This window comes from Cricetulus griseus, chromosome 4 (assembly GCF_003668045.3).
Source record: "Cricetulus griseus strain 17A/GY chromosome 4, alternate assembly CriGri-PICRH-1.0, whole genome shotgun sequence".
NCBI lineage: Eukaryota > Metazoa > Chordata > Mammalia > Rodentia > Cricetidae > Cricetulus > Cricetulus griseus.
In genome coordinates this window covers 11,538,261-11,682,439 of record NC_048597.1, presented here as the reverse complement: position 1 = coordinate 11,682,439, position 144,179 = coordinate 11,538,261, and the positions used below count along the sequence as shown (strand labels likewise).

Genomic DNA, 144,179 nt, shown 5'->3' with positions numbered 1-144,179 from the left:
GGAACAGACGGTGTCTTTAAACTCAATTTTAAAGGGCTAGGAAATTGGCACTCTGTCAATTTTCTTACTCTGATCTCCCGATTCTATCAAAGACTTTCTTTTTTAAAGCTGTGTGTGTGTGTGTGTGTGTGTGTGTGTGTGTGTGTGTGTGCTAGGAGTGGATCTCAGGGCCTCCAGAACCAGGTCTTTGCATATGCTAAGGAAGACCTCTCCTATTGTCCCTAGCCATTCTCTTATTGACACATTACAATGTTTATAAACTTGCAAATTGTTCAGCTTTAACTCTGTACTTTAATCAGTTCAACACAGATCAGCAGCTCTTTGAAGCCAGGAATTCCCTGGCAGGTTCTTTTGGGGGCAACTCTTAGTTGGCTGGGATGTGCCAAAGAGTAGGTTTTTGTCCCTTGAGAGGACTGTCTATAATGGCTTACAGTATTTGGTACTAAGTGTCATTGAAGAAAATAAGAGGTCAGCCATCCCCTCTGTGGTAAGTGAATTGCTTGTTCTGAATGAATGTTCATATAATTTCATTTTGAGTTTTAAAAGTAGGCAGCCTCACTGGAATATATCACCTTGATTATTGCAACAAATTGCTTTCCCCTGCAACATGAAACTGAAAGAATACCTGCCAAGCCTGCACAGGACCTTGGGTTCAACTCCTAGAAGACAAAGGGAGCCTTGGTTTGAAGAGGTATGGGGCTGGTCTGTATTAAGATCCCTTGCTTCTCCTTACTCTAATAAGCTTTCTGGTTGAACTTAAGACCCTTTTAAACAGAAGGAAATTCATGCCTGTTACTGTAAATGTGGCCAAGAACCCATCCATGGCCAGGGCATGCATAGGTTTTAGGTGTGAACCTATTACTACTATTTTGCTGATGGACATAGTATCAAACTGCCATCTAAATTCTCAATGATCATGGATTAGTACAGGTCTGTCTTTATCACGGGAGCGTCTTTGTGCAGGGGGCAGAAGTTAGAATGAAGACTAACAATAGCCAAGATGGAGAGAGAGAGAGAGAGAGAGAGAGAGAGAGAGAGAGAGAGAGAGAGAGAGAAGAATGATCAACCATAAATAGGACATCTGTATCCCCCCTGCCCCGCCCCAAGGTTCAGAGCTCATCATGGAAGAAGAGGAGGAAAGAATGTCAGAGACAGAGGTCAGAGAAGACCAGCATCTTCAGCATTTGACAGGACCTCTGCTCCAATGAACTTACAGCAGTCCCTGTGGCTGCTTGTACAAGAAGTATGCAAAGTCAAGCCTGTCAAAGTTCAACATGAGGAGCTATTGCCAGTTGACAGGCTGCTAGGTGAGGTAGTCAGTTCTTTCTAGAGGAAGGTTGGCCATGCAAACAAACACCCATTGTTCCTCCTTACCCTAATAAACTCAGCCACAAGGCAAGCTTAGGGGTCTATGTGCACTACCACCAAGCATATACTCTAAACGACAAAAATTGGTCATTTTACTTTGGTTGAGCAATCATAAGCTACCACTGTAAACTTCCTGAGTGTATCATTTCTTCACTTACATATTAATATTTTTTAAAAAATGAAACAATAAAAATGTAGACTATAACAATAAAGATCAGGCTACCCTCACTTCTACTATTTGCCTCCTCCTCAGGAGTCTATTCCTATAAAAAATGCTAATGCCTTTTCTTCTTATCATTTCCAGTTTTTCATAAGATTTGTTTCCACTAATATATCTTGACAATCATTCTATGCCACTTCAGTTAATTATGAAAGTAGTATTATGAAACTACTTTGACATAATTTTTGTTTACTTTTTTCAAGACAGGGTCTCTTTATATAGTCTGGGTTGGCCTCAAACATAGGGTCTTCATGCTCTAGCCTCCTAAGTTTTAGGTATCTGCTACCACCCTTGGAGCATAGTATTTTTTTCCATTTTTTTATTTGAATTAGAAACAAGATTGTTTTACATGTCAATCCCAGTTCCCTCTCCCTCCCCTCCTCCCCTACCACACCCCACAACTAAAACCCTACCTATCACATATGCTTTCTGCTCCCCAGGGAGGGTGAGGCCTTCCATAGCGGAGTCTTCAAAGTCTGTCCTATCCTTTGGGATAGGGCCCTAGGCCCACCCCCATGTGTCTTGGCTCAGGGAGTATCCCTCTATGTGGAATGAGCTCCCAAAGTCCACACCTATGCTAGGGATAAGTACTGATATACTACAGGAAGCCCCATATATTTCCAAGGTCTCCTCACTGACACCCATGTTTCTGGGGTCTGGATCAGTCCGGTGTTGGTTTCCCAGCTATCAGTCTGGGGACCCCATTGTTCAGGTCAGCTGTTTCTGTTTGACCAGCCTGGTCTGGACCCCTTTGTTCATCACTCACCCTTCTCTACAACTGGATTCCAGTTCACTTCAGTGATTAGTTGTGGCTGTCTGCTTCTACTTCCACCAGCTGCTGGATGAAGGCTATAGGATGGCATATAAGTCAGTCATCAATCTCATTATCAGGGGAGGGCATTTAAGACAGCCTCTCCTCTGTAGCTTAGATTGTTAGCTGGTGTCATCTCTGTATCCAGACATTTCCCCAGTGCCTGATTTCTCTGTAAACCTAAAATGTCTCTCTCTATTATGGTATCTCCATTCTTGTTATCTTCTATTCTTCCCCTGACTCAACCTTTCTGCTCCCTCATGTCCTCTGCATCCCTCCTCTTCTTCCCTTCTCATTCTCCTAGTCATGAGATTGATGACTGACTTACATGCCATCCTATAGCCCTCATCCAGCAGCTGATGGAAATAGAAGCCGACACCCACAACTTATCACCGAACTGAACTGGAATCCAGATGCAGAGGACCAGTGAAGAGCAAAGGGGTCCAGACCAGGCTGATGAAACCCACAGAAACAACTTACCTGAACATCGGGGAACTCTTACTCCCCAGACTGATAGCTGGGATACCAGAATGGGACTGATCCAGACCCCAGGAACATGGATTTCATTGAGGAAACCTTGGAAATCTACGGGACCTCCTATAGTAGTTCAGTACTTATCCCTAGCATGTACTTTGGGAGCCCATTCCACATAGAGGAATACTCCCTGAGCCAAGACACATGGGGGTGGGCCCAGGACCTATCCCAAAGGATGTGATAGACTCTGATGACACCCTATGGAAGGCCTCACCATCCAGGGGAAGCAGAAAGGGTATGTGATAGGTAGGGTTTTAGTTGGGGTGGTGGTAGGGGAGGACGGGAGGGAGAAGGGAACTGGGATGGTCATGTAAACAATCTTGTTTCTAATTCAAATAAAAAAATCTGAAAAAAAAAATAAAAAATTTAAAATTTTATGTAGCAAATCTTTCATGTCAAGACTTCTATGTTTTGTTTTTGTTTTAGTTTTTTTTCCTTTTTTTTTTGCTATGAGTGTGTTTTCTACATTAGGATTAAGATACAAGATCCTTTATAACCTGTCTCCTAATAGTAAGATTTTAAAACTCATTTTCCTTGTTGTACATATTTATGGATACACTGGGACAATCTGACACGTGTGTTCAAGTGTGATGATGAAATCCAAGTAGTTAGCATTTTCCTAGTGAGATTTTGTTTGTTTGTTTTGTAGAGCTGGGGATTGAATCCAGGGCTGTGCGCATGCTAGCAAATACTCTACCACTTAGACAAAAGCAAGGCACGATTCACAGTTTCAATACTTTGTGATTTTAAATGATTTCCAGAATCTCTGATTTGTTAATTAATTAATTTTTATTTATTTATTGACAATAGGTCTCACTTAGAGCCCAAGGCTAGTCTTGAACTCATGAGCTCACATTCTCCCTGCTTCAGCCTCCTTTTTACTGGGGTTACAGCGGTGTGCACCATAACTGGCTCCAGCATTTTTATGGTGAATCATTAAGAATCAATGTAAATGACCTCTAGAAATCCAAAAGAACCAGAAGAACCCAGTCAGAAAGAGTCAAAAGTTGGACCTTGGGAAACAGCAAAGTGTTGGAATGCCCAAGAGGCCTTAGATTACATCCTCTGTACCCCAATGTAAATTAATAAAATATGGTAAAATAGGCTAGGGAATTAATAAAATGTGTCGACAATTACTTTAAATATGCTTAAATTCCAGTGCAAATTAGAATATGTCCATAACAAACTATAATTCTTAATAAAGATAGACAAAATAGCAGGGCAGCACTTTATTTTGGTGAGGGTTCTCATTGAGACTGCAGCATACTTTTTGAAGTATAATTTATTTGTTTATTTTTTATTTATTTTTGGTGCTTTGAAACATGGTTTCTCTGTGTAGCTTTGGAGGTTGTCCTGGAACTTGCTCTGTAGACTGGCAAAGCAGGCTGGCTTTGAACTCATAGAGATCTGCCTGCTTCTGTCTCCTGAATGATGGTATTAAAGGCGTGTGCCTCCAACGCCCGACACTGAAGTATAATTTATTGAATTTAATTTTTATTCTAGTTGTACATAGCAAGCCCCTTATTTCAGCAGTTTCCCGAAATGTCGGTCCCTCCTCTCAGATCTGATGCATTATCTCCACTAACATTTCAGTGTTTAACTCTTTCTCTGTTCTTGTGTCAATGGCGCACTCAGATATGTTCATCCTCACTATTCCCCTTTCTAAAGCTAGTCAGGATACTGCATCTTATTGCCCCACATAAGCTTTTAGAATTGTATTTCTAATTACAGCAAATTCGCACATATGTTCGGAGAATGCATCTTTATTTATTGAACCTTCCCATCTACGCTTGCCCTTCTAATATGTTAGAGGTTTTTATTTATTTATTTTTTAGATTTTATGGCATCCTTTTATTGTACATAAAACTCATTAGATGTCCAATTATCACCCGTCACTTGCTGTCTTTAATTTTACACACATTACAGTTTTCTTTGCTGCTATTGTATGATCTTTGAAAAAGTCTGATGTTACTAAGCAAAGTTATGAATTCTTCTGGGTTGTATTTGTTTCGTTTGTTGAGTCTCTTAGACATTATAGATGGACAGTGTTCCTGTTTTATTCTGTGGCTGTGATAAAACATTCTGACCCAAAGCTACTTAGGAGAGAGAGGAAAAGTGTGTCTGGCATACACTTTCAGGCCAGTCCATCATCACCAAGGGAAGTTGAATAGGAGTCCAAGATGGAGCACAGGCAGGAACCATGGATGAAGGCTGCTCACTGCTTCTCTTTGGCTCACTCAGCTTTCATACACAGCCTGGGCGCACCTACATAGGGCTGGTCCCACTCACAATGCTGGGGGCCCTCCTACACTAATCATCAGTGAAGACAATCCATCACAGACATGGCCATCTGCCATCTGGTCTGGGTGGATGCTCAGCTGATCTTTCCTCTTCCCATGTGATTTGTGATTGTGCCAAGTTGTGAATGGAAATTCACCAGTACACTCAGGCTTTTGGGTGTCTGGCACTAGAGATTCAACTCAAGACCTGGAACATGCTAAGCGTATACTCTCCCATTTAGCTGCGCATCACAACTCAAGAGGAGCAGTAACACACTTGCACCAATTACTCTCTACTAACATTTTAAAGTCCTTTCGCCTTCCTGTAATAGCTCCTTTTTCCTTTTGAGTTTAGGGAGTTTCTTCTGCAATGTTGAATCTCTTAGGTATTTATGGTCTCCTATTTGCTCCTGTTTATGACAAAGCATCTAGGTTAAAGGTGTTTTCTTTCACTCTAAATTACTTTTAGGATGTATTTCCTCAGTCCATCCGAGGATCTCTATTTGTCTGTCAGCTAGTGAGTACTCTAACTCTCCCTAGTGACTAGAGATGAAGAAGGGAATGAGGCTGGGAACGGGAGAAGGGCCTGGACCGGGCATTGAAGCCCCTGATGCTGGTTCACCATGAGACAGTCCCTCCACCCCCACCCCCACTCTCCAGCCACTCAAGTAGTCTAAGTGTCAGAGTTCTCTCAGTCCTCAGTCCATGGGGACTAATGAGGATTTGGGGCTGCTGTCTTGTTGGTGTTATTTTTCAGTTAGTAACCTAAAACACTGCCTCAGTCACATTCTTCCTGTCTCCACTGACCTTGACCTTGGATTTATTCTGGAATTTTTCTGGGGAAAAACACAATGTTGGTGTATTTTATTTGTCTACTGAGATGCATCCCATGAAATCCGGAACTCTCACTCCAGTCAATAGATTTTATTTGTCTACTATTTTGGTATATTTTATTTGTCTACTGAGAATGTTACTCAGCAATTTTGGGTGATGTTGCCAAATCTGTCACTTTAAAAAAAGGAAGAAAAAGAATGACAACCCTCCTTACCTGGTCTCTGGAAAATCTTACTTCAAAAATGTGGCTATGAACATGTTGTTTAAATTTATATCTTGTTTTTACAGTGTGTGTGTGTGTGTGTGTGTGTGTGTGTGTGTGTGTGTGTGTGTGTGTGTTGCTTAACGAGAAGGAGAGAAGGATGCCATTTGGTTCTGTGAATTTGCTCAATGATGAATTGGAGAAGGTTTGGAGGATGACTGGGCACAGCATCTTATTCTGTTTAAAGTAATACATTTTGTTTTTCTTTTAAGACAGTCTTGCTATACAGTCTAGCTCGGCCTCAATTTCACTAGCCTTTCAGTGTTCTCATAGTACATATTTTAACACTCATGGGATTATATCCTCTATAACATTTTGCGATTATTTAAATGTAGATTGTACATGTAAGAGAAAAGGCAATGTTTGTCTTCTTTTCCTCCAATTTCTACCTTCTCAGACACCAGACACCTTCTTCCTCCCAGATACACACACATGTATATACAGTTTCAAGTTAGATTCCACACATGAAAGAAAGCATGTGATATCTATTTTTGAGTGTATTTTATTTTGTTTAACATGATGTTCTTTTGTTCCATTGATTTTCCTGAAAATGACACATTGTCATTATTTTTTCAGGGCTGAAAAAATTTTTGCTATGTATATACATCCTGTTTTGTTTATACACACATCTATTATGACTTCTAGGTGACTCTATGCCTTGGCTATCACGAATAGGATATTAATTAAAGTGAATTTGCAGATATCTCTGTAGAATACTGACTTAAAATCTTTGTAGTTGGGTGATGGGGAAATATTTCTGTGTAGGTTTATAAATAAAGTACTTGCTTGGCCAATGAGACAGCAGGTTAGGCTAGACTAGGAGTCAAAGAGGATTCTGGGAAATGTAGTAGAGAAGTGATGTTCCAGACAGGAAGTGACATAGCAAGGAGACTCATATTTAAGAAGAGGAAAAAGGAAATGTCGCTCTCTTTCCCCTCGGCTCTTGCTCCAGCGGCACGATGTGATCCACCAGCTAGGAGGGACGCCAATAAGGCATCCGATAAGATAAGTCTTATAAAATATATAGACGTATGATAATTGATACTGAGCTAACAGATGAGAATCCTAGTCATTGGCCAAGCAGCATTGTAACTAATACAAGTCTCTCTGTGTATTCATTTGGGCCTAACTTGGGCAGGTGGCTGGTGTAAAGCTTACACGTGGCAGTGGGGCTCAGCGGCTTTTGGCAGAAAGATTTATTGTAACATTTATCGTAACAGTTGGGTCCTATGGTAACTCTGTTCATGCTTTCGATAGATATTCACACTGGTTTCTAGAGTGGCTGAACTGATGTATCACTTCTAGCATACATAAGGGTTCTTCCTTCTCCACCCTCACAAGCACTGGCTGTTTGTATTTTTGATAATGGCCAAGCTTTATACATTTATAAAGCTTCCACACAGCAAAAGAGCAACCAGCCTAGCAAAGAGGCAGCCTAAAGAGCAGGGAAAATACTTGTCAACTCTGACAGGGGATTAATAACCAGAACCTAGAAAGAACTCTAAAATATGAGTGAAAATAGATTAATATGTCTCTACCTGTGTAAGAATAAATTCAAAATGGGCCAAAGACCTTAAAGAAAAACCACTTTGAATTTATTTTTATGCAAGTTGAGACATATCAATCTATTTTCATTCTTTTATAGGTGGATATCAGTTTTCAAAAAAAGTATCTTCCCCCCCAGGATGTTTTGATAGTTTTATCAAGAATTGGTTTGATGTGAGATGTGAGTCTATTTATGTGCCATTTATCCTATCAGTCTATGTATCTATTTTGGCACCAACACCATGCTTTTCGTTATGTGGCTCTTTAGTGTAATTTGAGATCAGGTGTCCTGAGGTGTACAGCACTGGACTTTCTGAGTTGCATTGCTTTACTTCTTCAGGGCCTTCTGTCCCTCCTCATGAATCTTAAGATCGATAAAATACTCTAAGAAGCAAGTCGTTAACATTTTGATGGGGATTGGATTGAAACTGTAGATTGTTTTTAGTAATATAGATATTTTTGCAGTATTAATTCTGCCAGTGAGCCTGGGAGGTCTTTCCACCTTTTAGTGTCTTCCTCAATTTCTCTCCAGTCACTGAAAATCTTTATCTTAGATTGCAAGAACTGTCATACTTTCCAATTTTATTTTTCTTCACTTCTTTCATCAAAACCAACCAGGTACCTGTTTGTTATCCTTACATGTAACAAAATTCTTGATTTTCTGCTTTCTTTACTCAAATGCTTGTGTTTTATGGAGTGCTTTTCTCTCCTACATGATGCATTTTTAAATTTTCTTATATATATATATGTATATACATATATATCTTAAATTTAATTTCAAACTTTTCTTTAGAATCATAGAGAAGTAATCTGTCCTCTGATTCATTGCAGTACTTTCATGCATGTTTGTTTTAATAGCATTTTCTATGTTAATATTTCAGTTTCCCGACTCATTGGGAATGGTCTTAAGGAAAAATTCCTAGTTTATAATTTTTCTTTTCTTTTTTCTTTTTTTAGTGCCTACATATACCAATCTCAACAAAGAAACGTCTGTTGACTAAACAAACCATCTTGGGAAGAAGATGAATTTGAAGCAAAGGATGTAACTTTGGGAACTTAATTGGAAAACATACCAACCTAACATTTGTATTTTAGCGAAGAAAGCTTACAACTGAGAGAGTCATGGTCATTTAAGAAATTCGGGGACTGATAGATTGTCAATGGAAAATTCTGATTCACCTTCCAGGTTACCCCTGGTCAAGACAGAGGTGGTGCTTTACAGCTGCAAGTAGAAACACACACATCAATGGAAAAATATCTCTCTATTACTGCTGCAAATGGAATGGAGCTGGTCTGTACCTGTAGTGACTGGGAATGGAGCCAACCCATACCTATGGTGTGTCAGCTGGCTGAAAGCCAAATTTTCTGTGGCTTTGACGGTTTTGATTGTGTGTAACCATATTACATAAATACTCATGAAAAACTACAGAGATCTGTCTCCATATCCCCTAAATGGTAGATTTTAAAGATAAAAGGCCCTTCTCTACATTTGCACTGTGAAAATGTATGAAGACACATGTATGCATTCCTATGTTACACAAACTTATAAAATATGTGAATACACAAGTATATATTTCATGTGTCATACAATCTTATCGGAAGCATTGGAACGCATGTGTCATTTACTTTTAACCCTCCTCTGCACTGTCTTCTTCTATCACCACAAGTATACAAAACTCCTTTTAGGAGAAATAAAAGCCACTGGTTTGCTAGCCCTTCTGTAGCGCTTATAAGATGTCAGCACCCTATAGTGAATTGGCGTTATTTGCTCTCCTACTTACCACTGCAGAAATATTAATAAAATGGGTGCCCGCAAACAAATACTCTTAACTCATTGCCACCCGGTAGCCTTGTAAAAATGGAAAACGTGTCAGTTTGAAGACCTGAACATAAAAGGAAGATGTGGTGTTGGAGACCCGTCTTGTGGGACCCTAACTCTGCCATACTCACTCCCCCGGCCTCCTTCTGCACCATTATCTGAATAAATGAGCTTCACGGAGAGCGATGTGACAGCAGAGAGTACACCTGCTGTGTGGTGTGACTGGTGCAGCTTAGCAAGTGGCTGCCAGGGAAGCAGTTTCCAAAAGACAGGGAGGAGAGCTGTCAAGGTTCGCTCCCTGTGAAATTCGCCTGTCAGAGAAGATGATGCATTTGGATATCCCACGCGCTTACTTTCCTTTTCCAGCAGTTACCCTATCATTTCCAAGGCTTCCACAATTTTGCTGCGACTTATCCTTTTAAGGGGCTTTTCCTCTCTCTCGTCTCTCCATTGACTGTGAGTCCCGAGAGATGAGTGACTAGAGTCAGGACAGACAGGACAACCAGCCTCCCCGGCACTCCCTATCACCCCACTTGCCGTCACCCCACCTGTCGGTCTTTCACTTCATCTGGAACAGGAGTGAGGTTTGACTTTGTTCATCAGGGTCTCAACAGTGGACTTTTGTCCGGGAGCGCTCAGGAGAAGGATGTGAAATCTAGAGGGCAGGACAGTCGCGAACAGCAATGGTGACAGTGAGCTCTCCTGTGGAAACTGCCTGGTTCCCTGAAACCTCACAACTTTTCTGTTTTGAACAATAGGTGAGCCGTTGAGGCTATAATAGTATTCATCCCGAAGTGTTGGTAAATGCTACTGTCATTCTGGTTTATGCTGTGGAGTCCTTGTTTACAAGCCTTGTCACAATCTTGAGGAAGTAGATGTCATTATCCTCACTTTATAGATGATGTCCCTAAAATACAGAGAAGTCAATGGGTTGAAAGGTCTGTGTTAGAATGAAACTTGGATGTCTCACTCAGGGTGATAGAGTTTTCAATGTATGTTTCCCAAGAAGGGCAATTTTCATCTCTTAGGCATCTGGTCTGGCTCCCTCTGCACCAGTGGAGGCAGAGGGCAGGGTGGCTATGTGGAGGAAGAATTTCTATGAGCAGAGGCAAGGACGCCTTTAGACCAGGGTCTCTGATTTCAGTAGAGCTGTTCCTTTAGGGTTATTTCACAGCTAGAAAATAGCAGTGAGAGAAACAGAGGGCTAGATTTAAGTAAGAGCTCTTCTCCAGTCCCGAACTGTAAGCTATTAAAAAAAAAGTTATACTTTCTCCTTAATGAACTGTGTTATGTAGGTACCAAGAAAGAGCGGCATTCCAATTAAAAAAGTATTGATTGCTCATCTGTTAGTGTCATCTGCTTATAATTAATGGCCACCCAACTCCCGGTGGTGATTTTCATTGTGAGTCATCTCAGGTCTTGCTCTTGGTTTATGGAATATTCCACTGTGGTTGTGAGCTCTTTCACATGGGTGTTTCTCTTGCTATTAAAATACACGTTTTCATGCTAATCTACATAGCCCCACAGTCACTTTGAATGGAAGTCAATGGAATTTAACACATTCCAATGCCTTCTCTTGCATACTTGCAAGACCATTTATGTCTTCTGGGCTCTTCTGTGTATAAACAACTAAACACTCCCATCTAAAAAGAAAAGAAAGAAACACAAATTCTTCAAAAGTAACAAAGCTCCAAACCAATCAACCACTGGAAAGAAAGGCAGACAAATAAATAAGGACGGAGTTTGAGGCGGATAGATCCCACACTTAGAATAGCAGGCTCTGGGTTCAACCTCCAGAACCAAGTTCCCAAACAATACCTCCCCTGATTAAAATACAAAAGAAAGAAAGAAAAAGAATACCCCTGCCATCACAATGCAATACAACCACCCACAAAAATGAAACCTTAATGCCACAGAGCAGTTAGTTGTTTCTCGGCCCAAAGGCTGTTAGAATTTGTGTGTGAGCCAAGCTCAGGGTCTAAGGAGGCTCTGTTTGGGGCCTGCAGAACACTCCAGGCCATTGTGCTAATTAAGTCTGAAAGGCAGACATATTGGGAAGCAATCGGGGGTTGGGTTGAAGTCTGGCAGTGGAAAAAGGGGAACTGGGTAAGCTCAGAGAACACACACTTGAGGAGACAGATGTGATCACTGTGTGCGGCTGGGGTGGAATTTATCTTCCAGTTCAGTAGCTGGCCTGGCACTGTGGCCAATCAGACAGCCTGGTGAGAAATCATTGCCTAGGTGTCTCTGCTAGATTTCCTTACGGGTAAGCTACTGACAGCTTCGTTTGCTGGCAATTTTCTTTTGCAGAGAATTGTTCTCTCATTTAACCAGTGTCTGTCTCCTACAAGAGAGGCAGGTTTACCACTCTATGAGGGTGGGGGAGGGCAGAATTTCAGGAACTAAATGTATCAAACGGGAACAACTGTAAGGAACCAGGACTCTCAGGCTGCCATCCCAGCTCCAACACAAATTGGTTGCAAATCATCTCATTCCTGTTCCCCCCCTCTGAAAAAACAAAAACAAAACAAGCCCCCCCCCCCAAACCCATTGTGTCAAGTAACTACATTCCTTCCATGTCTAAGATGTATTCTACTGTGGGCTCTAGATAATTTTCTCTTTCCGGTTTTTCTCATTCACTAAAAGCTGTTGAAAGAAGTTTGTAAGGTGGGCAACCTAGAGATTTAAGTTGGCAGGTCATAAATTTAATTAGGTACCAAGAATTCAAGTACAAAGGATGCTTATTACTCTCTTGCACAGGCCTTTACACGTATGTATACCAAAACCTTTATCAAGCTCACACAGCTGTGGTACGGGCATTTAGCTCATTCTGCTTCTGTGTGTGTTACCACACTACCTGATTAGCACAGCCAGTTGTTACTGTCAAACAATCCAGCCAAACCAGACCACTGCTTCTCCTTCTCCCCCTCCTCTTTATTCCCTCCTCCACTTCCTCCTCTTCTTGGTCAGGAAAATGTCTAACTTTATTTATTGTACAACTCGAATAAAGCCACTAACACACACTCTTGCTGATAACCACCGGACACTTGGCAAGTTTCTTAGCCAACCACCCAAAGCAGGGAACCTCGGCATTGTTTTTTTGTCTGTGTTTCTTAACTTGCCTTGAAAGATCTGTACCCCGTGAGCAAAGTATTCTCCATTATTGCTTTAGCAGCTCAGAGGTTTGCAAATTAGGAGCAATGCACCATAGTGAGCCTCAACAAGACCCAGAGGCCAGTTCGCTTGAGATTTGGAAGAGGCGTGGCTTTGCTTCTCAGAACTGTCTCCTATTGGCTGTTTCCTAACTCAGTCATTGAGAGCCCTCCCTCTGGTAGCTTGTTACCGGTGGGTGGAGCTACTTTATTTCAAGTGGGCTATAGCTTTGCTTCACCTTTTAGGAGACACCTTGGTAGCATGTAAACACTGTGTCTATAGGCTCAGAGAATACGTGCCAACTTTAGTGTGAGCCTTGAGGGATTACCCTATCCTAATAAACCGTCCCTAGTGCAACTGTGCATTCGTACCTTTCCGTTCGCAATCGGGGCATCACTCCCTCAAGGTTTCTATTTGTGGGAATGCTCACCAAGTCCTACCACTGTGTGTCAGTCAGATCCTCAGTGCCACAGAAATTTTTTGCTTTTTCTTTGATTGCCTCTCAATCTCATAGTCATTAAGTCTTTACAAGAAACAAGGGTAGTCAACCACCCAGTTCGACTGATTCTTTTCCTCTCATTTCTCCCCAAAGCTAGGTGCATGGCAGCAGCTAGTGATGCCGGATCCATGGGCATGCTGTCCTGGTGTACCGCAGAGGCATCTTGTGATGCTATCTCCAGGTTCCATCGGTACTCCAGTTGCCATTGGTGGCAGGATCTAATTGTTGGCCAGGTGTTAGGAGCTCAAGCTCAAACATCTCACAGAGGCATCTTCTGATGCTATCTCCAGGTTCCATTGGTACTCCAGTTGCCACGGGTGGTGGGATCTAATTGTTAGCCAGGTGATAGGAGCTCAAGCTCGAACAACTCGGGTTAGGGACTTTGTAGCGGTCTCATAGTGAACTTGTAACGGTGGCCACATCCCCTTGGGCATGGCCTCAGGCATCTGGAAGCCGAAAGCTTGAGGTGCGGCTTTCCTTGGGGCTTCTTTTCTGGTGGGTCAGCCGATTTGGTAGGAAGGACAGAAAAATGCTCCTTCGGTTCTTTGTATTTTTTTGTGTAATTGCTCTCCAATAAACACCCATTTATCATTTATCCTTGGTCTAGTGAAATAATTACAAACTCGCCTTCAGGTCTTCTTCCTGGAATTGCTTCTGATACCAGTTCAGACAGTTTGTGGTTCTTCAAAAGAGATTCCAAGACAAGGACTTTCAGATAGGAGTAGGCTTCTTGAGGAGAGTTCTTGGAAGACGCAGTGGTAGGAAAGATAAAGTGCTGTGGTGATTTGAATGAGAAATATCCCTCAGGAACTCACAGGTTTGAAGAACCGCTCCCTGATTGGTGGCATTGCTTGGGGGAGATTGTGGGACTCCTAAGATGCAAAGCTTTGTGGAGCAGCCAGCTTGGAGAGTTTATAGCCTGGCCCCATATCGAATTCACTCTCACTGCTTCCCGTATGTGGATAAAGATGTGATTACTCAGATTTCTATTCTGGCTGTCAGCTGCGAGCACCCCCTGGGATTCTGGAATAGAACCCTCACCAAGTGTAAGCCCCAAACAACAAAACAAACAGACAAAAAAAAAATCCCAAAGGCTTTCTTTCTTAAGTTGCTTTTGGTCATGTTATCATTTACAACAGAAAAGTAAGCGGACCTGGAGTTCAGTTGTAGACGAGACTTCAGCTGATTCCAAAAGACCAGAGATGAATGGTCCTTCCGGGGTTGCCCTTTTATCCCCACCCTGGCTGTAGGACTCCCTCTTAGGAGATGGGGTTGGATGTGACAGTTCTCTACAGCAAGGCCAGGTGCAGGGTTGAATGCATCTAGGACTGCTCTGCCTTTGGGAGCTGAATGCATTGCTGCCTCCCGAAGAAGACATGAACACCTCAGCTACATGGCAGCCCTGCCCTTCATACCACTAAGATGGTGGCAGTGGAACTGGAACCATAGAACACATTTTCTTTTCTTATTTGTCAATTTTTTATTACACAGACTGGCTATGTTTCACTTACTGAGTTTGTCCTTGGCATTTTCATACGAGTACATAATGCACAGTGATTCCTCCCACCTGTTTTAATGTTGCAAGCAAGATCTTCTAACAATGGCTACAGCAATGCTAAAATGGGGTGGTTAAAAAAATTGAAATTTTTGACAGTTGTATTTAGTTTAATGTTTGTTTAATGCACATCAGTTGGCATAGTGTGTGTTGATCATAAGAGAATTTCAGAATAACCTTTCTGAATTTCCTTTCTCAGCCATTTTGACTCTATTTGTTTCATCACATTTGCTTTTCAGCTGGTATTATAAATAGAAGCCGAAGAGCTCAGAAATCCACACCGATGCTGCCTGCAGCATGACTTAGTGATTTCAAATACCAAGACTTCCACATTGGTATATCTTCACCTTATGTTCCTAATGAGGCTTATCTGCAGAAAAAGTCCTTGCGGAAAATTTCACCTTCCAAGCAAATAGAAAGTCTAACAGATAGGAAGGAAAAACTGTTAAATGTTACCCCAAATGAAAGGTTCAGATAACGTTCCTCGGAATTGTTCTTCTGGTTGGTTGCATGGCAGTTTGGTTGATATTGAAGTATCAATCAAATTTAATTAATTAATTAATTAATCAATATTTAACTTTTTTCTTTCCTTCAAATTTGAGCATAGGCCATAGTCTACCATGAACTTTTATTTTTTAACGTGTTGCTTTGTTTTTTTGTAAGTGAAAGAACATTACTGATGATAAACTTGAAAATGTTTAACGAGTTCAACAATAATGTTGCTAAACATTATTGGTCTAAGTATTAGTCCAGTTTTCACCATGATAACAGCATACCTGAGACAGGCTATCTTAATGAAGAGGTTATAATTCTGGAGATCCAAAGACATGGTACTGGCCTCAGTTTGGCATCATAGTGGATGGTAGGATTAGGTTGCACTGGAAGAGCTCACATGTCCAAACAGGAAACTAGAGACTGTCACCCCACAACTACTTTTATGGGTGTGACTACATAACTTAAGAGGTCATCACCAGGCTGGGCTTCTTAATGATCCCATCACCTTCAGCATGCCTGCACCAGGACCAAGATGGCTATGAGAGACTCTTAGGAGGATATGCTCAAACCACAGAAGCCAGAACACCACAGCTCCCTGATTGCTTGTCTCCTGTTGGAAAGGGTGAGATGCTTTGCTTGTCTTTTCAACCTTTTCTCTGCTCAGACATGCACCTTCTGAAGCACTTGCTCTGCATCCCTGATGCTTCACCAGCAGCTTCTTTATGACTCAGGACTGGCGGGTCACAGTCATTTGCATCTGCATGAATGATGAGTTTGTTCCATCATAAATATCCTGAATATTCATGTCCCAAACTATCTGGAATCCTGACACCTTCTTGTTCAGGCATACAGTGAGAACATTGATATGTGTGAGAACATGCAGCTCTTTTGCTGGAGCAGCAAAATAACATCCCCTCTAATATTACATAGTATTATGGTTTTAAAACACACATATCCATTCATAAGCAATTCTAATGTTTAGCTATTCTATATGGAGGTACAGAATTGTCTTTAAATAAAAAAAAAACCATAAAACCATTCTCAGACATCCCATAAAGAAATTGGAGCATGTGAAAAAGTGAACCAAATGACCTTAAAAGCATGTCTTAAGTTCATCTGGGAAAGGACAAGAAAAAAACAAACTGCTGCTTTGCCAATCCTAGATGAGAATATTTTTAATCAGATGCATTAAAATTATAGACAATGGCTTCAGTATTTCCTCTGGGCAGTCCATATTCTCCCTGCAGCAGATGCTTATTTTTAAAAGAGACCTTCACAGGGGACTAGACCACAGCTCCGTCTCTCCCATGAAACCTGTGCTCTCACAGCCTGAGAACATAACCTTAACAGAAGGGGAAGAAGAAGTACGGGCAGTGTTTTGGAGGGTGTTTTTAAACTGCATTATTAGATGGCTTTTGAATTTCAGTAATCCTTGAGCAGGATGCTTCCTCTGTGGCCCAACCGGGAGGAAGGCAGAAAGACAGCAGAGTTATTGCATCCTCATTGCCCTGGACTGTGAAGGCACCACCAATTTTAATGTGTTGAGATGCAGGAGTGCTTCTGGGGGAATGGCAGGAAGAGTAAACTCGGTGGAAGACACTGGGTGGGCTACTTTAAAGACTGTGGAGAGGTGTTCATTCCATGGTGCTGTGTGCCGGGATCCACATGAGTCAACAGTTTGGTTACAAAGCACATTTTAGCTAATGTTTTCCAGAACAAGCCTTAAACGACCAACAGACTCTCAGTACAGTTGCTTATTTCTTTGTCCTTTTTAAAAGTACAACTCATCTCACATATGACTATGTTAAAGGCTCCAGGCTGAGCCTAAGCCATGCTCGTAGTTGGATTCCTGTATATCTGAAGACATCAGGAGGCTTGGAGAAGACTTCTTGGAGAGGCTCCCAAGTGTATTGTGTCTGTTACTTGTAATCTAGATGGGCCTTTTGATATCCTGGATCAGAGATCAAATGTGGAAGCTGTTTTAAGACCCTTGGTAAGGCACTTGCTCTGTGGCAGGGCTGCCCTATACCATTATTTCAGAGTTCAGCCAGACTTCCTTAGATCTATCTATGAGAAAAACTGGCCAGACTACCAGCTGCTCTGAGTGAGCACTGGAACCTTTGGGCACAACAGGAATGCCACCATGCCAGCCCCTTTGGTAAAGATTGATGTCAGCCCCACAAGGATCACAAACAGAAATGGGAGGCTGTGAGACTGTGATCATTAATTTTAAATGTCAACTTGTCTTAACCTAGAATCACCTAGCAAGAGAGTGACAACTGGGAAACTGTCTAGACCTGGCTTCTTTGTAGGAGACTGTCTTCATTGCCTTAAATGAGGTGGGATGAAAGATCCACCGGGAATGTGGGTGACATGACTTTATAAACTGGGCCCCCAACTGTCTAAGACTAGAGAATGTGGCTGGGCATAAGTGATCAAACAGTAGACAATGGGACATTGTTTCCCTATGCTCTTGACTGTGGGAGTAACTAGATGCTTGAGTTGCTGACTTAAGTTCCTTTTCCTCCTCTATGTTGCTTTTTGTCACGATATTTTATTACAACAAAGGAAATGAGATCAGAACAGTGGGTAAGAGGGACATCTGTCTAGTGCAGATATGTTTTCTCAGGTTTTTAATAATTCCTTCTTTCTCCATTTGCTGGGAGGAAAACATTAAGCTCATCAATGTGCTGAGCTAATAAAATGGAACACTCTAAAAAGACATGCATATTGTTAAAAATTGGAGGAAAATTACATTTTCGAGGAGAATGTTTTCTCTATTTTACTTGAGATGTGTCTTATGAATTTTTATGATCATTGGTACCAACATTTTTGATAAAACTCTTGCTGTTATTAAGAGGTTTGAATTTCATAGACTGAAGGTAGGCAGTTCGACACTTATTTGCAAACTGTACTGACTACTAGATTTTATCGATGATTTAGATAATTCAGGGGTGATCACATGTATTAATATTATAATGAAAAGCTCTTCTGTATCAGGCCCTTTTAGAATTAACCCAAGGAAGGGTCCGTTTTGGAGACACCATATCTGTGTACCACACAAACACAGACAATGCCCATCACAGGAAGACAGTGTTGACTGAGGATGGGGGAGGATCTAACAGAATCTTTTCTTAAAAAAGAAGTTGTAGGTTCAGTTTCTCAGAAAAAAAAGACTCAACTCAGTGATTTATACGTAGAAGTATTAGGAAATCTGGGATCCATGTTCCTGAAAGAATGAAGAGGATCTTGGGGGGAAGGACAAGTTGAATGCTGATGACACTTGAGAGGGATAGCAACTGAACCCACAGAATGCCACGAAACTGGGATGCCCTACTGAGTCAAATAAAGGCAAAGGGTTGAACCTTATGTCTTGAGACAGACCATCGGTGACCATGGGCTGGCACAAAGAATGGGTAACTGTGGATGAAGTGGCTACTTAGACATAGGCAATTTCTAGACAGAGGTTCTACTGGAAATTCTCAGCAACCGGTGCTTATAGCAAGCAGCCAGGGAAATGTGTGTCCCAGTATTGAAGGTTTGTAATGAATGAAGGAAGTCTTATTTTGAGGGAATATATTACCATTCAAAAATCTATAAGAATTGAGCCCGAGATCCATCATGCTAATTAACAGTACCTGACCGTATTGATTAATCCCTTGGCAGTGAAGCATTTGATTTATGCCACTTCCAGAAATGACTCTAGAAGATGCTTCTCACCTCTGCAGATTCATAGTAGAAGATGAAGACAAGAGCACTGTGAAAACTTCCTGTTACTAATCCTAAAGACAGCTTTAAATGGTCAAATATGTGTGTGTTTTAAGTCCCATTATCCTGCTGCTCAAGGCCAAATTGCTGTGCAGGTGGCTAGGGATGATGGCTATGTTGCAAGAGTACTATCTTGGTCTTGCATGGAAAATTCCCACTTGTCATCTCACCTTTGAGTCACCAGAGATGCTGCTTAGGAGGGAGCGGGTCCCTATCTTGGAGGCATCAAATGCTGGGTATTAAAACCATCAGAATGACTCAGTTACAGCATCTTGTCCAAGAGAAGGCTGGATGGAGAGGTTAAAAGCAGACTGGTAGGCTCAGAGCAAAGTAATTCCAGTCTTTTTATGTGGCATTTTTAGGAAAATTAAATTGTGCCTTTCTATGTATGTCTAAAATGAAAAATAATAACAAATACGATAAGAGACCCCCCTTACCTGAATTTTAAAGATAAATGTGCAAAGCAGAGTAAGTGTGACATCCACATTGCTATTATAATGTTCATGAGTAGAAAGTAAACACATAAGATTTTAGTCAGAGCACAGTTTTTTTTTTTTTTTTTTTTGCATTGAGGAACTTTGCAAACAAAAATTTAAAAGGATTGAACAAAAAGAAGCAAAGATTTCAATAAAAGCACAGAAAATAAATGGAAGCAGAGGTTATCTTTCTATAACTTTATAAATCTTTGCCTCATTCTTCAGTGTCAGAGGTAAAACTTTTTCTGTATACATCAAATAATGTCAGTTTTGGCAGGGTCAAGTGTCCTTGAATGACCTTGGCATAGACAGTTTCCTCAATCCTCTCCATCGAGATTTAAAAGGACCAAACTCTTACTGTAGATCATAACTGAAATGGAATGAAATTGGGAATGTGTTTCCCAGAAAAGCCTGTGTGTTTCCCATCTCTGATGGATTATCTCACTTAATCTTGAGAACAGTCTTGTGACGTTGTGGCTGTGACTTTCTTCTTCCTGAAGATGGAGGAAAACAAGATGACCGGAGGTTATGAATAGAAACAGCAGAGATTGGGATCGGAAAACTCATGAGTGCAGAGCTGTGCAGGGTCCCAAACACAATATCACAACCTGACTGACTCTCTCTCTCTCTCTCTCTCTCTCTCTCTCTCTCTCTCTCTGTGTGTGTGTGTGTGTGTGTGTGTGTGTGTGGTACAGATGGCCAGCGCCCCTTCCCCTGATGACCAGCTGCAAGCAAAGGTGTTCCTCCTGTGGTGGCTTCAGACTGCAAGACCATTAGCTTTGCTTTCTCTGGGGCCATCTGTCTCTGGGTTGTTCATTTCTGTAGAATAAAAAGCCAACCACTCCTCTGGCCATGTAATTACTAAATGACTTGGCATATGTCTCTGCATGAATATAAAGCAAAGCTGTCCTTGGGAAACAGCCTTTTGTTTTGTGGTCTGTTAAAAAGTAAATTAAGCAAGAGATGGTGTTAATGTTACTCGAGGATGGGTTTTGTTTGGAGGCACCTTGTATCGTCCCTTCTCTGGCTCTTTGGAAAGAGGAGGCAGCTGGAGGAAGCACAATGGTGGAGACAATTGCCCCTGACGGCTGGCACCTAATCTTTTCCTTCTGGCTGCACGATTCTGAGGTTGACGCCACACTGACATTGTTTTAAAAACTATCATTTGAAACAAAACTACAATTAAAGAGGAAGAGAGTCACACAGGATTTTGAAATTTCTAAAAATCTTACATTTGATCAGTTCCCCCACAGTTGCCCAGCTAGCAAATTTTGCTTCTGTATAACATTTGATCATCTCTCTCTCTCTCTCTCTCTCTCTCTCTCTCTCTCTCTCTCTCTCATTGATTATAAGATAATTTGGAGCTATCCTGAGAAGTCCACCCTGAGGGAAACAGAAGAACAAAATTTTCCTATAGAAATTCATGAAAGGGGTATTCAAAAAAATAGATGGGCGTGGAAACCATGGGGAGTGGTGGTGCTTATATATTTTGTTTTAAAAATAAAAGGAACTCAGTGTGCTCCTCTGCACTAAGTGTCTGGAAAAAGATCTGGGCAGAGAATAACATGGTCTAATTAAAATAAAAGAGGGACTGAGAGACGGTCACGGAAGACGATAAGGGAAACACACAAGCATCTTTTTGTGTTTTCTGAACCTATTTTTCAAATAGAGCCACATGGCATCTGAGAGCAAGGCTGAAACAGATTAAGAGAGAGTGCTTGGGAGGAAGCATCCTAGATGAAAGTCATAAACGTGTGTAGTGATCATTTCCTCCTGGGATTGCTAATGTCACTGCCCCTCTGCTGGCTTCTTTGAAAAATAAAATTAATGCAAGCCAGTAAAAACAACAATTTATCTTCTCTCAAGACGATGAGATGCGAGCCAGTTTTTCTCTGAGGTCATTTAGCATGATGACCAGATGGCCAAAGAAGATAAATTTTAAGAGTCGATGTTCACATTTTCGGGGCAAGAGCTCCTGGCTTTCAGTTTGTTCCCATGAGCTTCATAGTGTCCATTTACATATGAAAACTGCCTGAATAATACTGTACTTAACTCCTGGTGAGTGCTAGGATTTATGTTGTGGGTTTGTGAATCCCAAACAACCAGTTGACCTGATAAGACTACATGTAAATTTGAAGGTGGCCAATGAAGAAACAAGAAACCAATTATTTCACACAATTCACTTTTGCACCTATGTTCTGTCCTCTTTAGTTTATTCATTTTTCTTTCTGCATAGCACAGGCTGTTCTCTGTCCCTGAATTTGCAATTCTCCTGCCCCTGTCTCTGTAAGAAATCACTTATCTTTCGAGAAATCACTTGACTTTTCTCCTCTACCCTCACCTGCTAACCAACCCCTTTCAATTGGCTGAGCTCAAGGACAGATGTGATTGCTTCAATAACTGGTTCTTGATTAAATTTAAGGAGGTTAAATTAGTCGATTGCTTTATTGGCTTGATTTTTTAAAACAATATTGGCAGTGAAATCCCTGCAGAAAACCAGACACATTTAAGTACATTCTGAACATATACAAAAAGCTAATTCATATTTAGACTATATTAATCTACTTTGCAAAGAGATTTTTGTCAAAGCATTGGAACAATGACTTGACTTTCTGCCCATTTCAGAAACTACTAGAGAACCAATGACATTTAAAAAGCAAAACCCAAAACTGAACCAAACCATATCAAAACAAAACATATCTTTCATATCAGAAGCTTAATGGAATGGAGCTGTTATTTGAAAGATGGAGCACTTTCTGTCAATCCACCCAAATGCAGGTCAGATTGAGGTAGTTTGTAATTGGCCCCCATAATCTCATAGGCAGTGGCACTATTAGAAGGTGTGTCTTTGTTCCATTGAGTATGGCTTTGTTGGAGGAAATGTGTCCCTGTGGGCACTGGCTTTGCGGTTTCCTATGTTCAGAATAGTGCCCAATGTCTCAGTCAACTTCCTGTTGCCTGCAAGATGTAGGACTTTCAACTAGTGCTCCAGCACCACATCTGCCTTCATGCTGCCCTGCTTCATGGACTGACCCTCTGAAACTGTAAGTGAGCCACTCCAATTAATAAGAGTTGCCATGGTCACAGTGCCTCTTCACAGCAATAGAAACCCTAAGACCTAAGTTAGTATCAGGAACTAGGGTATTGCTGTGATGGTCCTGACCCTGTTTTTGTTTGAAGGAATATGGACCTTGGAACTGTGAATTAAACAAGCCATTGAATGTTTAAGTACTGCTTAATATGCCACACTAGTAGGAGTTTGGAGGAGAGTGGTGTTGAATGAGTTTTGATGAATTGGGGTGGATAGAAGGCTTGCTCAAGAGGTTACAGAGGAGAAGAATTTTAGTGTGTTGCCTAGAGATCATTGTTGTGATATCTGCTTTTTTCCCTTTTCTGGATTCTACCCCATTGGCTACTAATTGAGAAAATACCTTACAGCTGGATCTCATGGAGGTATTTTCTCAAATGAGGCTCCTTCCTCTCTGATGACTCTTGCTTGTGTCAAGTTGACACACAAAACCATCCAGTACATAGATAGGGGGTCCTACATCTGCTGTTTACATGTGAGTTTCTTTAATTGGACATCACTGTTGTTTCCAGCTGCAGTTTCACTGCTCCCTCTAGTAGAGAACCACTCACTTTGGAAAACAGACACGTGCTTTAGTTTCTGATTGTCCATCCTGTCTCCCTGACCATTGATGGGGAATGTACTTCTGTGTATGTTTATCTTATTGTTGAATAAAACACTGTTTGGCCAATGAGGCAGCAAGTTAGGCGGGACTAGGAGTCGAGACGGATTCTGGGAAATGTAGTAGAGAAGTATGATCCAGGAAGGAAGTGACATAGCAAGGAGACTCAGATTTAAGGGAAGGAGAAACAGGAAGCGTCCCTTTTTCCCGTTTGCTTCCTCCAGCGGCAGGATGTGAACCACCAGCAAGGAGGGACGTCAATAAGGCATCCGATAAGATAAGTCTTATAAAATATATAGATTTATGATAATTAAGACTGAGCTAACAGATGAGGAATCCTAGTCATTGGCCAAGCAGCTTTGAACCTAATACAAGTTTCTGTATATTCATTTGGGTCTAACTCGGGTGGGCAGCTGGCATAAAGCTCACATGTGACGGTGGGGCTCAGGCAGGTTTTGGCGGAAAGATTTATCATAACAAGCATATAAGAAATCCTAGTCTTTGGCCAAGCAGCATTTGTACCTAATATAAGTCTCTCTGTGTTACTTGGGACCTTAATGTGGCAACGGGCAGAACTCGGGTGGCCTGGCAGAAAGCACCCACGTGGTGGCAGGGCTCAGGCGGTTAGAATAGACTTATTGTTACAGACCATAGTAGTCAGACAAGGGATGTCACATGATATTAGTTGTTCTGATAGGAGTGAACACCATCGTATTTATTCAGGGTTGAAGGAAGAAAATTTCCACTTGGGTAGCATGGAGTGTTAATATGGTCTGGTCCTTTGAGGAAAGGCAGTGTAGGGAGAAAACCTAGCCATCCCCAGTGTGAGGAGTACTCAGTGAATGCTAAAGCAATGAGGTGGAGCCCAGGTTAGATGAAACCAGGTACCAAAATATCCTTTGGGCTGCAAGAGGCTATGTGTGCTACTAGCCTTTGCAATCCATTCGTGTGGCATCCTCAACTAGTTGCATATGAACTGGTCCACGAGTCCCACAGTTTAACTCTGCCAAAGCCAGGGTGCGTTGTTACATGTAATATTAGGTTTGTTTTGCTAATATTGAGATGAATGTCATTTTGTTCCTATTTCATGATAGGTATCAGCTGGTGGGTTCACTTTCCCATTGTTTCTCATAGGAAATACTATGTTAAAACCTATTTTACAGAAAACTTACTACTGTGGGAAAAATAACTCTATTCTGAGTTTTTTTTTTTTTTAAGACTTTTAGTTTTAAAATTCTGCATATTCTGTGTGCAGATGCCCGAGGAGTCCAGATAAGGGCATTGGATTCCCTGGAGCTAGAGTTTTGAGTGGTTGTGAGCCTTCCAAAGTGGAGTCTGGGAACCCAACACAGGGCCTTTAACTGCTGAGCCATTTCTCTAGCCTCCAATTCTGAGTTATGATGTAATTCATAAAACTTTTGTTTATCTTGAGTTTTAGACAGTATTTAGAGCTAGTTTCGATAATTATCACGAGTTACCATTTATGTGATGCATATTTTCATTTTCTGAGTACTCCTACTCAAGGACTATGGGATTTCCTTCTTTGCAATAACAGAGGGGAGGGGAGAAATTGGTTTCCCTATTCTCCAGACCTTGAATGGAAACCACAGAGCTGCACCTGAGTGGCTTAGCTTCAGGACACACAGTGTACCACCAACTTTTCTTTCAGGATGGGTGTGTGTTGTTAGTATTCGCACCACAAGAGTCTGTAGTGTGTAAGGATGTCCTGGAAAGAAAGATGATGTGTCACTTGAGCACGTTTGTGTGTGCTGTCTTTGCTAAACAGTAACTCCCAAAGTCGCTTAACGATTTTGTGTTTGGTCCATAACAAGACAAAGGTGTGTCAGGCATCTCTGCATTCTGATGCTTTGTGGTACATCTTCAGGCTCTGCTTTGATCTCTGTACAGTGATGCATGTACCAAGATCGTGACACTACTGTCAAGTCTGGAATGCCACATCTGAGAGGGTCACAGTGCTGTAATCCTGACACTTTAATGTGCACACTCCATGCTAGTATTATGTTGCATATGATGGTACGGGCCCTTTATGGTGCATGTTTTTTTCTTAGGCTATTTGCCATCTTTCAAAGCTTGACTTAAGAACATACTAGACCAGTGTGAAAACTTACTATTTCCTTCTACCTTCTCTTTTCTGCAAAACAAAACAAAAAAGCAAAGCAAAAACCTAACCAACCAACCAACCAACCACTAACCAACCAACCAAACAAACAAAAAACCCAAAATACTGAAAAGAGGAGACCAGGCAAATCACGTTATTGAATGTGGCAACATTCTGAGACTGGGACTCAACTCTGATGTTGAAGACTATGCAGGATATATTTCCCATTATAGATTCATATTTTCTTATTTTGCCATGGAAAATTTGAACTTTATTAGGAGTTAAATTATTCAAATGAGTTAAAAATTCTACCTTTTTTGTACATGCTATGGAATGTTAATGAGGAATTGAAATTTACGATAGGTAAATCTTTGAGGAGGAAATGTCTGCAAATGCAAGTTTTTCTTCATTGATCTGTTACTCCCTTTTAGCTATAGGAAAAACAAAATCACCACAGTAGATGGCTAGTCCCTTTGTGACATGCACAGACACTTGAAGTTTTATTTTCTTCTGGAACAATATAATGACTTATTAAGATTTATGAACCAAAATTTTTCTACCATCTCAACAGTAACTTTAATTTTCTGTTTATTTTTAACAAATCATCTTCGTATCATCATGGTACAAAGTTTCATAATAGCATTTCTGTTTAGTTATATCATGGACTTTGATCACATTAAACACCTATGACCCACCCCAAACATTAGTCTTTTCCCCAAAGAACCGTCTTCTAGTTTCCTAAGTTTGTGTGAGTGCATGTATGTATATGTACATATGCACATAACCATAATTTAGGTTTCATATCTTAGTGTGAACTCCAATATCTGTCTCTGGGTTTTTATTATTCAATATATATGTATGTTTGTGTATATACCACATCATATAGAATATCATATAGTAGTTTTATTCTTTTTATTGTGGAGACTTCATACTGACTCATATAGTGACTAGACCAGCAGACATAACTGCTTCTATCTTCAAAAACATTCCATTCTTATCCAGTTGATGTGAAATCAGTAAATCAGGAAAGTTTAGATCAACATTTCCCTGATGGATAAGGATGTACTGGAGTTTACACTCATTGACCATTTCCTCAGTGGGTTATTTAGTCTTTCTTAATTTGTGTCATTTTAGTAGCCACTGAGTTTTAGAGATCAGTTTCAATTAAATAATTTAACTAAAGAATGAAGATGGTTTCATCATAGTAAAATGAATATCCAGAGCTTTTAATGATTTTATTTTCTTTGTAGAAAAAGAAATATTGGTACAACTTCATATGTATAGAGAATCAGAATTCTAGTGTTTTGTGTTTGCTAAATACCTTAGTTCTGGGAAGTTGGTAGCACTGACAGTCTCCATTAGTCTTCCATTAAAACTACATTGGCTCAAATACCACCTATTTGGCCTAAAGAACCTCATTTAGCACATGATTGCCAACCCCTGGGCCCAATGTTTTCATCAATGTCCTCTGTAATCATTTGAAATTGAATGTAAAAAGTATTCCAATTAAAAAACACTGCTATAACCATAATGGTCAAGAGCTCAGCAGAAAGAGCTCATTTTACACAACTTTTCTGTTGTCAAAGTGAGAAGGCAATTTCATTTTGAGTAACTTTAGAGAGATCATTGTCTCTCTTATCAGTGAATGAACTTATGAGTTTGCTTTGACTAAGCTGTCAAATATCCACAAAGAATGCGTTGGTCAAAAGTGTCTGAGGTGGAGTACGGTTGACATCAGATCTTGGGGTAGACTGCATGGTTCTACAACCCATCTGCACTCAATCACTGCCTTTTCACTTCCTAATAGTCATTTATTTTAAAAAAATACAGATGTACTTCTAATAACTGGCTCTATGGCATTTGTGCATAGACTCATATAAATGAAATAAATTGTAAAATATAATATTGCCTGAGCATAAGAAGTCATTTTTTAAAGTATTACCTTTTGATGGAAAAAAGCAAAAATGATATTTAGGGCTGACACGATGACCCAGTGTGTAAGGATGCCCATCCTCAGGTATCTTAGGGTAGGCAGAACCGCCTCCAGTCAGTTGTCCTCCAAATATGTATCATGGTAACCCCCAACACAAGTAAATAAACAGATGTGTAAAAGAGATAGATTGTTTATCAATTATACATAAAATTGAATGAGCAAATTATTTTCATGCAAAAATTTTCCTCATGATCAAGAAATGTTATGCTTTTAAAGAAAAATGAATGTAAGTTCCAAATCCATCACTTTGTTTAAAGACAGTTTTAAAAGATGACATTACCTAGAATTTCAATTATATCATTAAAAGAAGATTTTCTATGATTAATAAACACCAACGCCTCTAGAATAAGACTAGTTGGAGCTGCCAAAACAACAATCATACATGTCTGTAAATACTCAGTCTCTCATACATGCATACAGTTTACTTCCTTCTTTTCCTTCTTTTGTCCCTCCTTTCCCCTTCCTTCTTCCTTTCTTCCTATCCTTCCCTTCTTTTGCCTCTCCCTCCCCTCCTCATCTTCTTCATCTCTTTTTCCTCACACTCCTCCTCTGTTGTTCTTTTGGCTTTTAGAGGCAGGGTTCTGTGTGTAACTCAGACAGGCTTCAGGCTGCCAATTCTCCTCCTCCTCATTCTGCTGAGTGTTGGGATCACAGAATGCAATGCTATGCTCATCCAGTTTCATTAAGAACAATAGCATTTTTAAGTATAGATCAAAATCAAATTAGTGTTAATTTGAGATTCACAAACATTTCATGTTACACAATAAAATAATCTCTCCTTAAAAAATAAAGAAGATGCTGAAGAAATAGCTCAGTTGGTAAAGCTCCTCCTGTGTAAGCATAAAAATGTGAGTTTGGATTGCAAGCACCTGTGCCAAAAGACAGGTGTGTGGCATACATCTGTAACCCAAGTGCTATGAGAAGCAGAGACAGCCAAATCCCTAAGCACACTGGCAAACCAGTCTAGCCAATTGGTAAGCTTGGCCCAGGGAGAGAGCCTGTCTCAAAATAGAAAGTCAGATGTGATAAACAAAGACACCTAACCTTGACCTCTGGTCTCCAAATGTGTGTAAGCATGCAGTTGCAAACATGCTCACAGTACACTACACAGCATACAAATGCATACAGAAAAAAGAAAATAAAAGTTGGACATAGCCGGAAGTTGGTGGCACACGCCTTTAATCCCAGCACTCGGGAGGCAGAGGCAGGTGGATCTCTGTGAGTTTGAGCCCAGCCTGGTCTCCAGAGTGAGTGCCAGGAGAGGCTCCAAAGTTACACAGAGAAACTCTGTCTAGAAAAACCAAAAAAAAAAAAAGTTGGACATAATAAAACAAAATAAACCTAAGAACTATCAAGAAGTAAACAAAAGCCCTTCAACATTCCTAGACAGACGTCTGCTGCCTTGCTGACTTTCAGTGATGATGTGAATGTAGACCTTTGATGACTGGCTTATTGGCAGTATGGAAGCACCTTTGTGGAAAGCTGGTAGGATTGATACCATGTGTCAAGTGTCACACTTCACTGGCCTTACACACCTATGGTAAGTAAGCAAGAACATTCACACTTAGAAGAGACAACCTGGCTGCCTGGTCTTCCTTAGTTTGTGTTCATGACAGAAAGATCCAGTATAGGCTCTGCTGTTGGAACACAGATAGGACCTTCTTTGAGTGCCACCAGCATTGTCACAAGGAGTATCTATAGACAGTCCAAACAAAGCTTCTCTTGGGAAACTTATAACACACACACATGACAAGGCAAAGAAACAAGTCAGATAATTCTAGATCCCTCTCTCTCTTCTCTCTCTCTCTCTCTCTCTCTCTCTCTCTCTCTCTCTGTGTGTGTGTGTGTGTGTGTGTGTGTGTGTGTCTGTTTATTTTCTTTAAGGAAAGGTTGTATGCAAGAGAACATCAACTTGCTTTGGAGAAAGCAGTAAGGAGAGTAAGTAAAACACAGTCTTTAGTTTGCTCATTCGTAAACATAACTCTCAACAGTTAAGGAGGAGACCTTACTAGAATTCCTAAAACCTAAGGGGAAAAGAAATGGGCAGGATCAGGAGGAAGGAATTTTTATTGGTTTAACAGATACTATGATGGAAAACCTAAACACGATGATGCCTATCAAAATAAAGATGAGTGAGAGATTTCTCTGAAGAAGAATGGGGTTTGTTTTAGGATAAAAAAAATCACCATAGAGGCCATGCTGTAGTCAATTGTAAGCATATGCAAAGAAATTGAAGTATTGGGATATTCTAACAGTGAAGTAAAATGCTCAGGAGATGGCTCAGTTTCTGGAGTCCTAGCCATGCAAGCATGAGGACCCAAGTTTGATCCACAGAATCTGCTTAAAAAGATGAGTCTGCAATTCTAGTGCTGGAGAAGGCAGAGGGAGGAAGATTCTTACTACTTGCTGACTAACTAGCTTAGCTATGTTCAGTGAGAGATGCTGCCTCAAATAATAACATGGTCAAGAGAAGCACCTGACTTTGACTTTGACCTCTGGCTTCCAAATACACACAGGTGTATAAATGTGCACCTGCACACATGTGCACACACACACAGCAACACACACACACACACACACACACACACACACCAGGCAAATGAGGAGGACTGCACACAATACTTTCAAACAGTAATCCTCCTACAAGGAATAATGAGGTTAACAGAACAGAGAGTTGCTGAGTAGATATTCTGGCAGAGGTATTTGTCTCATATAAGGATGCAGTGGCCTCTGTGCAAGGTTGTAGTTCTGCAGGAACATTTTGTTACTATTGGGCAATGGGGCATGAAATCTCTTCCTGTATAAAACTCCTGGTTTTTATTAGCTGTGACAAGGGACTCTTTTGATTCTGACAACTTTTACAATAGGAAACAATGAAATTCACAACTCAATATTTTGCTTACTTTCTCACCAAGAAAAGATGTGGCATAGTTAGGACTTATTATAATGGCTTGGCACTAGCGCTGTCTCTATTTCAACTCAGCTTCTGTGGCCCCCTGTCATGTGAAGCAGCTTGATCTTTGAGAATTAGATGAAGTTGGCAACATCTCTTCCCACTGGCTGAGAAGACTTTTGGGCTGCCATGGAGAGGTGTGACTCATATTTTTCTAATCATTTCTGGCTTTGTGTCTTTGATTTTGATGAAGAAATGTAAGGTGTGGGGACTGTCAATCATGAAGTCCCAACACCTTACAGTCACTATTACTGAAAACATGGAGTCTTAGCAATGGAGATCAGATGACCTGTAGAGTTGAACTTCAACTCTGTTTTGCTAATCGACTCAGATTCTAAGTTTCTCCCCCATGACTTTTCTATTTTCTTCTTCCATTTAAAGCCAAAGGCTCGATTGACAAATGAATCACTAATTTGAGTCACAATGTGAGATTTTGGTGTACATATACATTAAAGAATGACTAAATGAAGCTAAATTACACATCTGTCTCTCTACTGCTCATTATCTTTACTCTTTTGTGATCAGGACATTTATACCATGCTTTGCAATTCTGAAATACCACTCAGGTCATTATTATTAAGTACACTTGCCACAGCCACTGTGTATGCAAAAGTCTGGGTATGAAAGTTCCAATGATGGTTTGTTCACTTGCTCCTTCCAAGGTCAGCAAAACACTGGCTTTTTTGGAAGTTGCCAACTTTTATTTCTTTGCTCTGGGCTTGCCACTTTCAGTCAGAATAGGTGGCCATGGCATTTCTACCACTGGTCAAACAGCAGTTTCTGCTATTCTCACTATTATGCATTGGGCTCCCACTCCAGACCTCCCCAAGTGGTGTGGGTATGCTGCCCGAAGGAAGGAAATTCCATAACCAATTTTCACACCCCCTCAGCTATTGTACTTTTTCTTTTTAAAAGAGGCAAAGTAGTTTTTCAGATTGCTTTTAGATTGATGACAGGGAAAGTGAAGACTGGGAAAATAGCTTGAGCTCCTGCCAGGAAAGTAGCATGGTGCACGCTCATAGCCATAGGGAGGAAGAGAGGATTCAGATAATGGCAGGTTGGCTCTGCAGGCATAGGCTGGACGCTGGAGCTCCAAAGAGAGATATGTTTGTGCATGTGTCAGGGGCATACAGTGCAGAGCACACACACACACACACACAACCAAAAAACAACAACAAAAAAAACAACAAAAAACCCAAAAAACTGTTGGCTTCCCAACTTTGTTTATAGCCCACAAAGAGAGAATCATCCAGTAACACTGGCTGACCCTAGAGGAATTTTGCAACAGACCCCTTCCTAGCTCATTGTGAACTTGGAGAAGTGAAGTGCTCAGATAACTCTGTTTCATAGCTAAAGGAAGTGTCTGTGCAAAATGCAAACACTTGTTGCCTTGATTTTCATTTACTTTGAAGAAGTTTGAAGATTGATGCAATAATCTACAACTCCCTGAAACATTTCATAGCTAGTTTTTGCCTTCTTATTACTGTCAACTTAAAGTTCTAGACTTTGCAGAGAGTGGTTAGTCCTAGGTCTTTCTTTCCAAATGTAGAAGTGCTGCTTTAAAAATATGATTATCTTGTCAAAAAAGTACAGAGAATTTAGTATCTAACCCATCCACAGAAGAGTCATCAATCCCTTTCTACAAAAAAATGACCTGGGGATCTTTAAGGTTGGGGTGTAACAATTTATCTATGAATTGTTGATACTTGTTTTAGATATTTATAGCTCTTTCTTCATTTATCACTTTGGTTACACATTTTTTTGGGAAAGGCTAGCACAGTTTCTCTTACATATTTTAAAGAAACACAACTATTTGTGAATCTATGTCTGAACTTTTAAAATATATTTTACATATACAAACAAAGTTAAGTGTACACTAAATCCTTCTACCATTAGGAAGAATTATCTACTATGAATTGACTTCTTCCTTTTTAGTTTTACTCTTATTCAGATATATTAATACACATATAAAATACTTAAAGCATTCATGTTAATGGGGAGATAGTAAATTGAAAAAGTATTTGCTTTGCAAGCATGAGGAGTTGGATTTGTTCCCCAGAATTTTCAAACCAAATAAAACAAAACGAAAACAGAAAACCTTGTGTGATGGTGCCTGCCCTTGTAACTCCCCTGCTGGGGCAATGGGGACAGTCAGATGGCTGGGGTGCACTGGTGGCCTAGCTTAGTGATGAATCCCAGGCCAGAGCAGATATTTTCTCAAAACTAGGTGAATAGCATTTGAGGGACACATCTGAAATTTTTTGCTGTCCTTCGTATGCATGCATACATACATATACACACACATAATGCTCATTCATGTGGATGCAAACAAACAATGTGTTAATGTCTACAGCAAAGTAAATTGGTAAGTTTTCTTTCTTTCTCTTTATTTATTTTGACTATGTTTGAAACACAGTCTTGTAGGTAACACAGGCTCATCTCAAACTCATGGTCTTTCTGCTTCAGGTGAATAGTCTTAACTTAACTTTGCATTATGCCAGTTGGCATTCAGTATTTCTCCAGATATGAATTTTAGAGTATGAGGAACAGAACTACAAGTGGATGTACCATGTTTTATTTTTATCATCTATGCTGTCTATGCTGTTGAAAACAATTTTTTTTTCAGTTCTAAAGATTGAACCCAGGGCTTTCTGCTTTCGAGACAAGCACTCTATCACAAAGCTGAAACCTCAACCCTGACCTGAATACGTTTACTTATAAAATTTATATTCCATTGGGGCTAAATGATGACTCAGAGATTAAGTGCCCTATTGCTTTTGCAGACAACCTAGGTTTAGTTCTCAGCACCCACACAGCAGCTCACAACAACTGTAACTGTAACAACTGTAACTCTAACTCCAGGGGATTTGGTAACCTCTTCTTTTGGCACCAAGCACACACATGGTACACTTATATGCAGGCAAAACACTTGTACACATAAAACAAAAAGAAATAAATCTTTAAAAGTTCTAGTCCATGTAGAGTTACATAAATGTAACGTAGAGTTTCATAAATGAGACTTAAAAGAACATTTTTTTTTAAATATAAGAAATAGTATTTTAAAAAGATACTTGATGAATGCCTTTGCATTTTCTTCTACAGTGAACATAGTACTATCCCCTTCATGTAGCATGTGTGAAGGCCATTCTTCTGTATTCTAATTGAAATGAGTAACAGAATGTTACTTGGCATTTGCCTGGCAAAGCTATCTCTGATGGTTTTTCAATTATTATTATTATTATTTTTACATTTTTCAGTCTGGTTATTATGTTGATAGTGCTACAGGAAACATTATTGTTCCTTTTCCTCTTTTAGCCTTGAAAAATAATCTGAATTTTCCTTTTAGGAAAAACAAACGTATGTAGCAAGTGTTATGGAGAATTATTGTTTGTGAGCATATTACTGTGACAACCAGAAATCTTCCTAAATGACAGTCCTTGGTAAACAACAAGCCTTATGCTCTGTGTTCATCAGAGATGCTTCTGGCATCTGGCCTTGCATTTCTTCAGCACTCTTCTGATTTCAGCCACAGCCACATGGATGGTCTGTGAAAACAGTGGTTCTTGCTGGTATTTCTCCATCCTCCCCAAGGTCTTTCCAATCCTAGGTCTTCTAGTTGGTTGGCACTGGGCAGACGAAAGACTTGGGGTGCAGGAGGAATTATTTCTCAGAGGCCACTGCTCAGCCAATGGGAGATGAGAACCAGGTGGGAACTGTTCATTCTCCCATCTTCCTGGTAGACAATTCTGAGGGGCACCGTATGTGCTTCTCAGAGCTTCTGGCAGAATCTCTTAACAAATCACCATACAATGACTTCCTCTTTTTTGTGTGGTCTTATTACTTCACCATTCCTGCCTTTGAGTATTAGCTTCCAAAACAGAGCAAATGCAACCAATTCTTTATTCTATTCTCTTCTCCTGAAGTAACACTAAATAAGTCAACACAATTTCCCCTTCTCTAACAGAGGTGAGTTCTTTTGTTTTCCTGTTCAGAACATTCACTTAACTGGCTCAGCCATTATTGTTTTTACTATGTCCCCCAGATTTCACACATTGGAAAACAGCTCTTCACAGCATCATCTTGGATTCACAGTCCTGGGTAGAAGTCATGGGAAACTTTTCTTGTTCCGAGGCAAATCCATAGAAACTATTCAAGGTGCTGCAATAGCTAGGAAATGGAACCAGCATAGCATCCCTGGACAGTACAGTGGATGAAGAAAATGTGGACACAGACACAATGGTCTTCTATTTAGCCACATAGAAAAGTGGATCATGGCATTTTCAGGAAAGTAGATGAAACTGGAGACCATTATGTTAAGCAAAAACAATCTAGACTCAGGAAGAAAAATACCATATGTTCATATGTTTTCTGTAGTATGTGAACTCTAGATTTAACTCTCTCTCTCTCTCTCTCTCTCTCTCTCTCTCTCTCTCTCTCTGTGTGTGTGTGTGTGTGTGTGTGTGTGTGTCTGTGTGATGAAAGTAGAAACAGGATGATAAAGGGGGATGATAAAGGGGGAAGAAAGGTCATAAAGGAAGCAAGAGGGAGCGAAGAAGCAAGAGCTCTCGATTAGATGTGACGTGGAAACAGAGGGGTACTGTTTGGAAGGGGAAATGCTTGCTCTGTTTGATGGACTGACTTGTTAAGATGCTCTGTGGGCTCATCGTGTTAGCTTAATGCTAGGTTATGCATGGGGGGTATGTTGACATGGTAAGGATGATGAGACAGTATCACAGAAGAAAAAGTTAAGACTAACCCAGAGCCATCATTTTAGTGAAGGAAACGATAACCATCAAGACCATCTTGCCATTCTGTTCAGCTTGTCTTCTTTTTGTCACAGTTTCTACTAAAGACAGAGAGTGTCAAAGGTGTGTATCTTGATGGCATTTTTTTTCTCAGTTAGTTTTGATCATGAATTGCTGAAATTTCCTGGTTACTAGTACCTAAATATTATTCAATGTAGGTTCTATTCGATATTCCTCAAAGAGGGCCAGAGTCTTCCTTAAAGTTTTACTTTCATGAGCTACTTTTTGGGGAGGTCTTAGTTTTATTTCTCGTCATGACTAATGATCAAAAGAATTACCATTTTTTAAAAAGCTGGTATGAGCATTTAGCTGCTTGTCAATCTTTGAACCTCAATATTGTTTTGTTTATAACAAAGTATCTTAGCCTAGGATTCTTTTTTTTTCTCTTTTTATTATTATTATTAATTCAAGTTAGGGAACAGGCTTGTTTCACATGTAATTCCCCTTTCCCTCTCCCTCCCCTCACCCCCATTCCTTCTCCCCCACCTCCAACCTACCCCCCACCCCATCCACCCACCACTCCCCAGGGTAGGGCCCCCAACCTGGGCTCCACCAAGTCCACCAAATCTTCCTGTGCTGGGCCTAGGTCCCTCCCCATGTGTTCAGAGACAGAGTGCATCCCTTCAAGTGGGATGCGCTCTCGAAGTCCCCCACACACACCAGGGCAAAAAGCCAGTCCACCTCCGGAGGTTCCTAGGAGTGCAGGGGCCTCCCCATTGGCATCCATGATCAGGGGGCTGGATTAGTCCCGTACTGGCCTCCCAAAGAGCGTCTGGGGTCGATATGCTTTCCCTTTTTCAGGCCAACTGTTTCTGTGGGTTTCTCCAACCTGGTACAGACCCCTTCGTTCTTCATTCCTCCCTCTCTTCAACTAGGTTCCAGATTTCAGCTCAGTATATTTCTGTGGATGTCTGTCTCTGCTTCCATCAGCCACTGGATGAGGACTCTAGGATAGCATAGATAGTAGTCTTAGCCTAGGATTCTTAAACACAGAAATATGTTTTCCATAATTCTTGAGGTCGTGTCTGGATTTGTTTTCTATTTCTGTGTTAAAACACAATGACTGAGGCATTATTTATTTATTTATTTATTTATGGTGTGCAACACCTTTACAAGCAACTTGTAAAGAAGTGTTTAATTGGATTACAGTTTCAAATGGTTAAAGTTCCTAATAGTAGATCTCACATCTTGATCCATACCCATGAGACAGGGTGGGGGGGAGAGGAAGGGAGAGAAAGAGACAGAGAGACAGGAAAAGAGAGAGACAGATGCCAATTAAGCATTAAAACCTGTTAAAAATTCAGTCATTCTTCATTATATCTCTTGCAATATTATGATAACAATGACACAATTCCATTTATTGACTGTTCATTGATTGCCAACTACCTATGGATCATAAACTAGGTGCCTAAATGTCTTACCCATGTTTTTCAGTTAAGCAAAGTACTTAGTCTTAAAATGTCTCTGTCTTAGCACATTTAGGCTGCTACATAAAATACCATTGACTGGATAATTTATAATTACTAGAGATTTGTTTCTCATATTTCTGGGGGCTTGGAAGTTCAGGATCAAGGCATGAGGGGTCCATGTTTGAGGAGGATGCACTTTGCCCACAGACACCCCACAGACAGAGCTTCCTGATGTGCCCCGTCTTGGAATCCTTCCCATTTATTAGGGAGCTTTGCTCATGACCTAATAACCTCTTAAATGTCTCACCTCTTAATGTTGTGGTCCCAGGATAAGATTTCTGCATGTCAGTTTTCAGGGACACAAACACTCAGCCCTTATCAATGACAAGGACAGAACCTTGTGAATGACTCACATAGTGTTTGTGTTTGGAGATGACTGAAATCTAAGTACACTCTTCATAAACTTCTTAAATGGCTAAGTATTCTCTGTTGCCTGCCATGTATAGCCAGATGGACCTCCCTGCTCCTCGAAGGCTAGTTTGTGACCTCCACTTAGATAGACCTCCCCATTTGAAATCCCAACATGCCTGGAGGAAAATGCTCCTGTAATCTGCCATAGGACCTGCCTTCTGTAAAACTCTAGCACTTTTCATCTGCTGCTGTCTGGTTGGCTCCCTTGCAGCCCATGCTTTGTATTTTAAGCACCATCTTCCAAAATCATTCTGCAAAATTTCAGGGAGACTGAATTTTTTTACTTGGTGAAATAGGCCACAAGTATTTTGTACCATAATCGAAAATGCTTCCCATAGTCAATGCTTATAAAAATCTAGCTCTTAATGCACACGTGGTAGATGCAGGAGACATCTGCCCTGTTCCAGTATTGGTAATAGAAAAGCCTTTTAAAATCCACATCTCACAATATGTTATTGCAGGGAAATGCTTCTTAGCCACCTTCATAGAATCTTCTTTTGCACAACAATAAAAGGCAGTCCTCCATTTCTGTGTAGCTATTGAGCAAATGGAAGTGCCTTTTAAAGTTGGAGAGGACAAAAGAGTAGTTAAGGATATTTGGCTTGAGATAATTGCTTACACTGTTGGTGAGAGCCAAAGTGTTTTCTTATAATGCAATAACCACTGCGTTTTAAATAAGCAATGCAGATGGGGTTCACTCTCTGCATACATAAGAAGCTGTAGGAAAATAAACGTTCTGTAAGGGGAGTTACATTTTAAAACATAGTATACAAAAAATTGCTAGCAAACATTTTAATGTAAATAATTACTCAATCTGACATCAGCTATTTAATTATGATCATGATTTTGTTTTTAAAAGGAACACACATAATATACATGTAAAATACATTCAAGGCATACATCTGTATCTTACATAAATTTGAAAAATATACTTTTTATTAAAATTGTACACTCAGTTTTTTGTCCCCATGAAATCGATTCTTTGATTCTGTGCCCATGTGTTCAGATAACAGAGAACTGAAAATATAATTTAATGTAGGATGTTTACAGCTGTAATGAACATATACAGGCCGTTTGGCTTGTTCTTCATTATTTCCTGAATAGTAGCATATTTTTGTAGCAACGACTTATATTACAGTGTTTTAGATATTGTGAGTATTGTAGAAATATTTAAAGTATACAAAAGAATGTTATAAGCAATTGCTATATTATCTTACAAAAGAGATGAGCAACCATGGAGTTTTATATAGATGAGAAGGTCCTAGAACCCATTTCACCTTCTGTACCAAGAGATGAATATAGGGTGTTTCTAAAAATTATAAGTGTAATTCTTGGTACTGAAAAGAGAGATGTAGTAAATTCTATGAAATAACAATACAGCTCTTGTGGGCAAGAACTGGCCACTATGAAAGGAGAGAAAATATCTCATCGTTTTAGCTCTTAATTTTTCTTGGGTAAGTATTTAAGAGTAGAAATAGTTGGCCATGGGGTAGACATAATTAATCTTAATAAGTAATAAAACATTCCAGGTGATATAGCTTCATTGATGGACTGCTTGCTTAGTATGGAGAAATGCAGGAGGCCTTGGGTTTGATCTACAGCCCTGCAAAGTAAGGAAAGGAAAGTGAGTTGGTTAGCTTTGATCATTGACTTGATACAGCCTAAAATGACGTGGAAGAAGAATCTTAAGGAAGAATCAGGTTTATCTACATCAGGTTTGCCTGTGGGTATGTCTGTGGGAGATTGCCTTGATTGTTAACTGATGCAGAAAGATTAAGCCCATTGAGGGTGGCCCCTTACCTTAGGCAGGATTTCCTGAATGTTACAGGGGAAGAAAAAGGTACCTGAGAGCAAGAGAAAAAAATAAGCAAGCAACCAAAGGTCTATGTGCTCCTTCACTTTCTGCTCTTGACTACAGGTGTAATGCTCTTAAGTTTTTGCCTTGACTTTCCAGTTATGTTGGGCTGGAACCTGGAATTGTAAGCCAAAGAACCTGTTCCTTGCAAAGTTGCTTTTTGTCAGGATATTTCAGAAATGAAGCTTGAATAAAAAGAAAAGAAAAACATCCCAAAACTATGGTATCAATTCTTCATTGATAGGTTTGAGGGTTCTAATGGCTTCACCTTCTTGCCAAGTGGATAACCTATTAGATTTTATTCATTTCTGTGGGTGTCTAGTGGCATCATATTTTGGTTTTAACTTGTACTTTACTGTTGAGTACAAACTGAATATCTCTTAATGTATTTATTGAACTTTAGTTGCTTTTATATATAAAGTGCTTACTGAAGCCTTTGCCTATTAAGTGTTTTATTTGTTTAATTGAACATTCCCTTTTACTTCTATCTGAGGAAATCAAAGGCAGAAAGAATCTCTCAATCATGAATGGAATTTAATTATTGATCTTTTATTGATTTGTTCCTAGAGAACTTTAAATCCTACTTCATTTTGCTCATCACACACATGATAATATATATGTATATATCACAAGTAATTAGGAAAAGCAACTGTTCTGTGGATGCTAGAAGATCCAAGAGGCCCACTATTTAAAATAAAATAATCAGACTATTTAGTATTATATATTTTGACTATTTCTTTGATATTTCCATTTCATTTCAGCCATCAAAATAACTTTTGAATACAAAGCTATTGTTATCCTGTGTGTTATCAGTAGAAGCTCCTTTAGTAGATACATAAATTATACATATGAATAGGATGACTATTATTGAAATGGTAATTTCCATTAGTATCATCACAGTAATATCATAATCCACTAAGACTAACATAAAGTTGCACATGAAGCGTTGGTGTTACAGTTCCTCTCTCCACTCAGGATTTAAGTTCTTTCAAGTGGTTTATGTGATTTCTACAGAGATGGGGAGGTTTGAACCCAGAAGGCAGGAAACAAAGAGGGTCAGCCAGTTGAATGAACTCCAGGAGTTCTGACCAGATGCGACATACTTTATTCTTTGTCACACAAGTACAAATGGCCCACACAGATGCTGCACAGAAACAGGCACACAAGCATACAGGCAGACACACCTAGACAGACTGGTAAAGTCACTTTGACCTCAAGGCCATATACACAAAAGCACCCAAAGTGGCATTTTGTCAGAAATAGTTAAATGGCAGATGATATCTCTGACTGTTCCAGGTTTCCTGGTTGTCTGGTGTCAGTCATCATTAGATGACTCATGGTTCCTTGGATGTCAAGATTGACCATATATCCCCTTCAGTACTATGTTTTGTAAATTTTATTAGCTCTCTCTTTTTCCATTAAAGTTTCAGAGATTTTATTTTACTTTGCAATTGTTCTTGTTGAAATTTCTTAACACATTTAAATGTTGTAAGATTAAAACTATTATAAGTAATTATGAAAATTAACTGTTCTATGCTTGATAGAAATAACATGGCTTGTATTTATGCTCTGGAGCCAAGAGACCCACCCACTGTTCAGAAGAATGTATTCAGAATATTTATTATTGTACATTGTGGAACATATAAATCCCTGAGACACAAACAATTTGCCTTTAATATTAAAAACTTTTATCTTCCTAATTAAAATATTATTACCTAAAAGATAAAGCTAAGATTTTCCTTCTGAGTGTGTGTGTGTGTTTAATGGAGGGAAAAGAAAAATTGCTGAATGCTGGCTTAAGCATATGGCCTTATTTTGGGGACAGTCATGAGGTTTTACACAATGTATAGAGCAATAAAAATAGGACTTTAGGTGCCACTTCCTTGGGCTTGGTTAGAGGGCAGAACAATTACTCAGTGGTTTTATGAGCACTCCTGATGTGTAATATTTATTTTTATTTGCTCCTCATTTATATTTAGTGCAAGTTGTAAAGCTGCATCAGGCCATCAAGAGATTTCAGAAGTCATAATGGGAACAGCTCTTAATGAAGTCTTCTTTTTTTACAGATTCACTTTGAAGTACATTAAAGACATATTCAACTGAGGAAAGCAACCTCTCTGTCTCATAGATTTAACTCTTACACACAATCAAACTTTCCCATGTACTTACTGGGACAACACAAAGATCATCAATCTGAAAAAAGACCAAGGAATGAAAATACAGGGCAGGCGAGGCTTATAGTGTATGAGACAAAAGACTATTTAATGCTTGGTGACAGATTAATACAGTCTACTTTGAATTCTGCTTCCTGTAAAATTTCAAAAGTTACATGCATTTTCAGAATTTTAATCAAAGGCATTGAAGGAGAAAAGGAGGCATTCAGAAAATGAGCTTTTTGCATGACGAAGGACTTTCAGAAAAACAATATGTTCTCAATGGCCTGTTACCCCCTCTTATTTCTAAGAACCTCGTCTGTGAGCTTTGTTGTACAACTAGCTTGTGAAATTATGATAAATAATGATGTCTTTGTATCAAGAACAGTTCTTTAAATTGGCCTTTAACAAGACTGGATGAGATAATAGATCAACTGCTTGCTGATATATTTGACATTTAAGAACATACTTATTGGAAATCACTGTAATTAGACACTGAACATTAGCATACTGGCATTAGATGACATGAAGCATGAATCATGGAAAGAGAAGGATGTTCTTAGTTGTAGCATGGATCAAGAATTGGATGGGTATCTGAGTGCCCTTTGCTTTCACCACAAAGGCATAACTTTCCGAAAGGTTTGCAAGACACAGCAGGGATATGAGAGAGAAGGAAAGAGTCTTATAAGAAGAGTTAGGACCTAAACCAAAACAAACACACAATCAAACTAACTAACAGGAAAACCTAAAAAATTCCACCACTATCCCCACCAAAACCGCCACTTGGTCTCAGTGTCAATATGCAATTGTTTTGTACTTTGTGGTGGTGCATATTCGTAATCCAGACCAATATGAGTTTCTGCTATGTTAATTTGAGCTGTCCAAAAAAAAAAAAACCCAAAGACACACACATATGAACACACAGAGAGAGAGAGAGAGAGAGGGGGGGGAGAGCGTTTATGACTACTGATAGAGGAAGGCCTGTGCTTTGTTTAAAAGGCCATTATTATTACCCATAGCTTATAAGCTTTTTTTTTTCATTAAGAATGAAAACTCCTTGTTATGGTTTGATAATTGTGTTTGGAGACAACTGGTACTGTGTCTTCCTTGTAAAGTTTTTTCCTATAAAACAAAGTTAAAACAGCATACATGCTGCCTGAGGGCTTTTCAACTTGTTGAAAAAAGTTATGGCTTCGTTGATGAAAATAGTTGTGTGTGTAGAAGAAGCATAATTTTCATTACAGGTAACCTATTGTCAAAGCTGAGATCATAAAGCTAATGCCTTCTAACCACGCATAACCCAGGTTTGAAAGTATTGCCTTTGAGACCATTAATCAAGGGTATCTACCATGATAACCCGGGGAGCTGTGAGGATGAATAATATGCATTCTCTAACTCACAGTCTCATCAGTGAAGGTGGCAGTGGATACAATTTCAGTGCAGTCAAAATTAAAGGTCATGCAATAGAACATGTTGCCTGCAGTAATAAATTATTTTAAGCTTCCAACAAACTAATTCCCAACCTCTATTTTACTTGTTAGCTCTAGCAATTCTACCCAACTCAGATTTTTCTTTTTCTTTTCATTCTAGAATTTCTAATTTTTTATTTTTTTTCTTGTCAATGTGAAATTCAAATACAACTTCAAATGTCTCCAGTACTGGGTTTTGTACATATTGAAAAGTACTTGAGTTTAAGATAACTTTAGTATTTTAAAGGAAGTAGAGGAGTATTTTGAAATATAAAATAGGGTTTGGGTGTGTAGATCAGAGGTAGAGAGCGTACCTAGCACACACAAAGCCTGAATTTGACTTCCAAGGACACAAGACAGAAAAGATTTCCAGGAGCTAATTTCAGTGAACTTCTACATTTTCTCCTGTAGCTGGAGTGCATAGTAACAAATGTCCTTCACTCCTGAGCTTGACGCCAGCTCTGTCCACAGTGTGAAGGAAGGTAGGAGTTTTTGTTCTACTTGGAGGTAGGAAATTACTAAGTATTGTAGACACTGTCTTGTTGATCTGTGCCCCTGAAAAGAATCTGTGCTCCCATCTGTGGAGGCAGCCAGGATTGTAGACTGGGTTAATGCTGCTCTGTTAAGTACCCTTGTGTCTTGTAGTGGAACTCATCCCTGATTAAATGATGTTTTCCTGTGGTTCATATTGTTGCCCTTGTTCAAGACTGTCCTCTTCCTCTGTGCATCACCATAAACTAGTCTGTCCATGTGCTCTCTACGGACCCATTTCCTTGGATCGAGTCTTCTTTAGTATGTACTAGGTTGATCTCTCTATGTGACTCAAACAAAGTAGATTGATTTGTGGGTTCCTTCTGCAGAACAGTGGATCATTCCCTTGGTAAGCGAAGACTTACCCTCCTCTACTCTCCATGGGATATGTGTATGATCAGATACCCAATGATATTTGTGTAATTGTCTACAAATTTTAGAGTTCTTTTGCTTCAGAGTTAGATACCTTGCCCTACCAGTGGAAATTTCCTCCCAGAACAATATGAAGTCACTTCCACAGGGCCACTGCTAGGTAGATGAAGAGTATCACAAGGGCAGCAAGATTTGGAAAGAATTTTGTTTTTCTCTTGCTTATATCTGAATAGTTTCTGGTCATGAAAATGGGAGTTCATCATAGAATTAACTTCAGGCTCTTAAAAATGAGATACTTGAATTCTGGTTTTAATTGGTTCCTCGGTGACTAAATGTCTCCACTAGGAGATTCTGAAGTGAAATGTGCAGTTCCTTCTGATGTCATCATTTTGGAACTTGTCAGTTTTCTGTATCTGAAATCACCACAGTTAGATTCATTCTTTGTTTTTTTTTTGTTTTGTTTTGTTTTTGAGCAACTTTATGTTTCACAGAGACACAATAATTAAAGACTTTCAAGCATATTTTGAAAGCTTTTGCAATTATTTTCCTGACTCTAACTGAGATGGAAAAAGTGGAAAGTACTAGAAAATAACAAACTATTGCCTTCAAATGAAAGCCTTGGAGGTATAAGCATCATCTTCTTTTTCATGGTTCATCTGAGCACCTACAGTGAGAGGAGGTTTAAATGTGAGCCCATCTCTGGTGCACAGAGGGAGGGATTAGGGTGATTAAGTAAAGACATTTTCCTCGGATTTTTTTCTTGGCTTCAGCATGGATTTTATTGGATTCCTTCCTAAGCGGTCGTCCATTGTATTATGAGCACTCATTTCTCACTGCAGCTGGGCTGCTGGGAACTGCAGCATTGTATCTGCTGTGTTGAAGAAGGAAAAATCAGGTTCCAGCCTCTCACTTCACATTTTTATGACTTCTGGACAAAAACATTCCTCACACCCTGGAAATCACAGCTTCTGGGTTTCATTTTCAGACCTGGGTGGTCAATTCTTCCCACACACATGAAATTATGTTCTATATTCTGGAGATTGTTGAGTATATTGTCAACTGGCTTCAAAAATACGTTTTTAAAAACCTGTAATGCCCCCTCTATCTTCGGCATATATTAATGACTACAAAAATAAAAGATTATTTGCCTGAGACATGTTATGTTTGGAAACTACTAGATGCTGTACATATGATAGGAGCTGTTTTTAATTTTTTCAATACAGGGTTTCTCTGTGCACCCTTAGCTATCCTGGAACTCACTCTGTAGACCAGGTTGCCTTCAAACTTACAGAGATCTGCTTGCCTCTACCCAGTGAGTGCTGGGATTAAAGGTGTGCACCATTACTGCTGTTAGAGCTGGTATTTTTAAATGTAAAATATGTATATGCTCATATGTTGAGATTTATCAGACTATCAATATTGATAAGAATAAGTCACATAGTAGTGACAGATTTGCCCTAAAATCTAGCTAAGTCAACATGGTTAAAGATGAAAACAGATTTACATTATATTTCCAGTTTTCATTGCAATGACAAATACCTGAGAATTTATTTACAGTTTTATTTTGGCTCATGGTGTTGGAGGTTCCATTTCATGGTTGACTGGCTCAGCTGGGCCACAGTGAAACAGAATACCATGATTGAAGGCTGCTGGAGAGCAAGGAGTTCATTTTTTTTTTTTTTTTTGTGGCCAAGAAACAGAAGTCCAGAAAGAAGAGGGGTTAAAAACAAAGTCTAGCCTTCAAAAGTGTGTTCCTCAGTGATTCGATCCAGCTAGGTACCTCCTCTTCTAGTTCCTGTCACCTTCCAAAATACTCCCAGGAGCCAAGCCTTCAAAACAGATGCCTGTTGGGGTGGGTATTTCATATTAAAATTATATTAAACATTGTGTCAAGGATCATGGAACTCCTCAGACGTCTCTTCTCTGTGAGATGATTCAATAGTTCAAGTTGTTAGCTCCTTCCAGTCCTTCCATTTCAACAAATGGTTCTATAGCAGCTTCTGAGAGAGATGGTAAGTCTTGAAAATGCCTGCCTAAAACTGACCATTATTTCCGCTGCCATTTTATTGCCTGGTATAAGGGCTTTCAATACTGGAACTGTGGGCATTAAGAGATCTATATTCTTCTATGGTCAGGCCTTTCCTGAATTTTTTTAGCCACTTTTGTATCACTGTGAGCAACATAGCTGATAGAAAGAACTTAGGGCAGGAAAAATTTGCCTTGTTTCAGAGAGATTCCAGCCCGCTGTTGTGAGAAAGGAGTGTCAGAAGGGGGTGTCTCTGTCCTCGGTAGCACCAGTGTGAGGCTGTGGCAATTCTCATGGTGTAGGTCAGCCATCAAGTGGAGAAAGCAGACTAGAACCAGAAATAAAAAAAATTTCTAAAGGTCCCTCCTTGTGGTTTATTTCTGCCATTCAAGCCCTGTCCCCTCAAGCTCCCAGCCTCTAAAGTAATGCCAATCTGTAGACCAAGTGTACAAAACGTGAATCTAGGGTGGACAGTTTAAGATGCAAACTGTGATACCCTGAACTGCAACAAAAACATCAGCATCACCATGTTCTGCACAACAGAGGCCAAAGCATCCCTTCCAGCTACAATCACTAAGGTATCTCCAGCAGTTTCAGGGTGAGGCTGCAAGTTTGTTGTTTAAAATGGTGTCAGCTAAAACCACTCACTAGCTCAGAGATGACCTAGAATTTCACTAGGAAGAAAAGTCTACTTGAGTCTGTAGGAAGGAGAGGAGAGGAGAAACAGATGTGGGTATGCAAAATTAATTCGGAACACACTGGCTGGGAAATAGTTTTCATTATTTCACTATCTTCCTACAGATATACAATAGACATGCAATTGTTTCAATTTTGGCATCAAACAAACAGTATGGCATAGTCAAAATAAATTCAAAATAATTCTTAAAAGCTAATAAAGATTTATTAATCCATAATACAAAATATTTGCTAAAGGAAATTGAAATTATGGTTATTGTGTTTAGTGATAAGTGTTAGTATTCAGGCATCTCTACTGGCCTGTCCTTGGGGTTCTGGCAGGATATGCCCTCAGCTGCAGTCACTAAGCGCACCACCTATGCATATTCACTATGTTGCCTTTTAAAAGGGCCCTGCCCACTTCCTATCTTCTCTCTCTTTCCCTCACTCTCTCTCCATCTCTTCTCTCCTGCCCCTCCTGTGCCTGAAGGCTGGTCTCTCCCTTTCCCTTTCCCTCTTTTATGATCCCTTTCCCTAATTAAAAAAAAAAAACCCTCTGCTTGAACCCTGCTGCATGATGTCTTCCTCTTGAGCTGCTTTTCTTAAGTTACAACAATAAGAGGTTTAAAAACAGAACCTTAGCTACAGGTAGGAATGGGTCTTACCAGAAACAAGTCACTGTTAACTGTGAACACGTGTTCAGTGTTTCTGAATATATGTTTAATGCTAAATGTAATTTTTTAAAATTTCACATTGAGTTTGCCACTTCTGGGATGGGCTAATGAAATGTACAGTTTTCACACATGTTGACCTTGATAATTTGCTTTGTAAATGTGTTGCTTGACTGTATGTTTCAGCAATGGAATAAAGAACATATATTAGTCATTGGATAACTAGAACACTTCCAGTTACAGGGTTGGAAACCCAGTGGAAGAATATCCTAGAAGAGGGAGAAAAAGAAAGGGAAGGAGGAGAAATAAGAAGGAGGGATATAGGGAGAGACACACAGAGAGAAATGCACAGAGAAGGTTACTGGGAGCTTTTGTGGTCTTCTCTTAACACAGGTTTATTTATATAGGCTTAATTTTCAATAAAAAGGAAAAGACCTCTTTCCAGGCATAGTGTCTAAACATTTCGGATGGACTGACTTGTTAAAAGGGGTTTTGTTTTATAACACCATGGTAGCCTGGCTATACCACACATACTAAAGCCATATGGCTAAAATTGGAGCAGTGAGATTTCACCTTGGGCTTACCACATCTGGAGTTGGGGACAGTGTTTTCAAAGTAGAGTGGAAGGTGACCCGAGGTGCCTATACATGGAAGTTATAGATGCAGGTGATAATGAATTCAGTGAACTGCCTACTATGTATGTAGATGAAATGCAGAGCCAGAGAATAAGACACCAGAACAAAAAAGTGAGTCTTTTCATCTTCCTTTAAGCCTTTGTTCCTCTATATTCACATAATCACAGGGTTAAGATTTCCCAAAAGTTTAAAAAAAATCAAGGTTTGGGAAAATTCTTTCCAAATTGTTCTTTACAAACTTCTGAGCAAAGACCTGCATTAACTATAAAAGCTTATGATATCATTCCAGTTGACGTTGTTAAAGAGATCTTGGCAAAGAGAACTTAAACTTGCCTTCTCCTTGTTCTTCATTGTTGTTGATCTTTTAAGAAGTTTCTTTTTATGCTTTGAGATTTCTTTAACATAGAAAACTGGAAAAAAATCATTGGACCCAACAGTTGCATGTTGCAGCTATGTCTAGGTATATTCATCGGTAGTTAGGAACTCACACGACTGAAGAGTTTACAGACAGATACAGAGATAGAGAGAACTATGAGAAGAGATTGGAGTCATGGGTTCAGTATGACAAGTACCAGGATGAAGAAAATGAGGCATTCACATCTAGGATCATTTCAGTCATTGGCCCACGTAATATAGAAAAGTTAAACTCTGAGATTATAAGCAGGCAGGCAGTGGGCCAGTTTCGTATAAATTTCAATGCCACAAAGTCTGTGCTCTTGGAGCATATCCATTTTGGGAGGTACATGGGTCACAAAGGATCTGGAAGAAACTTCCAGTACTAAGACAGTGAAGCTCAATTCAAGATGGCTTTGCCTCTGGAGAACATCTGGGAATGTCTGGAGTTATTGCTACAACAAGAGGCTATTGGTATCCACTGGGTAGATGTCATAACAGATACATACCTCATGTAGCACAAATCCTTCACAATAAAGCATGATTCAGTCCACAGTGTCAATAATAAGACGGTTTGGAAATGTGTGGTGAAATATGTGAAAATGAGGCAGATCTAGACCACACACACACACACACACACACACACACACACACACACACACACACAGGGGGGAGAGGGAGAGGGCGAGAGAGATCTTTTCAGTTTTGTGGGTGTGATAAAATGCCACAGCCAAAGCAACTTTGGGGAAGAAAGGGTTCTTTAGCTTACAATTTGAGTCTGCAGTCCATCATTGAGGGGTAGTCTAAGCAGGAACTTAAGCATCTTGTCACACTCACAGTCACAATAAGAGAAATGAAGTCATCTGTGCCACCTTCTCAATTCTTCACCTAGCTTTTCTCCTGCCATTCTTCAACAATTCAGGGCCCAGCCTATGAAACGATGCCACCCTCAGTGCCCTGGATCTTCCTACATTCGATCCTACCATCCAGACTATTCCTCCACAGATATGCCAGTGGGCCAACCTGATCTAGACAATTCCTTGATTGAGGCCCTACTCTCAGGTTTCTAAGCTGTGGCAAGTTGATGCTTAAAACAAAACAAACCATCACAGTATCCAATCTACAGCAAGAAATGAACCAGGGAGGTGTGTATTAATGGAGAGAGCCCATGCAAAGATTGGTGTGACAATTTTCACCATAATATCTTGCATTGGGGGTATAATCAGACCTCCTTCTGTGACAACTGAATCTCAACAAGGTTATTCCAAGTTAGAAAGCCGGGGAGAGATAATCTAGATCCAGAGGAAAAAAATTAACATCTTCAATGCCAGAGTAGCAACCAAATATGCAATCTGAATATGGGTAAGAGTAAGAGGAATTTTGGATGTCTGGTGGCTCTAAAAGAATTAACCCTTCAGGATCAACAAGCATCCAACCACATAGATTTTAGTTCTTCACATTATTTGTCAGGGACAGGAACCAGGACTCTGAGAGACATGGCTCCTTCTGGAGCTGGAACCGGAAATATAAAATGGAAAGCCATAGATTCTTCCCACCCTGGAAACTAAAAAAAAAGGGCTAAACAAATAGGCAAAACAAATTTTGCATTGTTGGAATATACCAATGCCAGAGGAAAAGGGCTAGCTAAAGGAGTCCGAAGTAACAAAAACTGCAACAGTTGGAGCAATAAAATCAAGTGGTACTGAATTATATACCAAAGTATAAAAGAGATCTCAATGGATCTACACATGTATAGATGAGTCATTGAAGAAATTACTAAGTCATAACAAAGAAACCTCAATTCCATGAAGAATGGTTTCAAATTATTTATGCAAATATTGCACTTTTGGGGAGTGGGAACATTCATAACCCTTAAATATGAGCTGCAAATATTGGCTTCTTTCTAAAATATTCAGGGTTGAAAAAAAAGTTAGGTTTTTTACTACAAAAGCGTGACAAAATGTCTGAGCCAGGTGATAGAGAGTGTATCCACAGTCATAAATTGTGTGCAGAGTATGTACCTTGGGCCTGATATTATCGACATTTTATCTTTGTGATCTACCTTTCTAGAGCTCGCACTGCCAGTGGATTTATTAGAAAAAAAAACATCACATTCCAAAAGATGAGCATCCTATCAAATACTCCACCAGCATTCAGAATTGTTAAGGCCATCAAAAACAAGGAAAAGTTTGAGAAACTGTCATAACTCAGAGACGTCTGAGGCAATCTGATGAGTAAATGCATTGTGGGAGCATGGATTGGAATCTGAAACAGAAAGTGCTCATTAGGGTTGACACAGGGAAATAACAACTTTAGTTAATAATAATGTGTCTACCATATTAATGTAAAAGGTAGGACATATGGGGATTCTGCTATTTTTTTTTTCTGTTAAAAAATCTACAACAGCATAGCCAGCCATTGGTGGCGTACACCTTTAATCTCAGCGCTTGGGAGGCAGAGGCAGATGGACCTCCATGAGTTCAAGGACAGCCTGATCTATAGAGTGAGTTCCAGGACAACCTCCAAAGCAATACAGAGAAACCCTGTCTCAAAAGACCCCACCAAAAACTACAACAGCTGTAAAACAAAGTCTAATAATCAAACATAACACACTGAAGGGAAGGTTAGGGTCTGACGTACACTAGAAAGTGAATGTCCTTTCTTTCTCGTTAGCATTTTGCAAACTGCATAAAATATAGATTTGGCTTTCAGTAACATGCTAGCGCTGTGATCTCCCATTCAGTTCATTTCCTTTAGTTAATGAAAGACATAAGAAGAGTCTCATCATCAGTTAAAGGGTTATAGAAATCACAGCATCAATTGCAACCAGAGCTTTCAAGTCAACTGCCTTCTGACGGGGCAGTGTTCTCTCCTCTCTATGGAGCCTGAGCTGTGATTTAGCCATGTCCAAGTGCTGCCTGGCAGGCTCCAGTGACAAAAGCAGTTACTCATTGCTGCTCAGCTTTAGACTGAATATGGGCATGGGACAACACTAAAAGCTGTTACACAGCAAGAAAAGAAATAAGACTTCTAAATGGTAGCTGCTACTAAGACAATTTAATGTTGGTCAATCTCTCATTTTTATAGTGCTGTGTATTGAATCTACATCCTCACACATGCCAGGTGAGTGCTTTAACACTTAGCTATACATCAACATCTATGAAATGTTGAAAGAAACAACGAAAAGTACTTCTTTATCTTGTCATGGGGTTCGCAGAAGCTAGAATTGTCCAGGAAAGTCTCAGAAGTGTCCCCCCCCTTTGTAGTATTAATGAATAAAAACTAGAGTCTTACATGGGATGGGCCTAGGCCCTATCCCAAAGGATATGACAGACTCTGAAGACCCCCTTCGGAAGGCCTCACCCTCGCTGGGGAGCAGAAAGGGTATGGGATAGGTAGGGGGTTAGTTGGAGGGGGGCAGGGGAGGAGGGGAGGGAGAGGAATTGGAATTGACATGTAAGACAATCTTGTTTCTAATTTTAAAAAATCCAAAAAAAAAAAGAATTAGAGTCTTTATGAAAACCTGAAAATGTCTGAGCTATACAATGTGGGATATTTAAGTGGGAGCTGCATTGCACACGTTTAACCTGGAATGTAGCCAAGCTATAGTTTTCACAGCTATTGGCTGGGCAGAAGCTGCCTGTGAAGTTAGGAAGGTGATGCTGGGGCTGGATTCTTTGATGCTATAATGTACTTCAGATACATTGATGCTCTTGTTAGTAAGCAATGTACATAGCTTGTGAACAGAAGGAAGATTCTTCAGAAGTGTTATTAGCCTTTAAACCTAGCAATATTTCACATTAATCATCCATTTAAAACTTTGTTATTTTTATTTTTGAAAGATTGGTTATAGTTTTATGGACTTCCAGAAGTTAACTATTGATTTCCAAAAGAAGTATAGTTAATGGAAAGGAAATGTGGTTTTTCCTTTCATCATTAATCAAACTCTTGGGATTTCTTTTGGTGGTTCAAGTTCATGTCTTTTCTTGTGTTAAAAATGGGTCCCATTTTTCAAGACCCTTGCTGTGGATCATACCATTTATTCCTAAATAATTCCCAGAGAGAAACCTTTGCCTCACTGTATCACAGATGTGGTCATGGAGGGTATCAATGCTTAGGGGAAGGGGCAAAACTAATCCCTGAGTCCAGGCTTTCTGCACCAAAATGAGACCATGTACTTAACTTCTGACTACTGCTGCTAAGCTTGAGTTGTTTATGATTGTGAAGAATGGGTCATGATGCAGTACCTATTCAAAACTCTGTTATGGTTTCCCATTTCTACTGAAGGTAAGACTCAGGAATGATTTGCTCTGAGAACTCTTGGGTGCCCACACCAGCTCAGAGAGCAAATTAAGATGGTCTTTGGTACATTTTTATTGCATGTGGTACTTTTCACTTCATAACACTTACCACGAATCCAATTATCATCTCTTTGTTTCATATCATTTTACCCTAAAGTTTATAAGCTTGTTCAGGACAGGGACTATGTAGTTCATTGTTGTCTCCTTGGCACCTAGAACTGTCCCTAGGTATATTAAATCATGGAGAATATTCAAAAACTGAATAAATAGGAAGAGGAAATTATTCAAACAGACAATAGGCTATTGAAATAGTACTGTAGTACACTATTCAAGGTCTATTTGAGTGACTGCCATTTGCTAAAATAATTTGTTACTTTGATAATTTAGTGACCCTAAAAGAACCATAGACAGTTATTCTAAATGGAAATTTAGTTTTAAGTTTATGTCATGATAGCAAAGCATAGCTGAATCAAACTTTAATGGGAATTTTATTGCATATATGTTGAAGAGAAAGTATAGAAGGAAAAGTTAAAAAAAAGTAAACTCAGGTGCTCATTATCCAGCTTCAGCGTTCATTAATAGAGGGCCATGGCTTTTCTTGCTTCAATATTTACATCCGTTCCCACATTTAGTTTATTCGGAAGCACTACTTAGACACTGTCATCTCATTGTATCTCAGCGTAAAACTCTTAAAATAAAATAACATCACAGAATTGTCACACAAGAATGGTAATATTTCTCCCTTCATATCAAATATTTTGCTAGTGTTCTCATCTATCCAGTTTATTTAACTTGCATTCTAAGAGCCTAGCATTTCCTTTAAATTCCGGGATACCCTTTTATTTTCTTGAAGAAATACAATTATCAGTTCTGGAGATATTCCCATGGTCTGGAATTTATTTACTCACCATATGGTTCACTTGTTATATTTCTCTATCTCTCACTTCTGTTAACTGCTAATGAGATAGAGCAGGACCTTTTTTTCTATTTAGCAAATGTGAGTGAGGAAAGGTAGGATGCAGAGATAGGGAGAGATAGGGACCTGTATGGAGAGTCTCCTAGTATGCCAGTTACCAAGACAACACTATTATTTGCATAGAAGCAAGGAAAGGCTGAGGGGAAAACACTCAAAATGCCAAGATAACTTAGCAGTGCAAATGATAATATTCCTTTCTTTATATCAGATATCTTGCTAGTATACTCGCATTAGAAGACCAGAATACCAAGTGTGGGAGCCTGACCTCGCCTCACCCTCTGTGGTGGGTTGAATAAGAAGTGTCCTCTCTAGACTCACATGTTTGAACCCTTGGCTCTTGGTTGGTGGCATTATTTATCGAGGCTGTGGAACTATCCAGAGCTAGATCCTGCTAGAGGAAGTCTGTCACTGTGAGTGGGCTTTGATACTTTATAACCTTGCCCAACTTGAAGTCCACTCTCTGCTCCCTGCTTCATGTTTTTGGTTGAGATCATGATCTCTCAAGGCCCTGCTCGAGCCACCTGCTGTGCCTTCTCCACCGTTAAGGACTCCCCGTCTTGAACTCAAAGAAACTTTCTTCTAAATTGACTTGCTCATGGTATTTTATCACAGTAGCAAAAAAGTAACTAAGACACTCCTGTTGTTTTATGACACACTGCCTTTGTTACAGCATAAGTGCACAAGAAAACATTGTTTGCCACTGCCACTCAAGTATGAAATGGACAAACATCTGGTTTCTTCTAAGTAGGAAAAAGGAAATGAGAACATCTTCTTGAAAAAAATTAATGCCATAATATTATAAAGAAGTGTTTTGAAGCTAACATTCTTTTCTCTACATACATTTTGTCCTTTACTCTTGGGGGTGGTGGATGTAAGGGTGGAAAACACAGCATTATAACCCAGTGTTAGAAAATCTATTTCACTTTGTAAGAAGCAGAGTGAAGCTGATGGTAATGAAAGAAATAACCAGTCTTACTGTGGAAGTGGTATGCAAAAATTCATCTTTGCTATTAAAAATATGACCTTATTTCAGAGTGGGATCTTCATAGTGTAATAATAAAGATAAAGCCATACAGAGGCATGGTGGGCCCTAGTACCAATGATTAAAATAAATATAGAAGGAGACAAAATATAGACACAGAGAAGACCGCCAGGTGATGATGCAGACAGACACTGGAATGACACCGTGATTATCCAAGGAACACTAGGATTGCCAGCAGCCACCAGAAGATAGCAGAGAGCCCTGCAACACAGCTGATATCTCAGGTTTCAACTTCAGCCTCTAAATATTTGGCAGGTCATATTTATATTACCCTCAACCATCTAGTTAATGGCATCTTAGTCTTAGTCTTAAGGGATCATTATAGTTGTATTGATCTGCATAATTGAGACAACTCATTAAGCATTGCCTGGGTAGTAGTAGGCTTTTACATCCTATCCATAAAGCCAGATCCACTTGGTCCCCTTGTTCACCTTACAGTAGCTATAGAAATAGAAGATTAGCTACAATTATCTCACTGTGATCAGTTATCCTGTGGGAAATAGCAACATCATGGATTCACGTGGTATTAGAAGGTGATTCTACTATGGTTGATAATCATCCAAGTGGAGGGAAAAAGTGACATTAAAGGTAAGAGATTTCCCGTCCACAATGTGTGTCTGTAATTACATAATTCAAGGAAAAGCAGTTCCTCACTACACGGTTACCCTTTTGGCAAACACAGTGCAAAGCAACTTGCTGAAACAAGACTATTATTGAGAATCAAATCATTCTCGCTACAGAAATTGTTGACCTTGTAATAAGTAACCCAAAGCATGTTTCACATTTGTATTCCATTAGAAGAAATACTTCTTTTACTATATATTGTACTTACCCATTTCTTGTAGCATTTCAGTGACTTGAAAACCAAACAAAACAATCCTTGTCAAAATCCATATAGGTCTTGGAGGAGACCCTACAACCAACCGCCACTTTACTAAACCAGCGCAGTCCTTAACTGTATTTTAAATATGTATCCTTATACCAACAGATAAATAGTTCTTATTCCTCTCCAAGGAAACTTCTCTTGGTAACAGAGACCATTACAGAAAACCACAACCAATCAAAATGCAGATTTGTTGAACCCAGACCTCACTGACATCTCTATAACACAACTTCTGAACCAAAGGCTTCTGGATCATTGCAGAAGAAGAGTCAGGAAGATTATTAGAGCCAGAGGAACAACGACTTTGCTGTGAGATTGTATCTCCTAGAAATGTTAAAAGCTGCACACATGAAATCTCAGACTTGAATAAAGATGATAGAGGTGTTACCATGGAATGGGGGAAAGCCAGCAAGCATCATTCCCAGACAAAGAACTACAGGCATCTAAAGAATTCTGAGAGCCAGGGGAATAGTCTTCCCCTGGGAAGAACACACCTACTGGTTATCCAATGCCAAATGGCCAGCCCTGAAAACATACATACAAGTAACATTATATGGACTGAGCAGGTTGTATTTATATGTTTTAGGTGTGTGTGGTGTGTGTGTGTGTGTGTGTGTGTGTGTGTGTGTGTGTGTGTGTGTGTGCGTGTGTGTTAAAAACAAAGGAAAACCCATGAATGTCAAAGAGGTCAAGGGCAGTGATGGGAGGGTTTGGGAAAAGGAAAGGAAGGAGAAATGATAGAAATGTATTATAATATCAAAAATATCTTAAAAAGTCAACATTTCTGAAGTAATAACTCAGTGGCTAAGAACATGTACTGCTCTTCCAGAAGACCTGAGTTTGGATACCCACACCCATGTAATGCTGGCCACAACGTCCAGTAATTCAAACTTCAGGGATCCAACACCTTTCTCTGGACTCTACTGGTACTTACAAGAAATGCACAACCTCCATCTTCTGCCAGTGATGAATGAAATAAATCTTGAAGAAACCCACATACTCTAGTACCAGACACTGATAGTGATGGTGGAGGGAGAAGATATTGTAAAGAAAGGAGTTGCTAACTTCCAGCAAATATATACTGCTAAGAAGCACTTTGCTTTGGTTGTTCTCTGGCTGAAGGGAAGACTAAGGGTAATTATGAGTACCACAAAGAACATCTGATCATCTTTTACACTGGCAGCTTTGACATAACTTCCAGTGCTTTCTCTGGTAGCTGCTGAATCAGAGTGAGCAATAGAACGATGTAGAAAATACAGGAGTAAATCCATCTGACCAAGAAGCTCACTGAAGAACACGATATAATCAACATGAATATTTCTTCCCCTGAAGGCTATGGAGCAGAAGGAGTTGTTTACTGAGAGAAGGCAGAGGAAAATAATTGGTTTCAAGAAAATTTTGAAAAAGATTTTGTGTTCCAGTGGCTCTGAGTATTGTGTGTGTACACATACTTTGTCTCAGTGGCTGGCATTTCCCATTTTTCAAACGCAGTATATGGTGAGTGTTTTACTCACTCTGGTTCTGTAATGCCATGGACCTACTAGTCCAATAACATGGTTCTGGCTTATTGTGAACAGCTTTACCAGTGGTGGTTAAGGAATGAAACTTCTACTTTAACCCATCATTATTTAAAGCTGAACTAAGCAGAGACATCTCTCTGTCAAAAATCAATCCTGAGCAACGAACAGCAAGTTCTATTCAACCACACTTCCTCATTCACTCATTCACTAACATGTGTAAGTAACATAGGTCAGAGATTCACAAACCTGTCTACAAATTACAATTACTTATTAGATCATCAAACCATGAGGTTACAGTGCTTAGACTTACTGCCGTGGAGATTTTGATTTGATTTTTCTTGCTTGAGTTGATCTCTGTGTTGCCAGTAGGTAGTCAGGTTTAAGCAATATTGTTGTGGGTATTGGATACAATGGCTAAACAGGAAGAAGATGGTCTTTCATACAGCATGCTCAAACTCTGGTAAAAAAGAAAGGGTATTATTAGATGAGTAACATGAATTAGTTCAGTGGAGAGGAAGGAAAGAGAGGGGGGAAGGAACTTGTTTGAAGTGTGGTTTTGCAGGACCTCCTTGTGGGAGGTAAGAACTGAATAGAAACTGGAATGAATTTACAGTGCTCCCTAAGGGAGGAGGAGAGAAGAAACACCACCCATGTTAATCATCTGATTTCATTATCTTTACAAAGTCCCAGGGCTCACCAGTTATTGCAGTAGTCATATTTCAGTGTATATTGAGTACCCACCTTTCGTCAGATACTGTGGTAGGCGTTGGAGGATGAAGATACATCAGCCAGGACAAAATCTTAATACAGTAATCATTTCTGAGAACCCGTGCTCTAGAAAGGAATGTGTTTCTGTGCAGTAAGAACAGAAAGAAGCTTTGGACCCTGCACATCTCAGGGTTCTTGGTCATGTTCAACAGAATGCCTTCTTGTCCTGTTTTCTACCTGACACTCCTTTTCACCTTAACATTGACTTTTGCCTGTCATAAGGAGGTGGCTTTTAGAGTTGACCTACATTAGATAATTGCACTGATCTTTGGGCTGACTTGATTCAGTGCATAAATGAGCAGGGACTATGTTTATTTTTACTATGAATACCATTAGGTTCTCTGACACAGATGTGAGTTTAAGGTAGTTAGTGGGTTGAAATTAAGAGAGAGACCACTGAATAGAGCATAATCATGATGGTAAATTGTAAGTATTATAATGAAACACACCCACACGTGTGGGAAAATGGATGAAGAAGTGGATTGTAGCTGACAGTAAACCTTGGTGATATCATCTGGGTTTTTTTTTTTTTTTGGAGGCCAGTAGTGCCTTTATTCATGTTTATTGCACAAGAAGGTGCAATAGAGATGGACTGGCTTTGGATGAACTCATTCCTAAGGAAATGGATTAAGTCAATAATTTATTTTTAAGATCATCTTGAGAGACATTTAAAGGGTTCAAAAAATCGACAAGTATGCTCATTCTGATTTTCCTTCTAGATGGTCTTTTGTTTTGCTTTGCTTCTTCCTCACTGCAGAATCAATTCTGGGTGATTTTTTTAAGGGTTCATTAACACTCCAAGGTAACATTCTGTGTTTGGCTTTTACAGAAACTATGAATAACACTTACAGAGAAATTTGTCCCGATGAAAACAGGAGTTAGATAATAATAGTAATTTCACAACACTTCCTCCCCATGGAAGTTGAAAACTCTTGCGAAATACAAACAAGAATATTGAGAATTCCCAGTAGGAAGGTGGCAAAAATCACAGCTGCCATTTAGAGAGGGAGTTTTCCCCGAGAACCTCGTTGGAGAAGGAAAACAAGCTGATGTGATGGTTTTTCAGCTAATCTAAAAACACCCTGGAGGAAAGGCTCTTCTTGTGCTGTGCCAGATTTTCTACTGAGTACTTTGCCCACATTGTTATTTCTTATAATAATGCCAAGCCTTCAAAGACATTGCCATTAGTATTCAGCACATGGCTAGATGATGAAGGTCCAGGTTGGATCTTAACTGCATGGTCCTAAAGCCCTTCTTCCTTGGAGATTCTGTAGCCAATGGTTGATCTATCCTTCTATTAACTGCCTGTCCCCTACCATACTGACTGTAAGATTGACAAGTGGGATAATAGTGGTGGGGACCCCTCTTCCTACACGGATGGGTCCTAGGAACATCACATTTCTCCCCCACCCCTGCACCTAGGAAAATTTAAGCTATGAAGTTGAGATCCCCAAATGCAAATGTATTAAATCAAATCATTGTGTATGCCTACATAGTATTTAAAAATCTTCCTTAAAGGACAACAATACCTTTAAAAACAAAAAAAAAACACATTATATAGTCATTGATGATTTTTTCATTTTGAGAGCTAAATCATATGATGTCCTCACAGCTTATTTATTTATTTTAGAAAGAAAATCTTTCATCTTGTCCAGATTATTTCTCAAGTTAGAACTATACATTTCATTTTCTCAAAAAAAGAGCACATTTCTTTCTCATACACCATGTGCCTAGTTCATTTTCAGCAGCTCATGTGTGGGTCATTCACATGAGTTGTCTGTCACAGAAACAACAGGTTTTGTCCAGCTCATCACAAAAGCCTCAGCTTTATTACGACAGTTTCCTTCTTTCTAAAGGTGATTAAAAGTAAGGTAACAGCCGTGCAGATAACGGATGGTTTGAGGACAGGTATTTTCTAGAAATGTTCCATCAAGGAGTAAACCAGGCAGATAATATGCTTGTCAAATTTGTAAAGCTAATGGCTCCTGTTAGAGCAGGTTTCAGGCTTAATTCTAGTGATGGGCACTGGGGTGGGCTGGGGACGCTGTCAAGCTTTACCTCTTTAGTCTGTTATCAAACTAAGAATTTGCTTCAAACATGAGCAATTCTGCAAAATAAAGGCTCGACTTAAATAAGCAATTGACCTTTTCAGAAGAAGGAATAGCATTTAACCTATTACCTAATAAACATTTCTCAAGCACCTCTTGTACACTGAGGTGAATGCATCAGTTTTCCTGACTTTGACTATTACTTGGGTCCACTCTAGTTGATAAAATTTTACATTGTCAAGGAGAAACCCAAAATTCACCCTGCACATTTTTTTTTTTTTGTGGTTAACTTCCATGTCCTATAGTCTCACCTTTTCTAGACCTATCTTGGAGGATTTGTTTCAGATTTATCCTCCTCTAGAAAGATCTTGAGCCTAACACAATGTGGCAGGCACACTCTACAGCAATTTCTCTCATACTGTTCTGCCCCACAGAATCCTCAAAGAGCAGCGTTTGAAACATCCGTTTCCACGTGGTGCTCAAAGTAGCCCGTGGCAGATTGTAGACTGATGAAACACCCCTTTGTGGCCTTGAGGGTGATGCTCACATGTGAACCCTGGCAGAGCTGCTAACTGAAGGAGGCTAGTTCATCAATAACACCACATAACAACTATCCCAGATCTGGAACATCTTTCTGATTTCTCTATACGGTAAGGATAATACCCTTAAACAGCCAGATTGGATTTTTTGGTATTCATTGCTCATTGAATTGATAAACTTTTCAATTACACCCTTTTCAGACCTTGTTGTATTCAAAGCTGGGTTCTCGTTAAATCCAGGAGGTTAGCGAAGGCCTGAAGAGTATGCAATCTTCCATTCTCCTCACTGGCCTCTCATCCCCTCCTCACACTTTGCTTCTGACCTTCCTTCTTTAAACTTCAATTCTACTATTAGCACAGAGAGCTGCCTAGATGCAATCAGTTTCTTAGGACTTCTTTCCTGAAATCATATATACTAAAAGATGTCCATAGTTACATATGACATTATCTTTCATAGAGTCTTATATAGTCCTCCAAAAAGTATGCTTGCCATCTGCATGGCTTGATTGTTGATGCTGTCTCATTTTGGAAAGATAAATCTCTAATTCCTTATTTAGTATAAGGTATTAAATTTTAAAGAGACAAATGTGTATTTGTAAAATGCATTGCATTCACAGCTTATGAAACTGCCTGTTGTTTTCTCTTGAGATGATAAACTAGGATTCATTGGCTAATTTTTTTCCAAATAATAACAGCTCTTGAATAAATATTTCAAGGACCTTAGATCTAGCTTCTAATTTCATCCTATTAGAAACTTGAGAAGTTAAACTGCTGAATTAAAAGTGGAAACAAAGCCATTTGTCTTAGTTTCTATAGTAGACTATTATGAGAATCAAATAAGATAGTAATATATTGGAATAATATAGTATAGTCAATAAGTACCAAATATAATGCTCTTAACTGGCACTACAGTTGGAATATGAATGCCACCATTGTTCTAAATTAGGTCCATTTACTAATGATGAACATAGAATTGATGTTCTCCTATATTTCCATTTTTGAAAAGCACATCCATGGGGGAAATGAAAGGTGAAAGCCAAACACCCCACCACTTTTTTTCTTTAACTCCATTTTCAGCTCCATTTTTTGAGAGACTAAACACTAATTCCCTTCTGTAATGCAGTGTGAGGCAGATGGATCAGGAGGAAGCCATCAGTGTACTTACTCCTTTCCTGGCTATCATTAAGCTGCCCCACAGCCTCCTTTTTCTGAACTCTCTAGCTTCAGGAAATTTTGCCAGAGGAGAGAATAAAATGTACTGAGTGTGTATTCGGTCGTTTTCATGCTGTGATAATATTACCCAGGAACAGTGACTCAGGGAAAGAAGGGGTTCTTGTGGTCCAGTCCATCAGGGTGAGACAGGAACACTAGGCAATAGATCACATGGCATGGGTGATCAGGAAGTAGAGAGAGTTTAGTCCTGGGGCTCAGTTCACTTTCTTCTTTGTATTCCGCCCTGGAGCCCATGGGACAGGGCGGGTGACTCCTACAGTGGATCTTCCCATTTCATCTAATCTAATATACATATGTGTTCAGTCACGCTCAGAGTTTGGTCTCCTCTGTGAAGCCAGCTACTGCCAAGTTCACAATATCAGCCATCACTATGAGGGGAGGTGTCCAACAAAATGACAGTTGGAAAGACCAAACTCTAAGGAAAGAGAAGCAACAATAGCCATTCAAATGTGGTGTAGCTTGCAGCAGCTACATCAGAAGCCAAAAGAAAGACCTTTTCCACGCACCCCGCCCTAAATTTTCAGTGTCTTCATGATTCATTCTGAAAAGAGATGTCGGGGAGGGAGCAATCCTGGAGGTAGTGGCACAACCTACCACTTGAGCAGTGTCTCTTTATGTAGCCCAAGACAGCTTGTGGCCTCAGCATCCCAAGTACTTAGATTATAGGCTTGAGCCATCATGCCTGGCTTTGCTCATCAGACTATGATGGCTAATTTTCAGTACCAGCCTGACTGGCTTAAGAGATACATAGATAGCTTGTAAAACATTTCTGGTTCTTTGTGTCTGTGAGGGCGTTTCTAGAAGATATTAGCATTTAAATAGGCAGGCCCAGTAAAGCAGATCTACTTTCATCCCAGTGTGGGTGGGCATAATGCCACCCAGGGAAGGCACAGCCATTATAGAGGCTGCACATTTGGAATTACTTTGTTAGCATCCCTTGTTTTCAGGTCTTCAGACTAGGACTTTATTATATATAACACTATCTCCCCTGTTCTCCAGCATGTAATGAGAGCTCCTGGGAGGGACCTCTCTGCTCCTGCAATTGTGTGGGCCATTTCCCATAATAAACTATTTTATAAATCTTTGCATATTTTTTAGTGATTTAATTTCTCTGAACCACCCTAACTGTAAACTCTGAAAAAATTGAAAGACTAAAATCTCATAGGCTGTACAAGTGTGAGGAATGCAGTTTGAAGCCCCAGCACTGATATCAATGCTGGCTGGGTGTAGCAGCCTGGTTGTCATTCAAGCACTCAGAAGGCAGACAAGAGTCATCCTGAAGAAGCTGACTAGCCTTATGGGACAGCTCTGGATTCAACCCAGAGACCCTTCATCAATTAATGAAGTGGAGAGCCATTGAGGAAGACTTACAGATGTGAAGCTCTGTCCTTAACATGTGTCCTAGTATTTATTGTTAACATGACATAACCTAGAGTCACCCAGGAAAAGGGAACCTTGATTGAATGGCTCCAATCTGATTAGCCTTTGACCATGTCTGTGAGAGATAGTCTTGACTGGTAATGGTTTCAGGAGAGCTTAGCCCACCGTGGGTAGTACAGTCCCTAGGCAGGTGAGCCTGGGCTGTATAGGAATGATGACTGAGCACAAGCTAGTGAGTAACCTAGTGTTCCTCCACAGCTTCTGTTCCAGTTCCTGTTTTGACTTCCTTCGGTGATGGACTGTGACCTGGATGTATAAGTTAAAACAAACCCCTCTTCCCCTAAGTTGCTTTTGGTCATGGTGATTATCACAGCAACAGGAAGCAAACTAGAGCAACATATGTGGACGTGCACATGTGCCCACACACTCCTAAGCATGCATATATACAATGTGCATGTCACACATACACATACATGGAATAAAAAAGAAAAAAATACGCACCTCTCACAACTTAGCCTAATATGTATATGGACTTAGGTGCATCTTTTAGAATAGATGCATTTTTACTCCAAAACTCTTAAATCTGAAGAATAGGTTTTTCTTTTTCCTTTGGCTGTTTATCTAAAGTCTTCATGACTTCTGCCTACAAAATCTGACTTTGTGAAATAATGTACTTTACAAAATTGGAAAATCTAAAAGAAATGGACAATGACCAGTGATTGTTAATTCATGGTATTTTTTTGTTGTTATTGTTGTTTTGTTGTTGTTGTTGGTAGTGTGTGTACATTTCCCTTTGGGATTTGCTGGTGTGAGATTATCTATTGCCTGTGTTTTCCTTCTGGCCTGAAATGACTCTTTTCTATGATATGAACAATTCCATCTGGGGTTGTATGTAGATAAAAAAATTTTCTGTGGATTGGCCATGATTACTTTTGTGTTAAATGTATCTGGACTCTTCCTGAGAATATGGTGTGTTATGATCTCAAGCTATGTTTTAAAGGAGAATGTAATTTTTTAGATCATCTCCATCAAATAATTATATCTTCCCCTCCTTGGATTACACTTATAAAACACATCTTCTCTCTTAAATATGAATAAAGATTTCTCAGCTTCAAATTAATACATGTCAATTGAATAAGCCAGTTTTTGTGAAAATCATCTTCATTCACTTAAAACTCTATAATATTGCAATTTAAATATGCTTTGGGAACTATGAGAAGGCCTCTATGACAAGCATATTTTGAAAGATGTAGATTTTAACATATCACAACAGTTTACCAAGATCTTCTTCCAAACTCCATAGAACACAACTGCTCTCTCAACTGGTTTTGGACTCTTAGATATTTGCTTTTCCAACATATACCTGTTTTTTTCTTTTTAAATACCCGCAAGTTCATTACCCATGAGATGATTTTGATACATCTTCAAAATATTTTTTATTTTAATATCAAGGTGTCTTAGCATTTGATAATAACTGAATCAATTGCTCTTAGTAGATTTACAATCCTACTTTGACCACCAGTGAGATTGGATAGCACTAGCCTCATTTCTGTTATTATTATTGCAGGTTGAAGAGTGTGTTTTCCTATAAGTCACTCTAGCCTCTACATTGTTTTCAGTTCTTACTTCTCCCAGGCTATGGCTATGAATGAAAATAAGCGATAAGAAGGACTAAATCATGATTTAGGAAGGGGACATTGAATGAGACTATTCCCAGATAAACTAAAATTTTGGTTGTGAGTTTATAATTCCTCCAACATGACTGAGTTGTATTTATGTTCTTGGTTTCTGTTTTATTTTCTTTTAGTGTTATTTGAGACTGTGTCTCACTCTGTAGCTCAGCCTGGCCTGGAAGCTATGTCCCTCCTCCTACCTCATCCTTACAAGCCGATGTTACAAGCATGAGCTACTATGCTCAGTATATATTTATTTATTAGAGCTAGATCTCAATAGCCACTTTTTCATAAACATCCACACAAATTAAATAACTTATGACATTTTGTTTTCATACAAATTCTTCTTATTTAACTAAGCCAAATGTTTTCTCCCTGGAAAAATTCTGGAATATGAATATGATTAAGATCTGCCACATATTTTGAGGTTCATTGCTTTACTGTGAGAAATACCTAATGGTTGACTACAATATACAACAGTAATTGTTATAAGATAGAATAAAGTGGGAGACATTAATAATCACAGCTATAAAATCAATTGTGTTATCATTAGTTACTTTTCTTGTTGCTGTGCTAAAGACTTAAGAAAAGCAGTTTCAGGAAAGATTTATCTGTGCTGACAGTTTGAGGGTATATCCAGTCATGACAGGGAATGCATGGCAGCAGTAGAATGAGATGGTTATTCATGGTGAATGTCACTAGCAAGCAAAAAGAAGAACTCTGCTTTCTCTTGTCTTAGTTCTCTGTCTCTCTGGGAACCTCGCATGAGGAGTGATACTGCCTACATTCAGAGTGGGTCTTCCCCTACCAGTTAAAGTTCATGGGAAATGCTATTACTAACATGACCAGAGGTATATCTCCTAGACAATTTTATGCCACCACGTTGACAAGGAAGGTTCAAAAGAATTAACATCACAGACTTTTCTGAAACTTTGTAGTAATCTCCTTACTGAGTCCCTCTAAAATAAACATAAGTCGCACACTTCTAAAATACAAGGGCATGAATTAAACATTCCCATTCTAAAGGTGAGCAACGTGGGCATGCAAGGAAAGACTGACCAATGCAAGCCTAAGACTCAGCAGGACAAGCATAAAGTCTGTGATTAGTTCGATGATTAGCATCTGGAGCTCTTCATGGGATCATCTGGGATTCAGCTTTCTTGGTTAGGCCAATACTTCCAGACATCTGAAGGAAACTTGCCTCCGTCTTGGGTCTGTTTATCTCTGTCTTTTCAACATCCTTGATGGAAGTCCCATGGTCTTGGCATCTACTCCAGCCCATGGGATGGTGTCACCCACACTCAGAGTGGGTATTCCTACCTTGTGGGAAATGCTACACAGAGATGCCCAGATGCTTGCCTCCTTGATGACTCCACATTCTTTCTAGTTGATAATGAAGATCAGTCACCACAGCAATATACACGTAGGTCTAGCTCTAAGACATGAATTTACATGAAATTTAAAAAGGAATCCTGCCATGATGAAAGTGATACACAATAATGCTATAAAAAGGTTTTGAAGCATAACCAGGCCTGGCCTCTAATCTCAGTAATTGGGAAGTTATAGAGAAGTTTAATTGGCATGTGAAAGAATATTTCCAAGTCAATAGGAAAGCAAAAGGTAGGGCTTGTTGACCTTGGCAGGTGAGTGCCTGTCATGGTGAAGCCAGACAGTCTTGTAAAGTTAATAAGCACCATCAGGGCTTCTCAGGATTTGTGGAACTGGATGGTTTGAAGAGGCCCACATAAATCTTTAGAAGAGAGGTAGTTAGATGGGTTTGAAGACAGTAGGTAAGTGGCATCAGAAATCTGAGCAGATTTAACATTTCTGGTTGTGAGCCTAACCTTTAACAGTGGAGCCGTTTCTCCAGCCCCAGATTTAACACTTTTTGTAGACCATTTTTCTATGTCCACATTTAGCAGATTTTGTTGGTAAACTATAGTCTTCCATTTAACCTTTAAGTAGAGAGCAGGCCACCTGCACAGGGCTGCCTAGTGGTTTCACATAATTTTCATCACACAAACACCATCATTGTGAACTGTGATAGACATCTTCTAAAAATATGATAGACTCCCCCAAACAGAGTTTCCATGTTACTTGACAACCGCGATGACGAGCACAAGAAAGAAGCAGACTGAGTGGTTGCTATGGGCCTCTGGATCTCTAGCTATGCCCCACGGACAGTAATTTTAATTAAAGAGGTAGTCACTTTTCCTGTTGCTCTGATCACATATAGTGAACAACAAAACAATACTAACAAAAGAAAACAAGTCAAGGGAGAAAGAGTCTAATTGGGTTCATAGTTTCATGGTACAGTTCTTCACAAAGAGAAGCCATGGTGGCAAGCCAGGCACATTGTTTCTGCAGTTAGAAGGCAGAGGGAGATGAATACTGGTACTCGGTTGGTTCTGTTGGTTAGCTTTTTCCACTTTGTGCCATCTAGGACTCCAGCCTGGAGAATGAGTTTCAATGCGTTTAGGTTGGGTCTTCCCTCTTCAGCTAACCTAATCATGATAATTCATCCCAGACAGGTGCATGCAGAGATTTGTCTTCAAATTGATTCTATAATGGGCATGTGCATGGCGTGTGTGTGTGTGTGTGTGTGTGTGTGTGTGTGTGTGTGTCTGTGTGTGTGTGTGTGTGTCTGTGTCTGTGTGTGTCTGTGTGTGTTTGTGTGTGTCTGTGTGTCTGTGTCTCTATGTGTGTTTGTGTATGTGTGTGTGTCTGTGTCTGTGTGTGTGTGTGTGTCTGTGTGTGTGTGTCTCTGTGTGTGTGTGTCTGTGTCTATGTGTGTGTGTGTGTGTGTGTGTGTGTTTCTGTGTGTCAGTGTGTCTGTCCCTGTTTGTCCTATGTACATGCATATGCAGAGGCCAGAGTGGAATATTAGGTGTCTTTATTTATCACTCTCTGCCTTGTTTACTTGAGATAGTATATCTTGTTCCCCCTGGACCTTGCCTTTTCAGCTAGCCTGGCTGGGTAGCAAGTCTGAGCAATCCTTCTGTGTGAGCCACCACACAGTCCTGGGGTTACAAGGTTCAGCTGTTTTTCCTGAGCTCTGGGAATCCAAACCCAGTTTCCTGTGCGAGCACTCTTACATAGTGTGCATCTTCCCACATTCCAGGGGGATTCTAGATCCCGTCAAACGGGCAATCCATTTCAACTGTCACAGACAGTAACTAGCTTCAGGGTGTCAGGAAAGGCATTTTTCCTTTGAAACACTGATCTCCAATCCCCAATCTAATGAATTTGAGAAAAAGTTTCAGGGGAAAGGTGGTAAGAATGTACACCAATTCATCCTTTTTTTTTTTTTTTTTTTTGGCCAGTGCTCATTTTGAAAGGTTCATTAGCACAGAGTTCAAAGGAGACCACAGGTTTCTTGACTCAGATAACCAGAGGAAGGAGGTTGGGCTAATGGGAGATGTGGCTGGAGAAAGAAAGCCCTGTTGTGAAGTGAGAGTGTGGCCGGAGGGCTGTTACTGTTATTGGTAATGATAGACCCAGGGCAGAGTAGGGTATCACCACCCTAGGAAACCCTTGTGAAGGCCACACCTGATTTGGTGTGTGTGGCTTCTGAACAATGTAGGAGTAGACAGCTGGACTAAGACAGCGAATTACGCACTGAGACACGGAGTGTTAAGAGGATTATGTTCCTAGAGAGAGAGAAAATGAGTAAATCAGGAATTACATCTTTAGAAAGGACTTCTATGCCATCCCACAGCATTCACCCAGCAGCTGGTGGAAGTGGAAGCTAAACCCTGAACTGAACTGGAATCCAGTTGCAGAGAGGGAGGAGTGATGAGCAAAGGGGTCCAGACCAGGCTGGTGAAACCCACAGAAACAGCTGACCTGAACAGGGGGAGCTCTTGCTCCCCAGACTGATAGCTGGGAAACCAGCATGGGACTGATCCAGACCCCAGGAATGTGGGTGTCAGTGGGAGACCTTGGAAATCTATGGGGCTTCTTGTAGTGGATCAGTACTTATCCCTAATATAGGAATGGACTTTGGGAGCCCATCCCACATGGAGGGATACTCCCTGAGCTTAGACTCAAGGGGTTGGGCCTAGGCCCTATCCCAAAGGATATGACACAGACTCTAAAGATCCCCTATGGAAGGCCTCAATCTCCCTGGGGAGCAGAAAGGGTATGGGATAGGTAGGGTATTAGTTGGGGTGGGGGCAGGGGAGGCAAAGGGAACTGAAATTAACGTTTAAAATAATCTTGTTTCTAATTTAAATAAAAATGGAGAGAAAGCAAAAAAGGAAGAAAATTTAAAAAAAGGTTACAGATCACTAATGGTAGGTCAGTGAATGATAACCTAATGTATCTGAGAGTGCACTTGGCTTTAGTATTTCTTTTTTTTTAAATGAAATGGTACCTTCTTAAGTCTGATTTATCTTGAGCCAGCTTTAATTTTATTGAAGACTAATTTACATTTGGACATGTTTGGTGGAGTGCAAATACACTCTAGAACTGGTCTGATTTACTAAGCACACACAAGTCTCAAGCCCTGGGAGCACACTGTTCTGTTACTATGGCTTCCATTTCTAACTTAACCCTCATGCTCATTTTTAAATAGTCTCCAGTTAGTAAGCAAGGGGATCTGGAAATGTTTTTCAGGTCGCTATTCCTGAAGTCCCACCACACAAAGGTAAATGGAAAGGGAAGCACCAGATAAGAGCAACTTTGTAATTCTATCTAAACCTTTTCTGCCATGACTATTTCTGTGTGGGGTATAGAATGCAGTGCTAACCTTGATGTCTCCGAGGTGGCTTGAATAGTCTACCTTTGATGCCTATTTCAAATCCATTCCCATATTGTTGTATTCCTGACTTTGGCTTCCATGGCTTGCTTACAACTGAAAATCCCTGAATCTATGACCGTGTCTTATAAGCCTAATTGCCATTCTCATGAACAGCACCCAATGCCCCGTTTTACTCTGACCCCTCAGTCTGGAACACATCATCAGGACTGAGTGAGAATCTGTGGGTTTCTTCTCAACCTCCACTTTCAGATACTCTTCCTTGTGGAAAGATCCCGTTCTCCCCTCTGCAAGTTAGTGCTTCTCGATCTCACTCAATATAGTACTATGGAGGCCTTTCATTCATAGCTTCAGGTGTCCATTGAATTCCCAGCATATTTTCCTGTATATAGGTTATTCCAGTTGCAAATTCATGTAACCATTTCATACAGAAACAAATATTCTTGAAAAATCAGAAACAGAAAAGATGACAGAGATAGACCAGATGAAAAGGTTTAAACTCAAAGCTTATTTTCAGAAGGTTGACATTAGTAGACTGTAATATCCTTCAGATATTCAAATACCTGGAGTAGGATCCAACATTGAGCAGACATTTATCATCAAGAATACCAAGCACCAATTAAATCCCTGAACAATAACAGCTGCATACTGTAATACCCTGGAGTGACATGATTAAATTATGGTCACTCAATCTGTGTCTTGACACCAACATGAAAATGGTTTTTCTTTTTTTACTGTACAGTAGAAAAACAGAATAATTTATCTTAGTCATTAGCATGGGAGGCAAATATTTATGCCCTCAGAATGGCATTAAATATTAACTAATAGTGAAAAATCATTAATGCCACCATAGCACAAAGGGAAAAAATCAGTTTAAGGTAAGAAAGTGGAAAGCCCATAGCTAAATTAGAGTTGAAATAGTAGGATAATGATGGTGTAATGTCCACAAGTTCGAGACAGTTATGGAAGCAGCAGTTGGAGAAATCCCAGGGAAGCCATCCTTAAAGTCAGGCTCACCGACAAAGAACACCCCTCCTTCTGACACCATGTGCCTGTGAAGCTTCATCCAGTAGATAGTTCACTAGAAAAAATATGATTTATTTTTTTGTATTATTATTATTAAGAGAAGATCTCATTGTACAACCCAAGGAAGCCTTGAAATTGCACCATAACCCAAGCCGGCCTAAGTACACAATCCTTGTATCTGTTTTCCCACATAAGGAATTCAGATATAGGATTACAGGTATGCACCATCATTTGTGACTCATGTGGTTATTATTAATCATTCAAGGCCAATTAAATGCATGTATTATATTATATTGTAGTAAGGATATATAAAACCTAAATCGAATCCAACATATTGGCTATATATTTTAAAGTGCAAAGAAGGTGTATTGCCCTAGATTCTTTTAAATTAAGACAATTCTTTCTGGAATCAATATGCCACTTTTAAGAATTTCAAGGTGCTAAGGTCACCCACTGTACTTGTCATCTGTGGAATAAAACGCAGTTCTTGCCACTTCATCATCTGCCCATGGTTTGTTTAACTTTCTTCAAGAAGTGGACTCAGAAAACAACACTGGAGCTGGGGATATATAGCTCAGCAGTACAATACTCGGTTAATGTGTCTGAGGTCTTGGGTTTGGATGAAATGTGAGCAAATGGTGTTCTGTTAGGAACAATTGAATGTTTTAGCTGAGATTTCTATGATAATTTTGAGGACTTGAACCAAAAGGAGTCTACTATGGAGTTATGTATCAGGTAACTCACAGCTTGATGGAAGAGGCAATTCCTTCTCTTGTGGCTGTTTCTATGGAGCTATTGACAAGGGAAAGGATAAAGGAAAGTCCCTCATGAGCCCGAATATTCTCTTGCCGCCATCCACAAGACCTCAGACATTACCATTCTAGAGTCCTTTGAGTGTTTTTTTCATACTGCTCAGTGGTACCATGATATGAAATAGCACAAAGGTTAAACTTGGAGGCTCATGTAACTGTGGAACTCAGAAATCTCATCTTTTATTTTTCCTTAGGATATATATCTGCCGCCATGCCGATGTAGATTATAATCAATAGTGGAAATGCAAAGGATGAAACCATAGTAACAGAAATGAATTTGATGCTGTAGTTTAAAAGAGAAAATACCTTTGAAAGGGTGAGGGAATTTTAAAAGGCTTTCTGCACTGGCAAAGTTTATTCACTCATTTAGGCATCTGTAGAACATATAATGTGTTTATAAATAGCAAATACACAGTTGTAACCCCAGCAAGGTATTTAGTTGTCTTTGGTCCTCCAGCAGCATTTTACTCTCCTGGCTTCTTTGACCACCCCCCCCCCCATTGGATACCGAGAATCTACACTGGTCCAGCAGTTAGGATCTGGATTCTAGCATATGTGGAAAGCCTATCTGAGTCCCATCCTTTCTAGCACAGTTCCCATTACCTGCTCTGACAGCTTACGCCATTCCATTCTAAAACATTTTATATGATATTCCTGCACTGGCCACCTGGGTTTCTCTACCTTCTATTGTTCATTAGGATCAAAGAGGATTTGACTGACCCTTCCTAGAGCTCTCAGATTATTACCCAGGTTTGATCTAAGATGGCTATGACCAAAAGAGACAAGGCTGAGGAGTCTGGTCTTTTAGTTTTAAAGGGACCACCCCTTGAGATTTTGTTTTTAATGTTCCTAATGGCATTTGGGAGCCAAAAGTTGAAAACCACTGCTTAGACAAAGAACAAATTGAGTCAGAACATCTAGATTTCAGAATAAGTATAAAAGCTTAAAAATAGAACAGAATCAAGATATATGGATATCTGTATATGAAAGAGAAAAAGAAGAGAGGCAATATACTAATTAAAGAGTAGATGGTAGACATGATCTCATAGCTGGAATTGTCAAAGGTTTCCTAGGCCCTAGTAATTGTGTCATTGTTATTGTTGCTGTTATTATTATTGTTAAAGATCATTCTTGTGGGAACTATGGGGGACTGACAGACCTACTTTTGACAACAAAGACCTGGTTTGCCTTATTCCAGAGTTTTCAGTATTATAAAGCAAATCATCTCACTAATTGCTGCTTCATTCCCCCTCTAATTCCCCACTGCAAGCTCAAGCGTTTTTGGAAACCTTAACTCTCCTGCAATCAGAACTTAGACAACACCCCTATTTACTACCTTCTGGTGAGAATTGTGATTGCATCATGGTGAAAAATAGTCCTGGGTTCCCCAACCAGAGGAGAAGCCTTGGCTGCTTCTGAACTTCCGACTTATTGCAACCTTTAAGATATCCATTCTCTAAGCATTTGCTAATTCCTTAGAACTGGCCCTCTGTCTCTATTCTAACTGGGTGCCAAGGCTTTCCAAGGCCATAGCAACACACCCGAGGAACCCCCTGGCAATTGAACAGCTTGGAAGGGAGACTATACGCCCAAGGAGAGTGTTAGAAAGATCTTGTTGAGTGATGTGGCAGATGTGTACAGAGGCACACCTTTGCTCTGGATACTGTCAGACAGGAAGTGCAGCTCTGTGACCTTCTCTACCAAGAGGGCAGAGTACTACAGGCACAACAGTAACTTTCTTTGGCTGAGAGGGGGTGGGTTGAAATTTTGTGGATGGCTGAGTAATTCTCCTCTCTTAGAATTATGAAGTAGACTTGTTTCCCTTGCTTTGTCATAGTGTCAGAGTGACCTTTCTGATGTTGGGTTTCTATGAGGTTTATATCCTGCAGGAGAGTGAGATGACTTGACTAGGGATACCAGGCCATCTACTAGACCTAAAGGCCATCTGTCTCTTTCTATGTAGTCTGCCCACAGTCCCAGTTTTTGCTAAGGCTAAAACATTGCTGAAACCCCAACACATTGAGTCAAATCCTATACTCACTATTAGGCAAATTCCCTTATTGAGAATGGGTAGTGGTGGCTATCTGGAGACTGTCTAGCAAGTTCAGAGACTGGATAAGATCCCAAAACTGTGAAAGCTGAGCCTTGGTGCTCCCTGGTCAAGCTACCTTTAAATACCTGGTCAGGATCTGCCACTCTCACCTCCTATGAGTCCCCTTCTGACAACCACTGCACAAGGCAGTGATCCTGCTGGACCAGCCTGGGCTGCTGGCTTTGCAAGCAGCTGCTGCAGTCAAAACTCCTGTCCTTTTCAGTATGACCTTCTTCTACTGGCTCCATTCTTTCCCATATTCTGTGTTGCTTACAGATGAGCAAGTCTGCGAAGGGAGCAAAACACGGATGCCAGGCCCAAATTTACTGTCTTGAGACTCTTCCCTGGCTTTATTCTGTTTCTGTGTGGCAGACCTTCAATTTCCTTATTGATTGCATATTTGCTGAATGAATGAATCCTCTCTGATAGCCAGGACTCATTAACACATAACCCTGTTCTTTGCTTAGAAACTTGGAGAAAAAAAATATATGTATATGAGATAGATAGATACATAGATATAGATACACACACTGTGGGGTATATTTTTAAAAACCCAAAAGGCTATGGAACATGTGTGGTGAAAAGAAGAGGACAATTAAGAAAATATAGTTCATGGTAGATAAACTTTCAGTGAAGAAGGAGACATGAAGGAGAATCATAGCCTTTTACAGGGGCCTAATGATTCTAATCCAATATCCAGTTCAAGGCAAAAATTCTCTCCATCTCTCCGACATAATTACATACTTATCCAGAAAGAAGAATGGTCACATCCAATGGTGTATTAAACCAAGAAACAGTAAAATGGATGCATGGAATAGGAACGATTGAGGCAATATTAAAATGTATAGCAAAGAAAAAAGATGTGCTTTTTTTCTATCACTGCAGAGAGGAACCCTACAAAAGGACTACAAAATGACTTGCTCAAGGTTGCCTGGAACCTCAGGGCATGATGGGAAAGTAGATTATCTTAATGTTCTATCCACTAGCCCATGATGTCTCAGTTAACAGTCCACCTGCAGGCTAAACTCATCACGTGGCCTAGTTAACACAGCATACTGCCAGACTTGAGGTTGGTGAAACTACTGTTTCCAGAGAAAGATTTATAGCCTGACTTAATGAACTGAGGAGTTGCTTTCCTAAGTACATAAATATCCTCAGCCTGGATGGAGAACTAACACTGAAGCTTGATGGCCACCTTGCAAATGGTGCCTAGGAATGCTTGGTTAGGGAAAATATAGCTAAGAAGGAAATAGGAGAGATATTAACTGTCATGTCAGAAGATCTCTCTACAATGCAGATTCACCTTTGGACTACAGAGTGACAGGGACAGCCTTATGGTTGTGGGGACTCCTTATTGTAATAGTTTGAGATTGTCTACTCCAATAATGTCAAATAAAGACCATCGTGTTTTTACACAGAAAATATTATTTTTATTTTTTAAGAGACTATCCAATATGTAGTAAAATGGAGACTATCACTTGCTTCTTGAAATATCCTTATCACAATATGATAAAACAAAGCAATATTTGCTGGTAATTAGTTGCATTCAGGGCTGGAAGGACCATTTATAAATATAGACACATGAAGACTATTACCTATTTCTATCTATCTATCTACCATCTATCTATCTACCCATCTTTCATCTAACATCTATATTTATAACTATATATGTATGTCTATTATATTTATATCTTATAATTGTAATGCAGCCTACAATATTACTATTACACTATACCTGATTACTATTTTATTGGAGGTTTATAAAAGGCCCAAAGCTAATTCTCTTATAATACCTAAGCCTAGATTCATAAATGGCAAGACAATCTGAACTCTAGGATTCTGCAAGGTTGATACAACATACAGTTGAGTCTTTTCCTTTCCACTTTATCAGACGTTAATGCCATATTTTGTCCAATGCAGGTCTTTGTTAAACTTCCTAGCAAATTGCCTTCTGTCTGTCTTAAAATGATAATGACATTCTTTATGAGGCCATTAGATTAATGGGAATTAAGAGCTGTTGGTAAATGATTTGGGGCTAGAAAGAGATAATGAGGGGTAGGAATGAGTTGTCTCCTGACTGAGCATAGCTCAAGGGGATGTTTCCTTGGGAGAACACTCTCAGTCGCCCCAGTATGCCATTAGAATACTTCTTCATGTGTATTACTGCACACTCCCTTGGGTATTTTCAATAGGCTCTCTCAGCCCAAACAGATCCATTTCCTTTTTACTACTTACAAATCCTTTTCCAGGACAGCTATGGGGGGTGAGGGAGATAAACTCACAGGGCCCCCCACAGTATCGTTATGACTAGTGACTAGTTTGGGCTCATGTGTGATGGGATCTGTGCATCCTTGGAGCATTTCCCAGGCTTAAGCAGCATTCAGCAAATGACAGGATCTTTGCTTTGTTTGCAAACATGGACTCGGTTCTGACCTTCGCCTCCCAGCTGGCTCTTCCCCCTGCTGTCAAACCCCTCTGAAGCCTGTTCTTCCTGCCTGCTGGACAGCCATCTTCTCACATCTCAATGTCTGCCATCCCTCAGGGCCATTCCTCTCACTGGCTGGTTTTGACTGTGGAAGAAATGTTGTTGACATAGCAGATGGTCTCGCTATTTCTGAAAACCAGTAATATCTTTGCCATTTCCACCCACATGCTCTTGGCTACTGTTTCTCCTTCAAGTGGTTTGGGCCATTTTCAGGAAAACTCTATACTCTGATGATTTTCTTAAATATCAGCTCAGAAATGACATGCCATACAAGTACCCTTAGAGAAGATAGGCAGGGACAAACAATTAGGGCTCTTTCACAGATACATGAAAATTTGAAATAAACTGATTGACTTGCCATGCTAGATTTTGCCTGGAATTTATGATGAAGAAGCTTGAGTAGCATCTAAGTACTTGAAGCACAGAGAATGTGTTGGCAATAAGGGGGGGGCGCTAATGGAGGATGCTAGAAGAAACAGGGGGCTTGGAGCCTTTTAGAAGAGTGTGCTATGAAGCTATGGTTGTCAATATTGAACCAAACAGGACTTGAAAGAAGATGACATCTGTTCAACGATGTTCACCGCAGCACTACTTGTAATAGCCAGAACCTGGAAGCAACCTAGATGCCCCTCAATTGAAGAATGGATAGAGAAAATGTGGTACATTTACACAATGGAGTACTACTCAGTGGGGAACAAAAAACAATGGAATCTTGAAATTCGCAGGCAAATGGATGGAATTAGAAGAAACCATTCTGAGCGAGGTAACCCAGTCACAAAAAAGACAAACATGGTATCTACTCACTCATATGTGCATTTTAGACATAGAGTAAAGGATTACCAGCCTACAACCCACATTGCCAGAGAAGCTAGTAAACAAGGAGGACCCTAAGAGAGACACACATGGTCCCCTGGAGAAGCGGAAAGGGACAAGATCTCCTGAGCAAATTGGGAGCATGAGGGGAGGGGAGAGGGAACTAGGAGAATAAGAAGGGGAGAAGAAGAGGGGTGAGGAGGACATGATGGGGCAGGGATGTTGAGTTGGGAGAAGAACAGAAGAGAGCAAGATAAGAGATGCTATAATAGAGGGAGACATTATAGGTTTAAAGAGAAATCAGGCACTAGGGAAATGTCTGGAGATCTAAGCAACAGAGGAGAGGCTACCTTAAATGTCCTCCCCTGATAATGAGATTGATGACTAACTTATATGCCATCCTATATCCTTCATCCAGCAGCTGGTGGAAGTAGAAGCAGACACCCATAGCTCAACCTTGACCTTAACTGGAATCTAGTTGCAGAGAAGGACAAGCGATGAGCAAAGGGGTCAATACTAGGCTGGTGAAACCCACAGAAACAGCTGACCTGAACAAGAGGGAGTTCTTGGTCCCCAGACTAATAGATGGGAAACCAGCATGGGACTGATCCAGACCCCCTGAATGTGGGTGTCAGTGAGGAGACCTTGGAAATCTATGGGTCTCTTGTAGTGGATCAGTACTTATCCCTAGCATAGGAATGGACTTTAGGAGCCCATCCCACATGGAGGGCCACTCCTTGAGCCTAGACACAAGGGGGTGGGCCAAGGCCCTATCCCAAAGGATATGACAGACTCTGAAGACCCCCTAATGGAAGGCCTCACCCTCCCTGGGGAGCAGAAAGGGTATGGGATAGGTAGGGTATTAGTTGGGGGGGGCAGGGGAGGAGGAGAGGGGGAGGGAACTGGGATTGACATGTAAAATAATCTTTCTAATTCAAATAAAACTTAAAAAAAGATGAAGTCAAGGTTTCCTAGGGCATGTCTTTTAACAGTACTTCCAGAGCCAAAGCCAAGCCAAGCTGCTACAACTAAGTGGATGATCTGAGACCCAACCCAGCCATTCTTTAAAAGAATTCAAGCAGGCTGATTTGTTTCTTCCTTGCCTTCCCCATGCAGGCAGCCTTGTGAACAGTCTCTTGCAGTTATGAAATAATGCTGTAAGACCTCTCCTTTGCCCGAGCTTTAAATGTCCGACTTTGGAAAATGTTCCTTGCCTTGAAAAGGATCCCAGAGATGAAAAGCAGGCACACATAAGGGCAACCTAAAAGACCCAGACAACTTCTTGAGGCTGTGCTCTCTTCCAGGGCTGTAATGCTCCCCAGCTGACCATGTCCTTTGAGTTGGCCAACAAAGGACAGGTGATGGTGCTTCCTGCAGAATGTCACAGTCAAGCTAGTTTGCTAACCTCCGTTTCCTTTCTTCTCACACTACTGGTAATGATCACTACATGGAAATGTTTAGCTAACTGATTCTCAGAATTCCAAAGGCAAATGCTAAGGATAAGAGCAAGGTAGGGACATCTAGAGAGAGGCATGAACAAAGGGGACAGAAGGAAAACTTTAGGATAAACATAGGGCTACTCGGAATACATTCTAGATGAGAAGAGCTAATTTGGTTGTCAGGTACATGCCCAGATGAGAAGGGGACTCACATGGACCAGTGTCAGCTCCAAGGAGGAGCATTGTCTGTGTGGTCCTGTTTCTCATCCCAGCCTGCTCTGCTGATACAAGTAGTGCTTCCAAGTAGTACAGTGTTTGAATTGAATGGTTCCTTCCATCATGGAAAATGGCTTACTCACAAAATGTCTTCTGCCAACCTACCATCAACCTGGTTTATTATCTCCTGGAAAGAAGGATAAGTATAATTAAGAAAACTGAGATAAAGTTAAAAAAATTTAACCACAAAACGGGATTGCCACCAGGCCAATCCCAGGTGGCGCTGTCACAGGACTGGATTATCTCTGGATCATGTAAGAGGGACCCAGGAGGAGAGGGGAAGTGGGATCTAGATGATTCTATGGTATTAAAGGATTAGAGTATTTTCAGAAAACAGTCATCTCAGCCAAGTGTAGACCCTGAAAGATATCCAGCAATTGTAAGTTACGTCGTGAAACAGTTTTGTTTATAATAGGCTGAGAAACCATTTCAGAAGTTGTAAAGTTTATGGAGCCAAGAAAGGTTATATATATATCTAAGGCCCTGCTAACCAGCAAAAGCTCTTTATTCATAATAAGACCTTATCTGTTAACAAAATAAATAATTAAAAAGGATTTTCACACAGCTTTCATCCTCCATGAAATACAATTACTTTGAGCTAAAACAATGTAAATATTCACCAAAAGTTTGAAGAACTCACCAGATACATTAGTGGGTAAAGGAGTTTTCTGCATACGTCTGATGACTTGATTAATCCTGGGAGTCCACGTAAAGGTGGAAGGAAAGAACCAAGTTGTCCTCTGACCTTTGCTAAATAAAAAGAGTTCAAATACAGCTCACAATAAACAGAAGAGTACTGAAGCACGGGTCCTTTCAGATTACTCTCTGAATTCTTAATATTCACTAGAAAATACAGATTTAGAACAGATGCTGGTCTCAGTTGGGGATGTAACGATGACCCATGATTTGGGTTATTGCTGGACACTTGATGTATTTGAAAGCAGTGTTAATTACTTTTACATTACAGTCAATTTCAAAGCACCATTGGAACTTTTGGCAAATATACACACACGTATGTGTAACTGTTCTTGAAAACAGGTATCTGATTGGCTGGGTTACAATATACTATGGACCCACTTATGAAGCAAAATAAGTTTAAAATTTTGATTAAAAAGTGCCTCACACAAGTTCAGTTGCATACTTCAGGGATCTGTCTATGCATTTCAGTGCTGTGTTTACCTTTCCTCACCTCAAGTGTACCTAACCACTCATTTACTACTTTTTTTTAATCATTTTTTTTATTTGAATTAGAAACAAGATTGATTTACATGACAATCCCAGTTCCCTTCTCCCATTTGATACTTTTTTAAAACAAAAAATCCTGGGATTTTTGTTTTGTTTTGTTTTAGGAAAAAAATTCTTAGATTTTATTAAATAAAAGCATTCCATAGAATATTTTTTAAAATTGCTTCTGAGCTCATCAGTGGTGGTACATGCCTTTAATCCCAGCACTGAGGATGCAGAAGCAGGTGGATCTCTGTGAGTTTGAGGGCAGCCTGGTCTACATAGTGAGAACCAAGGCTACACAGAGAAACCCTGTCTTGAAAAACAAAATAGAAACAAAACAAAAATTGTTCCTGAATTAGTCCTTCACTGGAAAAAATAAATTTCAGGTATTTCTCAGAAAGAAACTTGCTTTGTATAATAGAGGAAGAAAATGGAGCCCAACGATGGTATGAAATGGTAACCAATCTTCACTTGACACCTACTTAACAAAAGATGGGTCAGCAAGGGAAAGGCATGGCAAATTTAACATGTGAAGACATGGAAATCATATCAATCAGCCATAGAGTTTAAAGGAAGGGTGGATGGTTGAAGCTTAAGTGCGATAGAGAAGGAAGTGGAGAATTTGGGAGGCCTTGCTGGCTGGTCGGAGGTTGCTATTAGGGCCTGGCAGCTTGTCTCAAAGCTGCACCACATGGGCCTCCTTCCCTCCCCAGTGATGCTTCTTGCTCTCTACCTGCCCTTAGCAGGAGAATGTCTCTGGGCCTGGAGGACTGACCTTATCTGAAAGCTGTCTCTAAACCAGGAGCCTGATTTATCTTTGGCATGACCCTTGGCACAGATCATGGCTAGAGGCCTCCCCTGCTTCTTACACATAGGGTAATTAAGGCTTATACTAGGAGCTTTACTATAGGACCCTGCTGTCACATATGAAGCGTTATGATAGAAATGTGCCACTTAATGCAAATTAGGGTTCATCCCCAGGCCCCCCAATCCTATACATTCCTTGTACTCTGGAATAAAGTTGAGCTGATTCACCCAAGTCTTGACTCCCAGTGGGCTGTCTCTGTCATATTCACCGGCCATACAAGGATCTCTGTCATCGCTTCTGCCCCTTTGCAATTGTGGACTGATGGCCAAGACAAGGGAGAAACCCCCACATTGTGTTAACCAGAGGGGCTGTTTTAGAAAAAGCCCCTGCCAGAACTTCAGGGTAAAACATGGGGAATTTAAAAGGCACTTAGCTCTGAGATTATTTCTACAGCTCGGCATGCCAAAGCTCCATTCTTGGAGATATGCTTTTCTGAGCCCTAATAGTATTTAAAATTAAAACATTTGACAGGCAGAATATGTAAAAAGTTGTGTGTGCACAGGTTGGGTTAATCTCAGTATAACATAGTGGTGAATTGTGCCTGTTAGGTAGAGGCATATTCCAAAATTAGAAGAGACTGTTTGCCAGGCCTTTTGAGCTTTTATTTAACAGACATCCCACCTGAGTTCTAAATTTATTTCTGCAAGCAGCTAAGCTTCTGGAAGAGAAATGATACTGCAAAATGAATCTCATAAGGAAACATACATGGCTACACCTTCATGCATCATACAGACTGCCATCCCATGACCTTAACATCTGCTAGAATGTCAGGTATGTCAAGTGAAAATATACAGGCAAAGTTATTTTTTCCAAAGCCAATTAATTAATAAACAGTTACTAAAAGGCAACTCCCATAGGCCTGTGCTTTAGTTGGCTTTCATATCCCAAATTTCCCATTTAAATATCCCGATGGAATTTTACCCCAAGCAGTTCAATTTTGTATTGCAAAATCAGAGGGAATGCATTTCATCCATTCTATCTGCCTTTTCCTTCACTCTGTCTCAAGGCAGAAACCAGACTTTGAATTTCCTGCTGCTTGAATGTTAGCCTTGAAGAAAGCATAAGCAGTTATAAATCCAAACCTTGGGTTTTTTTTTTTAAATTTTAAAACCAGAGCCTTTAGAATGTAGTTACAGGCAAAGAGAGGTTTTCCATGTCGGAAAAGAGAATCCGACTGGGAGAACGGACCTCAAGCTTTACCATCTGTAGATCTTTAGCAGAAGTCTGAAAAAGAGGTGGCTGTGTGCTTGCCAGCCACGCCCAAATCCCCAGGGGATAGTCACCAGATGTAGTGAAAGCATAGAGAACAGACTCAAGAGTAAAGTAGGAACTCTATCTTCTCTGAAACACCAAAGAAAGACTGTGTGTCTTCCCTGACTCTTTCCTCTTCTGTGAGTTGTCTCTGTCTATCCCATGTGCACCCATGCAAGGGGACATGGGCTGGAGGAGAGAGAGCCAGTGTAGCACTGGTCAAGGTTGAAATAAGCAGTCTTGCAGACATAGACATAAAATGGTGCTATTCTTCCCATACTGAAGGACAGACAGACTCCTCCTTGGCCACACTTGACTGCTAATGATTATATACAAAGAACCAAACCTCCTGGCTTGAATATAACTAATAAACCAAAGCAGCTGATTTATCAGGAAACGAGTACATCACATTTGCTGTGTTTGCCTCCCAAACACCTTGTGTCAACTTTTGCCAGTGAAATTTCTCTCCACAGAATGAGGTCAATTGCTGTGGTAACATTTTCACAGCTAGAAAGGGGAGGGGCTGTCACTCTTTGCCAGTTCTAAAATGTGCTGATTCACTGCACACTTGTACAACCAGCATTGACATGTTTGATTTCATACCAGGATTTCAGATGTGTAATGCCCAGTCCCCAAATATTGTCAAAGGCCAAATACTAGGTATTTGTGTCACTTCCCAGTCCTGCTTTATTTAACAGAGACCAAGTAACCAGCTTTGTCCCACACTGGACTGCCAAAAGGGAGGGAGAGAAAGGACAGGGGCCGTCTTGGGGATGTCTCTCTCACCCTGTGATGTGGAAGCACCAGGGATGAGTTCTCAGGATGGACAGGCTCCCCACTGTGACCTGGCAGCCCCACTGCCAGGTGTTCACAGTGTGACCACAGGAGGATGGAAGCCACTGGCCCCTGCATCTCTCTTGAGGATAAATTCATACCTGCAGCCTACAATGCTACCCCTTCCCCTCTTGTTTCCAGCATTCACATGCCGGGCATAACAAGGATGAGTAGGTCGTGGGAAAGACTGGACTCCACAACGCCTCTCTTACATAGTAGAGGGTCTTACATATCAACATACAGTGACCTTAAGTTCATTTTATTTTATAGATGTATTTGCTAGACCTGTCCATACATACCTATGTCAAATATGTCTGATTTCTTATAACTACAGGATTTCTATCTACAAGTTATTTCCACTCATTTAACAGTCACTTAATACTCTTTATAACAAATAAACATGCCTGACCAGGCAGTTAGGAGTTAAAGATGAAGACCACTGTCTCTAACTTTTGCTATGCTCAGCACATTTTCGTCACGATCATGTGTATTTTTCTTCCGATTTCTTTTATTCAAGAAATACATTTTCTTGAACAAATATTTTGGTGTGCTTCAGTGATACTGTAGCACAGAGAAGTAAAGTTTGTAGATGTTTTAGAAGTAGTCTCTTAAATCAAGCTCCAGTCTTGAAAACTTCATGCTCTATAGCATTTATTTGTTTCCGGGTGTCTGTAGCAGGGAAGAAATGACTCAGAGATTAAACATCAGTATTATTCTAAAAGCAATCATCTGCAAAATTCATATTCTCTCTGCAGTGACTGTCTTGAAAATGAAAAATTCAGCCACACAATTGTTTTCTTTCAGTACTCAGAATATCAAGCAGTGTGTTTGATTGACTTTCACTAAATTGAATGTTTAGTCACCGTTGAATGGTGTGTCCCTTAGGTAGAACAACTTGGGAAATTATTTCCAAAGTACTGGAGACTCTTTCACCTCAATTTTTACCATAGCATCACTGTCTTCTTATCCATTAGGCATCTTCTAGGTGCAAACATTTCCATGAAGAAGGTTCTTCAAACTCCCTGTTGAGCCTTCTGCAGAGTGGACTGCTGTTGCTTATTTTAAGTGCACTGGTCTTATCAGTCATTTTTACTTTGTAAGTCATGGGCTTTTGGACTCCATTTCTAATCGGAGGCTAGAATGTGTTCCTTCTATTCTTTAGCATTTTCATTCACCTATAATCATTGATCGGGGTAACCTGGAAATGGTACACGGAGAGAAATTTATGATACAGTAGATGACACAGGAGACCTTTGTTATTTGTGCATATTACAGCTAACACAGCATCAATCTTGGTGATCAGTAAGTAATGGAATTCACTCATGAAGGAATGAATAAATGACTATATTCTAGGAATCAGTCTATAGAAATGACAGGTGTTATCTAACCAATTAGATACCATGGAAGTTACCATTTTTTTTACTAGATTATATTTTTTATTATATTATATTATATTATTTTATATTATATTATATTATATTATATTATATTTTTGACATTCCTTAACTCAGGATATCTTATTTTTGTTGCATCTAGAATTCAGATAGAAAACAAGAGAATCAAAGGCCTGCAGAAGAGAATTTAGCAATGGAAATATTTACAGTCAGGTAGGCAGGGTTAAGTATAATATTACATTAAAGAGAAGTAATAGTGGAGTCCTCCAGAGGCAGGAGAAGCAGGAGTGCCAAGGGAGTGGGGGGATGGATCAGAGGAGCCAGCAGAGAGGCTTCCCAGAGGGAAACGTGGCTTTGGGTAGAGGCCCAGAGACAAAATGCAGTGAGCTGTCAGGACAGAAGTTGTTAAATAAAATTAGTATTTCATTCTCCATTAATCCTTAAATATCCTGTCCAGTATCTTCCATTGGCCAACTGGATTCGACAGGGCTGGGAAGCCTATTGACATACTACACAGAGATTGGAGTCCTGGAGTTCCGAACAAGGTAAAGACAGGAGAAGGAATAGCAAGAAAACAAGTATCCAGGTATTCTCTCTATCAGCTGAGGTGACTAATTGGTATTCCCCAAAGTATTAGCACTTTTCTTCCCATCTTTCTGTAGACAGTGTAATCACAGGTAGGGAAGTAGTATGGAAAATATAAATTTGAATCATGAAAGTCTTAGAAAAAGAACAAAATGTTGTGACAGAAATCAACCCCCAAACTTCAGTGTTTTAGATTCCCTAGGGCACAAAATACAGGCAAACAAAAATCAACTGATGTCTCTCAAGTTTTGTTTGACAAAAGGTCTAAGAATTGTGTACAGGATTTTTTTCTTTGCCTTGTATATGTAGAGAGAAAAATGTCTTCAGCTTCTGCTTTAAAAAATGCATTGGTTTCTCTAAAAGTTGTGGCTGACAAAGCGATTCTTTAAAAGAATGCTTTCAGGAGATATTTGAAGGAATGTGAAGAAAGCAGGATAATGTACGGGAGGCAAATTAACAGGGGTATGTACCAATTAATGGGCCTGTTCCAAATAGGAGCTCCAAACGTGAATATACCCCAAATTGTCCTACAAACAGTTCAAAACTGGCTGGAGAGATGTAATGTCAGTAATGTGCTTACCTTGTACGCATGAGGACCAGAATTCAATCTCCAGAACTCAGGTTAGATTATCCACTTATAGTGTCAGTGGTGGGAAGACAGAGATCAGTGGATCAGTGAGGCTTGCTGGCCAGCAGGCCTAGCCTACTCAAGGAGCTCTAGGTCAGTGAGAGAATGTGCCTAAAACCACAAAAAGTTGGACAGTGTATGAAGACTGACACTCAAGGTCATTCTGTCAGCTCTACATACACATGAACACACAGACATGTGTATTCTCTCATGGAAGTGTATATAACCCCCCCCCCACACACACACACATCTTGAAGCTAGCCACGTGAATCCCTGGCTGAAGGCCATTCCTGTGGTGATGGAAGCTTGTCTCTCAGGTACATCTGGGAAAGAGGGTGATTCTGGGAGACCCCCAAAACAAGTACTTGGAAGAGGAGATATGGTTTGGACATAGCATTTACTACATGCCAATAATCTGGTAGACAACATTCTTCCTAATCATGAATATTCCCAATGCTGACTTTAGAAGCTTAGTATGTCTTTAATATTATTGTAGAAGTTACTATATCACCCCATTTTTCTGAGAAAATCCAGTAGAAAAATGAGGAAATTTGTAGAATAAAGGTTGATTTAAAGAAAACATAAATTAGACATTAGAATGCACACAACACAGCCTCTTGAAGCAGTTCATCATGTTCACCTACCCACCTACATGGCCTTATCTCTCATAGTTCCCAACATGTTCAGGAGTTATTTGGGGGCGATTTTGTGAAGGCTTTTGGTGTCTTCCAAAACTCAGTGTGTAAGGAAGATTGGTTGTCAAGGTGATGGAATTGGGACTTTTAAAAGACGGGCTTCTAAATCCCAGCACTCAGGAGGCAGAGGCAGGCAGATCTCTGTGAATTCGAGGCCAGCCTGGTCTCCAGAGCCAGTGCCAGGAAAGGCTCCAAAGGTACACAGAGAAACCCTGTCTCAAAAAAACCAAAAAAAAAAAAAAAAAAAAAAGATGGGCTTCTAGGATGGCAATGTAGGTAGTCATCAATCTCATTGTAGGGGAAAGGGCAGTAAAAGTGGGGCCTCTCCACCACTGCCTAGATTATTAGTTGGGGTCATCTTTGTGGATCTTTGGACATTTCCCTAGTGCCAGATTTCTCTTTAAACCTATACTTCCTCCCTCTATTAAGGTATCTCTATTCTTGCTCTTCTCTATTTCTCCCCTGACACAGTCTTCCTGATCACTTTGGGAATAGCAAAGCAGAGACTGATATACCCAGATATACCCAGGTATGGTGACTGGACACTTTTTGAGGATGCTCAGGGAACAATTTGGTTTTATTTAAAACCAACATATGTATTGGTTTATTTAAAAATTATCATCTTTGTGTGTATATATATGTGTGATGGCTATTCTTGGTTGCCAACTTGACTGCGTCTAGAATTGACTAAAACTCAAATAACTGGGCACACTTGTGAGGATGTTTTGTTAATTAAGACCCCCTTATTATCTAGATCTTTGAGGTGGGAAGATCTGGACCACACCTTCTGTTGGAAGCCCTTAGAAAGGATATGTAAGAGGGAAGGTCTCTCGATCTTTGACTGCTTGCTTTTGCTATCTCTAGTAAGTCCATTTCTTCACAGACACTAGAGCCTACTTCTTCAGGATTCTGGCACATAATGAATACTACTTGAGACACCTAAAATTCTTAGACCTTCCGTTCATAGGCAACCAATGTTGGATTAGCTAAAGCACAGCCCGTAAGCCATTCTAATAATATATATATATATATATATATATATATATATATATATATCATACACACATGCGCGCGCACACACACACATATATAAATATACATATATATATATTATATATATATATATAATATATATAATTTATAAGTTCTATTCCTCTAGAAAATCCTGACTAACACAGGGTATTTTGTCACATGTATGTCTTGGTACTGCCTGATGCCCACAGAAGCCAGAACAGGACAGCAGATGCCCTGGAACCAGTTGCAGATGGTTATGAGACTTCATATGAGTGTTGGGTATTGAACTCATGTCCTCTGGAAGACAAGCCAGTTAAGATGGCTCTTAACTGCTGAGCCATCTCTGAAGGCCTGTATTTTATTTTATGTTTCTAACCCTGTGGCTCTTGTAGTAACTCCTGACTAAATTCCAGACAAAAAGACTTACCTCAAATGTTGTTTTGTTGTTGTTTTGAGTCAACCCATAATGAATGTGGCTTAGAACCTCAGCAGTCACTCAGCTTATGAAAGTCAGAGAACCATAAGAGCTGTCCCATTCTCAATTAGAACCATAGCTCCCACAGAACTCCTAAGTTTGTCATAAAACAAAAGCCTAAAAGTCAATAGCAGCATAGAGACACAGAGCATTGCAAGTCGCTTTTTTATTATGTAGTTTGACAGCAAGGTACATACGGAGTTTCTAACAAGCCCTAAATATCAAGAAAAGAAATAGTGGGCCATCTTAACCAGAATGCAAATAGTCAATACCATCATGATTTGTAATGCTTAGTGCCATGGAAGTTTAATATACAGTCATTTATTTTTTTCTGGTTCCATTTTTAGAAAGTCTCTTAAAATTCATCACAGTTGAGATGGATGTATAGACAGTTATGTACAATCAAAAGGCAATCTTGGAAGAAAGAAAATGATAAGTGAATAGAAACCCTGATTAACATAGCAATATGGTTTCTATGCAGGTTTTTAAAAGATGATTCTCTCCAAATTTCATTCTTTAGGAGACTGAAATCATACTAAAATATTTTGGTACTGGAAATCAACTTTCTTTTACAGGTCTACAAAGGAAAGAGACTTGCATTTATTTCTGAAAAAAAAAAGATTTCTGCCATCCAATTAAATGAATGCTATGGCAGTATATTTGAATAGTGGCTTATCAGTGAGAAAAGAGATTGCTCCCTTTCCCTGAAGCAGGCATTTGTGTCCCTACTGAAGAAGGGCATGTTGACCACTGCTGAATGGATGCTTTTGTCAAGTCCGCATCTGATCTGATGAAGTCAAGGTTTCCTAGGAACTAAAATTGAGAGCCATGAATCAAGCCATTCGTAGCTCTTCTCTCTTCAAGTTCCAGATGCTATCCTGGTTCGGTGTAGAGCCATCTGTCCCTGATTTTTTTTAAATTACTATTTTATTTTGTAAAGACCCCCTTTTTTTCTACCAAAGAGCTATTTATTTTTGTTTTATGGGTATGAGTGTTTGTCTACATGTGTGTATGTGTACCATATGCTTGCCAGGTACCTGTAGAGAACAGAAGAGGGTCTCAGATCCCTTGATCTGGAGTGACAGAAGATTATGAGCCATCATGTGGGTTCTAGGAACCAAACCCTGGTTTCTCTGTAAGAGCAGCAAGCATTTTTGTTTTTGTTTTTCCAGACAGGGTTTATTTGTATAGCTTTGGAACCTGTCCTGGAACTAGCTCTTGGAGACGACGCTGGTCTTGAACTCATAGAGATCCATCTGCCTGCACATGCTACCATTGCCCAGCTGAGCAGCAAGCATTCTTAAGGTGTAGGGAGCCGGTTCCTGCATTATCCATTACAATAATGGTGCCTGAAGACACCAAGATGTAAATTACTTCACAGGCGCTGGGTAATCTCCATTCCTTTGATCTCTGCCTATCCCGTGGCTCATTTGGCCTGAGGAGCTGAAGCCATTCATAGGGTAACACGTCCCAGGCGGCTGGCCAGCCTTTATAAGGGATGGTTTTCTTGGTTCAGTGTCTCCGCTCTGGTAAGCTTATGCTCTCCCCTCAGAAGATGCATTAAAAGCTTGTCTGCAGAAGGATCCGAGTGTCCTGCGTGTATTTCTTGCTGGCGAGAAAATACAGCACGCGCGCGGGACATTAAGGGACTCATTTCTCCAACCTCTGCTATTGCTTTCTCTGCTATTGCTTTTTTGCCACTGATGATGTGGCTAGATAATTTCTCGGGGTTTGGTTAAAGGAACAAGAGCTGTTTATACTGTAAAGGGATCTGTAAAAGCTAGACCCTAAATAATAATGTCTGTGCAAGGTACAGATAGTAAACAGAGATATGCAAATGAGTCACATACTGTCAACACATATCCAAGTCCACACCATCACCTCCAAAAAGAAGGAAAAAAGAAGAACAACAAACAAACAAAGATAAATGGGAAGATGTGTACAAAACAGTGTTTGCTCTCAGAGGGGTAGAAAGGATCTGGTAGTTGGTGAGATGTTTCATGAGTCACAAAGGCAAAATCAGCTTAAGCAGAAGGGTGAGAAGGGTGCTTAAAATTCTCAGACCTTAGATTTGAAATGACTCAATTTGTCAACATTCATTTCAGTAAGCCCAAATTATCATAAGGAAATGGTTGTTGCCTTCTTACAAGGCCTTGGCAGGCGAGCTGTGGACATCCATTTCCTGGAGGTGGGCTTCAGCCCTTCATTATACAAGTCAAAAGCTTGGCTGAGTGTGAAGTGATTTAATTCCACTAAAAGCTTATAGCTGAGGTCTTGTTCTCATATTCAATACAAAGGCTGCCTTCTGGACGATTAATGTGACTTTTACATCCTCTTCAATTTGGCTCTAAAATATCTCTTTCAATTACCATAATTCTCTGACTGATACCCTTAACATTTCCGGATGGACTGTTTGAAGCATTTTTTTTCTTAAACTACTGCAGACAAATGTTGGGAGTGGTAAGTCTTTGCTTTGGGGGAAAAACCTAATATAATGAGCCTTTTGTTTTAGACATCTCATTTGTGGGTCACTGACCTCAGCACACTGCAGTGTTTGCACCTATACTCCCAAGCTCCAGATTATTCCTGGGAGAGACAACACCTGTGCTCTCTATATTCCTGAATCTGCTTCTGCTCCTTCTCATGCCCCACCCCACTTCAAGGTTTAACTGAGCTTAGTGTCTCCTAAATTTTCCATAATCATTCTGCTGTTTATTAAGTGTTCTATTGTTTACATTCATGAGTGACTAGGTTTGCACTGGAGCAGGAGGGACTCACAGGATGTTCCTAGTGAGCTCAGCCAGATGTAAGAGAGAAAAGGGGGGCCGGTGTGAACCTCCCTCCTACTTAAACCCTCGCTACGTCACTCTGACCATGCCCAAGTGGTCGTGGTAAGGGTACCTGTGAACAGACCCAGGCCGGCGTGGTCAGCGGTACTTCTTTTTTTTTTTTTTTTTTTTTTAAAGATTTTATTTATTTAATATGTATACAGCATTCTGCTGCCATGTATATCTGCACACCAGAAGAGGGCACCAGATCTCATAACGGATGGTTGTGAGCCACCATGTGGTTGCTGGGAATTGAACTCAGGACCTCTGGAAGAGCAGTCAGTGCTCTTAACCTCTGTGCCATCTCTCCAGCCCCCAGCAGTATTTCTTAATCAGGGTTTCTCCCTACACATGAATTTTCTCATTGACACTCTTAAACTCTCCAGCTCTGTTTCATCATCACCCACAGAGATTGTAAAAGACAGACAACAGGGTCCCACATCCAAAGATGATGATTCTCAGAGAGCAAGACTCTATTTCTAACAAGTCCTCCAATGAGACTGAGCTTCTCCAAGGCCCACACTTCAGGATGACTGCCCTAGTAGAGACTACCCTTTCCCTCACCTTCTACTTGTCACATTCTCTTTAACCCATGAGGATTCTCTTTCAGAATGGGTAAGGTAATATCAACCTATAGCCCCAGCTACCTGGGATGTTGTGAGGAGAATATCACATGAGCCCAAGAATTCAAAACAAGACATCTAAAATAAACAAGTAAACAGAAAAAAATCACATCCTGAATATCCTCCATGAAAGTTATCCCCTGTCTTGGCCAAAATTAACCCTCCCTCATCTTATACTCTTGCAATGTACCTTACCCCAATTAAAGAATTGTCACAAACAGAGACACCTTTAAAGCTCATATAGTATGCAAATCTATGCATATGTTGAAATGTAAGAAATGAAATCTGATAAAAGGCCCTATGACAGGTCATGACTTTATGGTAGAATTATAAACCCATTCTAACACCTGCCTATTGTTGGAACAGAGCTACTCTGTGAGCAGGCTTAGGACAAGAAAGGACAAGGTGACATTGCAAACAGAAAAATAACAAGATCCCTCCTTTTGTCTGCTACTTTCCTCATGAAGTCTCATGAGGAAACCTTCCCAGAATTTACCTTCCTGGAGCTGCCTACACAAAATCTCAAGCCTACTGGCAACAAAAGTACCTTCCTTCTTGGAATGCTGTGTTCCATAGTTCTGGAGTCTCTGCATTCTTTCTGTTCCTGATTGGTGGACTTACAGACAGATAGAATAATTTACATTGTCTTAGCAGAAAAGGGCATGCCTTTCCCAAAGGCATTCAAAATAAACACAAAACTCAACATGGCGTAGATGCATTTCAGAGCTTGTGGGTATTTGGGTCACTAGGGGACACTGACAGCCTAAAGCCCCTGCACAAAGATTCAGGACAGCATTTCTAAAATCACCGACTTTCTCATTTTCTCTCCGTGTGTTAGCCAGATTCCCCTTGTTATAACAACTTACCTAAGATAAGTAACTTAAGAAGAGAGAATGTTTGTTTTGATTCACATATTCAGGAGCTTCAGGGCATGGCTACTCATTTCCCCATTGCTTTCAGATTATGGAGAGACTGCATATCCCCTCATGTCAGACAAGAAGAAGAAAAGGAGAAGGAATTAGAAGGGGCTTGTGTCCTAATATACTTGTGATGTTTGGCTTTTGTCAACTGGACACAAGCTAGGGTTGTTCAGGAAGAGGACAACTTAATTGAGAAAATTCTTCCATCAGATTGGCTTTTGGGTGTGTGTGTGGAACATTTCTTTTCTTTTTTTCCCCAGAGGAGATATGGTTGGATATGAGGACAAATATGGTCAGATGACTGGCCAGTGAGCTGCAGGAATCAGCTTGCCTCTATCTCCCCAGTGTTAGGATCACACGCACCGCCCACCACACCAGGATTTATTTACCATGAGTTCTAGAGCTCTTATCCATGTCCTCATGCCTTCAAAGCAAGCACTTTAGCAACCTAGCTATCTCTCATTTCTTTTCTTTAAAAACATATCATTTATTTTATATCTAGCTTTAGTTCCCCATCCCTCCTATCCTTCCAGTATTCCCCCATTTCCATCTTCCCAATCTCCTCCTCCTCCATTTCTGTTCAGGAAAAGGCAGGCCTCCCATGGATATCAATAAGACATGGCATTTCAGGTTGCAGTAAGACTAAGTACTTCCCCATGTATTAAGGCTGGGCAAAGCAAACCTGGTATGAGGACTACGGCTCCAAAAGTGGGAGGATTTTCTTGATTGATCTTTGATATGAAAGGGGTGTTGATATCCTTAAGCTGGTGGTACTGGGCTGTATAAAAAAGCAAGCAGAGTGAGCCATGGAAAGCAAGCCAGTAAGCAGCAGTCCTCTGTAACCCCTACTTTATTTCCTGCTTCTGGGCACCCAATGGACTATAAAGCTGCAAGTTGAAATAATTCTTCTCTCCAGAAGTTTGGTCAGTGCTTTATCACCACAATAGAAAGCAAGCTAGGATAGCAATCAGTACCAAGTTCATGGGATATTGTTGTGGCTGATGTGACCATGTTGTTTTGGGGATGACTGTGGAAGGACTTTGGATGTTTGGGCTAGAAAAACCATTGAGTACCTTGAGCTTTGGGAGCTGTTCTGTGGAAGCTTGGGAGAAAAGAATGTAGGGGAATGGAGATGGTGGAGGACTGGATTATGAAGTTTCAGAGGAAAGTTTGAAAATCGTTCAATGTCTCTATTGTATCATTCATGCTGTATTTTAAATTAAGAATCCATGGTTTCTGGTCAGTTGCAAGAGACCGGCACCACTGATGTGGGACTTTTTCTTTACCGGGACAATTGATGCTGGTCAGATGGGGCAGATAAACCATATTAAGAGGACAGCATCATTAAGGCCGACTCTTCTGGGAAGTATTCCCTCAAGTTCAGCACACACATATGTGGTCCAGCACAGCCAAGATTACATCTCCAGTTGGCAATATGTAAGTGTAACCCACATGACACTGCTTTTGGCAGGCCTGAAGAGGTTGTGGTTAGAAGATAAGGGTTTGCACCATGACTCATGGTTAGGGTCCCTGATGAGATATAAGATAATGCTATTGGTGAAGATGAAGCCTCAGTTTTAGTGGAGGTACCAAGATGACCACCAAGTACAGCCACAGGTATGAACTTGAGCTGCCCTGAACTTGTGAGACTAGCTGAGTGTGCTGTGAATGGCAGAGAAGTACACCTGTCCAAGCCCTTTGGAGTCTAGAAGATTGTGAATGATTCCAAGACAGTGGACATGGTGCTATTTATGCTGTTGAATTTTGGTTTTGCTTTGATATAATTGCAAATGTGACTTGTTTCTTCTCTCTTGGAATTAGACAAATATGCAACTTATTTTCGACTTTATAGAGCCCACATATAAAAGATTTTGGAGAACTTGGACTTTTAAAGTGCTGAAAAATTAAATTTTGAGGCTCAAAGTTATACTATGTATTACTTTGTGATATTAATATGAGATCTTGGCGATAAACAAAAAGGGAAAGACTGTAGTTTACTAGTGATATATTTGTATGTCAAGTCAACAAGGGGTCGGTAGTTGTGCTTTTGAGTGTGTATGTGTATTTGAAACAAATTTCCCAATATGAAACCTCAATTGAGAAAATGTCTTCATCAGAGCCATCTATATTCAAGTCTCTGGGGCATTGTCTTGATTGATGATTGATGTGGAAGGCTCTAGACTACTGAGGGTGGTGCCATACCTGGCAAGTGGTCTTGAGTTGTATAAACTACAAGCTGAGAAAACCAAAAAGAATAATCCAGTAAGCAGCATTCCTCCTCCATGGCTGGCTTCAGTTCCTGTCTCCATCCAGGTTCCTGTTCTGAGTTGCTGCCCTGACTTCTCATCAACTATAATCTGAAATAAACCTTTTCTTGCCAAAGTTAGTTTTGGTCATGGTGTTTAATCACTACAATAGGAAGGAGACCAGAACAAGGATATATCCCCAATGGCCTAACTTCCTCCTACCAGGATTCAACTGTTGAGGTCCCAGCATCTCCTAATAGCACCATAGGCACCTGTCCAAACCTTTAAATCACCCTTACCAACCCCACATCCAACAGAGGGTTAGCATCCAAATATATAAAGAACTAAAGAAACTAGATATCAACAAACCAAATAGTCCAATTAAAAATAGGGTTACAGATCTAAACAGAGAATTCTTAACAGAATCTCAAATGGCTGAGGAACACTTAAAGAGATGTTGAACATCCTTAGCCATCAGGGAAATGCAGACCAAAACTACTTTGAGATTCCATCTTACATGTGTCAGAATAGCTACTATAAAACACACACACACACACACACACACACACACACACACACACACACACCTGACAGCTCATGCTAGAAAGGATGTAGAGTAAGGGGAACACTCCTCCCTTTGCTGGTGGGAGTGCAAACTTGTACAGCTACTATGAAAATCAATATGACAGCTCCTCAGAAAGTTGGGAATTGATCTACCTCAAGACCCAAGGGTATATAACTAAAGGACACTCCATTCTACCACAAAGACACTTGCTTATCTATGCTCATAGCAGCTTTATTTATAATATCTAGAAACTGGAAACAACATAGATATCCTTCAACTGAAGAACGGATAAAGAAATGTGGTGAATTTACACAATGGAGTACTACTCAACTGCTAAAATATGACATCAGGAAATTTGTAAGAAAATGGATGGGACTAGAAAAAAATTATCCTGAATGAGATAACCCAGACCCAGAAAGGCAAATAAGGTATATACTAACTTATAAGTAGATTTTAATTGTTAAGTAAAGGATAATCAGGTTATAATCCACAGAACTAAAGAGGCTAAGTAACAAGGAGGGTTCAAGGGGGATATGTGGATCTCTCTGCAAAGGGGAAATAGAATAGATTTCTGTGGGTTGACTGGGGTTGGGTGGGGATGGGAGCAAGAGGGATTGAGGCAGGTGGAGGAAAAGAATACTGGGAGAGGCTGCTGGAATTGGGGGACATTTTAAAGATAATGTAGAAACCTAGTGAATTAGGAATGCCCTGGAGTCTATGGGGGTGACCCTGGTGAAGACTCCTAAAAATAGGAGATACAGAATGTGAACTGTCCATCTTCTGTAACCAGGCAAGGCTTCCAGTTGTGGGGCTGGGACATCAACCCAGTCACAGAATCTTTGACCTGCTTGCAAGATGTGTAGACCTTATGGGAGTGGCAAACCAATGACTGGTCCAACTTAAGGCTCATGCCAAGACAGGAAGTCCATGTCTGACGTGGCTTGGATGGCCCTAACCAGAGGCTGGATAGCTAGAGTCCTTGTATAGAACCAAATATGACTGGCAAAAAAGAGAAGTCCCTGAAATGATTCCTAATGATATTCTACTATTCTCACAGATTGGAACCTAGTCCAATTGTCATCAGAGAGGCTTCATCTAGAACTTATGGAAGCAGACGCAGAGACCCACATCCAAACCTTATGCAGAGCTTTAGGAACCCTGTGGAAGAGGTTGGAGGAAGGATTGCAGGAGCCACAGGGGTCAAGTACACCAAGATAACATGGCAGCACTCAGAGTGTCTCACATAGCTTGAACTGCCAATCATGAAGCCCACATGGGTCTGTGCTAGGTCCTTCTCATATATGTCATGGTTGTCAGCTTGGTGTTCTTGTGGAACTCATAACTGTGGGAGTGGGGGTGTCTCTGACTATTTGGCCTGCTCTTGGGACCCTTTCCTCCCACTGGGTTTGCCTGTTCCAGCCTTGATAGAAGAGTTTGTGCCTAGTCTTATTGTATCTTGTTAATTGATGTTTGGTTGATATCACTGGGAAGCCTGCTGTTTTCTGAAGGAAATGGAGGAGGAGTGGATCTGGGGGAGGGGAGTGATGGGAGGGGAACATTTCTTGGGGTGTGATATATGAAAGAAGAATAAATAAAAAATAAAATAAGGCAAATATTTACATTGTACTTCATGCTTTTATAAAGCTAGTGCATTCAATTTTTATAAACACAAATGTAAGTTCATATGGTGGATTCAATTTAAAGACACAGAAATTTATCTATGGAGACCCAAGTGCCTTGACCAAGTTCACATCATTAATGGGGCCAGCTTAAGACACCAAATTCAAAAGTCAGGCTTGGAACTGAGTTCCTAATGTTTTGCTATGTCAGATGATGTCAATCTTCTGGGAGCATGCGATACAGTAAGAAAATATTCTTCTATGTAGTATGTGTTCTATTTTCTCTCCTGTAAGTTGGAGGTGGTTTTATATATTTTTCTGATCTCCCATAGCCTCATCTAATATAATTTTGAGCATGTAACACTCTCAGTAAAGAACTGTGGATTGAAACTTACAATAATTTCTTAGAAGAACACAAAGGGAAGGCATTTTCTTTCACATTTATTTATTGTGTGTGTATCACAATGAGTGTGTGGAGGTCAGAGAACTAGTTTTGAGAGTCAGTTCTTTCCTTCCACCATGACAGTCCCAGGGATTGAACTTAAATTGACAGGCTTGGCAGCAAGCACCTTTATCCATTGATCCATCATGCTGGCCGTGGGAAGGCATTGCTTTGAAACAGAAGAATTTTTCTATCTTAGTCTCATGATTGCAGATTCACAGGCTGGGGTTAATTCCTCCTGACTCTTGGCATCTACCCTTTTCTATGCTCAGCAATTTTTCTTTTTCCTACTATGATTTCTGTATTGAAAAAGACTTGAGCATTCAAACTGCATTTATACATTCCTTCCCTGGAGTTTCTTGCATCTCTAGGAAAGCCCTTAGAGAATGTGGGAACTGTGGCATTGTGCAGCCCTGCTCTCTGCTGGAGGGAGGATTTGTTGTCTCAGCTGTTAGTGTGCTGTTGGCACCAACTTTCAGCTGTCAGTCCTTTCGGGGACTGCCTGAGCTATAGTGAAACTGCCTTGGCTACAGTGAAACTCTGATCAGTAGATATGCTAAATCCTGGCCATCTTGGCTCTGCTCACCATTGCTCTGCAGGGACAGTCTTACTTCAGAGTTCCCCATGGTCTACTTGACTCTTCTGTTTAAACAGTATCTTCTGCCAATTCTTGCTTCCTTTTCCATTCTTTCTCAAGTGCTGAACTCAAGGCCTTTGCTAAGTTAACACTGTGTAGATCTGTCTTAGATCTGGGATGTAACAAAGACAGGAATGACTGGTAAGAGGCAGGAGGAGGGAACAATTTGCTGGTCCATGTAGAGAAGCTAAGTGCTCTATGGACCACCAAGAGTGAATGTATCCATAAGCACAGTGTATTTTCCATGGTGAAATGTTTGGGTGTGTCTTCTGGCTTTGCTCAGCATCCTTCATGACCATCCAAGCTCAAGGTGATAAATGAATGGTCACATTGGGTACAGGAGGGCTCTTTGAATGCTTTTATAGTGTAAGCTCAGCTCCTGTGTGTCTTACAACATCCTCTCCCCTTCAAACTACAAAAGCTATTGACTTGCTTTGCAGTATTTGTGAATGTTGAGCATTCATGACTTATTGGATGGGGCCATGTGAATGATTGTAGCCTTGAATTTTCTTCTAATGCTGCTTTTGACTTTTCTCAGAACAAGATACTTCCTTTAATTCTCACCCAACTTCCTGTCCTGCTGTAAGGATTTTAGGTGGTCACTGGGTAACTTTGGGCATCTTCCCTGGAACTAAAGGTCCAGGCTTCCTTTTAATTAGGATAGTTTGGACTGCAGAGTTCACAGCATCTGGTGAGCAAGGGGTTGTGCTTGCTGTTCTAACTATCCTGTCAGTTAGATAAATTTCAGGGCACTCCTTGGCTCCAGGCCTCTCTCTGGAGTTTCCTCAGCAGGCCTAATTTGATATATTGCCTCAACAAATCCCGTCAGCCCCGCTGGATTTGGAGCTGAGGGTGAGGATGGTTTATAGGGGCAATAACAACAGAAATGTCCTCTCCTAGACAGGCGAATAATTTCCTCTCTGCTCCAGTCCAATACTATTTCCCTTAATCTTTTTAATGCTTGGGAAGTGGCGGCTTCCTCTGTCCTTAAAGCCACTTTTCTTCCCTGAAGGTTAATGTATTGAAAAAGAGAAGGCCCTTTGTTTCTGATCCTCTGGGCAAACACCCTATTTTCTTTAGTGTCATTCATCAATCTATTCAAATGGCTTAGAGTTGCAAGGCATGGTTCCTAGTCACTGATTGTTTATGGTAAGTTAAGGTTCCATATTGGAAAAGGAAGACAGAAGCAAGCTGGCTACCCAAGCTTTCTTTGCTGGATTATCCTTCCATCTGCCATGGCTACTAATGACGCAGGAACCTATTTGTGTGAGCCAGGCTCAGATCCACTCCTCTACCATTTCTCTTCAGAAAAGAGCAGGGCTCCAATGATATCAACCAAACATAGTATAACAAGATGCAGTAAGACTAGGAACAAATTCTCACATCGAAGCGGAACCCGGTACCCCAGTAGGAAGAAAGGGTTTCAAGAGCAGAAAAAAGAATCAGAGGTACCTCCCATTCCCACTGTTAGAGTCTCACAAATACCCCAAGCTAAACAATCGAAGCATGTATTCAGGGGATGTAACAAAGACCCACGTAGGCTTCAGAATTCCTCTGGGAGTTCTGTTTAGTTGATTGTGTGGGTTGTGTTTTTCTGACTCTTACAATCCTTCCTCCCCCTTTCCCACAGGGTTCCCTGAGCTCTGCCTAATGTTTGGCTGTGGGTTTCTGTATCTAATCCCATCAGCTGCTGGAGGAAGGCTCTCTGGTGATGACTGGGCTAGGCACCAATCTATGAGGATAGCAGAATTAGCAGACTATCCTTAGGAATCATTTCATTGACTTTTCCTTCCTTCCTTCCTTCCTTCCTTCCTTCCTTCCTTCCTTCCTTCCTTCCTTCCTTCCTTCCTTCCTCCTTCCATCTCTCTGTCCCTCCCTCCCTCTATGCATCCTTCCCTTCCTTTCCTTTCTATTTTTTTTTTTGACAGTCATGTTTGGTCCTATCCTAGGTCTCTGAGTCACCCAACTTCCAGTTCCTCAGCCCCACTTCTCTTCATCCTTTTAATTTGAGATGGAGTCTTACAAAGTTGCACAGACTTGAAGTCGCACTGTAATCTAAGCACACCATGAGTTTACAGACCCTTCTAAATAGCCAGAATAACTGACTTGTGCCACCAGGCATGGCTGACATGAGGTCTCCATCCCAGCCCTGCAGGTCTATCAGTTTGGCCACAACGTGCCTGGCATGTCTTGTTTTCAGTTTATTTTTGGACAAAATGGACATGTTTTACAGTGACTATGGCTCCTTTCCAGGTTTTGCCTTCTCTATGCTGGCTTTGGTCATCTGTATTGTTGTTTTTGAGACAGAGTCTTTCAATGTAGCTCAGATGAGTGTCTGACTTACTATGCAGACAAGGTTGGCCTTGAATGCCTTGATTTCCTGCCTATATGAGTACTGGAGTTATAGATATGCATTACCATAAATGGCAAATTGCTAATCTTGTGTCATTTTAAAATCACATTTGAAGGCTGGAGAGATTGCTCAGTGATTAAGGGCATGTACTACTCTTACAAAGGTCCAAGGTTCAACTCCCAGCAACTCTAGTAACCCCAGCTCTAGGAGTGTCCAGTGTCTGGCTACCATGGCATCTACACTTGTGTGTGTGTGCCCCACACACTTCTAAAAACTGACTCATGCTTGAACCTGACATTTTAAAAACATGATCATTTCTCTTAGAGTTTGGAAACAGTTTTTCCATACTTCCATTGAAGGTTTGCTTGTGTGTTATGATAAATCTTTCTGCCAAAAGCCGCCTGAGCCCTACCACCACGTGGGTGGTCTCCGCCAGCCGCCTGAGTTCTGCCCGCCACGTGGATGGACAAAATAATATAGAGACATATTAAGTACAATGCTGCTTGTCCAATGACTAGGATTCTCATCTGTTAGCTAAGTCTCAATTATCATACATCTATATATTTTATAAGACTTATCTTATTGGACACCTTATTGGCGTCCCTCCTTGCCAGTGGATCACATTGCACGGCTGGAGGAAGAGCGGAGGGGAAAGGGACCCTTCCTGTTTCTCCTTCGCTTAAATATGAGTCTCCTTGCTATGTTACTTCCTGCCTGGATCACCACTTCTCTACTACATTTCCCAGAATCCTCTTTGACTCCTAGTCCTATCTAACTTGCTGTCTCATTGGCCAAACAGTATTTTATTTAACAATCAATAAGATAAACACACACAGTACATTCCCTATCACTTGTGCATAACGATCTCTCAAATGAGTCTCACAGGACAGATGAGAAAGAAGAATGGAGCTAAGGGATGGAAATAGAAAAATCCAGAACTAAGATGAAAATTCAACACTAGAGAGGGAGGGGGTGAGAGAAAGGGTTCTAGAATTGACTGTTTACAATGGTCTCATGGTTCAGGGTTCCTTTCCCCCAAATGGGAACCTAGTCATCTTTACCTTTAATCCTCCTTATAATCCGTGTCACAATGGTCAGCAAAGCACATGTCATATATGCAGTATTCAATGAATGTATGTGTGTATATACATGTATTTTTACATTTATATTATGTATATATAGGCAATGCTATATAATATTTATACATATAATTTACCTATAGAAACATGGGGGCCATATACAAACACATATGCATTAGAGAGTCCTCTGTGCTGGTAGCTAATTTATAGTATCCTATTATATTTTTAACTGGAATAGAAAGCTTTCATGGAATAGAATTAGTTTCTGTGAACATTAATTTTCCATATCAATTCTTCTTTTGGTCTTATTTCTAATCTGAATCCAGGAAGATCTCTCTTTTTCGAAGTTCAGATAACGAAGGGTATTTATTCTTTTCAATGTAATCTCTTCAGATCTCATAATCCAATGGAGAATGCCTGCCTGACATGTTGAGCAATAATTAATTCTTTTAATCATCATTTCCACATGCAGCTTTCTCTTTCCCAGACACTTTCAATCAGTCTGGACCTGCTTCTTTCAGCATCTGCCCCCAGATTTCACGATATCTCTTCTTAACTGATTTCTTTCTGTTGGTTGTTGCTCTTTTTGTGATGCCCGCTTTGCCCTACTCTCCCATCCTCTGCCCCAGTTTTATTTCAATATTTAGTCTCTAATTCAAGCATTGCCACGTTTCTTACTTCATGAATTTCCTCTCAACCATTCCCTCATAATTTTAAAATATCTCGTTTGCAGTTAAGGTAATGGTGGTTTCACCCGACACCGGAGCAAAGACATATACAATTCTCTTTTGGATGCATACCCGAGTATATTTTGGGAGAGGTATTTCTTCATGGAGTCTGAAGGAAAAGGCTTTCCTCTAGTGTCTGAAGACTGAGTCCCTACTCAGGCAGTATTTAACAACATGGAATCTTCGGGCTAGGAGTTTGGAAGTTTCCACAAATATAGATGCCTTTTAGTTTCACTATAGGAATGTGTAAAGTATAGGTGGTGTCAGCAGAGCTGTGTGTGCAACAATACGCTCTTCTCCACCTCCACATATCATATTACTGTCCATTTCAAGGCTAGCCACTCTAGCAGGTGGAGCTATTGAGGATCTTGTATCTGTGTGCTGGAAAACAAATTCAAGGTGCCCTAATTAAAGAGTGGCCTAAGAATGTGCCATTAAAAATACCTCTGTTGTCACTTCCCTCTGTTGCTCATGTCCATCTGCTTTATTCCTCTTTCTTTGAATACATTCTCATTTTCTTAGGACAAGTCTATAGTGGGAAATTACCAATATGGAGTCAGGTAGAAATATAAGGGTATTTAATAGGGAAAAGCCTTATTTACAGAGCGACCTAGCCAGCCGGAGCGGCAGCAGTCTATACAGCAAGCCGAAAGGGAAAACTGAAAGTGCCCAGCCACCTGACTGCCTCTCCCTCTATGTCACCCTGACCGCGCCCTGGCAGGCGTGGTCATACTCACCTGTAGTCAGCCCCTAAGTAGGCGTGGCTACAGCTTCCCCTACAGATGTCTTCATGAGCCAGACCTTCCAAAAGAGAGCAATTTCTTCCAGGTCCAAAATTTCCATGGGATGAGTAAATACTTGCCTATCTTGTAGTTGGCCCTAATCTCTATATCCATCTAGGAGGTTGATATCTTAAAGGAGACAGATTTAGACTTAAATGCTGGGACACCACTCTTTTATTTTTCATTCTTTCCCAATTCCACATATTTATTAATCGTGGCATCCTTAATTCCTGGCTGTGAACACTATAATGTCTCATATTCCCTCAGCTTCCTTCCTCCCTTCCTTTTGTTCCTTTTTCCCTTTAATTAGAGAGGTGGTCTCTCTGTGTAGCCTTGGCTGTCCTAGACCTTGCTATTTAGACCAGACTGACCCAGAATTCACTGAGTTCTTCCTACCTCTGTCTCCCAGGTACTGGGATTAAAGACGTGTGCCATCATGACTGGATTCACTATGAAATTACCATGTAATTTCATCTAATCCTGAAGCTTGAAAAATAAAAATGCCGATGAAAGCATTCATACTGTCATCCAAATGCCACATTTACATATATTTAGTTGCATACCTGTGCATAGGAGAGAGGACAAAGTAGGAACACAGATTCTGAAATCAGGACATCCGTATTTAAGTTTCATCTTGTCTACCCAACTTATATGAGTAAATTACTTAACTTATCGATGTTTCATTTTTCTAATCTATGAAATGGATATGATAATAGACACTATGCCAATAGGCCATTATAGTAATTAAACAAATTGATATATACAAGCTACTTGGAGTGGGGCCTAGAACATGGAAATTGCTAGGCAAGTCTTATCATTGATCTACACACACACACACACAGCCCTTACCTGGGAATTACTATATTGATATTTGCTGTTATTAATTTTAGATATCTCAAACATATCATAGTTGAAACTAAAAACTTACTCATATTCTTCCTACTTCAAACCATTGGGAAGACAATCAAATAATTTTCCAGATAGCTTACCATCCTTTAATATTTTTTCATTCTTTCCTCTTTGCTCATAACTTTCTTATTTTCTTGACTAAATCTACTGACCTTAATGACTTTTCCAATTCTAGTGAAATCAACTCTTAATCTTCCGAGGTACCTATGGAAAAATATTGTCATGTGTTAGCAGATACAGTTGGCACTGTTGAATTCAGTATTTTTCACCAAAATTACCTCTCAAGACATGCTTCATGGGGCAGCCTCGGAGGACAACTGATTTTCCACTGGCCACCCTTGCTTCTCTCCATGCCCCTTTCCACAGAGTAACCTAAGCATTTAGAAGTCTGCTTTTTGTTGCCAGAGTGTTGGCTTTCTTAATGGCAAGAACAGTGCTTGGCAAGGAGCAAGGACTCAAGAGATTGAAAGAATCCACTGATCTTCCAGTGTCTTGCCAAACCAGGTTCCTGGATAATTACCTTTTGTGTTTCTTGCACCTGATACAGAGTCAGGCAAGCAGCAGGTACTCAAAATGTATTTGCTCAAGGAGTGGCTGGGTTACTGGGAGCGGTGCAAGTAAAGAATGGATTCCTCTCTTTTGCTCCTTTCATGGTAAGGGCACAATGGGATGTTAAAGGGACAAATCTCTCTAGGATTAGCAATGGCTCATTTGTTAGGATGAAGATCTGAAGATCACAGAGAATGTGAGAGAGCTGGAGGCAGGGATTTGACTGAAGAGGAGTGCAGGAGCAAAGCTGCCAGGGACATGTGCAGGAAATGGAGGAGTTCTGCATCTCTAGATGCTGGAAAATGAGAGTCTGAGCTTTCAAAGGCAAAGGCAAACAAAAGACCCTGGGAGTTTAGCAAGATGAACAATAGTTTACTTTCCCCTCTTCCACTCACTCTCACTCCATGCTTACATCATTCTCTTTTTATTTCTTCCACCCTATTGTACTGAGTGCTTACTCTATTCCAGAAGTAGTGGGGAAGGTAAGGCATAGACAAGATCCCTTGGAAAGGGAAGCAGTGAATCTCTGTGCACGTGTGTGTGTGTGTGTGTGTGTGTGTGTGTGTGTGTGTGTGTGTGTGTGCATTCGCATGTATGCCACAAGCATGTAGGTGCCCATTGAAGTCAGAAGAGGTGGTTAGACCCCCAGAGTTGGTGTTTCAGGCAGTTGTGAGCTGCTTGATGTGGGTGTTAGAAAGCAAGCAGGACAATGATTTACCTGGCCTAGATGAAATTATAAGATGAATTAATGGCAATGAAAATGGAGGGAAAGTGATTTTGAGAGAAATGCAGGAAGACTTGATAGCATGGCAGCTAATGGATGTACACCCGAAAGTGAGAGGAGAGTGTTTAGAATCCTCATGAGGTGTGTGATGGTGGTAGAGTATGAGAGCTTTCACAGACACAGACCTAGGAGGGTCAGAGTGTGCTGAGCCTAGGTGCCAGCTACACATGGCCAGTTGGATACATAGACTTGAAGCTCAGTAGAGAATTTTGAATTTGAAGGCAAACATCGTCTTATAAACTTGACAAGCTGGCACAGGCATGGACTGGTTAGAACTGGGAGTTGAAGATAGAACTTTGGATACCAAGACATTTATGGAGTAAAGCATGAAAAGAGGAGGGGTGAAGCCAGGACTTGCTGGAGCTGAGGAGGAGGGTGTGAGCTTAATAATAGGAAATATCACAGCCAGAGCCAGTGATGCAAAAAGAGAAACACATCTGTTTAACTTAAAGATAACAGGACCCTCATTTGTTTCCAGTGCTCAGAGGCAGAGTATTGACTTGCTTCAGGTAGGTGAGTCAGGTAAGAGAATGGAATGATGCTATCTCTCTCTCCTTTTGGTCTCATTCAGGCTGACTTGCAATCTAGACCTCTGTAACTGCAAAACAGGTCTTTACCTTTCTTCCTTTATTCCCCCTTCTCTGCTGACTAAATCATGGGAACTTGGAGAATAGCAGTACTGGTATTAATTCCCCACTGATAAATGTTTTTTTCCCCCCTCACTGAAGTTGATTTCTTCTTTCAGTAAGTTAACAATGACAGTCCTCACCACAGTGCTACCTGGGTTAGAATGCCCATTGACTTAGTGCTATATCCAGAGTCATCAACCATGTCAAACTGACTTTCTATTTCTCTGAGTCTTGATCCTTTGCTCAGAGTGGGCTGAATGCATTATTCTGACTCCAGTTCCCCTGATTGAAAGACTAGTGCTATGTGGTCCTGAGTGTTCCCAGTGCAAGGACCCAGAAGGATCTTCCCTTCTTCCCTGGAGTCGGGGTACAGGCAATTGTCACAGGGAGGAACCAGGTGAATATTCTGTTTATTGTTATGTTCAGACATCCACTCTTTAAATACGTTGGTGATTTCTGACTCTGGAAGCCTCTGATTGCAGTGGGATGGGGTGGGTGAGGAAGGGTTAGACAGCAGAGGCAAGGTGGTCGTGTGGCTCTTGTAGGCAGAATCTTTTCTTTTTATCTTAGGGACTGAGGATGGGAAGATGTAAAATTTCAGGAAGGTCCTGAGCTCTGGAGTCCTGATGTATGATCTGATGTTTTCCTGAGGGTAAGAGAGACAGATTGCCATTCCTTCCCATCTCGATGCCAGTGACTTCACCTAGGCAGGTAGTAAAGGCCTGGGACCACTGGCATTTCCTTATTCTGCTGGAGAATTACATTAGGCCTTCTGGAATCTGTGGCTATTTTGACAAGGAGAACTTAGGCCAGTTGATCCCTGTGGATCTGTAAAGACTCAAGAGAACTTCTGAGGGTGTTCAGAGACCTGTGGCAAAAATAAACATGGGGTCCACACTAATTTAACTTAGTGGGTTATCCAAAAATAAAAATAAGAAATCAAGTTGAGAAAGGGACATGTTGGAAGAAACGGAAATAGTTGGAGGTGAGAAGGAGAGGTGGGTAGAATCACAGTTTATTGTATACTTGTGTGAAATAATTTCTCAAGAATAAAGAAACACTTTTTAAAGATAAATATTATTATTTTTTAAAATTGCAACTTACTGGACTGAGCATGTAGCCAGTCACTCCATGAGCAGTATTTCAGAGGCGTGGCTCCATGTGACAAATGTGTGGATGGCAACAGTGACTCTCTCTGTTACATGTCAGAATGGCTAGTTACATGTCAGAATGGCTATGTGCTCCTGCTTTTATTAAGAATCCTGAGGCACTGGAGCTACTGGTATTTGCATATTCACACTGCTCTTGGTAATGATTAAATGCAACTCCTGAAATATATATCTGTTCTTCTGATTGTTTCCTTACATATCTTCTTATTTGAAGCTCACAGCAAATTGGGCAGAAGGTAGTTACCACTGCTTATTGAGAAACAAGCAAAATCAAGGTTCAGAACTGGGTGGCACCGTCACTGATGTCATGGAGCTAGTCAGAGGCAACAGTAGGATCATCAGGCCTATCGTCTCCCAAAGCTTTGCTCTGCCATGTTTGTTTCTGCCACGGTAATTACCTTGCAGTCAGCAGCCAGTGACACTAATAGACACCTGTAGTTGCAAGTTAGGACAAAGATAGTTTGGAGGTGATAAAGAGTGGAATTCTTAACACTCCCCTGGCTGAAGGTCAAGTGCAATAAATACCTTTGACATTCCAGGGTAATTTGTGCTTCAAGAGATTAAGGTCCTTTTAGCTGTAGTCAAACTTGCATGAAATGTGTTCTCGTGCCACATGGGACATTGTAATAAGAATTGTTTTAATTGTGTCATGAAAACTTATCATTTTATGTCTTTTATAAAAAACATAAAATAAAAATAAGAAAAATAATTTCTATGTAGATCAGGCTGGCTTTGAACTCCCCCTGCCTCTACTTAGAAACACACACACACACACACACACACACACAATATATATATATATATATATATAATATATATATATATATATATAATGAAATTGCACCACATGGATGATAATGCTTCCCCCAGAAGCCATAGACTTCCTAACAAAAACCCATTACCGGATATAGGAAATGTCCCTTTGAATTGTTGGTCAGGGGTTTCCCCTTGTTTTCCTCCAGAATCTGGAGATAAACCCTCTTGCTGAAGACAATACCCACCTTGTACGCAGGACTTGGATGAATGGTACTGAAACTGACCTCAATGTCTCCTCCCTGAGGGACCAATGCTTGTAGTGTCAGGGAGTGTCATTCAAGCTGCCAAGAAAAAGCAATTACAAATCCTACCCATCTGTAAAGCCTATAAGCCACACCAATGATTGGCCTGGGAAGATAATCCCAATGGTCCTCTAGTGGTGCTGATATCTTACCAACAGATGTATCTTAGGGCTTTAGGCCTGCTTGATGGGTAGGAATTTATGCTTGGTACTGTAAACCTGGCAACTACCCCTGTTTGGAGAGGTCATGTATCTTAGAGGAGAACTTATTACCGTTATTTTCCTAAATTAACATTGTTTCTAATTATATCCTAAATACTTACCCTCATGTTCATGGATAAATACAGTTTCCACCCCTCATCAATGAAGCTTCCTTTTGCAAAACACATAAGCTATTGCAGAAATCCACAACTGGTCAAAATACAGAGAATAAGTGATGGTAGTGTACCTGGTCCCAGTTGGCATATCCATAAAGCAACCCCTATACCTAAGGTACTGAACATCACAGAAGAAGGAGTAGAAAGATCATGGAATTGAGTAGAAGGATGCCTGAACAAGACCCCAATAACAACACCAAGCCATGCCCCCTCCCTCCAGTGAAGATCTACAGGCAACCAGTGGGTTTTGAGAGAGATAGGGAATCAATTTTCTTCAGGATGAGATTCCTCATAAATTATTCAATACCAAGCAGTCATCCCTAGATGTCTTGTAATGAACAAATACTCAGCAGGCTGTATTTAAGTGTGTGTGTGTGTGTGTGTGTGTGTGTGTGTGTGTGTGTGTGTGTGTGCCCACGCACGCATGCACGTGTGCACGTGTAAGATGAGGTCATGAATTCAAGAGGGGTTTGGAGGAACATGAGAGAAGTTTTAGGGTGTGAGATAAGGGTGTACTGATATAAATACGTATTTATGTATAACATTTTAAAAATTAAATGGAAAATAAAGAAAAATAATTTCAGTAGTATTTTGTGTGAACTTAAAGCAAATTTTCTAATGGAAAGTAACTTTTAGTGAACTTATCTTTGAATATATGATGACTTAATAATGTACAGGTCAAATAAAAATGTTTCTTTTTTGCTTTTCTATATTAATTACCAGTAACTGCACTGAGGTATTGGGAATTCATCCATGCCAAATTCTTTGAGTAAAATTGCTTTCTTCGGGAAACTCACAAAATAGAGACTCAATAAACTGCCAGGAGGTAGAAAGTGCCAAATGACCTCATGAAACAAACTGAAGCTTCTGCTTTGACACACTTTGCAGCCATGGCTATCCATCTAATTCAATGTCTGAAATGATTCATGACCTACAATATATATCTTAGCAGCAGAGTTCAAAGGACAGAGCTGTCTATTGTAGACTTTACTGGTTCAAACAGGAATCTTGAATCACCTCCATAAAATTTCTAGCTAATGATTCACCTGACTTTGGACAAGAAGAAACTGACCAAGACTCATTTACTCCAACTTGTAAACTCTTCACACACTCTTAACTACGCAGGGGTTTGGAGGGCACTTGCTTATTTGTTTAATTGATGGTTGCTCTGTGTGTGTGTGTGTGTGTGTGTGTGTGTGTGTGTGTGTTCAGTTTTTACTTTTCATTTTGCATGAGTTAGAAAAAATACTTTTTATTACATTCTCATCGCCTGCTTCTAGGACTTGTTTTAAATGCTCTTGCTATAGCTGAGGCTAAATCAAACAAAGCAGGGAATAAATTGGTACTTTAAAGAATGGAGGTACCGTGGGTAAGAAATAAATAGGAAAGGCATACAGAAATAAGAAAGGGAAATGGCATTTCTAGTTGGTAAAAGAGAGGTCAGCCTGTGAGGGAAACACCTGAGTGAAGGGACTTCTCTCTCCAGCAAATGGAGACCATCCGAGAAAAACCACACCTGGACAGATTGTAACACGAGAGGAGAGGAGGGTGAAAGAATGAAAGATGTGGGATAACAAGAAGCCTACTGTGTGCTCAATAGAAATGACTCTATAAACAAGACCAGAACAATGACAATATCAATAGACCCGCTAACACAGAAGAAAAAACAAACAAACAAACAAAAAACTCATAGGGTCCTACTTCTAGACAAAAACTGACAGGCAAATAATGACTGCGGAGAGAGGGAGAACTGGCCTCCCCAGGAATGAGCCTCCTGATTGGTTGTCCCATCCTGAGTGGATTAAGGGAGTTTGACTATGAGGCACTGTGCTGAGAGAGTCTCCTTCTCAGGAGCTGTGACCCGAACAAACACTGTAAAATCGAAGCCATGCTTAGTCGCGCCTTCTGCTAGGTGCCCAGCCACGGGGTGCACAGGAAGAGGCAGGTCAGGGATAGTATTGTTGCAATGTGTGGAGTTCATCTTTCCAGGACACAGAGCAGAGTTTAGAAGCGTGGAGATTGTGTCTGGAGGGGCAAACAGAGGACATCAGACACAAACTCACAAGTGACAGGAACAGCGAAGATGTCACAGTGATTATGAGAGAGCCGCAGAGGGGAGAGGATCAGGGGATGAGTTCAGACAAGTAGCAGACTAGAAATTCATGGGCACTGCTGGGCATTGTAAACGTCATAGTCCTTACCATGAGGGAAATGGGTGTGAGAAGGTGATAGGAGCTGACATGCCCAAACTTTCTGGCTGCTGAGTTAAACAGTAATGGTGGAATTCTGAGGCTCTTCCACAGTTTAGGCCATCAAGACAGTGATCTGGCCAGGAAAATGCACTGGTGGTTTTAAGAAATGGTGTTTCTGAATCAATTTAAAAGTAGAAGGCTGGAGATACAGCTCAGAGATAGTGCTTGCTCAAACACACGTGAAGCCCAGTTTCAATCCTCAATATTACAATTAAAGACCAAACAGACAAAGGCTAGAGAGATGGCTCAGTCACTAACGGTACCTGCTACCAAACCCGAGGACTTGAGTTTGATTCTCAGGACTCCCACAAGTTGTCCTGGGTTCTCTAACCTCCACACGTGCTCTGTGGCAGGCAGTCACCCCACTCCCCAGATAGAAAAAATTTAATAAAAAAATCACTGTAAAAAATGCCATGAAAATAGAAGAGGACTGTTACTAAGAAATTGGAGGTCAGGAAAGCAGGGGTGAGAGAGAAAAGTGAGAGTTTTATGGGAGACAAATCAATTAAGGTACCTTATATGCCATATAAAAACTCACTATTCTGTATAACTGATGTATACTAAAAAAAACTCCCCATTAAAAAAAAAATGGGTAAAGTCAATAGAATTTTCTGAAAGACTGGAGGGAGAAGTCAGAGAAGTGGACATGACTCTGAGTTGGAAGGATGAAGTTGGTGTTGATTGGGAAATCTGGGGTGTGAGTAGGAGCAGTGTTTCTGTAGAGCACTAACTAATCAGATTTGGACATACTCAGTGGCTCACGGGGCCTGTTCAGAAGCTGGCCTTCTGCATCTTTAATTTAGGAGATATGTTTTAGTGAATTCTTAGAACTCTGATGCCACAGCATTCAAGGGCTGTCCTGTCTTCCGTAAGGGGCAGGGTTCAGTTACCCCTGCTGTGGCTGCCATCTTCTGCCTCCTCCCAGTTTCTCAATGGGTTCTTCCAGGTACCTGTCTTACAGAACCAGCTCCTACTGTCTGGCTTCCTAGGAGACAACTGGATTCATCCTGCTGACGCCACACCAACTATGGACTATGTGGGTATGAAGTGACTGCTTCCAACTTCCCTGGCACTCATTCTTTACTGTTTGCTAAAAGCCCCTTGATTAAGTGGTGTGGAAATCTGCTTGGGTCTTGCCCTAGAGAGCCATCAAAGGCCCGATGATTGTTATTTATTTTGAGCTCCACCCCTTGGTTGAGTACTACACCCTGTATAGCTCCTTCTTCCCCAAGGCCTGCTGGGCCTGTTTCCCTCTCTCTCTGGGATCTTAAGATAGCATTTATTATTTGTATTATTTCAGACATTTTCTGAACTTTCTCCTTTGCATCTCTTGTAACCCGTAGACCTAAATGTACTTCCTCTCCTGGTTAGATCTCTCCTAAGAATGACTGTTTTCTCCAAGGCCCCAGGGATTATCACAGAAGGGACAAAGAGAATCTAAGAGCTAGAAGGGTGGGGGAGCAGCGCAGAGCACTGAGTTCCAGGTACAATGTAAAGGTTGTCCCCTCTTGAGCTCACAGCAACTTTGGTTACCTGCATAAGATTGCCACAAGATTCGGCATGTCAACACACTGTTGTGGAAAGTATGAGAGATTTATGGGGACATGCATTTCCCAAGGATTTGTACTCACTGAATGGGAGAGAGAGAGAGAGAGAGAGTTTCCTTAGTGAGATAACTACTCATGAATTGTACATTCTCCTACAAACAAACCTTCAACCATACCCCTGAAAACAACCTTAATAAAATTCTTTGGGTCACACATAGGAAAGGATTTGAAAGTAGAAGGAAGGCCAGTTGGAAAAAAAAATAAAGAGGGGTTAGTAGGAATGGGAGTGGGAGAAGACAAGAGAGAAACTGGGGATTATAATCAAAATACATTATGTATAAAAATTCCATAATGAAATTTACTATTATCTAAAATCAACACGCTAATAATTAACAACATCAAAAAACAGTAGCTATTTTGGTAGGGTCAACAAGGCAAAGTTCTCACAAGGGGTATGAGGGCATCTCCTATGTAAGTTTCCCATGAGAAGAAAAACCATTTTCCAAATGGCCCGAAGCTTTAGCATGCCCAGGGTCATCTGGAGGTCTTGCTACAGCACGGATTGCCCCCACACCACAAGTTTTGATTGGACAGGGCTGAGTGGGTCTGAGAATTTGAATGTATACATTTCCTGGTGAGGATCACCACCTGGGAACTGCTTTGGTGATCTGCAACTGAAGCTCCAGAGAGCACATAGAGAGGTTTAGCAATGAGCAGAGCTCATGTGTGGAGAGCTCTGGGGATCAGAGTGAATGCCTGTTACCTCAGAGTCAGCCTTTTACAGTAGCTGGTATTAGAAGTGGATTGAGTCATGGTTGAATAAATCCCTGTGGCCTCAAGTCAAGATGCATCATTAGGACCGGAAGTTAGGAGAGAGGGAGGATTGGGGTTCAGGGGCTCCTCGTCCCAGCTCTGCTTCTGAGGCAAGGAGCTCTCTGCAGTGTCCTGTAAATGGAGTCTCGGCTGTCGGGAAGGCTTGCCTGGCCTGGAGTGCACAGCCCAAAGTATTTCAATTAGAGAAAACGATCTTGTAAATGTTGCTTGCCTGAGAGAGAATTCTCAAAATGATTTCACAGAGAAAGCACACAGTATGTACAGAGGGCTCTATGCTCCAACTTTCAAAGCTTAATGGACAGAAATATCAGGGAAGTCCCCGTTGTTTGCCTACCTCCCAACGGGTTAACTTCTTCATTTCTTAGCTGTTAGTGACCATTGAAGCAATGTTTCTTTTCCTAACTATCTGTGTAATAATAGTTGCTTTGGTTTAGTGCTGTGCTGTAAATAGGGCTATTGAAATGTCTGGCCAGAATTTTGTATTAGTGTCACTTTAAGCTTCGTTTTCTCTGGCTTTTGTGGCACAAAACTGAATGGATCTCCTGTTCATTGAGTATTTCCGGTGTTGGAAGTAATTGGCTACATCCCTCATGTGATGCAGGTCCAGTCTGAGATGTCTGGTGTCTCAAGGGAAACTAAATCTCACTTTGCATTTCTCAGCATTTTTCCCCTTCAGAACATTTCTAGATAATATAAAAAGTGCAGTCTGGGCTGAATTTTATTATGGCCATTATGAAAATTAAAGTGTATGATTTAAGGGAAGGCTACATAGTGACAAACTCTTACCTATGAATATATTATCAGGGGTGACTTCTGTCCAACTCTCTGCAGTTCAGTGTATGACACTGCTGTCTACCTGGCCACTTAGGGCCCTGACCAACTACTTCTAAGTTCCTCATCATTACCTGGCCTGCCACCAAAAGCGGTACAGCTTGTCTTCTGCTCTTGTTCTCCTGAAGTCTGATTTACATACAGAGAGCAAAGTGACCTTTTAGAAATGTCAATTACATTACATTGCTTCTTCTCTCAGAGTATCCCAGAGACATTCCATCCTGTTTATTATAAAATGCAAAGAATAAGTTCCATGTTTCCACCCCTTGTTCCCTGGTCACACCGTTTCTCTTTGTGTTCACTAAAAATACTAAATATTGAATTCCAACCTGTACCTCTGTCTTTGCTCTGTCCTTGTCTATAGCAGTTTCTGCCAACATATAGACAGTGTCATTTCCTAACATTGTTCAGATGTCTCTGCAAATGTCTCCTCGGAGAGGACTTTCTAGGTCTTATTTACATAGCTGCTCCCCATCCCTTATCTCTCCTATATCTACTCTGCTTTATTGGTTCATATTATACTACATTTATTTTTTAGTTTCCTCCCCCCCCAAAAAGAAAGCTTCCTGGGGTCAGGGGCTTCATTTTATTTCTCTGTTGTGTGTAGGACAATTACCATAACCACAACCTGAGGGAAAAAAATAAGTGAACTGAAGACATCCCTCCCGGTAGATTTTTCTCAGTGATGAACATTTGATACCTGGCCTGGACTTGTTTCTTTGTTCTAAGATTTATGGTGTATGTAAATATTTCTGAGAAGTAAGCAGAAAAAAATAAGCCATCTTATATTTTTACTTCTCAAACTTTTATGGTGGTGAGCAAGATCTGAAACAAATACTTTATAAAATTTTGTTTCATTATAAATTAAAAGCATACAGCCAGGCAGTGGTAGCACACACCTTTAATCCCGGTACTTACAAGACAGAGGCAGGTGAATCTCTGTGAGTTCCAGGACAGCCAGGGCTACACAGGTTTTAAGAAACCCTGTCTTGAACCTGTCTCAAAAAGAATAAATACAAGTATTTTGTATATACACTAGATACACAAAGGTCATATTACAAATGACTAGATCTTCAGATAGTTAACTTTTTTGAGAGAAGGCCAAGACTATGGTTTTAATGTTGAATATAATACTAAATGAGGCAAATAAGATACATTTTACTTTGTTATATTTGAATACTAGAAAGCTATGGCTTTCTTTTCTAGGCTTAAAGCCAAGGAATTGTTTTTATAATTGAAAGTAAAAATGAATATATTTTAATTAAATAATGTACTCCTACAAATATTTTTAATATACACTTTGAGAACCATTTAAGAAAAAAATATATATTTTCCAAGTTTTTATACAATTGAACATGACAGAAATTTTTGAAAAATGGCATTACTGATGAAGGTAGCTCCAAATATGAGGAGCATAATTTATTCAGTTTCACTGTAGCTCATTCTTTGCCCTTTTGCATTTTCTCCTATAAATAAATAAGATTTGACATTGTCAGATATGAAACTCTGTCCCTCCCTTTCTGTGGTGACCAGTTTCAATTTTTCTCTCCTTCTGAGTTTTCTGAGGTGCCTAGCAATAAGAGTTGAGGGTGGCCAGAGCATGAGTCAGGTGTCAGGAACCCGGTGTCTAGTCCCCATTTTAGTGTGGTCTTGAGCAAAGCTGTTGACCTCTCAGAGCCTCTACAAAGGAGCTATGGAACACTGGCCTTAAAAATGCCTTTTTGTTGTAAGTTCCTGGATTCATGGTGTTTTGACCCACCCACTCTGGGATTTCCTCCCCGACTTTGCACTTGACTGATAAGGCCAAAGTCAAGCGGCTTAAAATACTGTGTGGTCCTTGACATTGGCTCTTTTTGCTCTCACTGCATTATGTCATCTTAACTGGATTGACAGTCTTGTGTTTAAAAACAAAAAACACAAAAACAGTTGTTCTTGGGAACTCAAGTGTCTTCCATTAAGAGCTTCATTCCAGAAGACTTGTCATGTATGACAATGAATGGGACAAACGATGTCTTTTGCTGAGCCTAACACCTAAGATTTAACACAGTTGCAGATAATGAAGGAAATGCCTTCATAGTGCAATGGAGATATTAAATTCTGTTGTTTCTAATATACATCTGTCCAACTTTTCCAAAAATAACTTAGTGAAGATAATTTATATATAGAACAATGCACATATATTAAGCTTACTGGTCTATGAGCTGTAACAAATATATAATAGCATTTTTTTTGTGTGATCGTGTATGTTAAAGGTCAGAGGTCAATCTCAACTGCCATACTTGTGATATCCTTCTTGTTTTTTTTTTTTTTTTTTTTTTTTTTTTGAGACAAGGTATCTGACTGGTTTTGAGCTCAATGATTAGGCTAGAGTAGCTAGCTGGTGAGCCCTAGGCATCTGCCTATCTCCATCTCCAGACACGGAGAAAATGGGGCATGGAGCATGGAGCATGGAGGAGAGGTAATCAGCCATGTGGCAGGATGTAGATGAATCTAAACAGGATAATTTACATTATAAGAGCTATTTGAGAACAAACCCAAGCTAAGGCCAAGCTTTCTTAATTAATAAGAAGTCTCTGTGTCATTATTTAGCATCTGGTGGTCCAACAAAAGTCTAATTATAGGGGTCACTAGGATAAGCCTTAATCCAGTATGACAGATAGCCATATAAAAGGGGACCATTTAGATGGAGGTGTGGACACAGAGAGAGTGCCTTGTAAGAAGAATCTCATGCTTCTGCAAACAGTGACCAGGCCATGAGATCTTTCCTAGCCCTTCCAGAGAGAGCATAGCCCTGCTGACACCTTGACTTTAGATTCCAACACCCAGAGCTGTGATACAGTACAATTCTGTCTTTCAGTCAACTCTGTTCGTGGAACTATGTTTTTTTTGGAATCACTTGGTCTGCTGTGCTCATCACTGTGAAGAGTATGTCATGGGCATACCTTAAATACACATGTCCTACTAGTGCTCTCTCTTTCAGACTTGGTAATGTTTTGTTACCCTGCTGTAAGTTTGGCAAAGACAATGATAATTTTACTTATAGAGTCGAAAGTTCTTTTGGGAAGAAAGGCAATCTTCAGAGTTTGAGCCATAGGATCATTGCAAAACCATTTTAAAATGATCATTCTTTTAAGAAAACCACACCCTGGTAAGACTTACAGATAGTCCCCTCTGAGTCAGGAGAAAGATGGCTTGGCAGAGGGTGTTCACATGATATGTGATTTGACTTAAGGCTTGGGGATATGATGTAATTCTTTAGCAACAGGGGACCATTAGTGTTAGTGGCCTTTAAATGGAACACTTGATGGCAGCTAGAGGCTGACCAGAATGAAGGGAGAACTTAAAGAAGAAGGCAGTTAGAAACGTGTTATAAAAACTTCGAGCCTTAGGATTTAGAACAGGCTGATGGTAATTAAAGAGAAAAAAGCCAGCATGGGAATGAATCTTAAAGCTAGGTTTAGTAACCAGCTAGATATAAAGATGTGGGAAAGGAAGATTCTAGAAAGAGCAGAGATTTATAACATACCTAAATTAGTTACTTTACTTGCTGTGGTGATAAAATTAAGAAACAACCAACCTAAGGGACAATGGGATTTGTTTTGGTTCATGGTTTGAAGAGATGGGTATTCACCGTGGTGGGGAGGACATGGTGGCCTGACCAGGTTGTCTGTGATGGTGGGCGCATGTGGCAATTTGTTCACTTCTTGGTGGACCACGAAGCAGAAAGAGATGAATGCTGGCCCTAAGATGTCTTTCTCCTTTTTTCCCTCCTTTTTACTCTTTCAGACTCCTAGCCCATAGTGTGATGCCTTCCACATCTTCCACATTCAGGCAAGCATTTCCCATCAGTCAATTCTCTGTACTCTCATAGAGATCCTGCATATTTTTTTCCCTGGTACTGTGATAAAATCCCCCAATAAAAGCAACTTTAGGGAGAAAAGAATTACAATGGGATGGGATATCATGGTGACAAGGTCAAGGTGGGGACTGAAGTAGCTGCATCCATAAATAAGGACAAAGATCAGGTGTGTGTGTGTGTGTGTGTGTGTGTGTGTGTGCTCAGAGTCTTCTCTATTTTATACATCTCAAGATCCCCCACCAGGGAGTGGTTTCACCTATACTAATTAATACAATCAAGATATTCAGACACAGGCATACTCAGACATACATCTTCTAGGTGACTCTATGAACAATAAACTCTAGCCATCACACATACCCAGCTACGATCCTTATTAATTTCCTAGGTGTCTCTTAATCTAATCTAGTTGAACAGAGCACCGAACCATCACAGTTACCAACTCTCTGATTCACCAGCCTCCTCCTCCTCTCTTTCCTTAAATGTAAAGAGATCAGAAAGCAAGAAAAATAGCTTCAGAATTTGTCTTTAAAGGAAGAAAATTTTGAAAAAAATATAGATAGGTCACAGTGTTGTGTAGCATTGGAAGCAGATATATATTTTAAATAGCATTTCTGTACATAGCCCATGGCTTTAAATCCCCTGGGAAAGAAGGCTTACTTGGTGGATAGTTAGGGCAAAGGCTGTTTAGGAGGGGAAATAAATGTTCCCTTTGGGAGGGAATATGGACAGAAGAGTGGGGTCTACAGTGTTTCAGAGTTTGGGGACCACCATGAACTTCTCTGCTGGTTTTGCTGGTGCAAACCCCACTCGAAACTGCTCTGAATAAGTAGTGTTTCTGTCAAGCCTGGTGTTCAAAAATTCCTTTTGGCTTTTCTGTATTTCATTATGTTCACCAGGATGGCAAGTGTGTTCAGTCTGGAAGATGCATATATGTTTACAAAAAGACACAGAGATTTGGTCTGATCTTGTTCAAGGATCTACCTGTGGTAGAGAAGGTGCAGGGTTTTCTTTCTGAATCTAGTTTATAACATTTAACATGATATCTTCCAGTTTCACCCATCTTCATGAAAATGATAGGATTTAATTCTTTATGGTTGAATTATAGTCTAACATAAACATGTCACTAGTATGCATACACTTGTACCATTTGCAATGTACACTACATTGAGTTGAAATATCACATTGAACATTGTTAGTGTGTGTCATAAATATATCTAAGAAAAAATTGAAGCAATATAAAGGAAAATGAAATAGCAATACCACCAAAATGAAATGTTGATTATATTACCTTAGGTAATTACAATGTGCACTTGTAGCAATTACCCCTTTCCCATCTAATTTCCTTCCTTGATGCTTATGATAAAACTGAGAAGGCCACATTATTGTCTTAATTTTAAAGATAAAGAAATTGTCTTTAAATATTTAGCTAATGTTTGAAAATTTCAAATTTATCAATCTTGCTTAACCTGTACAATTTCGGCTTTGCGTAAAGTGTTTATTTCTGTGTCTCTCTCTCTGTCTCCTCCATGGGAGTGTGTGTGTATGCATCTGTGTGGTGGTGGTGGTGGTGGTGGTGTGTGTGTGTGTGTGTGTGTACCGTGCATGTGTAGTGCATACAGTGTGTGTAAGATGTATAATGTGTATGGTATAACATGTGTATGCATTTGCCCCAAGTTCAGCCAAACCCCCCAGTCTCTGACACAGTGTAAATTTTCAGTAGGGGCACAGTGCTGTAAGCTTCCCCTTCTCCTCCTTTGATGCTGATTGGATGAATCTTGGGGATATTTGAGTTGACTATTTAAATACTTAATTTTTATGGGGGTGTTGAATGTCTATAACGTTCCTGGTCAAGGTGGCAAACACAGTAGAGACATGCTAAGACAATAACTAAGCAATGCAGGCCTTCAGTAAGTTTTAAGAATGAGGTCACAGCAGCAGCAAACAACACAACTCTTTCCCATTTCTGGGGGGCCCCTACCTGGAATATTGTGTGCCACCTTTGTTCCACTCCTATGTGTCCTGCTCTGACCTTGTCTCATGCACGAAGGGTTCAGTTTTGCCTTGACTCAGCTGGCTGGCGCTCTGATGCGATGGCTCTCTTTGTCTCACCCTTCTGCTCTGCTGCCCGGTTCTAGAGTGTCTGCCAATTCTGCTTCTTCAGCAGTTTCTGGCTTCCTCTGCTCTTGGCCTCCTGCCCTATGGCCACTCACCTCTCCACTGCCTCTGTTCCTGCCCTCTGCTCTGCCCCTGAGGTCCCTATGTATGTGACATTTCCTATGCAGGAGGTAGCAAGCACAGGTCTCTCTGCTTTTGTTCATTTAATATTTCTCCTTTTATTGACACATTTGCCTCCCACCCCCGAAGAAGCTGCTGAGAAAAGCCAACAAGAAATGCTTGCTGTCACATTCATCGTTTATGAGGCCCATGCAACTTACGGTGAGGACCTTAACTTTACTCTCAGTGGCAGCATGGCAACCATCTGAACCTTCTCAGGGGCAAGGAAGTTCTTAGCTCCACAAAAGGCCTACTAAGTATTTTTTTGTACTCTAGTGGTTATCACGTTCGCCTCTCACAAAAGTCCTAGTCATTGTTGCCTGGGCCTCTTCCTGAGGACTGGAAAGTTCTGGTGAAGTAGGTTCAGGTAAACTCTTTCTCAGCTTCCTTCTCCTCTTCACACCCCCATTTTTACAGAGTCTCCTATAGCCCAAGTGGGCTTCAAACTTGCTACATAGCTGAGGATAACCTTAAACTATTAGCAGTTCCTTCTGCTGCTACCTCTCAAGTGTTGGGATTACAGGTATGCCAGCTGATAGGCACAGTTTATGTGATGCAAGCGTCCAAGATTTGTGCGCAATAAGCAAGCATTTTACCAACTGAGCAAACATTCCAAGCCCTCCATTCAAACAAAGTCTTTGCTTATTGTGCTGGCTGGTTCTGTGTCGACTCTACATAAGCTAGAGTCATCAGAGAGGAAGGAGCCTCAGTTGAGGAAATGCCTCCATGAGATCCAGCTGTAAGGCATTTTCTCAATTAGTGATAAATGGGCGAGGGCCCAGCTGATGGTGGGTGGTGCCATCCCTGGGCTGGCAATCCTGGCTTCTGAAAGAGAGCAAGCTGAGCATGACAGTAAGCAGCATTCCTCCATGGTCTCTGCATCAGCTCCTGCTTCCAGCATCCTGTCCTGTTTGAGTTCCTGTCCTGACTTCCTTCAGTGGTTAACAGCAGCAGGAAAGTGTAAGTCAAATAAACCCTCTCCTCCCCAAGTTGCTTTTTGATCATGGTGTTTCATAGCAGTAATAGAAACCCTAAGGCATTTATAGTATCTATTGACAATCAGCTAGATTCCCATTGTGATTGTGCCCTTTACTATAGTAACAGTGGTAATGGTACTAATGCTATCTTGAGTATTAATGATAGTTATTATTACTGTTATTAATATTTATTGGTAAAGTCCCCCCAAATCATTTGTAGCTTAAACTTCTTGTTTCTCCTAGAATGATTTTTCATGTTAAATGATAATATAACCCATTTACAACAAATATTGATGAACTTCTAGTTGACCATTAAGCATTTGAAGAGACTGAGGAGGTTAATCCTCACATACTCTTACTGAGTTAGCCATTTCTGTAGAGGTGCTGCAATGACACCTGGGGACAGCTGCCTTGAATATTCACAAGGAGCCTGTCTATGAGCACCTACCACAAGTTTTAGCAATAAACTGAAAATGATGCAGGCAAAATTGATAAATGCAATGCTTGGGGTGGCAGGGTTCGATTCCAGATTGGAAGAACCTGGTTATTATTTGGATTCTAACTTCACATCTCACACTGAATCTAGCAATTCCAGCCAATGGGAAAATCTAGGAATGAAAAGAACCAGTGATAAACACAAAGTTGACAAGTACTGTTGCAGGGACCAAAGGGTAAAGGACATTTCCATTTGTCCGAGGCTTTCCAGTGGCTTAGTGAAAGTATACTCATTGGGGGTTGCATACAAGTTAGGGGAGCAGGAGAGTTCCTGATAGGTGGGAAGTTAAGTTCATTAACAGAGGACTCTGGAGTTCATTGAAGAGTGCAAAGGACAGACTCAGCCCCCATAAAGAGAGCAGAGAAAAGCTACAGCAGGTTGCCAAGGCTGATGGCAAGGTTGCTAAGAGGTCGGGAGGTTACAGCAGGATTTCAGACCTAGCACAAGAATAGATTCTAGGTAGGCAATCAACTGTCCAAGCTCCTCCGGGGTCTTTAAATGACAGAAGTTCCAGTTCCTTATGTAAAAACAACATTGTCTGAGATTTGATCAGTAGTTGGAGGGAACAGAACTCCTAATTGAAGGAAGCTATCACTGCAGGGGAAGAGTTACATGGCAGGAGTGACAGGCTTAATATGATGATATAACAGAATCACAAGGTAGCTGGTATTCCTGGTTTTGCTGGACTAGGAGTCTTTCTGGGTTGTAAGACTGGAGCTATAAAACAGATACAGTTATGGGTAAAGTGGGATATGTCAGCCACTCTATAAAGAAATGTCATTTATTGTTTTAATGAAGTGCTTGCCAAGTGTTGTTCAAGGTTAAACATTGAAAACAAAAACGTGCGTGCAGCACGTATCATATGGGATTGGCAGTAATCTGAGTGACAAGCATTTGTTTCCTTCTTATTGGTCTATGTGCAGTTGTAGATCTTAGAGCCTCTGAATTAAGTAATAACTTGTATATCATTTTGTTCATCACTGTGTGAATGACAAACTTGAGTCATGGAGATGAGACCAATCATTCAGACTTGTGTAGGTAGTTAAGGGGACAAATCTTTGGAGTGTAGGTTCCTTCCTTGCCCTTATCAGTTCTTTCTCTTAGACCAAGAAAGTCTTCATTCCTCCTCTTGACAAGATACTTGCCTTCTGAGGCTGGTTGTTTTTCTAGTTATCTTTTTTTTCTTTTTTCTTTTTTCTTTTTTTTTTGGATGGCTATAGTGAACTCCACTATGGCATCAGAAGGACAGCAGGTTGTAATGCTTCTACACTGATTAATGATACTAATAAAAGTGTTCCTGTTAGATTACACCACTGTTACTTGAAAAGGAGAGGATGTCAGATAATACCTCTAGTGGCCCTGTTTCACAAGTGGGTTCAAATGAAGCAAGGTGTGAATGTAAGGGTGCTATCAGCATGTCTTGACAACCTGCTATCTGTGATTCCTACTGTAAAACTCTGAGGTGGAACCTTAGCTCTGGACTCAGTCAATTTACTCTTTGCAACATGCCATTTTTTTTTTGCTTATTATCTAGACTATAAGTCAAGTTCAGGATGTGTATCCCTACAGGAAGAAAAGAAAAAAAGATACTACACAGTGACCTGAAAACTTATGAGAACAGGCTATATCTGGAGTGTCAGTGTGAATGGCAAATAACCCTTTCAGCTGCAAAGTTTAAAGGCACGGATTGATTTCAAATGTAGGGTCAGCTTGCCATTTTTCATTCTGTGTATTGTCAGGTCTGTGATACTCAACATGTCCAAAGGGGCTTCTCAGGGATTGTCTCCCACAGAGAGTTACTAGGATCAAAATGTTCTCAGCAAGTCCACAGGTTTCATATGTTTATATTTTTAAAATGACTTAGGTGAGTACTGGAGAAAAGTCACCATTCAAGATTCTCCACTTTCAAAATATCAGGCTGGTAGACTGTTTCCTGCTAACTCAACTAGCTCCTGTTAGTTTGGACCAGGAATAAATCAGCAGTTGGTTAAAGGCTGCAAGTATCATGCTTTGATGTTCAAATCTGTAAAATTTCTAAATGACAGGTTAAATGGATATTGTTGCTGCATACTCTTGGTTTTGTTTATATGACATCACAACTTTCATTTGTTTTAATTCATCTCCTTATCCAACACAATGCTCAGCTTATTTAGAAAGTGAATGGTGTGTGTGTGTGTGTGTGTGTGTGTGTGTGTGTGTGTGTGAACATTCTCAGAAAATATACTTTTGGGAATGGTACTGAGGAATAAAAACATGTATTACAGACTAAAGGTATATTCTCATGCCATGGACCACCCCAGCCAGCTATGGGAGTCCCTGGGATGAGGGTTCTCGAAGAATAGGTGGGTAAGGATTTGGTGGTGACAAACAGAAACAACACAGAGGCAGTTTGGATCTGAGTGTATTTTGCAGTTCTCAAACAAGGTTTTTTATAGAGATGTTTTCTCAAGGGATGTTTTTGTTAAACAAACCCAAACAGATGACATTATTGTTACTTGGCACAGTGACACAGAAACCCAAAACATAGAATCATCCAGGATTAATCAAAACATAAAATTTATCCTTGATTAGTCAAAACATAAGACCATCCTTTATTAACTTAGTATCATCCAAGGCTAACCACATATTTCTTAAATCAAATTAATATATTTTTATGGTCAGTTATTGTTTAGCTTCTATTACCTAGTTCTTGTGAGTTTTTGAAGTATTGAGCTATTTTAACTATTTTAACTATTTCTTACTAAAAGCTTTCATTACCAGACACTTAAGCCCATTTTTGATGACACATGTACAGCCATAGGAAATTTTATTGTTGGGAAAGTTTTTACTATTTGTAATTATATGAGTGACGTGAATGATTTGGAAAGCTCTGGTTTTTCCTGAGATGAGGTCATGGCTAGTGACCCCATCTCAGGGGATGGTTTCTTATTTATTTATTTATTTATTTATTTATTTATTTATTTTGTTTAAAATGTCAGCATAGGCTTTTAGGAACATTTTGTTAATGTGAAAAAAAGGAATAGAAGAACAAACAAATTGCCACGAGAATCACAGCCCAATATTTTTCTCCAGCTGAGAGTTCCACAACTATTTCCAGGAGACCTCCTCCTTTTGAAGTTATCACTCCAATCTGTGGAACTTGTCACACAGAATCTACTGGATTTGGTGTGGCATCCTCACATACTACAATCAAGTCATAAATAGGGACATTGATGTTTCAAAACAAATGATTTATTGTCAAGATTCTAAAGAATATTTTTTCCATCATTGAAATGTCCCTTAGTACATCAAACCTATACATAGTTTTATAATGGCTAGTAAAATATCTCTCAATGGGAGTTTTCTCTTCTTCAATTTGGGTAACATTACCTTTATCATGGTCTTATATAAGCACCACATTCAGGGTAATATAATTGGAAATACCTAAAAGAGTCTTCAGTAAACATAAAGCTTATTAAATATAATGTAAGGAAAATTCATTGCTTTTGCTACTTAATGAGTGTTTAGACTAAAATAATCAACTTTCCTCATTTCTTGCATTAAAGACCTTTCATGTTCTTGTCAGAAGCAATTAAAAATTAGCTCATAAGAAGTTCAAATTTAGGAAGTTATTAAACTCTTTCGGGGGAACTGGGGGATTATTTTCTCAGAGAGAGTTAGATATTTTCTTTATAAAAACATTGTTTTGGATTGCAGAATATCTGTTTAACTATGCAAAGATGTGTTGTTGTTTTACCTTGCCTGCCCAAAGCACCTGTTTGGTCTAATAAAAAGCTAAATGTCCGAAAGTGAGGGAGGAGGTATATGCAGGACTTCTGGGCAGGGAGAATAAGTAGGAGAAGGAATTTCGGCTCGAGAAGAAGGAAGAAAGAGATGCCAGGGAGATGCCAGGGACCAGCCCAGCCAAACAGAGGGAGCAGGAAAGTAGGACATATAGAAGAAAAGAAAAGTAAAAAACCCTGAGGCAAAACATAGATGAATAGAAACAGGTTAAATGAAGTTTTAAGAGCTAGTGGGACAAGTCCACGCTAAGGCTGAGCATCCATAATTAATAATAAGTCTCTGTGTCTTTATTTGGGAGCTGCTTGGTGGCCCAAAGAAAATGCTAACTACATTTTTGATGAGGAATCAGCCCCTAAATTAACTACTCCAATATTCATTATGGAGGAAAACTAATAAAATAATATTATTTTGAAAATATTTTTATTATATTTAAAATATTTTATTGTGTGAATCAAAGTGGAGCCTCTGAACACACACACACACACACACACACACACACACACACACACACACATGATGTTACACAAGGCAATAACAGAAGGCAATGCTAATGATCCTGATTCTAATGTGACAATACGTCCCATGAAATATTGAGGACAAGCATGAAGATGCAATGTTTTTTGATGTAGGTAACTGTGTGGTGGTTCTTTGTTGTGCTTGATTAGCTATTTTATCAGTTTTCTTTAATTTGCTCCCAATCTAAATTGATTTTTCAATTTGATTAAGAATAAATCCCTATGTATTAAGTAAAACACAGAACAAAAGAACAGTAAGGCACCCTGTAGTGGAAGTAGACACAAATACACAGCAACTTTCTATGTGAAAGCCCAGGTTGAAAAGCATTGTTTTCTTATCCTGTGATGATGCATGAAGGATAAACCAGAACTACTTCCTAGTCTTGGTTTTCTCTTATTTTAAAATGAAAACAATTGTGGATGATGCAACCTTTGGAAGGGTACTGCAAAAACACTAAGAAAATCATATAACATAGCATCCAATATTACAGCCATGTTGTGAGCCCTCAGAGACTCCTGTAAGAATTTATTGTAAAGTTGTATTATGTGAATAGAAAATGAACTTCACTATGTGAACTGGCTATTTGAGACCACATTGATTAATCTTCTTGTAAGACAGATTATTTTTATACCTTATAGCTCTTCCTTAAAACATAGAAGAAATTTTTAATAGAGTAAGCCACTGTGCTTATTATAGACTTGGTGAGGGTATACCCTTTCTCTATTTCCCTTTTGATTTATTCTACCTCTTAAATAAACATACTTCTTTAGTTAAACACAAGCCTGGAGAGTGACAGAAGATTGCTTCCCTCCCAGCCAAGCTGTTATCTGATCCCACCCTACTCTGGATATAACTTTGCCTACTTGAGGCCCAGGATGCTCAGGCTCAGTTTGTAACAACCCTGAGGCAGCTACCCTCAACCACCTGTCAGATCTGTCCCTGGTCTTTGGTAGCCATTGGACCCTGCTTTTCTAGTTATTTCAGTGCAAGTCCTGTTGTGCAAGCTGATCTTTCCCTGAAGTTGTCTAGCTTTCACAGAGGTAAATCCTGTCATTTACTACTAGAGACCTCAACCATGCTGACTTACCAAGAACTGACCAAAATGCCTATGTTCTTATTACATCCAGAACATCAGAGCCTATAGTGCTATGCCAGTCTGTCTGTAAATTTCCAGCAGAACTGGTAACTGGAAAGCCAATGATGGGCAATATTATTTTTGTAAATTTGGTTATAGAAGTAAACAGGGAGGCCTAAAATTATGCTTACTGAAATTACAGCTTCATTAATTCATATGTAGTGTAGTCCCAAAGTAGGAGTTTCCCTGCTTTCTCAGATGCTAAGGCCCTGTGGACTTAATAACTGTAGTGGGATGACTATTAAAATGGTCCGCATGACTGTCAGCCCTGGAATCACTGTCATCATTAAGTAGATTGTCAAGACAAGTCTATTCTAATCATGAACATCTGGAAGCCTTGAGTTTCTCTGGCTGAGAAAGTCAGCAGAAGGTGTATCCTGAGAAGGAATTTTCTGTTTTCTCTGTCTTTGAAGATGGAGGGGCCTTTTGTGAAGGCCACAGAACAGTCCTTAGGACCTGAGTGTGATTGTGGATTTACAGTCAACAAGGTTATGGGACCTCTGCCCCACACTTTCCATCACTCAGACAGGATTCGTTCCCAAAGCCTCCAGAGAACTGTCAAGTTCAAGCAAAACTTCAGTTTCAGCCTGTGACATTCTAAGTAGGAAACCCAGTTAGGCATCCTGTGACTTAACAAATGGGTGTGATGTAAAGCTGCTAAATTGATGGTGATTTGCTGTACGGCATAAAGCTGGATATAATGTGTAGACCCTGTTCTTATTTAGGGCAACATTGTATTGAACAGATTGCAAAAGGTGAAGATACATCGTTAAGAAAATTCTGGAAAGCCACTTTGTTTTTGCATATGTCTCCTGGTTCAGTGTGTGTATGGGGAGGTGGGGGTGGCGGGAGTAAAAACAACAACAAAAAGTCCCTTGTAATTTACAGCCTGGATGGAATAGAGAGTGCTGGAAATTTTGAGTCATTGCTTTTATAGCCGGTCAATAGAACTGACTTTCATTCTGGAATTCTGACTGAACACGGGAAGGGTGAATGATGCAGCTAGTCTTGTTGATACAGATCTTTAAGCTTTTCTACTAGCTCATCTATACTGTTGGTAGATTTCCCATCTTAAGCTTTGGATATTCAAAACAAGAAGAACGCTAAGAAGAAGAGGAAGAAGAATGTGAGCTCAACATAAAACATGATTCCAGGCAGGGTCAATTCTATCCAAGGTTGACTCATTGTGACTTTGATATGTCACTTGTGTCAAATTGGGTCTTTATCCCTCTCTCTTTTCTTTCTAGAAGTCTACCTGAAACAAAGAAAGAATCATTCTGCTGACATGACTAGGCAGATTTTTTTCCCTAGACCAAGGCTTCTCTACATAATAGCAGTGTGTGTGTGTGTGTGTGTGTGTGTGTGTGTGTGTGTGTGTGCGCGTAATACATATGTTACTTTAGTATTCTGATACATAGCTGTTTTAGTTATATTGTTTATCACTTTGGTAAGTAGCTGAGAAAAACAAGTAAAAGGGGAGGCTTGCTTGCTTCATCTCATAGTGTCAGATATTTAAGTCTGCACTTGTTTGTCCCTCTGTACTTGGGCAGCTCTTCATGACAGCAGGGACATTTGGTAAGGGAAATTGTTGTTGAAGACAGGAAGCAGAGAGAGAAAGAGAGCCAACTGGAGACCTGGCCTAATATTCAAAGAATGGAACACTTCCAGTGACACATTTCCAGCTAGGTTCCTCCCCATCAAGTTTCAATAATTGTTCAAAATTGCATTACTAGCTATTGCATCAAGTATTCAAAACACTGCTGGGATGTTTTACATGGAAATATAACAATGATGGGCACCTTTCCACCCTTTTTGGTTTACAATAAATGTTGAGAGGACCAGAAACAGTTTTTCTAGGCAACAGTTTCATGGCCTTACCGAGCCATCATGTAGTCTCTAAAATTAGGCAACAGTGAAACACTACACCACAAAATCACAGGGGAACTGCACAGCTGAGGAAAGGTGGAGTGAGTCCTCACCTTACAATGAGTCTTTGTGAAGTAACAACTGCTAGTAAAAAGTTAAGGCAGGATGGGGGCAGAATGGACTTCCATCACGTGGGGCGGGGCTATGAGAGGATACAGTCCACAAAGTTAAAGAGGGACAGGAAATGCAGTTAATTATATTTTTAGACAGGGAAAAATGTGACTAAATCCACTTAATTCTAGAAAGAGATTCAGTTTGAAATTATTCAATTTGGGGCTTGCTTTTCCCTGACAGTTATAAATAATACAGAACTGACCATTTTTGACAATTTTAAGCTCAGATGTCAGTAGCAGGAAGTACATGAACATTGTCATGCAACCCTGTGGGCATTTGCAGTTGACGAATATGGCAGAAGTTTTCAAAATTTTGCTAACCCTGAAGTCTGCCGTTTTATGCTTTGTTACTTACATTATTATGGAAAAGATATAACTTTGAAGAGTTTTGTTAATTTACATTCTACAGATAGCTGGCTAATAGATGGTATTATGTCTGTCCTAAATCTCCAGAGATGACTAAAACACTCCAGGAGCAAAATAATTGAAAATATTCATTGCAAATTATTCCCAACATAACAATGATTTGACTTAATGAGTTTTGACTTTATAATGGTGTGAGAGCAGTATCCATTAGGATTTTGAATTTATGTCTCCTGAGTTAGTGAAAGGTGGCTGCATATTTTCTTATGATGTTGGATAGTAGCTGTCAGCCATAACCTGGAGTCAGACTCACAATTGTTAAGTATGAATGACCATTATTCTATGGTGTGCTGTGTTGCTAAGTGATGATATTTGAAAGTTCATACACATTATATGTATTTTCAACTTACAATATGTTCAATTTGAGATGTTTCTCTTGTGTTGAGGGATATTTGTACATTGTGTGAAGATGTGCCACTGTGATTGGTTTAGGAAAGAGCTGAATGGTCAGTAGATAAGCAGGAAGAGGTCAGGGACAGAGAGAACTCTGGGAAAAAGAAAGGTGGAATTATCAGTCAGACATGGAGAGGAAACAGGAGATGCAAGATGGGAGAGAGGTAAGGCCATGTGGCCGAATGCAGATTAATATAAATTGTTAATTAAATTATAAGAGCTAGTAGAGACAAGCCTAAGCTAAAGGCTGAGTTTTCATTATTAATAAAAAGTTTCTGTGTTGTTATTTGGGAGCTGGCAGTACAGAGAAAGACTTGCTACACTTTTGGGGTACATATCTCATATTACAAAGGTCAAAGAGTGACTGTATCTTGTTCCTGATATTTACGATGTGTTATTGGTACATTAACTTTTGGATGACACTGAACTATGTACATAACATGCTCAAGTAAAAGATGGATTCTGGTACTCAGCTTTTATCCTTTCTTTCTTTGTTTCTTTCTTTTTTCTCCAGTCTAGGATCCTGGGAGAAGAAATTGGGTAACCTATACTTAGGGTGGGTCTTCTCATCTTAATTAGTTTAATATAGAATACACACTACAGGTTAGCATAGAGACCTGTCTCTTTAATGATTATAGATGTAGTCAATTTGTTATTGTTAACCTTTAAACCTGTGTACTCTTAAATGAGTTTATACACTGTCTGGTACAGACACTTTTTTCCTTCAAATTTATGATTCTTGGGAGCTAGAAAGATGGCTCAGAGGTTAAGAGCACTTGTTACTTTTCCAGAGGACCCAGGTTCAACTCCTAGCACCCACACGGTGGCTCACAACCACCTACAACTCCAGTTTCAGGGGACCCAGTGCCCTTTTTTGGCCTCAACAGGCACCATGCATGCATGTGGTACACAGACATACATGTGGGTAAAACACCCATATATAAAATACATTTTTTAAAAAAAATCTAAATTCACAGTTCTTTAAAATAGTTTTTACAAAGATATCTAGACAATATCGAATAATCAGTCATTTCCAAGAGCATAAATACTAAATTTTAGAGTAAGAAAGTTTTTGGTGAGAAAGAACAAGAAAATGTTTATGGTGAATCCATGTGTTATTAGCTTCCAAGTTGCTTCATGTTTTGTCATTTTGTATTGAAGTCTTTATTTGGCATTGAGATGTCAATGAATCCAGATAAGGAATAGTATTTGAAGTCTTTGTTACAGCTTTTTTATACAATGCTGAAGGCATTATTTCTCAACTGGGGGTTGTTGACATTTGGGGTCAGGTGATATTATGTGAGCTGTAATATATTTAGCTGGAGCCTTGTCCCTACCTACTGGAAGCGAATAGCTCCCTCTTGAGTGTGAGCAACAATATTCTTCATAAGTCTTGAAATTCACACATGCTGTAAACAACCCTGAGGAATTATACACAGGAATTAGGGTATTTCCAGAACTAACCACAATCCTAGTTACAAAACCCAATGTTATGCAGTGAGAACTAGTGATTCTCTCATTGTTAAAATATGGACATAAATTTACCAAATTTCTGTTATTCTGAAGCCACCAAATTCTTCTTGCATTCTCCCCTGGTTCCAGCCCTGACTTATTTCTACCTCCCAAGTACACAGAAACTCAGACTCAAGTTTGCATGGAGCACAAGTTAATCCTGGAAGGATTAAGAGGAGGGGGCGGAAGATTCCCGGCCCCCAGAGTGGGCACAGAGTGGCCCAGGTACAGAGATGTGTGGAGAAAGGCGGTGCTGTTTTCTGATCATCTTTGCACTTTCTTGTGCATCTATCCCTTTTTTGTTGCTTCTTCTTCCATTTTGGCTGTTGTCAGGACCCAGCTTCTTCAGCCTTCCAACATGAACAGCAATCTTCCAGGCCTTCAGCTCCAGATTGCGGTTGCTAAGGCATCCAGTTCTGAGCAGCTAGCTGCAAGCATCACTGTGTAGACAGCTCTGGTTGAACTACCCAGCACCTACCGTGCAAGCCAATCTACCAAACCTCCTTTTGGAACATCTGCTGTGTTTCTAAAGTACCCTAATACAATTTCTTTCTTTTTTAAAAACATCATCTCCACATTTTGCAACTCAGAAGCAACTGTACTTATTGGCCTATCCCATTTACAGTTGAGTGCTTGGAGCAGACAATGCTTGGTGTGATTTGGCAGTTGTTTCCCTCTTCTGCAAGCCGTCCCTCTTCTGAAGCAACGGAGCTCTTTATCACGCAGAACATGACAAGGCATATCTGGCTTGAGGTTCATTTTTTAAGAAGGCCTTGCTTTGAAAATCAATGGGAAACTATCTAGAGAGAAATCTCTACACCAGCTAACAATGTAAAAACAGCTCCAGCTGAGATGATAACAAAAGCTTTGTCACAGTGCACAGCAGAGGCACGGCAGACAGTGCCTGGAGTCGGTCCTCATGACCCGTAACTGGCTCATTGACAAACTGTTCATGCTCCTCCACAGATTCAGAGAGCTTGGGAGCTCGGCAATGTCAGCCTGTGTTCTCATTTGGAAGATTATTAAGCACTTGATTTCTGGGAACTCTGTTTTGTTTTAATCGGAAAAATATTCTATTCCTGTTTAAGACATTAATTACAAATTATTTCCCAAATCTCTGAAACTCCTCCAAATAAAAATATCCATTTAAAGTACATAAAAGTGAAAAAGCCCTCCATTTATTTGAGTAAAAAAATTATAATGATCTGTTCTTTGATTAAAGGTGTCAATGATTGTTTTTATCTAGAACATTATTTGTTAAAAATAAGTAATAGAGACATTTCCTCCAATAGTCTAGACATAATAGTTTTTCATTTGTGTTTTGAAACTAAAATATAAATACCTTATTTTCCTACACCCCTTTCCTTCCTCTAACCTCCCATGCACCCCCTTGCTCCCTCTCAAATTCATGGCTTTTTTCCTATAATAATTATAGTTACATACAAGCACATAAATAAAACTTGTTCAGTCTATTTAGTGTTACTTGTATGTATATGATTTCAGGGCTGACTAATTTGTATTGGATAACCAATTAGGGGGCTCTTCCTTGGGGAAGACTCATTCTCCTGTTCTAAGCGTTTCTTAGTTGTCTATGGAATTCCTATGTTTAGAGTTGGGACCCTGTGATATTGCCACCTTCCATGTTTGTTGTTGGTTGGTTTTACTCTTTACTCTTTGATCTTTCTGCTCTTTAAGGACCCACCACCCAACTCCCAAATAAATCACACAGGAATTTTTTTTTTCATACTTACAAATGCCCAGCCTTAGCTTGGCTTGTTTGTTGCCAGCTTTTCTCAACTTAAATTATCCTGTCTACCTTTTGTCCCTGAGCTTTTACCTTTCTCTATTTCTAAGTATCTTTCTTTACTTCTTACTTGGTGGCTTGCTGTGGGTGGCTGGCCCTTGATGTCTTCCTCACTTTCTTCTTTTATTGCTACTTCCATCCTCTCCTCCCAGATTTCTCCTCCTATTTATTCTGTCTGCCTACCAGCCCCACCTACTCTTTCTCTTGCCTTGCTATTGGCTATTCAGCTTGTTATTAGACCAATAAGGTGTTTGAGACAGGCAAAATAACACAGCTTCACAGAGTTAAACAAATGCAACATAAAAGAATGTAACACAACTTTGCATCATTAAAACGAATGTTCCACAGTATAGACAATGTAACACATCTTAAAATAATATTCTACAACACATGTTAGCATGATATTGTACTTAGTCAGGTTTTATTTTGGCAGTCATGTTGTAGAGGTATCCTGAGTGTAGCTTCCATGTTGAATCTGAGAAGCATAAGCACATTTTCTGGTACCCTTGCTCTTAAAATCTTTCTGTCCCCTCTTCCACAATGTTCCCTAAGCCTTTTAGAGTTAGACATAGTCCTGTAGTCAATTGTTGTCTGCATTTTGACCAGTTGTGGTTTTTGTGTAATATTCTCTACCTGTTGCAAATAAAAATTTCTTTGATGAGGGGTAAGGGTTATATTTACCAGTAGGTATAAGGAAAATATGTAGAATTTGTTAAGAAATTATGTTGGTTTATTAAAGTGGTGATGGAAGAGTCTCCTCTAAGATCCATGACTTCCCTAGCCTTGCAAAGTTGGGTAGGTTTCCAGTATGAGGCATGCTTTTCCTTCTGTTGAGTCTGGCTTAAGTCTGTTTAGACAGCTGTTCGTTACTACCAAGATATGAATGCCATTGTTGCACCCTCAGTGTTATCTTGCCATACTGGTCATTGTTGTCGACCGAAGCACCACAGCTAGGTAGGAATATTGATTACTTCCCTCCTTTGAGAGCTTACATTTGCACCTAGAAGTTCCTATCTTTTATATGCGAATGATAGAATTTCTGTTAAAACCTAGTCAGTTCTTTTTGTGTGTGTGTGTGCTGTGTGGACACCATGTAGTTTTACATATCCCCATTGTGGTAGATGTAGACTATTTTGTGACATGGTTCATCATAGCGGGTAACTATGCTGATTCAATGTTACATTCAACATTGCAATTACAGTACTTATGAGCACATCTTTTAGTATTTGTCCTGTTGTTTATTTTATTTTTTTTGTCCTGTTGTTTCTTATAGCTCATTTCCTTTAAATGCAGCCGTAGGATGAAGATGCACATTTCGTACTTCAGTGGTCTTTAGGCAGAGCTGCACTGTTATCATCCTAAGAGATGCTGCCTGAATCTGTCTCTCCCTTTTCTGGACACGTATTTATTAGCAGGAAATTGGTTTTCTTAACATTAAGAAGATTGCCCAAACTGAAGTCTTGAATTGATTTAATTCGACTGCAGAGTTCTGTGACAGTGTTCTTAAGTAGTGATTACATCAATGTTTTCCCAGGTAAAATTTCCTCAGTTGAACAGACAATAGGAAGTTGTCAAGTGAGGAGAGAATCAAGTTGTGCTTATTGGGTAGCCATACTGCATCCATCAATCTTCTGAGAAGTGTCAACCCTGAAAAGAGAGCTAATTCAGATAGAGTTTTTCCTTTGGATTTTCATGTCGAGAGGTGATGGTATTAAGGGAACTGTATCATTTTTATTATATTCTCTAACAAAGAAAAACCTTGACCTCACTGTTCAGCATTCCTTCTGATGGGGCTATTTTTGAAAACCTTCTCTATTTTTTTTTAGAAGCTAGAGCCTAAGTGAAAGCACAGCTGGGTCCTGAACTTGATATAAGATGGTTTTCAGAAACTGGGCCAACAGCTATCCCTTGAAATAAGTGATGGTTGCTAGACTAAGGCCCTCTCTTATGGTAGAATGAGACCTTGGTTGGGCTGAATGTAGGTCAAATAGATTGTCAACGACACACTGACACCATTATTTTATTTTTTTTAAAATTTTTTGGCATGAGAAGTCCCTGTGAAAGCACAGCGGCAAAGGACAGACCAATCCCTGCAGTTATTTCTTCATGGGAGTCCCTAGAATGGAATCTTTCTCCCCATCATACTTCCCTTAATTCCCCTAGGAAGACAAATGGTCAAAGCCAGTTTTCATGGGAAGATGCTGTCATGTGTGGATGGCCTGTAATAATTATTGGGGAGTAGCAATGGGGTAATCCTGAGCACATAAGGTAGTCTTAAATTGTATGGATCAAATAGCAAGATCAGACAGTGTATTTATTGAGTATACATAAAATAGAATCTGTTGTATATGTGTGCATATTTTCCTATTTGTTTTTGAGAACTTATGTGAGCTCTCCATCTGTATCACCCCTGCCCCTTCTCTCTCCTCCAACTACTGCTATATGGCCCCTAATTCACACTCTTTTCTTTAATTGCTTTGATTATATACACATGTGCACATACAACTTGCTGACTTTATTTCACATTGCTCATATGTCCTTGTGTCTGGGGCTGGCTACTTGTGATTAGACATTATATGGAGGAACTAGTCAGAGGAGGGAACTGATTTATCCTCTTGTATGAGCCATTGGCCCCCTGTAGTTTTTTCATCTACTGAAGGGACCATGCACATATTTTAAGAAACAGGATCATGTGATCATTGGGGCTTCCAAGTTTAAAATGTGCCACATGGAACAACAGGATTTCCATGTTGAAGTCTTAGAATTCCTTGTTTCTCATGAGTCCTGTTTGCTTTTGTGTCCTCAAGTGATTAGGTGAGGCTTGTCCACACAATGATCTGCTTTACTTGCAGCCAACGGATTATAAATGTTCATGTCATCTACAAATATTTCCAGAGTAACAGACATTAGTGCTTGAACAAACAACTGGGAAGCGTAAATAGATCCCCATCATATACAATTAAATATCAGATGGCTGGGTATAGTCGAGGTCTATAATTCCATCACCCCAGTTCAAGGGGAACCTGAGAAACATAGGCAGGAATAAAAAAAAAAAAAGAAATCACAGGTATATGTTGGAAGTGTAAGCAAAACTATAATACACACTATTTGGTTTGCAACTCACAGATTGGACAAACTAAGTCTTGAGGGAGTTTTGTCACTTCAGGAAGGTCCTGAAGTGTCTCAGAGATGGACATTTCAGAGGTTTGAATCCGTCTTTCAGTGATTCTGAAGATCCCAGTGTGTTCATTACTTCACACTCATTGAGGCTGACACATAGGCAGCAACACACTCAGTTCTTTCCTGCTTTTGACTAATTCCTGCAGAGCTTCTGTCAGAGTAGAGGAAACGCTCTTGTTGCTACAGACATCTGAACCATGGAGTTGTGCTATAGGGTGTGGGCCAATTGAGTCAGAGAGGAAGGTAGCTGTCACAGATAACAAAAGCTCCCTGGGACAAAGATGAAAACAGATCAAGGATCTCTAGCAGAGATGAGCCTTATATGTACAGAGCTTGAGGGAAAAATATTATCTACAACTATGTGTCACAACAGCTCACACTATATCTAGGGGAAGAGTGGTCTAGAGCCATCTGAAGCATTTTAACCTAGCATGTCATATAAATAACTGTGGTATGAAGTCCAGGCTCCTTGCCTGAGTCCCCCAATCACAATGCAAATGCACAGTTCTGACCCCATTGCCTATGGGAGCTTTCCCAAGCCATGATGAGATCTCAGTAATTCTTAGGCTTCTGCAGTCCTTTACTACCCTTGCGTGAGTAGACATGACTTCCTGTAACTTGTTGCTAAGGTGTTCTGCATCACAAGGCAGGTAAGCAGTGCACAGTCAACAGTACTTTCCACATTTGCTTTATAAATGCCCAAAGAAATGCACAAAGGATATTAGATATATCACAAATCATCAAACCATTGTAAATGAGGGACCGAAGTTATATCTTTCTAACGAAGGTTGGTAAAAATCTTCCATCCAAACCTTCTTAAGAGCCATAGAATCATCAGCCCTCACTTTTATCTTATCTGGCATGAATTTTATTATCACTGTCTGCCATCAATACAATGAAAGAAACTGCATGTTTTTAGTTAGGTGCAAACTGACCATGAGCAAGCAGACACATAGGCAGATCCCACAGAAAGAGACCTGCTCTTTGGTCTAGAGACACCAAACAGGCTGCAGACACTTCAGAGACAAACATAAGAAAATGTCATTTTCCCTTCCTTTCCCCTTTCCCCTCCCTCTCTTTGTCCCTTCTTTCCTTGTCTCCCACACTTCTTTCTGCCTCAGTGCAGACGCAATCCAGGGCCTTCGCATGCACTAGGCAAGTACTCTACCACAGAGCTGCCTCCCTAGCTCCCCTTAAGAAATTTTAAAAGTGAAAACACACTAAACACATTTTTGAAACTAGTGTTGTTTTATAATTTTATTTTTGGATATATAATTACATTATATTATATAATGTAGGCTCAGAAGGATGGCTAGAGTCATTTGATATTAAGGGATATTTAGGTAAAAATCTATCTCCGGGGAGCCGTAACTCTTCTTGTTGAGAGCCCCTTGTTTTATTACAGGAATACATCCCTATCTGCCATCCTCACCCACTGGCCCCAAATCCTCCTGTACCTCTTCAAGGCCTAGCACAGTGGTTTTACATTTCTAAAATTTCCTTTATCTTCTTAAGTGTGTGAATACGCATCTGGAATATTGTGGTAGGATGGATAGCCAGCAACTGATCAAATAGTCCCTGGCTACATATTTACCTTACCTCAGTTTCTGGTCTCTCTCTCCTCTCCCTCCCTGCCCCTCTTATATACTCTTTCCTCCCTATTATCAAGCACCTGTATGAGGATAATGGAGATTATAAACAGAAGCTCACGGGCATCTGAATATCAATATATAAGTGCTCTATATTCAAATTCAGTAATATGTATTTTCCAGTTTTGTCATTTATATCGAACACATTATTAGTAATAGATTTTATCTATCAACTATCATCAATCTATCATCAATCTAGCTTCTATCCATCTTTTTATCTCAATATTGTCCATCAATTTTTCCATTTCACTCAGAGTAAACTCTAAGTGTTTGTCATTCTGATATTATCTCCACCTTAATTTTCTTCAGGTCATTATGCCTCAGCCTTAAAAGATTCTTTGCTTAGTTGGCTGCATCCAGTCTCAGGCCTCAGTATGTGCTGCTCCCTCTTCCTGTGAGCTCTTGCACTCCATGCCTCCCTCCTCACCTCAGTTCTCTGTTTAAAAAATATGGCAGTGAAAGTCTCCCTAATTTCCTACCAAACATAGCTTGCAACTTTTACACCAAACCTGGGCTCTCTTCTTCATGTTTGCTTTTTGTTCCCCAGAGAGTTTTCACAATGCATGTACTACTTTTTCTTTTATTGTTTATCATTCCTATGAGAATGAAGTGCTAAGGATTTTAGCTCTCTGGAAGATCCACAGAGCCCACAGACACAACTGTTGTACACAAGGCTCTCAGTAGGTATTTTTTGAATGAACCAAAGAATGTTAACAAGTATTGGTCTATATAGTAATTGCAGCTCCTTTTTGGCTGCTGAACTAATAATTTAGGTCATTTTTTTTATTTAGTGGTGTGTGTGTGTGTGTGTGTGTGTGTGTGTGTGTGTGTGTGTGTGTGTATACAAGCATGTGTGCCATTGCATGAGTGGGTAGGTCAGAGGTCAACTTTGGGAAGTCAGTTCTGTTCTGCAATCTCTGGGATCTGGAGAGCAAACTTAGCTTATCACAATCAGACTTGACAGCAAGCATTACCATCCACTGAGATATCTTGCTCATCTGGTTACAATCTTTGTAAAGTTTTTCATAACCTGTAAAGTAGATGTGCCCTTTTTACAACTCAGCAACCACCCAGCCAGATAATCAATAAGCAAACTATAGCTTTATAATCAGCGCTAAATAAAAGAAATGGAAACTCTCTTATTTGATCATATTAAAAGTAGAAAACTGTCATTTAACATGGTGTTAAATGAACATTCACTAAAGCAGATATAAAACTCTAGAGTACTGCCAAGCATGCACAGAGAGGACAGCATCATCTTTCTCCACGATCCCCATGTATTAGCACATTTTCTGTTCTATAACAAAATATCTAAAGTTGGGTAGCCAATAAAGAAATGAAGTTTATTTGGTTCACATTCTGGTAGCTGGGTTGCCTATACAATATAGAATTGCCTCCTGGTAGAATCACAAGATGGAAAAGGAGAGAAAGACGAGTTAGCTGCCTGCAGAGTAGCAGAGCATCCTGTTAGGAGCACCACACTTTCTAAAAACCCACCCTTGTGAAGCTTTTGTATGTGAGACTAGCAATAGTTTCTATTTTAATATAGTGCTCCCAGAGGCCTTCCTCCTTCCTGCCAGGTCTCAGCTCTCAGGGTGTCTCCTCTTAGCATCAATATTGCCTCACTGAGAATGGATTTTCCAGGGATTTCGGTGAAACCACTACCACCTCCTGTTTTTTTTTTTTCCCTTACCTTTGCTTGGAGTTCATGGTTTGATACTTGGTGACCTTTCAGACTACATTGTAGATTGACAGGTGAATTAACATTTTAGTGATTATTTTGTGTGCCATTAGTACAGACTGCTCTATTTCTGTGAGTTGGGATGCCTTGACCATTTTCCTCTTTGCTGTAACTCTAGTCTCAAGGCCTAGTACCAAATAGGCTTTGGACTAAAATCTGTTGATCGAGTCATCATCCAAAGGCATGAAATGAAATGAATGACGTGATCCTGAAGAGGGTATCTGCAGAGCTACCAGGCTTACTTTTGGGAGACTTTCTAGGAAGAAGCCATTACCTTGTGTGGACTCCACCAATTTTGTTTTTAAATTTATTCCCAGAGATGTCATTTTACTAAATGATTTATATTTTCTAAATTTCTTTTTCTTCCTAATATAAATGGAAATGTGGTTTTTAATACATTATTTTTAATGCTGTTTTAGAGTTACAGGGCCTAAGTCACTGAAGCCATTCCTAAAAGCATACATCAGATCTGGTGTCAGGAAACAGCACTGCTAGGTTTGAATTTCTCTGAACAAATGAAGATCCCCAAATATTCTATCCAGTATCAGCTATTTGTACCCCAGCATCTCAGGTATTCACACATTGCTTTTCACCAACAACAAAATGTAGCTTCTCCTGGAGCTGGATGTAGGATGCTATCAGAGAAGGGTCCTGATTTGACCAATGACTCTTTGCCTATTTCCCTGGGAGGCGTGGCACAGAGCCATGACTTGGGTGAAAGATAGTTGTCACAGTGGGACCGTAGCAAGCACTGTGCAATGCAGCACTAGAAGTGTTTTCACTACTTAACCACCAATCCCTGAAGCTTGAAGAAGAGAGGGGAGCTTAAGCTTTCTAGTACTAATCCTTTGCTATCCAGGTCACCACAGCCAGAGAAGCACATCACGCCAAATGGCATACGTTAAGGTCATAACACTTTGGTGACGTTTCTAAAGTAATGATGTCATGGAAATTCTATGTTAATCTTTCAGATATTCTTTATGGTGCCTTCAGAAAGCAAATCTTGAAGAAAATGAGCCTCCATCCCTTGGTACTCCAGGAGGGTTGTGTTTCGTGGTATCTTAGTATCAGTAGTATTTCTCCAGGTAAGGTATCCTCTAAGGGTCTATCATAGGGTTCCAAATACCTGTGGTTGTAAAGGTTGGTCAGTCCCTCCCTGTGAGCTATGCCCAGATGAAAGACAGCATGGAGCAGAGTAGGGGGAGGGAGAGATGTTTTGGGGATAAACACTTGGAGTATGTGTGTTTGTCTGCATTGTTGCACGAGTGTGAGCATGCACATGGAGACGGGCATGTGAAGATCAGAAGACCACCTCCAGAGTCAGTCCTTGCCTTTCTCTTTGGTTGAAACAGGCTTTGCTGATCACAGCTGCATGTGTCAGGCTTCCCATATCTCAAAAACAAATAAAAACCAGGGAAATTACAGATGCATGCTACCACACCTAGTTCAGCCTGGATCTGGCGCATTCAAACTCAGATTTGTATGTGCACACAGCAAATGCTTCACCCACTGAGCCATCTCTCCAGCCTGTGATGAAACTTTTAATTGAAGAAATTTGAGCTTAAATCCAGCTTTGCTTTTATTAGAACCCATATTAGAGTTCTGTAAGACACATTCAGCGTGTTCTGTTTTATTGGACTGCCTGTACTAGGTCCGGGGAGCTATGGATTCAGCAGGCATGCCGTCATTCTGCGTTTATGGAATTTAAAGTCCGGTGAAGAAAGAATATGGAATAAACAAGTAAATGATGCACATTTTGTTAAGTGTCTGCATTTTTGAGTAGCACATGGAAAGGGTCACAAAGGAGTTGTTGGAGACCTATTCAGATGGAGTGAAGTCTTCTAAAGGATGAGAAAAGACACCAGTGTATGGACTGTAGGGAGTGGATAACTTTAAAAATTGGTAACACGATGCCAACTGCAAATTTCACAGGAATATTTGGACAAAGTAAACCTGTCATTCAGTGTATGTCCAAAAGCACAGATAACTCTAAACTATGTTGTCTTTGTTTATACATGTCATATATACATACATGCATGCACACATACCTGTGATAAGGTTTAATTGATAATATAGACATAGTAAGCAATTAATACCAACAATAAGATAATAATAATAATAGTATAATAGCATATCAGAATAAGTGTTACATGAATGCAGTCTCTTAGAATATCTTACTTGTACTTTTAGTTTTCCACTTAAAGGAAGCATTTTAAATTTGTCTCAAACATACCTGACTTAGCAGCCACAGCCACACTCTCCTTGTGTCTTAGACCATTATTAATTAAAATAGGTTTTTTTTTTTCAACACAAGCACTGCTTTATCACATCAGCCAATGTTACTAAATGACCAGTGGGCAAGCAGCATACAGATGGGAATGCAGGGCATGTGAAGAGTCATGGCCAGAGTGGGATGTAGCAAGACAGGTGAGTTTTCATCATGTCTCCCAGAAGAGTACACAATGCAAAACTTATGAATTGTTTATTTCTGTGATTTATTATGTTGGAACACAGTTGGATGTAGATAATTAAACCCTAGAACATGCAGAATAGACAATTGTGGTATCTAATATTTAGGTAGCAGGCAACCCCAGGGGATTATCTATTAAACCTGAATACTGGGCCCAATTGCTACCTCGGGGGCAAGAGTCCAGTGACTCTCTTGTCTTGCCCATATTGCCATAAAAACTGGAACCAGTGTAGCAAAAGGAAGAATTGCAATGGATTAACGAATGGAAGGATGTGAGTCATTAAAGACTGTTCAAACATGTGCAGGAATTCACTCGGAATTCAAGCCTCTCCCACCAGGCCTAAGACTCTCCCAGGAACAAACATTCACAGAAGCAAATCTGGATGTATTCTTTTATTTATTTATTTTTGTTTATTCTTACCAAAAGAACTTATTCTTTCAGTTTATTGTTGCTGAAAGAAATGCTTTTTTTCTTTTTAACTGTGAAGTCACATAGTACAGTTTTTAATTGTGAAAACCCAAGGACATTCATAGTCCATACCACCTAGATTTCAGCAGGGTCAAATGTAATTTGAATGTGAAGTGTGTTAGAACAGCACTTGGCATCCACATACAACCCCACATACACACACACACACACACACACACACACACACACACAGGTATTGTCATTGTTGTTATGTAGCGTGACACTTGTAGGGATGAGTCTATTGGGAACTATTTTGCAAGGGTGTTTCTGCACTTCACAATGAGTCAATCCAATACCGATCTCCATATACTCAGCAATAGCACAAAATCTACTTTCCATTTGCCCCTTATTTCTGTCCTGTTTTAACTGATTTTCTTTTCAGAATATTCGTTTTTTTCAATATGCTTGAAGAAATGGAAATGAGAGAATCATGGTGTCTCATTTCAGTACAAACGCTTGTACACTGTACTAAGTCTGAGAGACATTAGAATGCATCGTGTGCAATGTGACAATGAATCAATTCTTTTTATGTAAAATATTAGAAACTCAGTTTCAATTTTAAGAATTAGACAAGTGACTCTCCCAAGCTGACATGTAGTTTTATTCCTTTTAAAGGAGTCAGCCCAGGTGAGTACCTTCATTTACATGGACAGACATGTACATTGTATTTAACATCACAGTTCACCTGTGTCTGGATAGATATGTGTCATCAGCTAAGAACCGATAAGCTCCAGCATTGGCCCATTTCTTTGATCCACATCTCAGATACTGGGCAGAATACAGATTATTCTGTCTACCATTAGTTCACCCCACTGAAATCTCAATTTTTGTGTGTTTGTATATATGGGTTCGTGTTTGTGGGTACCCAAGTGCGTATCACGTGAATGCACAGAGTTTGCTTGTATGAGGAAGCTAGAGGACAATCTCAGGTGTCCTTCCTCATGAGCTATCCACATCCTTTTTGGAGACAGGGTCTTTCACTTTCATTTGGGTAATGCAGGCTGGCCACTGAGTGGCCACTGAGCTCTGAGACCACCTTCCTCTGCTTCCCCAGTGCTGATCGCATACCTGTGCTACCATGTCTAGTTTTTTCTTTTATGTCAGCTATGAGGGTTGAACCAGGCTTGTCATGCTTGCACAGCAAGTAGTTAACTTACTGAGCTCTTACCCCAACTCCATCTTAATATTTTACAATGTCAATTATCTACCTGACCAGATAGTATCACCCTGTTGTGTCATGTTCTAAATGTATGGTTGTTCCAGGAGACTACCATGTCCAAGAGACAGTCTTTGCTTTCTAAGAGTTATAGGTCACAGGGGAGACAGACTGATGATAATTCTGATTATGAGGAACACAAAATGGGGACAAAAGTGAGCAGAGGAGGGACACAGTGAATTTTGACTGAAAAAAACTACTAACGAAGTTTGGGTCCTTTAGTGACATCTGGTACTATTTCACAGACTAAGCAAGAGAATTATCTAATCCTGAGGCTGGCAGGTAAAGAAACTAATGCTCTAGGTTCACAAGGGGGTGAAGGACTCAGAGGGGTGAGTTTCTAAGGCGTGTTCCGAGGCGTTGAACTCAGATCTGCTTCCAAAGTGACCACCAGAGAGTGATTTATGAGAAGCTGCAGAAAGGGGAATCAGTTCATCTTGTTTTTTGCCTCCAGTTTTTAGTCAGAGAAAATTAAAATGTCCATGTTTCAGGCTGTGGAAGCAAGTCCAGGTCTCTCTTTCATTCACCACACACAGCCAAATACATGTGAGGAAACGCTGTCTCTCCACAGCCAGAAGTCACTCATCATGGCTTAGAAGAGGAGAAGCCTGGCAGAAGGAAGCAGATGTGAGAGCCACTTGATAGTTCTGTGGGCTGCAGAGAAGGCAGAGAAGTCTACCTCATGTGTGTGGTCACCAGCCTTTCCTTGACTTACTGTTTCTAAGGAGCAGCTTGATCCATGAACACTCTCTGGAAACTGTCTGGGAGTTTTCTCTGTGAGGATTACATGCGCATCTTGGAATGAATTGAAAACAAAAGGTTGGAATTTGGGGCTGTGCTGGGACGTGTCTGTAGAGGTGTGGGGTGAGTGGTATGTGGCACACTTCTTCCTCAGCCAAGGTAATGTGCAGAGCAGAGATGAAGTTTATGAGAAAGACAAGCCTCCCATGTTGCTTTCAATATTACTGAGGAATGTGGCTTTTAGGGAGCATGGCCTTTGAGTGTTGCCTGATTCTGTGTCTACTATTGTCACTTCAATAAAAGCAATTTGATTATAGCTGGACATAGCCTTGGGATTCCTCTAGCTGTTGAGTTGCTATGTTCTTGTTGGAAGGAAACATTTATTTTTCTATATCATCTGAAGTCCAAATAGCAGCCACAGGAAAATGTAATAAAATACATGGTTTGTGAGAAAGAGCACCAAGATGGCCCCTGTCAGGTTCCACCTCTTTCTTTCTGTGCCCTGGTGCGATACCTTCATGTGGGCTGAGTCCAGTACCCTGATTCTAAGCAGTAGCTATAGTGGAAATTGTGGGCTTTCATTCCAAACCCGTTGATTCCAGTCCTTCTGGTACTCTACATATTTACCCCTTGCATCTTCTCATTTGCTTGCTCTGTGGGGATGCCCAGATGATAAGAAAGTAAAGGCGATCTCTAGCCCATAGCCAATGTTCGGAGGAGGTCCTCAATCCAAATGCCTTCAAGGAACTGATTCTTGTCAACCACATTGCCTGGGAGAGACCTTAAAGCAGACTTCTTCAGCTGCACATTGATATGCTGTGGTTTGGGAGAGCTCCTGTGCCCAAAGACACAGAGGAGCAACCTGGAGT

General features: G+C 40.2%; 2 long non-coding RNA genes across 2 annotated transcripts; both read left to right on the top strand.

Annotated features, from left to right (window-relative positions):
• The first annotated feature begins 7,408 nt into the window (after positions 1–7,408).
• LOC113835325 lies at positions 7,409–11,014 on the top strand. The gene is made up of 2 exons (XR_003484771.2): positions 7,409–8,034; positions 8,811–11,014. It is a non-coding gene; the product is annotated as an uncharacterized LOC113835325 (long non-coding RNA).
• Positions 11,015–50,580: 39,566 nt separating this feature from the next.
• On the top strand, positions 50,581–140,495 carry LOC113835324. The gene is made up of 4 exons (XR_003484769.2): positions 50,581–50,960; positions 59,810–60,025; positions 139,386–139,499; positions 140,066–140,495. It is a non-coding gene; the product is annotated as an uncharacterized LOC113835324 (long non-coding RNA).
• The last annotated feature ends 3,684 nt before the right edge of the window (positions 140,496–144,179 follow it).